Source organism: Siphateles boraxobius, unplaced genomic scaffold (genome assembly GCF_051911475.1).
Source record: "Siphateles boraxobius isolate OS27281-9 unplaced genomic scaffold, OSU_SipBor_1 20, whole genome shotgun sequence".
NCBI classification, from domain to species: Eukaryota; Metazoa; Chordata; class Actinopteri; order Cypriniformes; family Leuciscidae; genus Siphateles; species Siphateles boraxobius.
This window is the reverse complement of record NW_027508811.1, coordinates 8,409,082-8,524,633: the sequence shown is the minus strand read 5'-3', so window position 1 is coordinate 8,524,633 and position 115,552 is coordinate 8,409,082. Positions and strand designations below refer to the sequence as shown.

Here is a 115,552-nt window from a genome sequence, read left to right as displayed (position 1 = left end):
GAATTAATACCTGTTTACCTCCTGTACCCGAGCCCCGGAAATAACCGGTGACTGGAACATTTCCGGGTACAATCTAGTAAGAAATTGGATTGTACCATTTTATTCAGAAAAAGGGCCCCTCATTCACCTGTTCACGTCTAGCTATGTACTGAGTGTATCAGTTTTGTTAGGGTTACAGTTGTATGTTAAGTTAGTGTAGCTATCAATTTTGTTATGGTTACAGTTGTATGTTAAGTTAATATATTATTGTGAAGTTTGTTTTTAGCTTTTATTATTGAACGACACTTCGATATGATTACCTCTTTTGTTTCGTTGGATTAAACAGGTGAAGTTCATCTCCTGTAGATGGCAGTCTTTCTCCAGTTATAAGAGGAAGGCACAAACTTGCATACACCAGCAAAACCTGTGGTCTAATTATACTATAGCTCATATTTTCTTTACTGTTTTATTATATTCATTATAATATCTGCTACAGCACTGTAAAACCACTAATTGAATCATAACAAAAGACAACATATGACAACTGCAATATCCTCTGTACCACCTACTTGGATTGTCACACACTGCTGCTATAACCATTTCTCATTCCATATATTAATCCTAATTAAGGTTTATGAACGTTTATAAAAGATCACTCACTAACAAATATATTTGATGGGTGAAGATTCAATAAAAAATGCTTTATAATTATTTAATCTGTCTACAAGAGAAATGTTGAGGAGCTAGTCATATGGATGGTTTTGTGGTGATTTGGTAGTTTGTGAGTATGCCTATTGGCAGAGATCAGTGTAGATCTTATTTTGTATTTGCAGCACGTCAAATTGACGCAGGCCTTCTGGTTTGTTTGAGAGACAAGGCCATGTTGGGGATGCTTTGTTTATCCTTAGATGTTTCTTTGAGCAATGATTTTGTTCTACTTTCTTCTCCAATCATCACAGAAGAATAAAAGGGAAGGAAGTTGTCAGTCACTGATCACAAGGTGCACGTACTCTCCTTCTTCCTAGTGTCAGATTAAGCATTTCCTCTGCTTTTCCCACCACATCAGATCACCGCGGAAAGAGTTCCTCTCAGCCACTCAGAAAAGCTCCAGACCATGAAGTACAATCTGCTGCTTTAGCAAGGCATGATTTCATTTTTGAAAGGTATTATTGCCAACATTTTTTTTTTACAAAAACTTCAAGAGGCAAGGCCGCAAATTGAACTCATGGGGCCCAGTATTGTTTTTATGGATGGTCCCGTTCCAAACATTTGTGGACAGACGTGTTTTGCAGGCCTCTTTCATCACAATTCTCAAGACACATTCCTGATTGTCCTCCCCTGACGGCCCAGAGGTCCTGAGAATAGTCACACAGATATCTGTTCTGGTTATATATGAGGAATGTTTGAACACTTCAAGCTGGATGAGAGATTGGAGATTGACATAAGGTCTGGCCTAATTCAGTAGTGTGTAGAGTTAAGAACTGGAGACTTGAGACAAGTAGTGACAGCAATGACCTGAGACACCAATATCTGATGTCAAAGAAAGTTTTTCACACAAAATCCCAGCTAACGAGAAAGACAATATTGCCAGTCTGTTAATTGTCTCAACTGAAAATGTATGTAACATTCTTTTTCATTCATCTGAAGTTGGAAGCAGGAGACTTTTATCATCTGAAATGAACTGTACAAGGTTTTGTTTTCATTTTGGAGTGTAAACATTGTGCTATAGTTGGAACTCTAAATATTAAATAAAGACTCTCTCTCTCTTCCATAAGTTTAACATAATGTTTGAGTCTCCAGCCTTATATACACTACTGCACTAATTGAACTGTGGTGTTAGCCAACTCAAATATCATTAAGAGAACAGATGATTAAAAGAAAGTACTTGTTAGCTGGCAAATCTATAACCAACTGGATGCAATACTTGGAAGAAAATGTAGAAACCCTTCCCTTTATAAGCATTGAGAGTATGTTCATATACGTGTTTCTAAATATTTTTTTTTACAACAGTTCTGATACTTTTGCAGAAAGTCTTTGGTAAGCAGATATTGAACATCAGAGAGTGGTGAAATTAAGTGCTATAGCCATTTGCACGTGGCCGCCATGTTGGATTTACGATCAGCGAGTGTGCGGTTGGACACTTCCGGTCTCGCTTTACGCCGGTTCAGGGAGCCGGAGAAAGCCGAAAATGAATCAATTATATCACTTAAAATACCTTATATTACTCTCACACGAGCAATTGGCAACTAAATGCAGGATGCATAGTGGATTAATGAATGAAATACAACTGTTCACGAACAGAAGATTGTCTTAACTCAAGCTGCACGCAATGAGAATTATGCCAACAGTCAATATAGAGTTACAACTACGATTAGAGTTGTTTGCATAAAATACCGCGTGAACATTCACACGTTTGCCCTGTGATAGACTACAATTTCTCTCCATAAATACTATTTTCTCAATTCTGCTCATAAATTTTCACTTACATCAATTGCTCGCTCAATATTATCATCACATATTTTGCATACATGCTTTCTTTGCATCAATTATCTTTATAGATAAAAACAACGGTAAAAAAAACATCTTAGTAATTGTGATTCATTTACATTTTTAACTGTAGTTAACACAATTTAATATAACAATTTAGCAAAATACTGTATTATAAACACCAGACAGATAATGATTTATGAAACAGATGCTCTTTATCTCACTTGCACAAAATAAATGCAGTAATAGCATAGAAACACATATGTGAAATACACTGTAAATTATATGCATTTAAATTACATACTAAAACACAAACAGTTAGCAATAATGATGTTACCAAATAAAGTAGGCTAATGCCGACTACAGACACGGGTGTTTTGGGTCTGGTTGATTAAGTCATCCCTCCAGATTTTCTGCCCATACCGCAGCGGCAACAGGGAATGCATGAAAGCTGACTTTGTTGTAACGTGACGAAACGTAACGACACACAACAATGAAGTGCTGAGGCTGTCACCCAAAGGCAAGTCGCCTCTCTTGAATCCTAAAAATTGCGTGCAGCATGAGTCCAAGACAATCTTCTGTTCGTGAACAGTTGTATTTCATTCTTTAATCTGACTATGCATCCGTGCATTTAATTGCCATTTGCTCGTGTAATAGTAATATATATCTTAGTAGCATTTTAAGTGATATAATTGATTCTATAAACAACTATAAGATATCATTTTCGGCTTTCTCCGGCTCCCTGCACCGGCGTAAAGCGAGACCGGAAGTGTCCAACCGTACACTCGCTGATCGTAAATCCAACATGGCGGCCACGTGCAACTAGCCTATTACTTCAATTGTTTCCAGATGTAAAGGTCAACCTCAACCCATTTGAAAAATGTAGAAATGTTAGCAGCTAGTCATGAAATAAATAAATGGACATTAAATATTTATTTTGGTTGTAAGTAGGCCCATTTTATAATTTTAGCTGTATAATTATCCTATATTATCCATTTGTAGGAAACAAGAGAGACTCAGTCTCATGAGAAAACGTTACAAGGTGGCAATTTCGTATGAATTTGTATGGAAACTTGCGATTATTATAATAAGTGAAGTTCTCAACATATCGGGAGGAGTGAACCCATCTAATCTTTCAATTAACTGCCGGAGCATATAAGCAGCCGCTCACCTTGCTCTGGCATCAGCCATTTTGGCATCCCTCCACCTCCACCAATATAATTTAGGCATCTTGCTACCATACTCATCCAAGCATTCAGTGGCGGTTCTAGACCATTTCAACTGGGGGGGCCAAGCTGGGGCCAGTTGTACTGTTAGAGGGGCCAGTTACATTTAGACCTTATTGTTGTCATATCATTTTCTGCACTGCACTGCAGGCATTAACAGGCAAAATACCATGTTTATAATCATTCAACAATGCATTTCCATTATATTTTAACATTTGCATTACATATTCAGTATTAGTCACAGTAACTGTAATTGACATGATGCCCTTCTTTCTCTTCATTTTGGTGAGAACTTTAGAGCAAAAGCAATGGGTACCAAGAAGCGTATTAATTCATTTACTGAAAATAACTGACTTGCTAGGTAACTATGTCTAACCGTTTACAGGGTTCCTGCACACTTTTTAAAGTCAAAATTAAGGCTTTTTAAGACCTGAAGAAATCAAAATTCATACCGTACATTAGGGGTGTGCAATATTGACAAAAATATATCTCAATATTTTCAATGTTTTGTTGATGATTAGATGATATTTTACTGATTGTGTTTTTGTACTGGTGCCTTTGCTGGTTTAGGCCTGTTGTTGACGGATGACTCACAAAGATATTCATATTTTTTAATATTCTATGCAGTGGTCAGTTCACAGCAGCGACCGAAATTAATTTTTTTATTAATTTAATTTGCCACCTTAAATTGATTTCCAGGGGCATTTTCACCTATATATGGACATTCTTTCTAAACTTATTTAGAGTTATGAATCACCTTTTATGTCAAATACTAACATTCAAATTATACAGTAATTATGCTTATTTATACAATAATACTTAATTATACAATAATTATACAGTACCACTGTTACCTGTCAAATTAAATAATTTAATCAAAATCCATGTTTGCAGTGAAGTCTAGAGGTGACACAGAAGTGGCATTAATATATTTACACTCCATTTATAATTGCATAAATAAAGCTATGAGATTTTTTTTTAAATCAATATTTAAATATGAAATGATTTCTAATTTTAATGTTTTAATTAAAGGGTACTTTAAATATGAAACTAAAACCGCCAGTAGGCGGCGGCAAGTCACGGTCTTAATAAGTGAGTTGAGGGATTCATTCATTCAACCGATTTGTTCAAACGGCTGATTCATTCGGGAAAGAAGCAAGTGATTCCTTCAAAACGCGGATTTCAGTCAAGAAATCATCGCTGTCTGTTGCATTGAGACTCTGCTACGGTTTCATTTTGAAATTCTAGTCATCGAAATAAACTGAAAACAAACAATATTGACAATATTGTGTCTGAAAAGTAACTCCCAATGTTCACTTATTGTTAATTTAACTGTTGTATAACATCAATATCACCGTTGCAATTGTGCACGGGAAAACGGCACTATTGCTGATCTGATATTCTGATATAAGAACATAATATGATATAAATATAAGACATAAACTAATTTGGGGACATAGCCTACCTATGAACCGCACACAGCAGTGAAAGGACGATAGACAAATCCGATGTCAGCTCACAGTGCCTCGTATATAGTTAAAACATTGATTACAATATCATAATAGACAATAGGCTACGCATCGCACACCCGATTCGCACATAAAGAATGAACTTATAACTGAACTGACATTTACCAGCTTTCTCCTTCTCTCCTCTCTCGCGTGCAGGAGACAGACGTTATTCTGCCGCGATTCCCGCGAATGTGATGCGAATTGTCACGTGAACAAGCAAATCCACAAAGATAGAATAATAATAATAAAAAAATAATACGCATACAACGATAACAACGATAGCAAAAAACAGTTTTGTAAAAATTATTTCACACTCCACATTTAGGGGGGCCACAAGGGGGGCCAAGCTTGCTGTCACAGGGGCACGGGCCCCCCTGGCCCCCCCTCTAGAACCGCCACTGCAAGCATTAGTAGTCCCACTGGGGGGTATATCTAAGCTTGAGTTGAAGCTGCTTCTTCGAGCCCCTCCACTGCGGACAGCAAGCCAAATACGCTTAACCTTGTTAGTGTCACGGGTGTGGTACAGGCTGAAGAAGACTCAGAGTCAATAGGCTCCAACACAAACATTTACTACTAACAAAAACTCAAACTGGTGCAGGCAAACAGGCAGAGGCTACACACACAATATACATCGACAAGGACTGACTGACTGAAAAGAAGCAAACTAAATACAACCACAAATCAACAATAACGAGGTGAAAACAGGTGACACGGATGATGAAGACAATGAACAGGTGTGTAATTGAGGGACTGAGTTCAGGTGTGGAGACAAGGAGGATTCTGGGAAGTGTAGTGCAGACGAAGACAGAGTGGTGCAGACGATGACTGTGACAATTAGCTTAAAGATTATATGGGGAAAGGAACTCGCGACACATAAGTATGAAGGTCCACCCCTAACCTCCATCCCTACAAATTAGCCAAACTGTAAAATAGGCCTAGTTGTGAATTGCCATAAGAATATGTTGATTTAAACTACTTTGTACCATTTTAGATGTTATTATTGTGTCAGAGTTACACATATTAAGTCTTGGTTTTGTTTCATCACTTGTAAAGCAGTGTCATTCTTGAAGTCAGTTAAATTACGTATTTTAGACAATTGTGTTCCTGACAGCCCTGTAAAAAGCATTGCTGAATGACAAACAAGTCTATAATGTATAATGTCTATAATGATTGTTCTTAATATATTAAGAACAATCATCCGAGCAAAGACAATTATCTCAGCATCAATAAACGCCATATCACTGAACAAAGAAACAGCGGGAGTGAAATCCATCACAATACACAACAGAAAGGAAATAATAACAACAGAATACACTTGCTTTAGCTCTGACATGGCAGTGGTTTGTAGCTTAAAAATATATGTGAACTTGATCACAGAATGAATTCAACAATTAAATCTGAACTGATAGGTGGTAAAAGTCTGGATGCTACAATAATATCAATATCGGATATTAGTGTCAATTAATCAGTTAATCAAGCAGCTCTCTCTCTCTCTCTCTCTCTCTCTCTCTCTCTCTCTCTCTCTCTCTCTCTCTCTCTCTCTCTCTCTCTCTCTGTATTTAAATGGTGTATTTTAGTTGATTTTAGGATGTTAGAAGAGAAGAAACCTACTTAAGGATTGATGTGATACCAAATTGTAAAATGGAGAATACAATAAAAGATATAAGATTACTGCAATCCACATTTTGACACACTCTTCTAGCCGCAGTTTAATGCATTGATTGTGATTTTATCTGTTTAATGCAAGACTTTTTAATAAGAAACTTATTGAAACCTAATCTTGGATGTTGTGCCTAGACTGTCCTCCTCCACAAAGCACCAATGGGAGTAACAACAATAACCTTGAATTAACTTCTTGCTGGCATCATTTTTTGATTTTCTAAAAAAGAGTCTGTTTATAAACTGCGGAGTCATCCGTACTTGACTTCAGTCAGAGGACGTTTATGTAAGCAAATAGTCCCAAGAGGAGTGTTTTCAATTCCACTGCCAATGCTGGTTTACTTGACATGACAGGAAGAGCATCTGTTTAGAATTAATAACACCAAACTGTGCTCATAAATCATCACATAGATATGTGGATGTCTATGTTATCTGTTCTGTGTTCTATCGATCTTTCTTTGCATTCTGGTTTGTAACCAGACAATAAGATTTAATACATTTATGTGCAGATTTAATATACGGTATAATTTAAGTTGCAGATTTTTATAGTCCATTATTTTGTTAGTGCAATTCCTATTGATCTATTGACATATTTACCAATTATAGATTAGGCACTGTTTTTAAGACTTGCTTGGGTGACAACACTTAAAATAATACACAATGTCAATAATAATGGAAGACATTTTGAGTAGCAACATAAATGTTTGAGATAATTCACTGATTAAACACACTCTGTAAAATGACATATGCTCCGTAAAAGGTATGTACAGTACTATTTTCTCTTTAAAGTACATTTTCTATTGGCTACTGTATTCCTTATAGTTCCACAAGCAGATATAATTTAATATTATATATTTTTGTTAAACATTATTATACTTATAGTAATTAAAGTAACCTTTACGTTAAACAAGTACTCAAAAAAAGTTTCATTTTCTGTAAAAACTGTGTTGTCCACGTTCCTTTTTCTGTTTGATGCAACGCAGTTGATGACTCTGCCGCAGGGGGGCGCTGCTGCAGTTATACGGTCACATGTGTCACTGAACCAGGAAGTATTTTGGTGTGACGAGAGCACATGCGCCGCTCATCATCACATCACATCACAATCATGCAGCAGACAATACAACTACACTCATAATTTAGTGCAATCTGTATGTGTGTGTTATCAGTAGAGACGCTGAACAATGCGTATGACTGTGGCGCTCTTCTGCCGTCATGCACCTGAAGTCTTCATGCGAGTGAGTTTTGCAGTCTTCATTCTTCCTTTCTGTTTTGTAGGACTGAAATTGGCAGTAGTTGATGTACTGTAACAGTTATATAATAAAACGAATCTTATCTGAGTGAATGTAATATAAATTTGTGAGCGAACAGTAAGTTATTTCGTTTGTGTTCCTCAAGGCATGTTTCTTAACGTTATATGAAATTTGAAGGGATGCATTAAAGTTAGTCGTTGTAATTGTCAATGTGTATGTCATTACTAATTTAACTTAACTGAATTAGATATAGATATAATGTAATAGCTAATATTACTTTATACATACGTTGAATTCTGAAGGTAGGATATCTCACTCTCTTTTCTTTCAGGACTTGAAGAATTGTATTGGAATTCTGAGGGAATGATGGGTCAAAATGCAAGCTGCATTAATTACGGGTCATGGAAAAACTAGAAAACTCGACAGATTGCAAGGAGACTGTGTCTCCACTTAACAATTCAGGGTCTGTACTGAACAGCACCGTCTCACGTCATGAAGCTATGGGGTTTGTGCTGGTGCATGCAGGTGAATTTGGGTCCCTTTGAGAATTTAGACTGCGATTCAAGACATTTCTGCATAAACATGGTTCTGCACAAATTTAGATGTTACATGTGCAATGAGTAATTGCTGAAAGGTTGTAATAGGTCCCAGATTTTTTTTAAATTGTCATTATTTGCTCACCCGTATGTCTTCCAAACTAGAATGTTGTTATTTTTGTCCATGGGACACAAAAGGAAAGGTTTAAAGAAATTTCCATTTAATAAAACACTTCATAATGGTTAGTCTGTCAAACTTCAAAAGGAGACTGTAGTTTGTACAGTCACTGTATAAGCACAATGAAAGAAATATGACTATTCCACTTCTTCTCAAGACATACAAAAGCCCAGCAGGCTATTATTTGAAGTTCCCCCTTTTTGCTGCTGCTCTCAAATGTCATTCTCCATTCTGCATATTCAAACCAGCATGGCTTGAAACAATGGCCGGTGAATGGGATTTGAGAGCTTTGAATATTATCTGTCAATAACGGTCTTAAATTTAGTGTAGCTTCTGAAGACTTGAAATATAGGACTATGTGTATGCTACTTTTTTGTGGGTTTTTTGTCTTTTCGACAACTTGACAGATTGTTACTATGAACATCGTGTGGAAAAAAATGGAAAAAATAACAAATTGGTTTGGATAGGCATGAAGGTGACTAAATAAGAGCATTAAACTTTTTTGGCAAACGGTTTTTTTAAAGAGATAGTTCACCCAAAAATGAAAAGTTTGTCATTTGCTCACCCTCATGTTGTTCCAAACCTGTATGAGTTTCTTTCTTCTGTTGAACACAAAAGAAGATATTTTAAAGAATGCTGATAACCAGACTTTTGTCTGTAGCCACTGACTTCCATAGTATTTTTTTCCTACTATGGAAGTCAATAGAGCCCATCAACTGTATGGTTACCAACATTCTTTAAAATATCTTCTTCTGTGTTCAACAGAAGAAAGAAACTCATACAGGTTTGGAACAACATGAGGGCGAGTAAATGATGACACAATTAAAATGTTTGAGTATCCCTTTCATGTTTAGGATCATATAGACATTTCATGTATGAAACTTACTTTATTCGTAAGACTTCTAAAAAAAAAAAACTCATTATGACAAGCAATGTCATATAAGCAACTACAAAATGTTAACAGCTGAAGAACCTCACTTGTAAGAAATGTCTGTCTTATTTTTGATGATTTTATCTCCACAGGGGCAGGGTATCATTCAGAATCCAAAGCCAAGGAATACAAACATGTGTGCAAGAGAGCTTGCCAGAGAGTGAGTTCCATGTGATTCTTTATTCAAAACTTGATGCCTTAAGGTACTTCTGCATTTCTTCTGTGCCCTGAAACCTTTGGATAGCTCTGCCATAGGTCACGTCAACAAGATGTCAGTTCAGTGATATAGTCAACTTTCATTCCCAGCTCAGTTTGCATGATTTCTGATACGTATTGTGTAACATTTTTAACACAAAGATGAATTCCTTCTTGCTTACATTTGCAAAATGTTATTACATTGTCAATATACAAAATCTGAGATATGCTGACAAAATTGTAATAGATGTTTTAGCAGCGAACAGTAATGCATAGGTTGGCAAGCTGCAATGCAATGCTTTTCCCTGTCCAGAGTGCCGTGTAAAGGATGAAAAGAAGGGATCAGGCTTGAGTAAAACACCTGTGCCAGGGAATTTGAGTTATGTGTTGATAACATGACACCAGCAGCGACCCGCGACCTGCTGCCCGGCTTAATATACCATTCCACGCTCTCTGCTTGAAGCTTGTCAAGTGGAAAACACTGCAGCTTTATTTGCTTTTTAAGCTCTTGGTATTGGATTATCACATTTTTAATGTTTTGTCGAGATTATTTCAGTGTGATCTTTTCTGCATAAAGCTCTAGAATCCCCAAGTAAAGCAGAACACTAACTGAGTTGGTTTTAGGCACTGGCAGACATGAGGTTGCTGTCATCAGTTGTGATTTAATGTCTTTCAGGCTGTGGACAGGCTCAGAGCTGGTGGATTGGCACTGGAGGCAGTGACAGCAGCTCTAATAGAGCTAGAGGTGATAGTGGATCACAACAACTCACAGAGAAAATGGATAGAAAAAAATAATAATAAACATTTCAGATATCAACGGGACGACAAGCAAGTCAAATTCAACAATCTATAAAAATATATATATTTTGAACTAGCTTGTATTTGTACAATGTTAGTTTTCCTTTTAGCTTTTGTAATTTTTACTCATTTAAAAAAAAAAAAAAACTTCTTTATAGCTTTAATTTATTTTCGTTTTAGTAGTTTTAGTTCTAATTCCAGTTAGTTGCCAAGCCAGCATTTCTAATTTATTTAAGATTTTCATCTAATTATTTATTGTATTTCAGCTTTGTCAATGACCTAAAGCATTTTTTGGGTTTAGTTTACAATAACACTGAAGGGATTCTACTGTTGTTTAAAAAAAGGCAATTGTTTAGCTGAAGAAATATCTTTCCAAAAAGCTTTCAGTATACAAAAAAAAGTGTGAATTGTAAAAATGACTTCGGATCTATTACCTTTATACAATGCATGCCATTGTAAAGACTGTAAGTGTATCCTCATAGTCTCATATCCATCTGCATAAAATTCAATATTCCGTCCACCCTGACTAAGGTCTATGACAGACAGAAAGTCTACACGCATTTCCACAAATTTCTTCAGTGTTTTTTGGCACTAACATGCCATTAGCTGACATGTCAGACCACTCAAACAGGGCAGTGCTTTGAAAGTGCCGCAGCATTTTCAGGGACAGCATCCTATGAATGACTGACTTATAGTTGTGTCTGCATATTAAGCTGGGATAGGAAAACATAACATTTCGCATAAACATATTTAAAAACTAAAATGTGACAAATTTAGGGATTTTTTTATGTATTGATTCCAGTGGTGGACGAAGTACACAAATCAAGTACTCGAGTAAAAGTACAGACACCCTAATAAAATATTACTCCAGCAAAAGTATTAAGTACTCCTTTTCAATTTTACTTGAGTAAAAGTACTTGATTTTTAATATACTGGAGCGATGTACTTACTTTAAAAGTAAAAAGTACTGATTGGTGAATGCCAGCTCAGTCTGACATTATTATGAAATATTATGAATTGTTATAATGTAGCCAGCACTAGTCAATAAGGTCAATATTATATAGACAATATGTATTGGTCTGCAAATAAAACATTTTATGTAACATTTTATTTTATTACCAAAACTTGTCATATACGGATAACTACTCTGATAATTACTGATAATGCAAGTGTGCAAACAAGTAAAAGTAACAACAGTAGAAAAATGAGGAAAACTGAATGCGTATTAACAAATATAAATACACAGTACAAAAACACGTCTCACAGGGCAAAATAAGTTAACAATTTAAGAACGCTATGGAAACCTACTAGTTTTGAAACTTTTACGACAGAGGGGAAGATGCATGGGCATTAATTTGCGTTATCTTAACGCTATTTTTAGGGGGGGGGGGGGGTTTACCTAAAACCTACCCTGTTCAGATGGTAATAGACAAATGTGGACATGTCCACATTCAAGAATTTCAAACAGCTCACCCCTTTACAGCAGATATAGTTCACAAACGACCTCCAGTCATATTTTTCATTTACAACAGTAAATCCTAGGGAAATTATTTAAAAAAAGGCTGCATACTCCATCAATGAAGAGAAGTACAAGAATTGCGAGATAAAACCACTTTTTTAATGGTAACTTTTTTTTTTCGGTCACATCTGACCTTTCTCAATGCCAATTTGACAATGCTTAATGGACTAGTTCACTTTAAAATGAAAATTAGCCCATGATTTACACACCCTCAAGCCATCCTAGGTGTATATGACTTTCTTCTTTCAAACAAATACAATCGGAGTTATATTAAAAAATATCCTGGCTCTTCCATGTTTTATAATGGCAGTGGACGGCAACCAACAGATTGAAGCTCAAAAATGTGCCTCCATCCATCATAAACGAACTCCAAACGGCTCCTGTGGGTTAAATAATGTCTTCTGAAGCAAAAGAATGAGTAAATCATGGGCTAATTTTACCCTTGAAAGTGAACTACTCCTTTAACCAGGATCCATCTTAAGAAGTCACATGATTATATGGACCACATGGTCAACCAAACTGGGGTGTTAACAACCAATTTTCTTTTAACAGAATTATACATAAAATGAACTTCACTTCAAAATAACGAGGATGTCATGTTTTCATTACATGTAGCGTATTAAAAAGTACTATATTATGCATTGGAATGTAGCATAACAGAAGTAATATTTTCCCTAAATAAAAATACTCAGAGTACAGATACTTAATAAATGTACTTAAGTACGTTAATAAAGTAAAAATACTTTGTTACTGTCACTGCTTGTTTCTTATTATTTTAGAAGAGAAAGAAATCAACTTTGAGGTTGATGTTTATTTTTAGGACTCCCCGTTCACCAATGCGGGTACCGGTTCCAACCTGAACCTCTCGGGTGAGATTGAGTGTGATGCCAGCATCATGGATGGGAAGTCCTTGAACTATGGAGCTGTTGGAGCCTTGAGTGGTGGGTGCTGGTTTGAGCTTTTTGTCATGTGATTAAAGATGCTATTTGAATTTCAAGCAAATCTAATAAAGGCCAACTCGCAACCTCCTTAGCCCTTTCTAGGAAAGTGGCTAATTGCATTTTGTGTGTGCAAGAATGCTAACATGCAAAACTAAGATATATATATATATATATATATATATATATTTTTCAATTGTTTATTTAGAAAATAAATGTAAAAGTTATACATATTCGCTACTTCTTTTCACTCAAAAGAAATTGATGCGCAAAACAGGACCGATTTGACCTCATCAACCTGTTGCCATGTTGGTTAAAACTATTAACTTGATTTGACATGCAGTGTCTTGAAATATTTTGCTAATCCACATACAATATAAAGGGCGTTTATTTAGTTTAACACTGATATTAGTGAAACATTGTGTTATTTTGCAATGAACTCCAAAAATTCTTCAACAAATGTGCTTGAGGAAGCCAAATGCAGGTTTCATCTACCATATTTAAAGCTGTCTTGAGCAAAAGTGATACTAATGCTGCTCTTTCTATCAGGAATCAAGAACCCAGTGCTGGTAGCCAGAAGATTATTAAGTGAAACTCAGAAGGGGAAGCTATCAGCTGGCAGGATCCCTCCCTGGTGAGCCAAGTTCTCTGATGTTGGCTTTCTCGCTATCAAATTAGACATATACACAGACTGACATGCAGTACTTCATTGATGCCTCAGGGCAAATATTTTGGTGTAAAACAGCAGCATTTCAATCGCAGTAGGCACAGAATACACAAACAAGTACTAACTTTGAGCAAGACAAAACATGCTTGGACTAAATGCATTTATCTTGTTGTGACAAATGCAGCAAGTGTATTTTCTTACTTATAGGAAATAGGTGCCAGTCTTAGATTTAGACACATTCTGTAGATCGCAGTGGCTCCAAAATGTATTTACTTGTGCCAGATTTGATAACTAAGTTGCGTTTATTTTAAGATAACACAAAAACACTTTTCAAACAAACATTTTCATATTGGCTAGGTTTTAAATTTTTGAAAGAAGTCTGCATCAAAAATACAATAAAACAGTAAAATGTAAGTAATTGAATTCTGTTTTAATAATAATAACAACTGATCTGACAGTTGTGCACAATTTGTTTTCAGGATTTTCTTTGATGTATAGAAAGTTAAAAAGAACAGCATTTATCTGAAATAGAAAGCTTTTGTAATATTGTACTCTACCATTCAACAGTTTCAGTAAGATTTTTTTATTATTTGGTGGGGGGGGGCATTTTTATATATATTTATATAAAAAATATATATTATTCAGCAAGGATGCATTAAATTGAGCAAAAGTGACAGTAAAGATATTTATATATGTTACAAAAGCTTTCTATTTCAGATAAATGCTGTTCTTTTGAACTTTCTATTCATCAAAGAATCATGGGGAAAAAAGTACACTACTGTTTTCAACATTGATAAGAACAATAGACTTTCTTGTATAATACATTTCTTGAGCACCAAATGAGCATATTAAAATGATTTCTGAAGGATCATGTGACTGGACTAATGATGCTGAAAATTCAGCTTTGCCATTACAGGAATAAATTGCAATTGCAGTTATTTTAAATTGTAAAAATATTTCACAATATTACTGTTTTTGCTGTATTTTGGATCAAATAAATGCAGCTGATCTATCTTCCGATCTAACTTATCTTTTGCTGTGTTCAAAATTAAATTCAGGAAACCTCCAGTATAGAAGAAGGACGTTTTGTAGTGTGATGAAATTGCTCCTTTTATGTAAATCTCATCTCTACTTTGTTAGTTTCTTAGTGGGCAAAGGAGCAGAACAGTGGGCCATCAGCCATGGGATCCCAGCATGCCCTACAGAGAAGATGACCACCAGTGAGTGTCAGACCACCCACACTCTTCTTTCAGCTGCTTTGACTGCAGTCTTTTTATTAGATTTGTATGTATTACAGATCAGGACGCGTCTTTGAATTACTGAATATTGTGATTATTGGTGAAAGAAGCTAAAAAGTTCACGTAGAAATTGGAAAGTGATTTTAAATAGCATTATTTTCCATAATTAGGGGAAAACAGGAGGTAAAAATGTTAAAAGGCTCATATATTTTCAGTAAAGAAGCACTGTAGAGGTTGTTTTTAAATGAAATTAAAGGTCTCATGTAAGCAACAAGATTCCCTCCGTTCTCTTTGGATCTGTAAGGTGTGACTGGCATCCAGATAACTTTAATAGAAGTGTTTGCGGTTTTACTCTCTCATAATGCAGTGAGGTTTTGTTTGAGGCCTGCGGCGGAGTTGTAACCTGTTACACAACACTTGCAAATGACTATTATTTGTGCTTTCTCTGTTGCTGTAACCGGTATTGTTCTCAAAAATGAATTATATTAATATATTATTATACAAGAAATTTCTTTATACCATGGAGTTTGTTTTTTATGCTAGTGAGACATTTGCCAGTGTGTGAGACTTACTGCTAGTTTCACATAATGCTAAAAATGAAAGCGAAGGGTGCTTGACATCGCTATTTTTAGCCAAGCCAAATATAAAATAAAATTTTATTGTAATGCATTTCCAGATATTGACTGAAACTTTTGATTACTGCTGGAGGACAGTGGTTAAGTAGAACAGAATACGGCAGTTGAATCTGTTAAATCTAATTCTGTTGCATAGAACTGAATAATATTGATTAAATATTTTCTGTCCAATTTTAGTTTTACTTTTAATACAAGCGTGGTTATTTTATTTTATTGGCTTGTATTTTTTAAGTCCAGTATCATTAAAATGATTGAATTTCACCAAAAAGTCAATCATACCAAAAAAGCTAATTTAAAATAAAAAATAAATAAAATAAAAAAAGCTGTTTTGGTTTTCCATCAGTGCATCCAGAAATGTTCAGTTTCAGTCCAGAATTTTCATTTTGGTGCATCCCTATTAGAAATTGATTTGTTAATTTGTTACAATAATGTAAAATAATTTGTTGTATGTTGAATGTTTAAGACATTTCTGTTCTATAATCCCCAGCATTTATATAGTTTTTAATATTCATTTAGGGAATTAGGTGTGATTAAGTTACCTTTGAAGTGGCAGAATTGTATTGATATTTCTGAAACATTCTGTTTAGTTTTAAGTTTTAGTAGTTAAGTTTTACACTTCTGCACTTCAGCCCAAAACCTTTAATTTTATACTATCTATTTTGGTTTTGTTTTCATTTTATATTTATACTTCTTAAAGTATAAGATTAAAGTTTAATTGTAATTGTAATAGATGTAATTGTTCATTATACAATTGTTACGGGCAGCAATAATGTAATCGTAAAATGTGCATGCTCACGTGCAATTCTTCTTCTCTAGTTTGGATGCTGAATTGTGATTGTTTATATTCATTGTATATATTTAACCATTTAGCTACATGTTGATTATTGAGTGAAACCGACCGCAAACACCTCCCACTGAAGTGGCTCTGATGCAGCATTTTATTTCAGCAGTGCCTTGAAAGCACTTGTATTTCTTTCAGGGAATCCAGTTCTTATATTGTCCTTTAACTGACTTCCCTCAGCTTACAGTTTTTATGAAGTATACTATACGTATGTGGAATCTGTCATATGTTCATGTTTTTACCAAAACCACTGGCGTTTATCTCAGTTGTAAGTCTTGACAGTTGCATGCAATAATTTCATTGAAAAATGATTCGTAAGACGACATGTGATCTCATCTGTTGGGAGTATTTTTAAGCCATTGTGTTATTTTTACCAGCCCTAATTGCATTCCATCCAATTCTGCAAAATGACTTAATTGTGCCCATTTCATTGATTCATTTTCTTTGATTTAGAGATTTTCACAGGAGTGGAATGCATTATTTGGTAAACAATGGCTTCTATACTTTAATAGAGGTCCCCATGCCAACTCCCAGTGTGTGTCAGACAGCGATAGAGTATGTTTTGTCAGTGTTGGAAATTATCTGATGCCAAAACCATGACCTCATTCCAACACATGTCCCATTATTTAGGGAGACTTTGAGGATTTCAACCACTTTTCCACCAATAGACTGATTTATTGTGAGAGTAAAGGCCCCCCTGCCAAACACACACCCTTGCTGCAATATATAATCATTAATAATAATACTAATAATCTAAGCAATAAGGCCACAGGAGCAAAACATTTGTCAGCATTTCATAGGTCTCATGACTTATAACACAGACAAAGTTTTTTTGGATTGGAAGTCAAAGCAGTGGAGTAAATTCTATTATTGACTGTCATGCCTTTTTCAACACTCAACAGAGTTCAGTTTGTCAGGCTACAAGAGGAACAAGAGGAAGATGGAGCTGGCAGAGCAGGTTGAGACGAAGAGGAGAAGACATTCGTGTGGACACGTGAGTGAATGTGCAAAATGATTGAGTCACTTCTCTCATTTTTGTGCTCATGTTATACATACAATGACATACCATCCAACCAGGGTTTAAAATCAATACATGCTCAACACCAAACTATTTATAAAATTAAATAATATTTCAATTGTAATCTAAATTATTCAACCCCCATTGCAAATCCGGTTTATTGGCAATATTTACAGACTTTCTGTGGTGGTGGCTCTGTGATGCTCTGGGGCTACTTTGCATCCTCTGGCACTGGAGACCTGCAGCATGTGGAAGGCAAGATTGTTTAATTTTTGTATATCAGGAAATCCTAGGAGAAAACGTCGTGCCTACAGTGAGGAAGCTGAAGCTTTGGCGTCGTTGGACCTTGCAACAGGACAAGGATCCCAAGCATACCTCAAATTCCACCAAGGCTTGGTTGCAGAAGTCGTCCTGGGATATTCTACAGTGGCCATCACAGTCACCTGAATTGAACCCCATAGAAAATCTCTGGTGGGAATTTGAAGAAGGCGGTTGCAGCACGCAAACCCAAGAATATTACTGAACTGAATGCCATTGCTCATTATGAATGTGCAAAGATTCCTCAGAAACGCTGCCAGAAGCTGGTGTCTGATTATACATCTCGTTTGCAGCAGGTCATAACAGCAAAATTATGTTCTACTAAGTACTAAAGATGCATGTCATGGAGGGGTTTTTAAGACTGAGCTTGGGGCTGCTCAGTCTTAAAAAGTTCATTTTCAGTTGAATTTGGGGAAACCAATTGAAATATTTTTCCTGTTGAGCTATTTCAATTACTTTAGTTTGATTTGTTCATTGCAAAGAGCTGAAAGTCTGTAAATTTTGCCAATAAACCTGATTAGCAACGGGGTTTGAATAATTTCGATTTCAACTGTAAATAATATAATCGTAATTACATTATTAATCAAAATATATTATACCTTTTAATTATCAATATATTTAATTATTATATTAACAAGTAAATGCTATAATATTATTGCTGCTATTATTAGTATTATTATATAAAATATTGTATTATTTATATACTATGTTAATTTAATAAGTATATTTGCCTGAAATAAATAATGCAATTGCCATATCGACAAAAATATTAATTTTGGACCCTTAGTTTAACAGTGATTTTAAATCAGGTAGCATTCTTCTCTTCACACTGAATGCAAAACCGCTGCATGACATGAATCAATCACGGCCATATTTTATATTTAATATACTGTTATGTGGAGAGGACTAGTGACATTTAAGTATAGGTGGGGCTACCCAGCCTTCAGAATTAGAAACCAAGCTGCCGTCCTTTGTCGGTCTGGATCAGACTCGATTTTAGGAGTTTCTTTTTTTTATTTTTTATAAAAGGGAACACTTTAACTTTCAGGATATGCTCTTGATTTTTGACATATGCGCTCTTTAAACTCTGGTTAAAAAAAGACTGCACTATATGCAAGTTTCTCCTATAAATGCTCCATGATCTATAGGTTTCCACCCTCCCATTCAGTGCAACACATTTAATTAGGCCTAAACACAGTGCAGCGGAGGCATTTGCTCTGACATTATTACTCGACTGATAACAGGATCTGCATCTGTTCAGTCCTTTAATTCAAAACCACCACATACACCCAGAGGAGGAAACCCATTGGGTAATGACGACCTTAAAAGGGGGGTGTGGAGACCTCAATTACTCACAATCACAGGAAACACACATACGGATACTTACAGCACTGCTGACATGGCACTGCACACAAGGAATTTAACTTGGGTGACACAGTTCTCTGATGCTTTTTGTAGCTTCTTGTCACTGACCTGAAAAGCATGAGTTTACCAGGTAGACATAAACATGTTCACGTTTATCTTTTTACCCATTTATGTCAGAGCAGTTTCAAATGCATAATTTATTTTGTGGACCATTTAGGCCTTATTTTTAAGGAACAAAAATCAATAAATTGATGTGTTTGTGATTGAGGCCAATGAGACATTCGTGCTTCAGCATCACCCTGCCGCCCAATTTCCCACGCCAACATCTTGAAGTTATTTCACCGAATTATTTCCCGTAATGTGCTTGAACATGTTAGCATCTCTCCTACTTTTTTGGTGAATTTTCAAGGAAGTGATTTGACAGGTACACATGGAATGCAGGTGTCGAGGGAAAATGGCTTCCAGCTCAGATCCATCCATGATGTGACGCTTGTGTGGTCCCAATGAGAAAGCGAAACGTGGGTCACTCCTGGGTCATTAGTTGCAAATTACAGTGTCTGAATGTGGGCGATATGTTATTTGACAGGAAAGACAAATATGTCGCAGTCTAACTTGGTTCGGTATATGTGGTATTTGTGTTCGGAGTTCGAACCTTGTACGGTTTGTTTTAAAGATAGCATCAGTTTGAAGTGAGTGATCGCTGTTGGCTCTTTCTGCATGAATGAGCTGTGCCTCTGGGATGCCACATGGTCTTTCTTCAGTTCAGTTCAAACTTTTCTCCAAAGCTATGCATTAAATGGTCGTTAAGATAACAACACATCTCCCAGTCTCCTTTCAAGTGGCCTGTGGTTTGTTTGATTGTGCCATATTTATTGTTTTACTGGGGATGTAATGCATTTGTATGGCATGGAAGGCCTGGGGTCTAGGGGTTCTCGCTCAAGTTTAATGCATACTTCTCAGAATTAAGATGTTTCTCTAACTTCTTTTATGAGTGGGTGCACTTGTGATTTATAGAAATATGACTTAAGAATTGAAGGTTTCCCACAGTTGTGGGTAACTTGGGAATATTAGGGAATCTTATTTTGTTTTATATCATTACAGTTTTCAAGTATCTAAGTGTCTGAATTAAGTGAGGTCTTAGTTTCTACTGTAAAAAAAAATAATATTTTTAATATAATATATATAATAAATAACAATAAATGTTTTTAAAATATATCACTTCAAAAAAGGTATCTGATGTATACATTAAAATCTGCCTAAAGTCACCATAAAATAGGGGGACTGTGGGAATTCATTGGTCAAGAAATAAGAACCCTGACATTTTTTTTTAGTTTTTTAGTTAACTTTTCAAAATAAGTTGATTGAAGTAAGTTGATTGAATATTTTTACCAACTTGCTTTTATGACACACTGAAATAGAGACAGAATATTTTTAAGACATAAAGGTTATACAAACAGCAACCCATTAAGGAGAGAAAAATTGATGCTCCTCTTTGGAATGGTCTGCGAGAGCAGATGTTGATTCTGTCCGATTTATCGCTGATTGTGAGATAAATAATAATAACATTCATTTTTAGCCTGTTCACTCATATTTTAGAAAGTTCTGAAGATCCATGGCCTTGTAATGACACACTGTTCATGGGAAGATGAAATTATAAATTATAAGTCATCACGTCCCCTTCCGCAGTTTCCCAGGATCGGCCAATTTGTCAAGCGGCTCCATGACTCTTTCAGTCCACATCAACTTTCTTTCCAAAGTACACAGCAATCAGCAAATGAAAACAGTCCTTTAAAATGACCACTTTACTCATTATAAATGAGAGCATGAGGATAATTTTTCAGATGCTGATATGTAATTGGACTTTATTTGCTCAAGCTAGATAGCTATGTGTATTTCAGTTCCCCAGTTTGACAAAGTTCAAGTTTGGTTATGGTAGCCAGCTGGGTCTGAAAGCATACTTCATAGACAAGAAAAAAAAGAAGAAAAAAACATTACAAGAGAAGCAATGTTCAGTATGTTTCAATCTAGTATTATTCTGGGCTTTGGAAATGTGCGTTTTTTGAAGTTGCCAGTAACCACAGCCTCTTTGTTCCTCTTTTTTCGGCCCACGGTTTAGAATGAAGATACATTGACACTTACATTTTATTTTTGATTTTATTCTATAGATGAACTCAGGATGTTAGACTGCAGAATAGTGCCATTTATTATCTGTGTGCGATAGGAAATTCTAATTGAATGGCAATTGTGTGCGCAGGAGAACGATTTAGGCTGCTTGGAGCCAGTAGGAGACATCATGGTGGAAGGTGAGGAGAATAACTCAGCCTGTCTGGATACAGTTGGTGCGGTCGTAGTGGATCGGGAAGGGAATGTGGCGGCTGCGGTATCCAGCGGAGGTCTGGCCATGAAACACCCGGGTCGGGTTGGACAGGTGACCTTTGGTTTTCTCCGGAGTCTGGCCATATTCTATTTGACCATAATGCTAAATAAAATAGCATTCTGGGGATGTAGCTCTTTATTTATAGGGGACTTTTCATAATTAAGGCCTATTCACATTTTTTCATTTTTTTGCACAACATGATGCATCATTACCGGTCAAAAGTTTGCTCATGATCTTATCTTTAAGACTGCATTTATTTAATCAAACATACAGTAAAAAGATTAATATTGTGAACTATTACATTTAAAATAAGCTTTATATTGTAATATGCTGATTTCATGCTTTAAGAAATGTTTTTTTTGTATCAATTTGAGAAAAGTTTCTTAACATTTTTGTGGTAAGCATGATCAGTTTTTTCAGGATTTTTGGATTAATAGAAAGAACTAGTAATACTATATAAATAGTATTTTTGTAATGATGTAAAAGCCTTTACTGTCACTTTTGATCAATTGGATGCGTTTGTGCTGAATACAATTATTTTTTTTTCTTAAAAAGAAAATCATACTGACCCCAAACTTTTAAACTGTATCATATGTTTCAAATATTTGTGCTGAAATTAGATATTTTCACAGTGTGGGTTATAAGTGCTTTATAAACAGGTTAGATATGTTAGATGTATAATATATTTAATTAAACTGCAGCCGACATTCTTTTTCAACATGTTTTTCTTCATATCTTTCTGTGTCTCAGGCTGCTCACTATGGGTGTGGCTGCTGGGCTGAAAACGCTCGAGACATCAGCCTTTACTCTACAGCTGTGAGTACCTCAGGTATCAAACACACCAGAGTCATATTAGTGTGACATTACTGTACATTCACTGCTTTTTAACAGGTTTTGCAAGGGTTCAGTCAGTCACTTTTGAGTCAATGTTTAAGAAATTTGTGCACAATTACAGTCGATGAAAATATTTCTATTGCTCTGTAGTAAAAAATCTATATCATTCAAGCTCTTTTTGTCATTTTCTGTTAATTCTTTGGCCCTGATATGGATGTCAATTCGTCCCTCCAACATCTTATTGTCATTAGCCAGTGTCTTAGTAGGGGCATATTTCAAAAGCAAAAATTTCTGCTTTACTTGGGATTTCTGTCGTGAGCAGGGCCCAAGGCTGTACACTTCATGTTTTAAACTAATGCTTTCTGTCACATGAATAAAACAAGCTTTTATTCCTTATATTGCCTGTGCCCAAGTCAATAGTCCACAGACATGATTCACATCTCCATACCACATATACAAGCAAGTCCATTGAGGATCCATCCCATAGAGGATGTCTGGATTTCTTAAAGCAGTAATGATGAAAGACAGATTGTTATTCATGGGCAGACGTGGACGAGGACAAGACGATTATGTTTTTATTGATGCTATAGGAGCTATTCCTTTCAGGTCAAGATAAAAGAAAAGATGAAATCTCTCTTTGGGTGTATATGTCGCATCACAACACATCACTTTCTTTCATGTATGTACAGTATATGATTTTTGGGTATGAATATCCTCTTAGCAGCTAATTGCAAGATTCGGTCAGACATGCTTTGGCTTCTTTGCTGATTGGGGGAAGGAGTGAACATAAAGGAGTGAACGTATTAAACAGCCCCCGGGGCTGAATTTTGAAAGATAAGCTCAGACGTTATCGGTTCTGCTGTCGGTACTGGAGAAATTAAGAAAATATACATACTATTTATTATTGCTATAAAGACGTAATCTTGAACATGTTTATCTCGCCAGCCAGTTCTATATATAATAATATTAAACCATTTGTCTGTGATGCAATTCTGCTATTCGCAGTCAAGAAGAGAGAGCGTGAGAGATTGCGCTTTCATTTCTTCCTAAACACCAAACGTACCGTCAGAATCAGCACGATCGGTGATTGTTTTAAAATGCAGGCTCTACTGTTGCTAAATTGCGGACGTGTTTAATCATTAAAGGAACTATTAAAAGCACAAAAACATGCGCAAAATATTCACAAGGCGACATGCGCTCCGAAATCGACTATAACGAGACAAGAAAAGTAGGCTATAGGCCTACTTAACTTTGGGCTTCATGTGCGCATCTAAACTATCTAATATAGATAAAAAATATAAAAATGACCAGCTCTGAGATTCACTGAAACACAGTTTATTCACTTAAACAGAGTTTATGTCTTAAATGGATGCAAATAGTTGGGATAAAATGATGGTGCATCAGTCACCTATTAGATCTTCACTCGGTCTTAAAGGGGCAGCGTCTTATAAAACCTTTCGGACGATTGAGCCATTAATACGAATTAAACAACAAAAGGCAGAGAAAATCACTCACAGCTCTTGAATGAATAACTTAAACTTGAATAAGCATTAATCTATCTATGATAAACTATGCTGGGTTATTTTACATTTGATTACTAAATTAGATTTCTTTTCAGACAGAAACACTTACCTGAAAAGTAATTTTAGTAGACCTTCCTGAAATTAAAGCACTGTGTATATAATTTGTATCTTTGTTTAATTGTTTTTGAATTCTTTTTTTGACCATGTGTTTGTAATTGTTTTTGCATATCGTATCCTATCTCATGTATATAAAACAAAAAAGCCTGCACACTGCTGCATAACAAATAGATATTTTATTCCTTTTGTTAAAGCATTTTATTATTATCCGAATGTAAAAAAAATCACACACCAAAAAGAACCGTTAAGAATACCGTTAAAGTACCGGATCGATAAGAAGTGTCGGTAAGAGTAGTAACACCGCTAAAACCTTAACGATACCCATCTCTATACATTTATTAATTGTTTAATTTATCCGATCTCCCCTATCCGGTGCAGTAAATTTGCACATACTTTAACAACCATGACATGGTGCATAACTGCACCTGTAACTTTATTATAATATTTCACAAGGCAGTGACATTGCTTTAACAACCAGACACCTTGTAAAAATCTCTACTTGGCTTTGAATTGTCGAACTGTAGCCTCTGTTAATATGCTTCCCCATGCCATAATCACTTACACAACTTCCAAAGAGTGTTAGATTAAGATGAAGGCCATATTTCTTTTCTTTTCCTTCATCCTTTGTTCTGCGGCACCCTTGTGTGAAAGCACCTTTGGCCTGGCCTGAGCCCTGCAGTGAACACACACCTGGCCCGTTGCAGAGAGACTGGGATTCATCAAAGCTTGGCATGTTGCACAGGGGTGCAGCATGTATGATTTCCTCTGGTTAACAAAAAAAAAAATATGTTGGTGGTGTTGGCCACACAGGCTTTTTGAGGCATTACTCTTGATGGCAATTCTCAATTTGTTCTCATCAGTAAATTACAAAAATTAAATACATTTTTTTTTTTAATGATGTAATGGCAATTCAGTGGAAAGTTTTTGTCATGAAAATGAAACCTTTATGGAACAAATCTTAATGGTATTAAAACAGGCTTTTTTCATTATGCAATATGCAATTTCTCCTTTTTTTTATATGTGAAATATTACTCATGTTCTTGATAGGTTTTGTGAGATATCCCTGATTGCTTGATTCAACAGGTCTGAAATAGTACGAGCACTGTTTTACACGTGTGCTCTCTGTTGACATTTTTACTTTCTAATCACACAAACTCATGTGCAATTTTAAACTTACATTGTGTTTTGTGCCTCTTTGTTTTTGATCGTCTGCCATTCTGAAAACAAAAGCAGAATCACACATTTTATCACCTTCTCCCCCCATGGCTGTTTCAGCATGCATTTCTCTTTCATCCTCCTCAAAATTGAAAACTCATGGCGGTGAGGACAGGCCGTTCGAGTGTGCGCTCCAGCGGTGCACCTGCTTTTCATTTCCCAACTTAAAAGGCGTTCCTATCAAAAGGAGAAAAACAATCATTCTGGCTTCATACTGACACAAAGAGCTCGTTTTCTCCCAGGTCAACCCTGTTAGTTTCAGCAGCGCTCACTGTAGCTTCGCTGAGGGCAAAAGGCAAGTCAGTGTTGATTCCTTTTGCCACATTTGCCTGTTTTATGCCATCTCTGGTTTATTGTGTTTTATTTACTTTCCACTGGTAATTGAGTTTGCACTATCATGGCACGGTTTGCTTGTTAAATTAACTGTTGTGATATTGTTGCCAGTAACATCCATTTCTCAAGAGAGAATGAGAGGGTTTACGGTAACTTGAAAATAGTGAGCCAACGGTGGAGCCAGTCGTTTGTTCATTCTTTTGTTAAAACAACAAAAAGAAGAAAAGAAAAGAAATTAGCATCTAATTGTCATTGCAACAAACCCGCACAGAGTTTTGTTGTAGTTACCTGATATATTACGGGGCCTACGTTTGTGTTTACAGAAACAACACGGCTATAAGGCTTTATGGTTTCTTAGGCTAGAGAGGCTGCCAAACATTTTGTGTTTAAGGCCTTTCTTTACACTCCCTCCCTTTTGAAAACTGGCTGCTGTACACGTTTGCCTTTGAAAGGCAGATAATGACTGTGACTGTCTTTAGTGTCTTGACCGAGGATTTACTATTTTTATATTTCACATGTTCTTTTAACATAGTTCCTGTGGGGACACCTGACTTTCCAAACAAATATAATACATTTAAAAATGTATTCAAGCACGCACACACACACACACACACACACACACACACACACACACACACACACACACACACACACACACACACACACACACATATAGTATATACAATAATGTTTTAGATGTTTATGTATTATATATATTATTTTATGTAAATATCATAGTTTATATAAAAATGAAAACCTCTTTCATTTCAGAATGTCCTTTACAACATCTAAAGTGCATTTAATTTCATTGTTTAATTTGTTTATCTTTTCAAAGCCAGTCTTATAGGTATTAGGTAACACAACTTTGGCTCCTGACGATTCACTGAGGTCTTATGAACAATCGGTCTGTGCAAGGAATTGAACATTAATTACAACATCATTACCTGTAATCCACAGCGTCAGCAAACAGTTCTGAGTGCGTTCTTGGCAGTCTGGAGCGTGAGCTTAAAATTGTTTAAGTTTCATGGCTGAGAAAGAATATTATATGAAACATTGTTCTACATTATGGAGAAAAACTAAACCGTAATAATGAGCATTTAAAATATGAATTAAGCCTTCAAGTGCACGGATAAAGCTTAAACGATCGAGCAAGTGACCATGTAAAGTGGCTAACGTTAGGCTATTTCTTGCATGTATCAAATGATAAGCCATGTTTGAGGTCGATGAATGATAGGTGAAATTTTGGATTTCTTGCTTGACTTAATTACCACATGGACCAGCCATGTTAAAGGGGTGGTTTACTGCTTTTTTTCTTTGCATGACTGTGTTTATGGGATGCAATATAACATGTCTTTGTGTTTTTGTTTTTTTTAAAGCCTTATTTTTCATAAATTTCACCTTTATTGTAAGCCGCTTTCTCCTCTGTCATTTGAACGACCGGTTGACTTCCTGATTCTATGAAACCACTCCCTCAGAAAAAGGCAATGGGCTCAGATTGGTTAGTTGGGCCGGTGTGTTGCAATTGGCTAAACTGCATAGCGCACGTTGTCCGGAAACTTCACGCCCATTACCTTTACAGGCGAAAGCTGCATTATGCTCCGGTCAAATGTAAATAATGGTGTCAATACCATTATCCAGGGATTAAAGTTCTCCGTCGCTACGACGGAATTCCGTTAATTGCAGCGAGTCTATGACGGATTTCCGTCAATTGCAGGGTTCCCGTCTGTCCTTAATGTCTTAAGTTCACTTTTCAGAATTTTAAGGCCGTAAATAGGCTTTCATTTCTCAAATAGTGTGATAAATGTCTTAATTTTTGTTTGAATAGGTTTTAAATTAAGGAAAGACGAGGTGTATTCACCCTGCTGAGGGGGATGTGATATAGCCTGGATTGGAGTGAAAGCACGTTCCTTTCTCCACTCTAAGCATTCTGTAATCACTTGGCTTGGCCAGTCCGGGTTTTCAATTCCCGCTCACGGAAAAACTGCTCCGTGTTCACTCAATAAAATATGCAAACTGGCAATATTAAAGCGGTTTAAAACTCCTCCCCTTAAAACGCTATTGGTCTCGACTATCTAAATAAAGTTAAAGGAATATGACTTTGCCTGAAAAAAAATTCAGTCAGAAGAATTTTTTTCACTTTAATCCCTGCGTATCAGTTTGAGCCAGAATCAGACCCAGAATGCGGCAATGAAGAGAGTTAAGCAGAACCTCCCCAAACACGGCTCTTACAAAACGTTTCTGATTGGTACATTTTTGAATCATTATTATTATTCTATTCTACTATTATTATATAATAATTTCGATATGCTGTTACTTGAAAATGCTACTGCTGCTTGTTAGCTTTTGAGATATAGTTTTCTCCTGTTTAATATAACTGAATAAATGACTGAGTAATACCGTTTTTTAAAGTTATTGTTTTGTCGACATAATGAACAACCGTTTATCTATAAACAAAACTTAGTTTACTCGGTGTATCATTTTCTTTAGGTGTACATGTGGCAACTGTGTTAAAATGCCAACAGAACATGAAAACATCTGATAACAGCAGCTGAAGTTTGCTGTTGCGATTACATATAATTTTTATACAGGTTTGTCTTATACACACAAAATAGCAAAGAACTAACTAGCTACAAACAGCGTTGGCATTGGTTTACGTTCTTGATCAAATCGAAAGATTACGTCATTAAGTATACATGGAAAATACATTTACAAAATTAGTACATAATTACAAATTCAGTTCAAAAATGTTTGTACGCGTTTGTCATAGACACACGAAATAGCATAACTAAGTGGCTACTAAAGCCAGCGCGGGCATTTGTCCTTCGATAAAAACTAAAGCATTACGTCTAAAATCATACATGCAAATACATTTAAAATTATTAAGTCTTACTTACTGGTTGTGGCCCAACAACTGCTGCCTCTGGTTTTAAAGTTGGAACTGCTTCATGCTTTAGTAACAGTTTGTTGTTGAATCCGACAATGAATTTGTGGAGATTCTGCAAGCTGTCTTCCGTAAAATCGTTGTAGTCCCATTCGAGTCATTTTTGTAGGCATTAAACTTCCTGATTTTTAAAAGACGATATCTCTGCTTACGTTGAACTTTCAGCGCAGCAACTTTGCAGATACTGTTCATGTACCAACAGCAACATTACACACTATTTAAAATGAAAGAAGTGAAATCGCAATCAACCACCCCTTTAACAATCTGTTCATCATGTCAATTCATGTGGAGTTTTTTTTTTATAACCAACTACCGGTAATTAAAATTTATTTCACTAAGCCTCTTCTCGTTGACTAATGTTCATTTGACTATTAGGGGGCAGCCCTAAATTCAATATGCAAATGCACAGACAAATTGCAATTCAGTATGAAAATAACATGAACTCCATGAACACAGACAACCAGAACTGGAACTAACAGTTCCAAACAAGAAATTGTAAATTTACACGCAGTTGTACAATATACATAATGTATAATTAGTTTTTTTATTTATTTTTATATTAAATTATTGAATGTGGGTCTTGTCTGTACTGTTGCAGGCTCTGGAGAACACCTGATTCGCACCATGTTGGCTAGAGAGTGCTCTACCTCCATGCAGACTGAAAACGCACACCAGGCCCTACTGGAGGCTATGCAAAATAAATTCATCAGTGAGTGACTCTTAGAGAATCTCTTTCCCTCCCTGTTATCCTGTTTTCATGTTTCTCTCTCTTTCAGCAGGCTAGCATCACTTCACCACAGTATGTGTGAGTAAGAACAGCTCTGAGCTAAAACTGAACAACAAAATCATTAACAACTTGCTTGACTGGAAATGAGCGCTACAAAAATTTGGCGGCCGCAACGTTTTTTTTCTGTATCTTTGGATTTGTGGATCAATAACATTCTTTTGAATGGGCTCCACAAGTTTTTGGTTAAATCATATTTGGCCACAGTTATTTTCAGATGCCATAAATACTCTGTTGACAGTAGTGGCGGTTCTAGACCATTTCAACTGGGGGGGCCAAGCTGGGGCCAGTTGTACTGTTAGAGGGGCCAGTTACATTTAGACCTTATTGTTGTCATATCATTTTCTGCACTGCACTGCAGGCATTACAGGCAAAACACCATGTTTATAATCATTCAACAATGTATTTGCATTTCCATTATATTTTTACATTTGCATTACATATTCAGTATTTGTCACAGTCTCTGTAATTGACATGATGTCCTTCTTTCTCTTCATTTTGGTGAGAACTATAGAGCAAAAGCAATGGGGACCAAGAATCGTATTAATTAATTTACTGAAAATAACTGACTTGCTAGGTAACTATGTCTAACCGTTTACAGGGTTCCTTCACTCTTTTTAAAGTGAAATTTAAGACCTGAAGAAATCAAAATTCATACCGTACATTAGGGGTGTGGAATATTGACAAAAATATATCTCAATATTTTCAATGTTTTGTTGATAATTAGATTATATTTTACTGATTGTGTTTTTGTGCTGGTGCCATGGCTGGTTTAGGCCTGTTGTTGACAGCAGACTCACAAAGATATTCATATTTTTTAATATTCTATGCAGTGGTCAGTTAACAGCAGGGACCGAAATTAATTTTTTAATTAATTTAATTTGCCACCTTACATTGATTTCCAGGGGCATTTTCACCTATATATGGACATTCTTTCTAAACTTATTTAGAGTTATGAATCACCTTTTATGTCAAATACTAACATTCAAGTAATTCAGTAATTATTCTTATTTATACAATAATACTTAATTATACAATAACTATACAGTACCACTGTTACCAGTCAAATTAATTCATTCAATCAAAATCCATCTTTGCAGTGCAGTCTAGAGGTGACACAGAAGCGGCATTAATATATTTACACTCCATTTACAATTCCATAAATAAAGCTATGAGATTTTTTTTTTAAATCAATATTTAAACATGAAATGATTTCTAATTTTAACGTTTTAATTATAGCGTACTTTAAATATGAAACTAAAACCGCCAGTAGGCGGCGGAAAGTCACAGAAGTGAGTTGAGGGATTCATTCATTCAACCGATTTGTTCAAACGGCTGATTCATTCAGGAAAGGAGCAAGTGATTCCTTCAAAACGCGGATTTCAATAAATCATCGCTGTCTGTTGAATTGAGACTCTGCTACGGTTTCATTTAGAAATTCTAGTCGGCGAAATAAAGGGAGAACAAACAATATTGACAATATCGTGTCTAAAAAGTAACTCATGTTAACTTATTGTTAATTTAACTGTTGTATAACATCAATATCACAGTTGCAATTGTGCACGGGAAAACGGCACTCTTGCTGATTTGATATTCTAATATAAGAACATAATAAGATATAAATATAAGACACAAACTAATTTGGGGACATAGCCTACCTATGAACCGCACACAGCAGTGAAAGGACGATAGACAAATGCGATGTCAGCTCACAGCCTCGTACATGCCTCGTACATAGTTAAAACAATGATTACTATATTTTAATAGAAAATACACATCGCACACCCCATACGCACATAAAGAATGAACTTGCAACTGACCAGCTTTCTCCTTCTCTCCTCTCTCGCGGGCAGGAGACAGACGTTATTCTGACGCGATTCCCGCGAATGTGATGCGAATTGTCACGTGAACAAGCAAATCCACAAAGATAGAATAATAAAAAAATAATATGCATACAACGATAACAAAGATAGCAAAAAAAAGTTTTGTAAAAATGATTTCACACTCCACATTTAGGGGGGCCACAAGGGGGGCCAAGCTTGTTGTCACAGGGGCACGGGCCCCCCTGGCCCCCCCTCTAGAACCGCCACTGGTTGACAGTGCATTTGAAGATGTCGCCTTCTTTCATGTTCAGAAGCTTTGCTCGTTTGGTTCTTATTCTGGGCTTGTGAAATTGGGTGACTTCTTGGATTTTATATTGAATGTAACACAAAGTACATGTGGGAATATTTTCTGGTTTTGGCCTGTGACCTTTATAGTTTTGTTGCACGCAAATCTTCAAATGTGAGATTTTCTTGATTTATTATTATTTAATTTTTTTTCAGTTTTATGTGTTCGTGCAAAGCTTGGTTAATCAACATTATATTGACCCTCATAAATCAACATAAATATCCAAAACACAACGTGATGCGACCAAATAAATCATAAATCGCAGCCAATCAGAAGAGCGTGTGGTCGGGCTCTCTCTGCAAGTGCAGTGCACAGCTGTCTCACACTTGAATAATGAAACAAAAGTATTTAATCGAATTAATGAAAGTTAAACAATTTAACATTATTCAAAATATTTAGTGACTAATACCTTTATTTGTTTTCAAGATCTGAGACAAATTATCCATTGTCACATTTATCGTGGCTAAATTTAACTTGGTATATATGATATCCAAACTAAAATCAAACTAAAATATTGTGCAAAACTCATAAGCACATGAGATAATCATTGAGCTGTCAGCCATAAATAGAACCATTGTCGTTTGATGCACATTGTTGTATTTAATTAACATGGAAATTACCTTTTTATCTTGTGTTAAAGGGAGTAAGGACCCTATTTTAACGATCTGAAATGCAAGTATCAAATGCAAAACGCAAGTAACTTTGTGGGCGGATCTCGGGCGCTGTTGCTATTATACCGGTGGGATAAATGACTCTTGCACCCGACGCAAATCTAAAATGGGTTGGTCTGAAGTTGCTACATTACTCATCGGTGTGGTTTTGGCGTAACGTGAAATAAACCAATCAGAGCATCATCTTACATTCCCTTTAAAAGCAGGCGCGCTTGTTCCATGGCGGATTGCTTTTATGATGGTGGATCTGCCAGGAGCGGATCACAGCCGAGGAGACCGACGTTCTCGTCAGGGCCGTAAAAGACTGAGAAGTGACATTGTATGTGGATGGGAGAAACCCACGCAAATTTGGGTAAATGTGTAAGCTAGATTTATGCCAATTTTTTCACATCTTCATGGACACCACAATGATTTATTCCTTGTAATTATGTATGGTTTGCAAAAATGGGAACTGCTGTGTCTGTGTAAATGAGAGAAGCAAAGTGTATAAGCGTTGTGCACGTGATACATTATGACCAAGCATGAGCCCTTAAAATAGCATCTGAATAACGCGCCACTGACTTTAGACTAGGTTTTTCCCGGAAAAGTCTGCTGTGCGTCGGGAAAATAGGAATGTTGCATGCGTCGGTGTACAGTCAATTGCACTGGGTGCAAGATAGGGCCCGATATGTAAGATTCAGAAACCCTTGTTATTGGCGACACCGGTGGCCATTATCTGTACTGCAGCTCGCACACGTAATGTACAAGAGTCTTAATTTGATTCAATGCTACAATATACTTATTTTCGTTCTTTGCTTGGAAGTAAAAAAAGTTGGAAATACTTTTGCAGCGATGTTAACGAACATCCTGACGCCGAAATGTGCTGCATGCTTTCCTCAATAACATTAACAAAATAAACAGAACAAAAATGACAGGCGTGGATTTGGAGAAGTTCAGAAGGGAGGGTGGGATCTCAAGCTTTTAAAGCTAGCTTGCTATTGCTAGCCCGTCTGAAAATTGCCTACCCTTACTTTAAGGGCTTTATTTTGTGAAAATTATCAGATGACTGCATGTTAGTTCTTGGATTACAATTATTTACCAAATAATTAAACAGGTATACATGAAATATTGATCTAATTTAATGTGAGAAGAGAAACTCTGGAGTGCCACTATTTCTACTGAAATATTTGACTGCAGAATGCTGTGATTGACCAATAAGAATCAAGTGTTTCTCAAAGCGGTGTAATTTTATTAAACTGAAGATGCTTACATGAAAGAGAATGAGGAGAATAAAGCCTTTTTAATGGAATATTGGATTAAGATCTGTTTTAATATGTCTTTTGAATTGTGCTGTTAAGACATATTCTGTGTGAAGGCTGTCCCGGTTTTAATTAAGAGGTGTTATAAAAAGAGCCGTGTTCAGTGTAAACAAGCTGAACACAACATGATGTGCAAAATCAATATGGCATTAATGAAACCGAGCACATATCTGAGGTGAAATTTAAAACTCTTCCCTCCTGTGGACTGATGTTACGCTTGAGTGCTTCAAACCTAGTCCGTGTCCAGCACTCCTTTGGTTTTGAGATATAATCATTTGAATGGGCTTGAAGCCCGTTTTGCAGCGCAAACTCGTTCAGTTTTTTTGTATTTGCCTGCTTTTTCAACAGAGTCCCTTTATCAGAGCTCCGTGAGGGGTTACAGAAATAACTCATTCCATCATTAACCTATTAAAGAGCGAAAAGTGGCTCTGCTCCCAATTTTTCTCATTTGGTTAATAAAACAAAAGCTTTGGAAAGAATAATTGTTTTCAGTCGTTTAGGTTGGCAGGGAAAGTACGGAAATGTACAGCTTTTCCGCTCATTTCATTAACTTCTCAGAACAGAGCATAACTAATAAATCATTGACCGAATCGCTGGATTTTCTTAGATGTCTCCAACTTGCTTTCATTTTGATTTTACATCTAAATAGACTGATTGTAGTGGAAAGAAGTTCACGGTTGAAATGCTGTTGGCTTGTTTGTGTTTAAGGTTCGCCATTCCTGGCTGGCGAGGACTGTGTTCTGGGTGGGGTGATTGTTCTGAGGTGCTGCACATGTGGAGAAGCCCAACGCTCTGAAGACATCCAGGCTCTGCTGGGTACGTGCTCCTCTGTCCTGCTTCAGCTTAAATTCATTACATTCAAAAACATCAAAACTGAATGGATTTGAACAGAATGCAGGGATCTTGAGACCTATACCATAAAGCAGGGTTCCTCAAATCTTGCCCTGCAGAGTTTAGCTCAAACCCTGATCAAACACACCTGAGAAAGCTAATAAAGGTCTTCAGGATCACTGGGCCTCCAGGACCCGTTTGTGGACCCCTGCTATTAAGCAAATTTTATTTACTACCATTAAAATGTTGGGGGTCGGTAAAGTTTTCGTTGTATTTGAAAAGTTTCTTATGCTCATCAAGGCTGCATATATTTGATAAAAACACAGCAATATTGTGAATTATTATTATTATTTGAACTTTTTCCTTTGAACTCAAAGCTGAATTTTCAGCGTCTATACTCCAGTCTTCAGTGACACATGATCCTTCTGAAATCATTCAGATATGCTGATTTGGTGCCCAAGAAACATTTCTTATTATCGATGTTCAAAATGGTTGTGCTGTTTAATATTTTTGTGGAAACCGTAATTTTTTTTTCAGGTTTCTTTGATGAAAACAGTTTAAAAACAAGTTTAAAAGAACAACATTTATTTAATATAGATATCTTTTCTAACATCATACATGTATCTACTGTCACTTTTGAACAATTTAATGCATCATTGCTGAAAGTGTTACATAAAAAGATGCCGTTATGGAGGATTTTCAAAAAACATTCCCTGAAGATTCCCTGAAAAAAAAAATTGTAATGTTGTTGTTGCCCCCCCCCCCCCCCCCATTCTTCCTTTTTGATGCCTCCCTCACATTCTTGTCTAAAGATGCTGACTATTTTTCCAGGCGTCTTTGTTTAAACATTCAGGGATAAACATGGCAGCTCCCTGCATTCACAAATAGCAGAATAAACAGGTCTCAAAGTGTGGTCGGGAGAATAGAGGCATTGTTATGATTAGGGCTGACGACACTCAATGGAAGAACACATTTGAGACTGATACAAACTCATCTTTTCAATATCTTTGTCTTTTGTATTCAATAATCGTTTAATCTTGACTTCAATTCAATTCCCATTCTGGGAGTTGTGATCTGATTCCAAAACGATTCTTGAGTTACATTTACTTGATTTAGTTGATTTTTTTTTTACTTTTTTTTAACTTTATTAAATGGTTTACTGACTTTAAATCTTAAATTTATTTGTACATTTTTAGTTACTTATGTAATTATAAGTACTTAATAATAATTATAAATTTTAAAACAATTTTATGTTAAGAATTTAACCAACTAAATATGGTTTCAAAACAATACAATCAAATAGCAAATAATAAAGAGGGACAAAGAAACACAAACACGCTTTAAGTATTTGAATGTTTTCCAGACAAGATAAGTGAGTGATTTTACGCTTTCTCAACTTTACTGCTGTTTGATTATTATTGATGACATCATAGACAGCAGGAATGTCCAAAAATAGGCTGCATTCACACTAATGCAGGATCTATTTTGACAATACAGATGTTTTGTCCTGTCTGTGTAATGACCTAAGACAAAACAGACTTTAATTACGTAAATTTTGCATCATATACGGTAAGCATTTTAAGATGCAAGTGCATTTGACAACTAACACTGATTCACCCACAGCCGCATGCTGCAAGCGCTATTCGAAGATTTGTGTGTGTGTGTGTGTGTGTGTGTGTGTGTGTGTGTGTGTGTGTGTGTGTGTGTGTGTGTGTGTGTGTGTGTGTGTGTGTGTGCGTGCGTGCGTGCGTGTGTGTGTGTGTGAGAGAGAGAATTGAAAGCAAGCAAAATATGGTTGTTTCTAGAGCGCACAATGCGATCACGGTTAAAAAAGATTTTTAGAATTGAATCTGAATCTTTGAAGAGAGAATTGCTATGCATCGGAGAATCGTTGTTGTTTTTTAAACCACACTCCTCAAGATGCTAAATCTCTTCCAGGTTTATAGAATGTTTAATCTTCTAAGGACTTTTTAGTAGCTATATCTCACAGTTATTGTGTCAATCTTTTATTCGCAGTGGAGTTTCTATGGAGCCATACTACAGAGAGCATGTGTGTGGGATACATGTCTGCCCAGGACAGTAAACCCAGGGTAAGAAGTTCCTACATCATAACACCCTCATCAGAGGCTCTTCACTGTATCAGCAGTTGCTATGGCATTCTGGGTGGTTAGTCTCTATGATTTTCTGGTACCTAGATATGGTTTGGGTCCATGCTTCAATTTAGTCATTAACATGGCAACAAATGTTAAAATCTGTTATAATAGTAATAGTACACTTTTCTTAAATAATTCCTTTCACCATTAGCGTGTGTATCGGTGTGTGTGGGCTGGAGGGTGCATAGCGAGTTCAACTTCAGACCAAACTAGAGTAACGTCGAGACAAGATGAATCCTCCAGTTACTTGCAGCGCTCCGGTCTGCAACGCTCTGAAAGCTGCCACAGTTCACACCAATGCAACTAGACGCTGCGGTGCATCATCTTGATAGCACAACGACTCTTTGTACTTCTGTCCAACTTCCGACTTTTCGGCTATTTTTTGTAGCTGGATATATATCATTTGTTGCGTCTAATTTAAATATGAATGAGGATACTCATTCCAATGAGGTTATTGATAAATCGAATTGTTATTGTTCTTATTATCATTTTGGGGGGCTTAGGAACATTTTGGGGTAGCTTCAACCCCCCTAAAATAGGCCTAACGACGGCCCGTGCTCCTTACATGTTTTCACTTGTCTCAAATCGAGCCGTCTGACCGCGTGACATCACACGGTCGGACGCCCCTCCCACGATTGTTAATTGACAGCAGCGTTTCAACACAGACCCGCCCTGAGCAAGCTGTCAATTAACTAACATATACATCATTAAACACATAGCGTTCGTATCTCACTACTCTACCCTACCAGTACATACAAAGATAGATTAAAGTGACATTACGTTAACCACCATTCAGAAACGTCCTGTTCGAGCCTTACTTATCGAACTTCTTCGGGGCCATCATCTTGTTCCTGGTCCGACTCCGGTTCAAATTGATACGGTTGCACAGATGTGTCCTCAAAGACTTCCGCTGCCATTCATTCTCCAAAATATACCCTCAACTGTTGTCAAGGCAACACCCTATGTGTGTTGTGTAAAAACGCTCCACAGAACAGAGGGGCGGGGTGAGCAAACCTCATTATCATTTAAAGACACATGCACTTGAATGGCATGCTGAAAACAGAGCTGTTTTTGACCAGGTAAAATGAGTGTTTTCTTACAATACTAATGAGAATTTTTAATCAAAGCATATTACAAACTTTTCATTTAGAGCCTCAAGAATCATATTAACTTGTATAAAAATGCCATTATATGACCCCTTTAAGGTTTCTTAGTCTTATTCAAAATTATTAATAAAGTATTAACAAAACACCTATTGGTTTAGCTTTAACAGTCATGTTTTAATGCCCGAAAAGTGATAAAAGCATGGCAACACGCACAATGACAGCAGGTACTCATAAAATGAAGCTGTTCAAAATGAACAATCCTACTGAATTGTGACTGGTTTTTCCTCCTAGCAGAAAGACACCAATTCATTCCTGTACCATTCCAGAAACATTCCTCCCATTCCTTCATGCATTGTGCTGCTGTGTATGTGTGTGTGTGTGTGTTTGATGAGATGAAAGCCCAATGCTGATTGGCAGCTCAGCGAGATAGAACACAGTCCAGAGCTCTTGGAGTGTGTGCCGTTTTAACCGTTTCTATTCACGCTAGTAGCTCAGAGCGTGTCTGGAAGTGTGCATTGACCCATTTTAGAATAGTCCTTTGTTGGGTTTGTGCTCTGAACAGGGGCTCTAGTCAGTTCTTGCAGAAGCCAGTGTACTCTTTATCCGGTCTATTGTCAGTGCAGATTGGCTGGAAGCGGACCCTCTCTGTTGCTTCAAGCCCTTTGGCTTTCATGCCTGGCATTGATAAATTTCTTACATTTAACCAGCCTCTTTACCTCCAGAACATCTCAACCTGTTCACTTTGTATATCTGTTAGCACAGTTGCAATATTAGGCCATATTTAATTTAGCTTTAATTTTTTTTTTTTTTTTATCTATACATTTCAAAGAATTGCATGATGTAAACTTTGCACAGCATAAAATTATAACTATGTATACAGGATATGTGTGGTCATGAAACTGTACACATAGGATATGGATGAGCCTCTGTGTTTGGTGCAATGACAAACATGTTGTCCGATAGATAGCCTGGAATGTGGATTGCATGTTTTTTGGGGAGTTTTTGGCAAGATTTCAAACCTTCCAGCTCAATTCCCAAATCCACACGCATCATTGCGGTTGGAGAAGAGCTAGTTTTCTCATGTCCTCTCCTCCTTGCTCTGGGATGAGTTTGCTGTACAGTGATGTAACTTGCTGATTAACTACCATAGTACGATGCATCATTGAGGAAACTTACCAACTAGTCATGATTGTTTTCCAAGGCTGTAGTGTACCTCTGTCATTTGAACTACATTGGTTCAACAATATAGGACTGTTGTAATTGACGTCACGTGCAGGTGGATTACTACTTTTCTGCTAATTAATCTATTTGAGATCTCTGAAATTCTGCTGTAACAAATGGTGGCAGTCATTAATGACTATTTCACTGTCTTTGTTACATGTCATTTTGCTTTATTCGCGGGTTCAATCATTCAAGTTACACTTTATTTGGATACAATCATTTATTGAGCCGTGTTTCCACCGAAATTACCCGGAACAATTTGTCCCAGGAACTTTTTTCCCCCATAAAGCCTGAACCTCGGCGTCAGTCCATCAGCCAAATTTTTTAACCTCCATTGTTTATTCGAAAAGCAAACAACTGTTACTGCACGCACCGCAACAGATTAAAAAAAATGGTGGTTGAAATAAAATGCTGCGTGGAGTCAACCAATCAAAATGCGGCATGCACTCAACCAATCAGCATGTTCAGTGCCCAAGTCCCACCCCTGAAAGTTCCTGAACTTGAAAGTACTACCTGGCAAGCAGGGACTTTCGGAGGGGGAAATATTTACCTGGAACTTTATTTAGACCCTTGTTCCTGTGGTGGAAACAGACTGAGTACCACCCCAAAGTCCCTAGTTCCTGGGGAAAGTTCCTGCGGTGGAAACGCACCCTAGACACCCACTGTGTATTTCGTTGCTCCCTCCACCACAATATTTAAATAGAATGAAATATATAGAATTTACTGAATGTTAGCTTACTTGTTGTGCCTGATAGCATGATGATCTATTTAAGTCCACATGTCATTGAACAATAAACGATGCTGTTTGTGAATGTTTGTCAGAAGTATGGTTTTGGGAAACGGAAAATCAGTGAACGTCGGAACTTGCGACCATAGTTGGCTAACAATGCTTTCGGGAAACGCATCCTTGGTTGCTGATTAATTAGTTGCACTGCTCACTCTTCCATTTTTCCATTTAGCCCCTTGAAACAAGGGATGGCTCATTGTGGCTGAGAACAAAATATGTGGAAACCACAGCTGAAGCAAGGCCATTGTCATATATCTGTTTTTACACTGCGGCCCCACTTCTGGTTTAAACATTCTGGTTTTCAGCTCTTTAACACATCATACACACTTGTTTACACAGCAATTAAGAAAGAATTTTAATGGCATACTTTTGGTCTCTATAACAAAGCAGTTTTCTGATTATATCCAACTTCTTAAATGTTTGGCTTGAGTCTAGATGTCCATCTCAGTCAGTGAATCTCTGGTTTGCCACACAGAATTGAGTGTAATCTTCAGTTGCGTTAAGACTTCATGATTATTTCCAGCAGTGGTAATCCCAACCACATGTGAACCATTCCAGATAAAACGCCATCAAGTAGATTGAAATGTGTTCCACTTCAAAACACTGTTGTCATTTATAAGTAGAATAAGTCCAATTTACACTTGAAGATTGGAGGGGAATTACATTTCCAAGTCAGAATCGTGAGTTATAAACTCACAATTGTGAGGAAAAAAAGTCAGAGTTGTGATTTGAAAAGTCGCAATTACCTTTTTAGTTTTTATTCAGTGGTGGAAACAAACATCCATAATAAGTAGATAACTGAAATCTAAAAATCTACTGAATCAATTAAAAATCAAAGTAAATCTAATTACTCATAATTTTAAATTAAGCATAAAACTTAAAATGAACTGGAATTTATGATTAAAATAAATGCAATAATAAACAAAAAATATTTTAAAAAAGACTGGAAATCCTACTGAACTTATGCTACATAAAAGTTGAACATAACTTGAAAAATAATTTGATTCTCCTCTCAGACTGTGGGTTTATATCTCGCAATTCTGACTTTATTTTTCACAATTGTTCACTATTTTTCACAATCTCACTATTCTGACTTTATAACTTGCAATTAAATTTTTATATCGGAAAAAATATGTAAACACAATTGTGAAAAAAGTCAGAATGGTAAGACAAAAAGTCGCAATTATCTTTTAAATTGTTTTATTATGTGGCGGATAATAACTAGCTTCCACAAGTTTTAACAAGAAAAAAAAACGATTCAAATAATAAGTTGCTAAAGTGTATCTTACTCTAGACGGTTGTGCTACAGGCTTTTGAGAAGATGTGTGCTATTACTTTTCTAAGTTACGGTGAATTATTTTTGAATGATAAAACAAGGGAAGTCTATGTTTCCTTTAAAAAAATGAAACGTAGACTTCAATAGAAAGGGGGACCTGAGCCATTTAGTTGAGGACCACAATATCATGGAGATTTGGGTCAATAAGCAACCACCCAGAACACCCTAGTAACCACATACTGTAGCATAGTGCTAAAACCCACTCTGAAGACATTGGCATCTCCCTGTTGCAACCACCCTAACATCTCAAAAAAAAAATCTTGCTGAACTTTAATGGCCAGAATATTTGGGCTATGTTATTGCACAAACGAATGTAATGGGCATGTAGATCTCTATGAAACAACATTGGAATAACGTTCCATGGGGTAGCAAGAAAAATTTGAAAAGTTGTGTTATGATATTTCTGAATAATGTGTTTATTGTTACATGGGTGTGTTAGCGATTAGCAGAAACATATTAGAAAGTTAGTGTTCTATGCCTTTTGCTCATCTAGATTTAAAGCTAAGATTTTTTTAAGATATTTTGGGGCTTTTTAAACTTTATTTGATAGGACAGTTGAGGATAGACAGGAAGTTATTGGGGGATCATGAGCTGGGACTCAAGCGTCACCCAAAGTTCTGTGGCATTATTGCTCCGACAAGCTACGCCTTTTGTAAAACACAATGTTTAAGTTGGGGTTGTTGTTTGGACTCCAATTTACACTAGGTTGTTGAAAACACGTGAAATGCCAACTTTGAAGATCTTTTTTTTTTTTTTTTTACCAATGATGCAATACATCAACAGTCTTCTTTTATGTAAAGGCATGGGTTCAGTACCATTTTGGTCATTTATTGTATTTATATAATTTATATTTTAGTATCCGTTTTTATTTATTTATTTTAAAATAGTTTTTAATGTCCATTTTTATTTTCCCGTTTTAATTTTTCTCATTTTGCTAAATTTGAGACATCCTGTGTTGTACTGTAAATCAAATTTTTATTACTGGATTCCATCATTTATTTTCTTCTGCATTGCGGAAATCATAGGGCCCTATATTTTAATTATGTCATACTTATATATACATTTATTTTGTAATTTCATTGTTCATTTACTTACATTTTTTTTTTTTGATGGATTTATTACTTTCATCTTTTCTCAGAGTAGATGTTTGCTTGTGTTTGTGTGATGTTCTATTGTTTTAGTTAATTTTGAGGTATTGTCTTCTAGCTTGCTAGTGATCTGCCTGAGCTGGTGCTGGAGGTCACATAGACTGTGTGAGTGAGATATGGATCACTATCATAGCATTACATGGATGTGCTGAAAGGGCTAACAGTTTTCCACTGACTTGTCACCCTACTGTATGCGTGTTGTCCCGCCATGAACCAGTGCTTCCAACAGGTGGCCCGGGACGCTCTGGGATGATACCTTCACTTCTGTTTTCCTCACACATGGTTCTGGCACCCCGAGGGCCGCTTATCATTGCCTGACAGAGAGCGGGAGCAGGGTATGTGCCCGAGGCGGGTGGGCGGCAGCTGCCTTTGATTGCAATGAGGACACCTCACTCCCACCATTCAACAGCTGTGTGCTTCTCCGCCACACTCATACTTGACTCTGTAAACACTCTCTCTTTCTCTCTCTCTCTGTTTGCCAGACTCACATATCCAGACTTCCTCCTGGGGCGGTGGCCGGACAGTCGCTTGCAATCGAAGGTGGAGTCTGTCGACTTGGGACCGCGAGTGACTGAAGCGGTGTGAAATCATCCTCTATATTTGCAGCATAATGCCAGCGGGATCTTTATAGCAAGAGCTTGATGTTGTGTGATCGCAGGACACAATTATAAAGGGACAAAAAGGTTGCAATATGTCTTTTCTTTATTGCACAGATATATAAACATTTATCCATTTATTCACAATTTCCTTTTCTAAAAGATATCATGCTACTTTTGCGTTCTATTCATGGGCATAGCATAGACAGTGTCATCTGTTTTACTGTCACTTGAGAAGGGGGGACGGGGACAGGGTTTTAGCAGGGTTATTTGCCTAAGGCGTCTGCTAAGAAAAGGACATGCCAAGTGCACTTCAGGACTAGTGCACTGCTCTGGTTTTAGTGGGCTTCCAAGAAACTCAGCTTCTAGTATGTGCAGGACAAGACTTGATGCTCCATTTCTATTCCTCTCTTAAACAATATGCACCGTCCTTTACGTTGTAAATAAGCTAAGGGTTGTTGAAACAGGGTGGCCATTAATGTAAACGGCTTACTTGATGTTTAATATTACTTTTACTATCATGTTTTATATATAGATAAGAAGCTTGTTTTGTGCAAAAGTTCAGTTTAGTAATTCATATTATAGGTCTGAATATTTCTGGTCTGAGTGGAGATATTTGACGTGTGTGCTTGATGTGAGTCTGGTTGAGTCGCAAATGCGTACGCAGTACGGAATACAGGATAAAATCCTTTTTAAAAAATGTGCAAAAATTGCCTTTTCATTTGACTTTTTTTAAAGCTAGGAATAGCAGTTCAGAATAAAAATGTGTCGATTACTCACTCTCATTTCATTCTAAACCTGTACAGCTTACTTTCTTCTACAGAATCAAAAGAGGATCCTTGTCATTGTTTTCCTTTTAGTAAGCATTAAAATATTGAAAAAGATTCAAAATGTCATAAAAATGGTCCATTTGAGTCTTTGGAACTCTTACTGAAATCATGGACGAGTCACGTGATATTTTGGTGCTTTTTTGTCCATTTTACCTTGAAAAATGAAAGCCCCATTTATTGAAATTGCAAAGAAAATAGCGATCTGTCTGTTCTTCTGAAATCCAACTTTCGATTTGAATGACATGAGGGCGAGTAAATGGGAGAAATCTATTTTCAAGTGAGCTATTCCTTTAAAGAGTGGGACTATTCTCAAATCTAATGATATGCACTGTTGTAAATGTTGAATCGTGGTAATTACACTTTCACCACATAGTTGATTGCAGTAGAATCACAGAAAGATCTTCTGATGAGACGATGCACACACGCACTTTTGCTCAGCGTCTTACTAAATAAGTGCACTATGACGAACTGCACTGCTCGTGTGTACTAAGAACATGGCGCATGTTTCGCAATCAAAGTATGCATTTCTTTTGCGTACTTTGAGTTCACTTGACCTTATTTGAAAGCTGCATAGTGCACTTCTGTGATTAAGCTGTACTAACATGTCAACAGCTTTGTGTGTTTTCTAATGCCATTTGTAGTGCTCAGGAGATGAGACCCCCCCAAAAAAAGCAAGCTAAAAAATGACTGTTAGTCCATTTTGAAAATGCAAAGTATATTTTAGGTCTGTATTTTATAATGGCAGAAAATGAGAGGATCTTTAAAATGTATTTATAAATTACACTGAATCAAATATGTTGACGGTTATTGCATTGATGAGGGGTTTTTTTTGGCAGGGCTATTATTTCAAGTTCTGCAGTTGAGAACTTTACTTTACTTAACATTCTTGCATTACTATAAAAATTTATGACATATATGCTTATTTTAGTTTTACTTGACCCTGCATTTATTATGAAATGTCTGAACGTTTCCAACAGCAGATTGTAGCTACTAACCTCTTGCTATTGTAATGCTCAATAAAACTGAGATATTACATGCAGTTCTATAGTGTTGATTGATTCATTCATTCATTGATTGTCTCATTTTATATGTACTATGTAAAATAATTCATGTATCTATATAGACTTAAAAGGGCTGCCCTATTATTGTGGCTGCCATGTTGTAGATCGCATAGGCATATCCAGCCTTTTCTTACCATTTGAGTAAAAAATCAAACAAACTTCAGGAACACTTAAAATCTTACAAATCCATATTTTTTGAGAGTCTGCTTTGCCAGAAAGACTAATCAATTAACAACTTAACGGCTGCCTCCAAAATAGCTACTTATTTTGAATAAATACTTTGTGAGTGCTAAAATGGTATGTTTTAGATAGTATTGTGATACTAGATACTGTATAGTATGAATGTAATCTGGACGCACTACATTCGACATGTGTTCACTGTCATGTGACGCACTTCTCTTCTATCCTCCACTCTATTTTCATCCAATGAAATGTCTCTCACTCTAACACAACCTGCTGCAGAGTAGCGAGTTTCAAATCATGGTTCACGACTGTAACGTAACTCAAGCCTATTGGTTAGCACCTCTGTAAGTCCCACCCAAGCTTCCTGTTGCAATAGGAGATACATCAACATGGGTACGGAACTGTGATTGATGTTCTAAGTCCTCTTAAGTGCACCAAAAGGGAACTAAGTGGAAAATCAGCTGAATTTTTGTTGCATTTGCAGTGTCTCTTGCATTAGAAGTGGACTGAGATCGCTTTTTGTTCCTCTTTCCACTGTTGTGATTGGATGCTGAACCATTTAATTGCCTCTTAAAGAGACATTGTTACATCTGTTTTTTGGCTATGTTGAAATGTATTGTCTACAGTCTGTTGTTTTATCTTTATCTGGAGGCCTACTGTTCTCACTCTTGTTTAGTCTCCATGAGCGCTTGTGGAGTTCCAGACAAAAACACTGCTCTATTTGTAGAGTCGTATTTTTTTTTTGAGGCTCTAACAGACAGCACAAGTTCTATCCTTGTCTTCCCCCTGCCTTTTCTACTCTCCACATATCTTATAATCTTAACTGTGGCCTGCCAAAGATTTATAGTCTCGAAATAAATTACACACTTGCCAATAACCCAGAGGTGAAAATAGAAGCTCTCCAGAGAAGCTGGAGAAATGGGGGGAACATTTGTCTTTGTTTGATGTCAGATTACAGAATTATGGTATTTTGAAGACAGTGTTTGGAAGGTTTAAGTTAATAATGTTTTCCTTTAAGATCCATATTCTGTGGCTTTCCTATATGTTGTCCTGAAATTTGTCCTACATGGTGTCTGTGGATTTATATGTGTTCGTGGTCAGAGCCACATTGACTTTTGGTTTCTTTCACCACCTTTTTCTTTTTCGCCACCATCTTTCACCATCTCCACCAAATTACATTTGTCCTCAATGGAGTGTTTGGTATAATATTGACTTTTTACAACAATATTGTAGGTATATTGAATAAGAAAAATCGCTACAACAGTAATAATGCAACATATATACCTTTTGTGGTACTGCACCTGCTCTCTAATGAATTGGGTATTTGTTGTGTTTAAAAAAAGTATATATAAATATATTATTCATAATTTAATAATTATGACAGGCCACATGACACATGCTGTAATTTACACCACATGGTGTAATTTGATAATACATATTTTAATTTCATGTATAAAATGTAAATAAAATATTTTGTTATATATATATATATATATATATACATATATACATATATATATACATACTAACTATTATATATTAGTATGTAAAGACATCTTTTTTTTGCAAACCCTTGTTTTTACATTTAATACATGAAATTACATTATGAATAAACCTTTTGGAACAAACTGAAAACAAGAAATCGTTGAAATTATTATAAAAACAGATCATTTAAATCTGGCAGCTAGATAAAAATGTGACTAACTGTTCTTGTGTCATTGAATAAAAAAACAAATATCTCACTGTAAATGTCACGTACAAAAGAAATGCAACAGGTGAAACTTTGTCTTAGTATTCAATAAGGCTCTGCTCACCAAACCAGTTCCTTTATATTCATAACTCATATTATTCAGGATTATTATTAATATTATTAAAGACAATTTTACATGAAAAACAATTGACATTGTGGATGAAAAACAGACCAAAGTAGGACATGTACTGTCAAATGTACACAAATTAAAAAAAAATATTAGATTTTTTAAAATGAACTGAAAGGCAATTAGATTTTCTTTAAGTAGTGCTTGATAGTTGCTGTTGATTTTATTGTTCACTGTATATAATTCATCAAACAAAATGTCACTCACACTTAAAGGATGGTAGATGTGTTTTGCTCTTCCTCCACCTGTTGCTCTTCACAGCATGAGCAAACACATATTACAAAATAATACAGCTCACCTTGGACCCTTAACACAAGCATATTCCCTGTGTCACTTAACATTTCAGTCCTCCAATTCAGTGTGCACTTTTATGCCGTGCACAACGTAATGTTATTTGTGAGGTTATGGCAGTGGGGTTTCAGAGGGCCCCTTCAGCTTTGAAAAGAGATACTTGGTCTTTAAGAGGTGGCAGAGGCACAGGACATTCAAGGTGTATCCGATGCCTCGCGCTCAGCAGCCCTAAAACGCAGAACAGACGGCAATGCGAGTGAAGATCAAAGCCTGCAACCGTTGACCCGCTCGGCCTGCTGTCCACACATGCTGAGCTCTCCTGTCAGAGTGAATCTCTGCCATGTGGCCTGTCTTTCTCCTCAAACTAGCTCACACAACAGGTAGCTACTTCTACCACCACCAAAAACTGTTTTATTGCACTGTATATGAACTGATGTGTGTACAGAGACACAGTCACGTACACGGAGCCTCACAGGTCGTCTTCCACTAATCATGGAAGGTCATTCTGTGCTGGAAATAGCAGACAGACACCCTTTCAGTGCAGAACAGAAGTAAGGGAACTTGGCATCTCTGACTAGTTTGCTTTTTTGTTGATGATGGTGGAACAGTGTCTTATTTCAGAGTGGACATGTGAAAAAAAAAATCTATATGTATATTACAAGTCAAAATTAGTGCTGTCAGTTCAATGTGTTAACTTAATTTTTTTCATCACTAAATTAAGCCCTCTGACACACACACACATTGAAATTATACACACACATATATTATTTCAGGCACAGGTCATTCTTTAGATTTTGGGCCATTTCTTTTCTATAATGTATAACTTTTCTATAACAATAACCAATTGATTGCATAATTACTATTGCATAATTGGCTGTTTTCTCAAAATTAGTTGTTTTTTCTCCTGCACTGAGCCAGAAATATCCACGTCAGTAGCACTTACATAAACCAAACTTTCCAGATTTATTCCTATCTATATTCTGAAGGGATTTTACAGAGGAGTCTATTCATATAACATTTGCCTGTTTTATATAACATTGTATTTCTAAAAACATAGTGAAAACTAATAATAATGGACTTAATATATGGACTTCTAAACCGTCTCAGGTTAAAACCGTAGCCATGGTTTTCTGAGAAGGGGAACGAGACACTTGTGTTATATTGATGCGATTATGGCCTGACAGGAATCGGTCATCAGGTCTGCCATGAGCGATTTGCCAGATCCATGCCAGATCTAATCTGGCTGTGGTGTGGGCCATAACATCCAATAACTTCCCGTATGGGGGACTGACAGGCTGAGAAGGCTCAGTACTATCCTCGTTCCCTTTAACCACATCCGCCTCTTCCTGGCTGGATGGTGCCTGCAACATGCTATCTGCTGGATCAGATGACGCTAGCGATAGATCCGAGCCAACAGATCACTCGTTAACAGATGAGCCAACAGATTGTTCGTGCCTGTGACTGAGGAATGCGGCCTCGGTTGTTCCAAGGTTACAGCAGGACCCTAGCCGTGAAACAGATGCTTTGCTCATATCCCTAAAGAACAAGACCAAACGCCAACGGAGCATCTGCATTGTGAACTTGTCACCCTCGGGTTCTGAACAAATGCGCTCCTCACCCAAGCACGAAATGCACAAGTCGTGTGTCCACAGGTCTCAAAAACCTGGGACAGGGAGGCACACACTTCCTGAGACGCTTGACTGGATTCTCCATTAGGTCGCCTTAACACATGCTATTTACAAACGGCTCCTGAAGGCAAAAAAAGCTGATGACATGTATCACAGGCCCCCTCTTCTACTCATGGCCGCTCCGTTTATGACATCATGGACTGTCGTCGGCCAATAATATTTGGTGTGTTTTCACAAGTGCTTCAGACACCGGTCACACTTTGAGGCATTTCCCCATAGCGTCCAATCCAAGACCCAGTGTTCGAAAGGGTAGCACTTTTTATCCATTCAGATCTTCAGTTTGTCACAATAATGTTTTTGAATTCCCTATTTGGGTATTTATTCTTAAAGTGCTCCTATTATGCTATTTTAAAGGCTCCTAATTTTGTTTTGGAGGTCTCCTACAACAGGTTTACATGCATCAAAGGTCAAAAAACACTTTAATTTTCTCATAATATAAAATTTCACATCACCACATTTTTTAATGATTGACTCCTCGGATGATTAAGGGTGCTTCTCATTTCTTATTTGTACATCCTTGTTTCCTTTCCTCGCTTCCTCTTCTAGCGCCTCAGCTCCTCCCCCTATAGGTTGTGAGGGAAGGACGCAAGGAAAGAAAATGAGGACGGAGGAATCGAATGAAAGCATTTTTATACATTGGTATACTTGATCACTTGAGCGTCACTTCATAGCGTCATCAGCAGCGCTCAAAGGATCTGCCCTTATGTTGTTGAAGTTTGTTTATTTAAGAAATTCATAATGAATAATAATAAAGCAAGATACCCTGTTGAAATACGTGAGATGTGTGGTTTATAAAAACAGCAAGGGTAAAGTACAAATTCAAATTATTGTCACCGATGTGAAGGGGGAGGAGAATGTATACGTGCGTCACGTTTAGTCAATAAAACACTTCCGCATAGGATAGACCTGTGTATCCTCGCTCATGACTCCTCTAAAAGCCTCCTCACTCCAAGATCCTCGACTCCTCGCGGTGCAATTAGAGAATTGAGATGTCCTTCAAGATGGCTGTACTTGATTGGTTTCCGGGTCATAGGATGGAGGACAGAGGAGCGAGGAGACGAGGAGGGATATTGAGAAGCACCCTAGGTCTCTCTAAATCCCTCCTTTCCTACTCTGCTCTGATTGGCCAGATGGCCCAGTCTGTTACGATTGGTCTACCGATTACAGCACTACCGATGATTACAGTCCATTACCATGGACGTGGCTTTCTAAAGCTCAGCGATTGTACAACACTATAAAGACAGTAGCGGTGGCATTGATTATATTATATCAATCCGAGCACGAGTCTGATGATGAAACATTGGAAGAACTAGTTATAAAACCCGAACCTCCATCGCAAGGATGAACTGAGCAGGGTGTTTCTCAGTCATACACTACTCATTTTGAGGTACATTATGAGATGTTGAAACTGTAATTCCTCACCATCAGCATCATCAAGTGTATGTCCATCAACAAACCGATGTGTATATTTGTAATGTATTTGCAGTGCACATATACTGTGCAGTGTGCACTGATACAGTGAACTGTATCAATAACAGCCCATGCGTTTGCCCAGCACTAACAGAAATGACTGATGTAACATTAAAGTTTGTAAAACAAATCCATCGATGCTTAATCCATCGTTACTCAAAGTTGTAAGAACAAAAGACAATTTGCATTAATAGACACAATTTTAGGTAATAGTGGCCCACAGCATTAACTATTTCAGTAAGACAGTAATAACGTGAGTTAGCGGGTTAGTCGGAAACTTACACAATATAAAACACAAAACTACGTATTTAGAAACCTGGCAGAAAATATATACATTAATGATTAATCATATTTACAGGTTGTGATTCTGAGGAGTACGCTGGTCCAAATAAACTAGGTACTGACCCATCTTTCAAGAGCAAGCGTTTTGCGAATCCCGCATTGAACTCCCAGATTTGAGAAGCAGTTGTCAGTAAAATCCTGCGTTGAAGGGCGGGTCAAGTTGTTCACTGGCGCGTTATCTAGTGACGTGTGACTGAAACGCAGTGGGATGCGAATTACAAACGACTCAATTAGGCGGTTCAGAGTCGATTCTTTCTTTTGGGAGACAAAACTTCGACTTTACAACTTTGCAGAATTTTTACATCCACAAACAGTTATATTACACACTGCATGAAAGGGAAAAAAATAATTGGGGCACTTTAGCAAATATTGATTCATGTAATTATTTGTTTACAACGATTGATTAATTGTATGCATCTAATAGAAAAAATAGTAAAACCGATTGATTGACAAAACACTTCCAAAAGGTTTCATTTTTTTAAAAAGCAAATCAAAATCTGAAAAATATACTTGTTTTCCATATTCCTATCCTGTTATCTATAAGGTCGCACACTTGTGGAGTGTTGTGAGGTGAAAGGCAAAGGTCACGGCTAAGGTCATAAGGTCATGTGTGTATTTTCAGCCACCTTTATTCGTTCTTATATGGACAAACCCTTGCAAGGGTTAATCTGAGTCCCAGAGCCCTTTATGGTGTTTGTCAGCTACTTGACTTGTTTGTTCAGCTGCTTGCCCCTCATTCCCAACCCCTCCCCCAGTTTTTGTGCACCCTGTGCCAACAAGCCCTCTCTAGGTCAGGCATCAGGCCAGGTAATACGCCATTCACTGCAGCCCATGCATTGGAGCTAGTGCTCGCCAAACAGCGACCTGTCAGTATAGGTCATCTATTCCAGGTTCCATGCAGCACGGGCTTCCTTCTAATTAAGCCAGCCAAGCAGCCGCAGGCCTTGCGGGCCAGACACTTCCTGAAATGTGCTACACCACCCATAAAGTGCCAGCGCTGAAAGAAAGAGTGCAAAAGCGAATTGGATTTGGTCTAAAAACAGCCTCGCTTGAAACCACAACTCTACACCTCTCATCGGAGGAGGGCGAATAACATGAGAAGAAGGTTGGCCAGCCGCACTGTGGTAATTCTTAAAGCCAAATAGAGGTTCTCTATAGTCTATATTCAAAATGTTCCCTTTTGGTGAACACTTTACTGTGACCAGATTGTTGAGACTAAATCAGTTTGATTTGTGAACGAATCATTCAGACTGGATTTCTGAACTATATCAAGTTGATTAATTGAAAAGGTCCGAAAACAAAAGAATGACTCATTCACAAATCAGAATTTTTTTATTTAGAGTAGAAAACTCCAGATATGATAAAACATTATAAATGTATTTATGCAACCTCAATTATTTATGGCTCTGTGTGTGCTGGGAAAATATTATTGTAATGTTGTATAGATTGTAATTAATTTTATACTTTTATTTATTTATTTTTAGCTTTATGACATTTAGGAAACTTTGGGACTCATTGTAAATATATCAAATGCAAATCATTGTAAATATGAACATAATAGAGCTTTAATTTGTACATAGAATGTAGTAGATTAATGTATTTACTGTAGTGCGTTTCCAATTTTAGGCCTGAACTTTTTTTAATGTTTATTCGGTATTAACATGGTCAATGTGCTTTCTTGAGAGAAATAAAGATACAATCATTTGTCATTTCTCAGAATATTGTGTTACATGGATTCTGCTTCAGGTAAACTACAAAGTCAATTCCAAAACAAGAGGGACACGGTGTAAATAAGGCCTGAATTTTATGCATTTTGTTTCTCTTTGCAATTGTAAAGTGATCTAACCATCACTGTTTGGGACTAAAGACCAATATACAGCAGTGATGACTGGTGCATTATCTTGTCTTTGGTTATTAAGTATTTAAAATTATGTCTATAATTAGTAAGCTTAGTATTAAGGAGATGGCTTAATATTGAAACTATAACATTGACGGCATCCAGTAAACACCTTCTTTGAACGCAGAAGTCTGTCACTATCCACAGCTGTTTGTAAGTCAGAAGCACAGTGGAGCTGTAAATGGAAATGGTGTAAGTTCTCAGAGGACATGTGGATTGTGTGTGAGAGATAGAGTTGGTATGGGGCAGGATCGGCCACCGCTCTAACACAGGCCTGATGTTTCAAAATAAAGCAGGCTGTTTGCTTTGATGTCGAGGGGCCTCTGAAGCAGACGGTCTGATTCAATAAAGATCACTGCTGCTTATCCAGCTCCATGCTGTAAGCTTAGCCTTCACTCTGAAGTGCTTTTCTGAAGGTGAGATGGGAGATGACCAGGAGAATTCACTTGATACTAACAGCAGACGTTCTTGATCTGCATCCTGCTGATCTCGTCTTGTGGAGCTCAGAACGCGGTTGTGCTCAATGTCACCCCTATGTGGGCTGCTGTCATGAAGTTTAACCTGTTTGGGCTGTTATGTACAATCATTTGACTCACTGCAAACATGCATCAACATTCAACAACACCTGCTAGGCACCAAATGCAGGGAGGTGGTAGTGACACATTCTGCATCATTTACCAAGTGTGTTTATGAATTTAGTTTCATTATATCCATATGATTTCCAACATGCTTCCAACAATATATATTAAAATATTACTGTATATATATTACACACACACACACACACACACACACACACACACACACACACACACACACACACACACACACACACACACACACACACACAGACACACACACTACGGTAACACTTAAAAATAAGGTTCATTAGTTAACATTAGTTAGCTACCTTAGTTAACATGAACTAAGAATGTACAATACTTCTACAGCATTAATTAATCTTAGTTAATATTAATTTCAACATTTACTAATACATTATCAAAATCAAAGGTTGTATTTGTTAACATTAGTTAATGCTACGTGAACTAACATGAACAAACAATGAACAGCTGTATTTTTAGCAAAAGAGACTTCTTTTAAAAACATGAAATCTTACCGACCCCAACCTATTGAGCGGTTATTTTAAAAATATATATTGCATTTTTATTTTTTTGATTTAACACCAAAAAAGTAACATTTCATGAATAAATATAAATGTTTCTAACAAATATAAAAATGTCTTGCTTATATATATATATATATAAATTGGCCAGTGAAAATCATGAGTCCTGTTCATAGAAACTCATATAGACAGTTACAAGTTACAAGAAACCATTTTAATTAAAGCAAAGTATCTACTTGTTTGGTATTATGTCACTGAAGAGGTCAAATGATGGCCTGGGATTGGTCTAGCAAAAAACAAACTGAAAGGATGCTCTGAGGTTTCAGCGTTGGCCCGAAGAATGTGGCCTTCTATTCATGTGATTGCATGATCATAGTCAGAGAAATTACTGAGGAATTCGAGAATATGAGCAAGCTTGCAAAAAAGACTTTGAGCCCCTTTTATAGGGGGAAGAGTATTTTGCATCAGACATCAAACGCGGAGCTTAGGCCTGTTTCAGGATGGAGCTAATAGGAGTCTTGTGGAATGGCTTAAAATGTTTAATATCCGAGGACGGATCTCATTTGACTGTAACAAAAGTTGGAAGACCCTCTGACCTCAGCGGTTCCTATGGAATCATCTCCTGCAAATTTAATACATTGAGAGTCATTTGGTGGTGCTGATGTTTAATGTGACATGGTCTATTTATTTAGCACTCAAAATGTATCCATACATCTATATGCACAAACCCATACCACTGAAACATAACTATGACTCAATAAATACTTTGCAAGGATTATGCAGGTTTTGTTTTTAGCAAAAAAGGAAAAGGAAAAGGATGCAACAGGACATTATATAGGAATTCTGTTCATCCAACTAGACAAATATATGCATGTTTACGCAGAAACCTGAATATTGTATCCGATATCCTTGAATCTGTCCAAGAATCCAGAGGAGAGGCTTTCCAACTGCATGTAGGGCGTAAAATAAGCATGCAAAACCGATCATTGGTGGGGTGATTCCTGATATGACCTCCCTTTAGTTTTTCCCTTTTACTCCAAACACAAATTCAGACAGAACGGCAAATATGTTGAGAAGTAATATAGATAAACAATCTGGAGAGAACCATGAGGAGTTACTTGGTATTATTCTTCCCATGAAAACACTATGAAAAGAGGTTCTGAGGGCAAACATATATAGATCTTCTGTGCTTGTTGTAGACGGTGCTGTCTGTTTCTCATAGCAAGTCCTGTTCAAACACTCAACACGAGTTCTGCTTCTGTTTTAGAAGAAGCATAGCAGCTTCTCAGCTTAAAACTCCCTGGCCTCCTCAAACTGTTTGTAGTAGTCCTCATCTTGGGGGTTCTCTGCACATTTCTGTCCGTTATTGGGAGGACGAGCCTGGTTGTAGCGGCTCCAGTCACCCTTGCAGATTATCCATGGTAGGATGTCCACTTTGTAATGCAGGTCAGCAGAAAACTCTGTGCTGATGAGGTTGGGTGTACCTGCCCCTTTGCCCCGGGTGATGAGCTTCATGCTGTCGTCGTAGCAGCAGTGTTGGGCCGCCAGCGTGGTGGATTCCAGTGTGAGCATGGAGCGGATGCAATAGCGAGCAGTGGGTTTGTAGATCTCCAGCTTCTCCTTTGGCCCACTGGCGTCCTTCCAGCGGAAGTTGCGCCTCGTTGCGGCATCGTGGACGTCTGCGGTGCTGTAGGCCACTTCAGTTGGGTAAAAGCAAGGGCAGCTGGGTAGGTCGTTGGCCACTTTGCTCATGTATTTCTTGAGGAACTCACTCTTGCAGTTCATCCAACGCTCGCAACTGTCTGTATCTGAGGGCCAACATAAAAATCAGGATCACACAGTTAAAGTAATGTTTTAATGTAAAGGAACACTTTTCACATCTCTAATATCTACTATTGATGATGGCTAAGAATGATGGCTGCATCATCCGAAGGCCGCATTCGAAGGCCAATTGCATCACAGCGGCACAGTGAAGGCTGTCCCAATTCGAAGGCTCTTTCAAATGTGGCCTTGAAATGCGGCCTTCGTTTCCCGGGCAATGAAGGATAAAACAGATGGATCTTTCACAGCCCACCCTACCCCAGAATTCATAGCACGCCGGTGACACCAGGATTTTTTTTAAAGAAATTGCCGGATTAAACTTTAAAATGTAAGTATTGGGTTTCAACTTACTCCAACAGTTCCACTGTATAGTTTTGATTAACTAAAAAGACAAAAACGCATGAGACTGATCCAATTCATTAATGAATCAATCTTAAGAGTTGATTATTTGTAGTGAATCAAAACCATAGTGTGCAACTACTACTATTATGAACTACTATAAACAAATCACACTAGTTGCACAGTATAGTTTTGATTAACGAAAAAGAACAGACTCATAAGACTCATTCTTTCAGGAATCAGATTAAACACACTAGTGTGGATTTAGTAGTGGTGATGTTGTATGTAAGCAACATTTATTAATTCAAGAAATATTATTTCTAGTCTAATAGTAGGTTTTCCCATGGAATCTTGTTTCCGCCACAGAATAAAAAATAACAATTGTTTACATCTCGCAATTCTGATTTTTGTTTTCTGAATTGCGTGATATAAAGTGGCAATTGTGTTATAAAGTCAGAATTATGAGATAAAAACTCGCAATTGCGATTGCGATCGCATTGAAACTTTTTTTCTCAATCAAAGACTTCATAGACTCAAGACTCAATCGAAGACTTTATAACACGCAATTGCGTGTTATAAAGTCAGAATTGTAAAAGTCAGTCTTTTTTCCCTCAGAATCGGACTTTAGCTTATAACTCGCAATTTTGACTATATCTCACAATTCTGAGAAACAATTTCAATATATAATATATATATATATATATATATATATATATCAATATATAATAAAATCGCAATTGTGAGAAAAAGTCAGAAGTGCTAGTTTATTTCTCGCAATTCTGACTTTATAACACGTAATTGCGAGTTTACATCTCACAATTCTGACTTTATAACATGCAATTGCAACTTTATATCATACAATTCTGAATTTATAACTCGCAATACTGAGATAAAAAGTCGTAACTATCTTTTAAAATGTTTTATTCTGTGGCGGATACAAGCTTCAATATTTTCCTACATTTAGGACAGTAAGCTAGTAGGTTTAAATTATGTATAAAAAGGTAAGTTGTAGGGTAAAATTATAGAGCTAGGAGCTTGTTTTGCTCTCTTGGGGTATTGGTTTTATTAGCGATCGGTTACCCAGGTGATGTTAAATTACAAAATAACTCACCAACTCCGAAGAGCTCTGTTGCATTAAACTCTTCAGTGCCAGCAAGCAGACTGACTTCTGTCGCTGCTGTCTTGAAAGCATCTTCAATCCCTATACATAAGAACGTGCCATTAATGTTTAAGATTGTCCTTTGGCTGCATATGCCACTTTGTAATCTTGGTACAGGAGTTATCTAGAATAAAGGATAGTCCAAGGAAGGGCTGTCTTACCGGGGCAGCTGGGCATGTCACATGTCCGTGATTCTGTGGCCGTGCAGGCATAGCCACACGACCTGGTTCGCTTTTGGTTGCCATTTCCACAAGACACACTGCATGGTGACCAACCGCTCCAGTCACCTTCCCCATCTATGTAGTCTGTAATAGAGGCAAGAAAACAGTCAAATTTCACAAATTCACTGGCACTTCAGTGTTATGACATGACTTCAAGCACAGGTTGTGCTGTACTCCAGTCCCACTGAGTAGATCTGATTCAGACCGTATGTTTCAAATACCTGAGGCGCTTAAAGTCGGCCTGCTGGCCTATACCATTAGCATACCTCTCTAATTGGCTGATACACATGGGAGTGGGTGAATGAATGAGCCAAGTCTGCATACTTATGCCAACTTCCAACTCCTTTTTAAACAATGTACAAGAACTACTCTTAAATTTCTGTTTCAGTGATGAGGGCTGGCCAAAACAGTTACTGAAGTATCGAGGTTGAGTATTCTAATGTCTTTTTCTGACATTACAATTTTATGGCCTTTAATACAGTTTTTATATCCTCACAATGGGCGTTTACAGTTTGTCTGTCAGACACTATGACTATGTCCACACTGTCAGTACAAATCTGATTATTTGTGTATTTGTGGATCTAATGACTGTCCACATTGTATCACAACTGTTCATATCTGATGTGTGTGTCCAGTGGTGCTCTTTCTTTTTCCGGAATATCTGCATTGGTTTCTATGGCAATGACATTGCGTTGGAAGGGATATGCCAAATACAACAACTTCAACATGGAGGGGTCTACAATTCAGATGTTGTCTTATTTACAACATGACAATGACTGTGTAGCCGCCGCGCTGGACTACTGCGTCTTGTGGCAGCGGCAGAACCGTAGGAGGCTGGTATGCGTAGCTTTATTCTCTGCTATCGTCTCCGATAGTCATTTTCTGCTCGTCTGGCACTTTGCGACAACACAACCTTGTTTCTGCAGCGACTTGCAGCATGTCTCCTATAACAGTGTCTTAAGTTTTACGTGGCGTGACAAAGTCACATAAACAACTTGAAATCCAAGCGTTCAGACTGAAACAGATTTCCAGAAATGTGATTTGAATAGGATTTCAAACCACAGATGAATGTAGCTCGAAACGGATTTGTAAAAATCGCATTTCATGCAAATTTTTTTCCGTTCACACTTGCTAAATCTGAATAGATCGGATTTCAGTCGGATATGCACAAAATCATATTTGGACCGACGTAGCCTTAACATATGCCAAAAGGAGGCCAAAACAAAGTTGGAATGTTTAAGTTTATTATTATAGGTTTGTAAAGAAATTCATGTGTAGCCACAATTTATGCAAAGCTATTTTAGAGCATAAACATTGATCATTATTTAATTAACAATAATAATAATAATAATAATAATAATGTTAGTTTTGTAAAGAAATGCATTGCATTTAAATGCAAAACTATTTAATAATGATCATAGTTTATACTCTAAACTAAAGGAAAAACAGCCAAGCCAACAGCGGCTTTGAAAAAGCTAAATTATAAGAACGTTTTGATTTGTTTAACATTTTCTTTTGGTCATTACATAATTCTAACTTTTCTGGTAGGGTGTATATATACAGTCACACACACATGCACAAACCAAGCAACCACAATCTATATCCACTCCCCCTGATGAGAGAAAAACAAAGTGCTTTGGTCTTAAAAAGACAACATTACTCTCAGCGCCGTCAAACCGCATGGTCACAGTTGATTGCGGGCCAACTCACAGGCAACAACATGTCTGAAACCCACATGAGCCACAGTTCCCTACACACACACTGCTAATGGAAACGAATAAGCCAATCAACAGTAGTTATGGCAAACCCTCAGGAATGAGTCACGGCCTCAACAGACCGTGTGTGTCATGAGGAAAATTTATATGGAGAAATTTTAGCTTCAGATTGATTTCACCCTAACCCATTGATCTGTGGTGACAGGGTAAGAATGTATTTGACAGGAAGTACAGTCTCTGACAGTAACACACATTCACTCATTTAGCTCCACTTTACTAAAAAAGACAAAAAGAGAGCTATTGGACTGAAGGAACAGATGCTCTGGATTCTCTCTTTCCTCCTTTGATGTTCAGGAGTGTGTTCTATCATAGAGACAGACTGTTGCAGGAATCCATCTGTCACAGGAAGCAATCTACAATCACAAACTCCATAAGAAGTGCTGTCCTTGTTAAATTGACGGCGTAAATCATCTGACGTGCAAATTACAGATTCCATCACCTCACGGCAGAGCCATATTTAAGCTTCGCAGAGCCTTTCATTAAGACAATAACTCATAACACTCCCCTGTAACGTACCGTATTCTGTCTGTGTTCTGCTTCCCGTGCCGGCAGTCCCTCTTCGTTCCCAGTCTCCCAGCGGTTTGAGGAAGTTGCTGTCCTCCGTGTTGCTCTCGTAATCCTGTTCATCGGGACCTTTTGGGGTGGAAGCTGAGGACGTGGAAGATGAACGCTGCCACCAGTTCCTCCAGTTAGGAGCCACCCAGCCAGACTTGTTTTCTTTGCGTATTCCCTTCTCTGGCTCAGAACCTTCCAGGCTGTCCACCACCTCTATGGTAACCTAAAACGATTTTAAAAAATATTAAGTAGCCTACTACGGTAGTACCATCTGATACCATCATAACTCCAACAGTTTCCTTTTGTAAGAAACGTTTCAAAACAGTAATTTCATGCAGTGCAGTAAAACTAAATCAAACACTGGAGTCTGTATCGGTCCCTTTTATTGCAAATCTAATGTTTACTTGCACATGTTGAGAATAATCATACAGATCAAGGGGGTTTGTTGTAGGGAGAGAGGTTTTGTGGAACATCAAACAGTGAGGGGTGGTGTGATGTTGTGGAGGTCCAGATGGACGTTGACTTAGGTCATGGTCATGCTCCATGACTCGCTCTGAGAGGCTGCCATTCTGCAGTGACACCCCTCCCCATCCCACCCAAACACCCCACAAGTAACACATGTGCCTCCCAGATTGGGGCAGGGGGTGGGCTTCCCCTCTCTAGCCTCTTTCTCTCGCTCTCTCCACCTAAACATCAAGTTCAAAGGCCCTCTCAGCCTTCTTAAGACCATGAAAGCCAGATGATGCTTTGGATCAAAGATAGCCATGCCCACCCCCCCCCCCCCCCCCCCCCCCCCCCCATTCACTGCCATCTTAAGACATCGATACACTTTATCCTTTCTGCCATTCTTGGTCAAGACTCACATGTTTTTCCTTCTGATGTGGATCGAGACCATGGTGGATTAGTTGGCGACTGGTGCTGTGCAGGTGTATGTGGTTACTGAAAATCGGCTAGGTGAATGTTAGAGGTTGTGTGTTTGTGTGTGTGAGATAAAAAAGAGAGACAGAATGGGGGGGGGGGGGGGGGTGTTGTTGGGGGTTGGCAAAAGGCTCTATTTTTGAAAAGAAGTGCTGATGTGCATCAGGGCTTTCTGCCACTTTCCCTTTGCCAAGATTTCACTTTATGCGCTTGGTCAGCCATGTCTCCTTTAAAAGTCTTTGTGTTTGTGCACGGCAAAAACAACAACATTTTATTAATCATTATTTTGTCTAATACAAATAAACTTGCTTAAAATGTTGCATTTATTTGAGATGCAAAAATGTGTTAAATAAGAGAATATATCATATTGTCTTAATTTTTATTTATATTAAATTCACACACATCATATATATATATATATATATATATATATATATAAATAAATAAATAAATGACACTAATGTGTCATTGCAACATTGCAAGCGATTTGGTAAATCTAAGGAAAACGCATTGAATTTCAGCATCTTCCTACCTGTATGTTGGGGTTCTGCCCATTTATATCAGCTTTGGAAAGATCAGGAAAGTTCTGCAGGTCCAGCAGAAAAGCTCCTGGGCCATCTCTCTGCAGGCTGCCCCCTGTCCCATGACTATGAACCCAAGGCTGAGACGCTGGAATATGAGCCACTCGGGACTTTCTGTCACCCGGCCCCTTCTGAACGGAGGACCTGCTATCCGTATTGACATTATTCTGCATGAAACGATAAGAGAAACATTGAAATATGTGATGAGTAGTTCTCAATGAGCTTTTTTTTTCAGGATGCACATTTGATAATTTTCCCCTACCTTTTAAAAGTTAATAAGTCTGCTTATTTTATCATGCTAACTATATATGGTTAGTTGCATTTTATTGCATTTAGCATAGTTTTTTCCTGTTGTCCACTATCAGAACAATCCTGTGGCTGTGACCCAATTTTTTATGACCCACCAGTTGGCCCACAGACACTAAAGGACTTCATTTTGAAAAAAGACAAATGTTAAAGAAAGCCATTCGGAGTGAATCATCCCTCTGTAAATAATTCTTGACTCTTTGTTGTCACACATTCAAAAATTCATCTCAATTATCTGCCTATTTCCCCCAGACCTTGGGAGACGTTCTACAATTGATGTTAGTAGCGCAGAAGTATATTTACGTTGTGTAACTTCCCAACAAGGAAAAAAAGCAGTGTCCTGGTATAAATACAGATGAGAGTGCTTAAAAGTGCTCAACATCATTAGATTCATTATTCACCGGTTAAAATGGCAGAGGTCCATTCACGTCTCAATCAGAGGTCACCATCATTGAGTGCACAGTGGCAACCCAAACTCATGGGAAAACAAAACTATTTACGAAGTGGCGATTTCGTGTGAATTTGTATGATGTGAATGGTACCAAAATTAAAAAAATATATTATTATTCTTTTTTTTAATTAAGCATGATTGTCCTGCCCTAAACCCACCAATAAACATAACCACCACTGGGGCATAAGGAGATAATACGAATTAGCCACCAATTCGCCAAAACTTAAAATAGTTACAAATTGCCACGAGATTGTGTTGACAGTAGTTGATAATCTGAATAGTGTTCCCTTGCTAGTTCAAGCTGGTCATCTTTGGTCATCCGCTGCTCTAGTTGTTTGGTAAGATCGACTATCAGCTGGTTTTTGACCTGGTCAACCTGGTTAGTGCTGGTAGACCATCTTGGACTAGTCACAAACCAGCTACAATGGTTTCTCCAGCATGGTTTGTTCATCAAATCTGTTCAGCAGGAAGTTAATAACATTGAGGAGTTTATGCCAGAAACGATCAGAAATAGTTAAAAAATGGCAACCTGAACATGGGCATCTTTTTCTTCCCACCTGAAATGTGTGATTGCAACCTAGACGTCTTTTAACACCCTTTTAGCCAGCCATATGTTCACGAAAGAGACCTTGAAGACTGAGATCAAGGGAAACAATACTGGTTTCATCCAGCTCAGCCCAGCACTGTTTGTTTACACTGATGGAGATTAGAGACATTGGCTGCTCCATTCACTCAATCTCACCTCAAATGGTCTAATTACCCACAGGTGCTACATGGCTCCTTATCACCCCATAATATAAACACACACACACTAACTAGAGGCTTTCTGTAAATCTTATGAGAGTACTATAACAATAGCCCATCACTTAAAGCAACAGGAGGGACAGTTCACAAAAAGCATCATACAAACATACATTAGCCTACTGAAAATAATTGGGAGGAGAGAAATTAGAATCTGATCACTTAAAGGGACTGGAAAAACAATCTATTATTTCATTATTATCATTATTTATATCTTTATTTGCTGTCTTTAATGCTGTTCCCAATATTGTTGTGGTGGTTGTTTTTCTTTCTTTCTATGGAACACACAAACACAAAAATAATATATAGATTGGGGTTAGAAAGATTTTTGTTAATGATATGTTTTATCAAATACATGCAACCTTGGTGAGTTTAAAAAAGCTCACCAAGACTGCACTTATTTGAGAAAATATACAGTAAAATCTTACTATTTTTACTACATAAAAATATATTAAGAACCGTACTATTATAAAAAAAAAACAATACTATATTTTAAATATTTTAAAATGTCATTTATTCCTGTGATGGCAAAGCTGAATTTTCAGCATCATTACTCCAGTCTTCAGTGTCACATGATCCTGCAGAATTCATTCTAATATTTGGATTTGCTGCTCAAGAAACATTTCTTATTATTATTAGTGTTGAAAACAGTTGTGCTGCTTAATATTTTTGTGAAACCCCTGATACATTTTTCAGGATTATTTGATGAACAGGAAGTTCAAAAGAACATACTACATCTGTTAAATATCTTTACTGTCACTCTTTTTTTAATCATTTGAATGTGTCTTTGCTGAATACAAGTATTAATTTAAAAAAAAAAAAATCGTATGGATTCGTACTGACCCCAAACTTTCAAAATGTATGTGAAGATTCTTAAAAACAAATCTGTTTTGTTTCCCTTTAAAATAACTTCATACATGTATAAAACAATACAAGCAAATCATGACAGAATCGCAGCTATTTAAAATAGGCAGCAGTATTGTAGTAAGCATAGATCGATAATATTGACCAAATACCTGCTGTTATGTTTCAGCCATCTGTTTTTATGAAATGTAAAAAAGATATTCTTTAGTCATTGTTAAGGAGTTAGAAACGTCAAAGGCGGATGGCCTGGCTCATGTCTTTCCTTGGATGAAGAGAGGGTTTCTGGCTACAGTCCTGCACTGTTCTACTCTTGAGCAGCTGAAATAGATATAGAACGAAGCCCATATTGCAAAACTGTTGTGCTGGCTGACAGAAAAAAAAATGCTTTTCCCTGTCAAAGAGGGTTGTAATTGTTTTCCCGTAAGACTGCCAAGGCATGTGTTCGCTGTCACATACACACAGAGGGGGCAATTACTCCACAATTGGACAGCTATAAGTAGCTTGTAATCATGCATACTGAGCTAGACAATAAGATCAAAGGGCACCATCAATCTTTTGTCTCTTTCTCTCCTCCCTCTCTTTCACTCAAGCCATTTTGTTTGACTGCCTAAGTGTAGAGAACAGTGTTGTGTAGAATGCATTTCGCTTCAGGGAAAAGGGGAAAAAAGTCCAACCATTTTGGGGAAGCTACTCTGAAAAAGTTGTTTTCCAAGCTACTTTAAATAATCAAGTGCCACCCTTTTGAAAAAGTAGTTAGCTATAGCCTACTGCAGACTATGAACACTTCAATAATGATAATCAGTGAAGAGCTTTTTCAAACTGGTTAGTTTAACTGGCCCACTCAAATGAACTGATTCATAAAAATGAGTTGAACTTCCCAAAACAACATTGGTGTGCGAGTGCTAAATAATGAACAATATTATTTATTGTTCATTATTTACTAATAGCATGGTGCTAATGGTTTGAAGGACAAAGTCCATCAGCATTACTGATGTAATATCATCATGTTTTGGCAGAAAAATAGACCATTTAAGAGACTCCAATACAAAATCCTAGAAAATCCTGTATATACTAGATTACTTGAAATATTTTAATGCCTTAATAATTGAGGCCTTAAATATTGTGGAAAGACTGTAGCTGTGACAGAACATTATTACAGTTCCTACAAAGACATTACACACCATTCTTCAAACCGTATGGGCCTCTGACTATGAAAACAGACACAAGGGTGACATACAGACGCCCCCATTACATTTCGGACTACTTCCACCCCCCGCTTCCTCTTCATTCCCTTTGCTTAAGGAGCATGACACCATTTCATTTGGGAACCTCTCAGGGGGTCTTCCCAGGAGACTGGACAGGAAATGAAGGCTAAACACATAGTGCAAAAGGGTTTCAATGCAACACCTATATGAAGTAGAAAAATATTTGCTTTTCTAACTTTATGAGGAAAATACACTACTTCTTGAAGTCTGGACAATTGCGTAACCAAATATTCAAGTTTGGCAGGTACCAGAATGAAATAATATTAAGGATTGTGTATAGTGACATGTTTCCCTCATTAGCAATACACTACTAAAAATCTGATCCTTGATATATTTTTTTAATTCAACTAGATACATTTGTGTGGTTAGAAAAAATATTAAGAATTCTTTTCATATTTTCGACAGTAATTGGTCTTGTGGCACTTGCAGTTTTTTTGTACTTGCTTGAGCATAAACAAATGATAAACAATGGAAATAAGGCAAATATATTTATATTTTAGATTCATTCTTTAAAAAAACAAAAACAATTTTGATTAACAAATGAATTTAACTTGATTTAAGTTGACATACGGGTCACTCTTGGTCTTACTGGATGTCACTGAGTCGTGAGAAATATTAGGTATTAATGTATTAATTATAAAATGTATTTAGTTGTATAACTGGGACAGTATGATATTTATTAATGTATGTTCTTCATTCTTTATCAAATGTGAATCCTATAGATCAAATGTGAATCCTATAGATTAAATCATAAAGAAAGTTCATTTGAGATCAGAAGCTGCCATTAAAGCGTTTTTGTCATCACCAAACTCTACCGCCTCCATCTCTCACTGCTGCCCCCAACCCTCCTCAAACCTGGTTACGTTTGACACATTCTATGCACATTCCAGACATATTTCCAACAGCCGTGTATGTCATAAACGTGTTCCGAGAAAAGTGAGTTTTGTCCCAAGACTCTCCTCGCAAAACCACAGACTTGACCTACAGGGCTAAACTATAAAGATTCACCCGTGATTCATTCACTTCCTTTAGCCACTAACTAAACAGACTGTTGAAATACAACATTTTAGCTTCCAGCTTCTGTTTCATCATTTAACCGTTCACCTGAATCACATTGCTGCTGTTCCTGTACAAGAGAGCCACCATAGTGGATAAACACACATTCATCATGATGTTATGCCAACGTTTGCAGACTGACAAAGGCATCTTGGTGTCATGCTAAAAATACATCAAAAAGCCAGCCGCAGGGTTTTTAATGCACCCAACAAAGCCCCGTTGATTTCAAACCCTTCTTGACCCCACAGGTCTCTGCACTTGCTCCGTAAACAGATGTCAGAACACTTTTAGCTGAAATCTGCACAGACTCATTAAAGCCAGGTTTAATCTCGGCTAACAGCACTAAAGGACAGTCTAAACTGAGAATGTTTTCCATAGCCCTGAAAGTCACCCTGCTCTCTTTTAATGGCCCTGTGCACAAATGTGTTGAATATATTTGGCTTTCCTGGTCTGATTGTACTATACGTTTTGTTTTGTTTTTAATCTTGGCAAATGCACAGTTTGAAGCAAGAACATATTAACAGGATGCTTGGGTGACACTGATGGACCAGTGGTGATAAATGATAGCCTGCAGCTTGTTAACTGGAGGGAAAGAGACCATCTCTGACCCTGACTGCATCCCCGCTCAATTTGAATATGCTATGTGAAAGCTACCTGAAAATATACAAAATAATGCATGAATCTGTGTAACATCACAAATTAATGTTAAGGTTGAAGTTTTATTATCACAATGTGTATCTGTTTGTGACTAATGAAATTTCCACCACAAATCATCATTACGGAAATGTAAAAAAAAAAAAAGATAATGATTGAAAATAATAATGAAAAATAAAACCAAATAAATGAGCAAAAATAAATGATGAATGATAAAAAAACAAAAACAATGCAAAACAGCTTAATGGTCCCACAAACAGACTTAATTTTCTAAATGCAAAAATATAATTTCTTTTGATTTTAGAGTAAAATGTGACCTGGGCATGTCACGCGTTACACAATTAGAATAAACTAACCTCCGCAACCCGCGCGTCCTGCTCCGAGCTCACAGTGTCATTCCCGTGCTGCAGCGGGCTGCTCCGCAACACCGTGATGTGTAACGTCAGAATAAGGAGTCCCAACAGCAACAGCAGCTCCGCCGCCAGCCGCACCATCCTTTTCACTCGAGCGTTCTTAAGACCCTGCGCTGCCACCGCTGCCGGGCTTTCGCTGCCGCCTCCTGCCGCTGCAGACACTCCGAGCTCCGGATCCGCCGCGGACGAGGAGCCGCCACACCACTGCGGAGCCACCTCGGAGTCCAGAGCAGCAATACTCACGGGAAAAAGAGTAACCAGCTAGAAATGATCCCAACCACTCCACGTTTGAAAAACTGATCAGATCAATGAGTGATCTATAGTTCCTCGTCTTAATGGTATAATCCTGATGTCCAAAAAGAACGTGAATTACTTTTAGGAAACAGAGAAGTAAGCCCCACAAACTCCAAAGCTGTGTACCATTCCATTGAGGTATTTACTCTGCTTTTAACATTAGTATTAAATGCAAAATGAAAATATTATATGTTGAGAGAAGAGGTTTTACTTCTTCATTGAGGAAAAACTGGAGTTTTACTTGTTCGCAGGTAAATCAGGTAGCATTGGCACAAGAACAAGTCTGAGACCCTGCAGCATTCTTATCTTTGAAAATAATAATAATACAACATAGAAAAAAGTCTCCAGCTCAAACAAACTTATCAAATTTAAATTCTCGTGGTCTGTCCTTCACGTATATAAAAATTGTGGTTTGGGTACATTGTTGCGCTCCGGTGCGTTGCGCAACGTGCTGTCATCCTCTCCAAACGCCAGTGTGTCCTCATGGATGAAGTGCAGTTCACTATAAGCCCATCTTCAGTGTGATTAAGATCCAAAGTTCCTCCTCTGACTAACTCATCTGAGCTCTGTCCTCCGGAGGGTGTATGAGCCGCTCTTGCGCAAGAGAATCCACACACACACCTTTTGCGTAAAAGCGCGCTGTCAAATAACACACGACACCACAGCTCAAGACTAGTGTGTGTGTGTGTGTGTGTGTTCCCTTCTGTCGTTTCGAGTCTTTATTCCAGCACAAACACAGTCAGACTCGTGCCCACGAAGCCTTTGGTGTTTTTATATCCCCCTCTTCTTTTGGTTTGCTGTCACCTCCCCTCTCCCCCGAATTAACCCTTCATGTCCCATCACACCAGTGCACTCATCAGCAGAACACTTACCAAATGCCTTTATCTGTTCTGTGTTGATCTGCTGTGAATACAGTGGTAATGGAAAATATATCGATTTGAAATATTTGTAGTAGAATGTTTAAGATTCTGTAACATATATAGCTTATTATATAGCAGAACTAAAAAGACTAAAAAACTTTTATATAACATGAGAAATTCTTTGTTTTTTGCTCTGAGACCATATCTGGGTTTTTTTGTGAAAGCATATATATGAAAAAAGTCTGTATCTTCTTTTAAAATGGTGATCAGAGCTCTTGACCATCTTGATTAAATACTACAAAAATGTCATCTGTTTGACGATCCATTTAACTAATGTTTTATACTTAAATACGTACAAAAATGGAAACTAAATACAAAGTTAAATTGGGATTTTTTGTGAATAGTTTAATACAATTTTGAGCAAGCTATTTGGAATCAAAATCAATAAAAACTTAAGGATAAATCAAGACTCAAGTCTTACTTCAGAGTGATTGATTTAATTTCAAACACTAATTAAAAGTGATTAATGGGTTGTAGTTTATAAAATCCTATAGACCTTTCCTTTATTTGAGTGATTATAATGCTAATGATCTTATCATAGATTCTGCTGAGAGGTGATGTAACAATATTGAGGGTCTCTTTCCCTCCTCCAAATTTCACACTTTCAGGAATGTGAGGACGAGGTGTGCCATGATTTGCATTTGTTTGTTCTTCATGGGTCGTCTGAGAGCACACATCAAAAAGTGTGACAAATGCTTTAGCTCTTGTCCAGAACTTGTGTATTGGTTGGTTCAAAGGGGTTCACGGCATCAGGTTTTCAGTTGAACCTCTTGAAAGATGTTTGTTTGGACTGTCTACCTTCTGATTAAGCATGGAACATTTCTGATTAAGCATAGAAACAATTAGTTTATACTTCACATCTCAGTAACATTTCAAAATGATCCGATTTCATTTGTCTAGAACACATATGCTCTCATTTAGAAAGGACTAAGAGGAATCTACAGTCATGGACACACTGGTGGTGCTCAGAATACCTTTGCAGTTAGTGGCACACAGTTTCAAAGGGCCGATGAGCCAGCTCGCGGGGCCCCTTTGCTGATGGTCAATGCTTAGACAGATGTTTTCTTGGAGCAGCACATTGTTGTGTTGGTAGCAAAGGAGATGGAAGGAGAGTTGACATCTGTTCTCCAGACCGGCTAGACCCTCTGACACTCAGGGTGGGGGTAAACTGATGGAGAGAGGCCCGTCCTGTTGCGTGTGCATGTGTATTTGTGCTCTTCTGTTGAAATGTGTGTCTATCCTTGATTTTCCTATAAACAACAAGGAATTTTTCCAATGGTGGGGTGTTACAATTCCCTAATGTCAGGAATCAAGTAAATAATCTGGGTTCACGTATCTTGCAGAAGTGATAGTCGTCTTTTGCAAGGTTCAAACTTTTCACTTGCTGGCCTGATCTTTTACCACTACACCACTGCACCTCATAGACAATGCTAAAGTCTGGATGCTGTAATTCTCAACAAGGATTACTTCACAAGTGACAAAAATGTTTTGGAGATATCAGATATACTTCAGAATATATTCTTCTTCTAGGCTAATCGATTCATGGCTTTTGTACCTGTCAGACTAGTTAGATGTGTAGCTAATATGAATTGATTTTCATCTCTTAAAAACACAAAACTTGAAAAATGGAACAATGATTACACCACAATATACCTCTGATATCTAATGTAATTAAAATGGGAAAAAAATATGGTTCATCTCAATTGTTACAATTTTGATTTTATTAGGTTATAACCATACTAGATTATATATATATGACAATTTTGAGCAAGCTATTTGAAAGCTTTTTAATATATGAAATTAATTCTTGAATCATATGCATTTGACCAAAAGAGGCAGTAAAGACTTTTAATAAAAGCATTTGGGTTTCATTTGAACTTTCTATTCATCAAAAAATCCTGATAAATATATAGTGTTCTACAAAATTTTTAAGCAGCACACCTGTTTTCACCATTGAAAATTTGAAATATTTGCAATTTTTCACAACTTTTGAATGGTAGTTTCTAGGGATGCACGATATATCGGCCACCATATCGGATATTCATTTTTTAATGTTATTGTTATATGCCTGAAAAGAACATTTGGCCGATATATTAAAGCCAATAAATAGATTATTTCCTTCAGCTGAGACAATTCAGATTCGCACTGTTCGCCATGATGGTTTTGAATTGTTTGAAATAGGATTGGAAAAAAGGGAAAATACAGTTAAGTGCAACATATGCAGCACAAGTCTGTCATATAAGCTGCATAAAATTATAATGAGAACATTATAATTGTGTGCTTGGGACATGGCTTTTAATGGTGAGACTTTTTATAATCAGGCTCTCAAAAATTATATCAAAATTTGGATTTAGATTTATCTGGCAATATATCGGTTATGTAGCCTAGAAATCTAGACGCACCCTAGCAGCAGCAAATTCTATTTTGCAGCCAGTGTCGTCTAGCTACTCTCCGTTGGCTTACGAGCTGGAAAAACCAAACTCTAGTCAGGCCAATCACATTGTGTATAGAGTCAGTGGGCGGGCTTAACGTAATGACGGCAGAGTTGCGATGTTTCAGCATGAATTCCCTGCTACTTGAAAACAAAGAATATGCTGCTGCTGGCGACCAGCGGTCTTGCAAATCGGTTTTGGCCGCGACTCTGGAAGACTTGGAGTTAAGCTTTTCTTTGAGAAAAGAACAAAGAACGGCACTGAAGTCCGTCGCTCTGACTACGTCACCTTCTTTGTTGCTCTTGTTGGTTCTAGCGCTATCCTATTGCGTGCAGAGGGAATTTGAAAGACAACTGTTTATCCCACCCCTTGGATTGAGCCCTGCCAATGGTGTGTTCACAGACCCAACATCTTGATGTGGGTCTGGCTTGTCAGGCTATCGGTTATCAGCTTTCACATATAACGAATTATCGGTATCTAAATGTTCATATCGGTGCATCCCTAGTTTCTATACATATGAAAGACAAAGAGAAAAGAAACCACCCCTATAAAAGGTAAAAAAATAAAGGCTCTAAAATTCATTTCCACAGGGCTAAAATTGTCCCTTAATAAATTTTTTATTTATGACGGATAGAGGAGCTATTCCACTAACACTTATAGTAGCACAACCTTGGTATACAAACGTTGTTTTCCATCTATTCGTGATTGTTTTCCAGTGCAACTACAATTGCGTCTCTGAAACAGAACAAAACATGCATTGCCCGACGCGTCTAGTGCCTGAGATCCCACACATTTCTCACCTCAGCCTTGAGAAATCTTCATCACTATGGTGTTGGTATTCTTGAAATAACAAACATTGTTTCAAACATGAATAAAACAAGTGCAGACTAGACCTCATCTGTCTGCAGCATTTACTATCTGTCTTGATTCCTCCCAGCATTAATCAAGCGGTTACCACACACCTGCGGAATGTGTATCTCTGTACTAATTGCTAGTTTTAGGTGAATATTGGCTTGTGTGCAACATAGTTGGCATGTTGAGCTCCAGCATTCAGACGGCGCTTTTGGGTCTCTTTCAAATGTAACAATTAAGTTTAGTCTCATCCAAAGCAAAGAGTTTGGTAAAACATGTGCAGACACTACTTTTTGTTAGTTTTGCAGCAAATGAGTCAAAGAGGTAATTACTGTATCCTTTGGTGTTTACTGTGGTAAATACAGTTTCTATAGAGATGTTCTGAGCCCGATTCCTATAATAATTCTGGTTCTTTAATGGTTCAAATTTGAAGAAGAATAGTTGGACCAGCATAACATAAAATAACAGTAAACTGTATGTTTAGAATGAATTCAAAAGAGTAATTTGTTTGGGAATCGGTCAGACTACATTGGATGCTATGTATGATACTGATTCACAAAAAAGATGTTAATTCGAGAATCAAGAGTACACTGGCTACACTAGGTTTATTATTCATTAAAAAGAACTAAGAGTACACTGGCCACACTTATGTTTATTATTCATTAAAAAGAACTAATTCTTAAGAGTCGTTAACTCAGGAATCAGCCTACACTTCTTGCACTGATTCTATGGCTATAAATCATAGTTATGATCAAACTAAATGTTTCAATGTGAGTGAAAAAAATCTAAAATTATCTTGCAAATGAACATAAGTCCTGCATCTGAAATATACAAACAAATGACATGGAATTCTTTCCAACCTTCCAAGCAAACATTTGATTTACAAGTACAATCAGTCCATAAATGTTTCTTTTTTTTATTATTTTATAATCAGAAGTAGTTTGTGCACATAACAAATAAATGCCTAACAGTTTAAATTAGAAGGACCTGCAAGATACAATGCATGAATGTTTAATGACTGTGAATGAGCTGCACTGGGTCTACAACGCCCAGCCTTGTTCAATCTTTTTTCAATCAATGTACTTGTGGATTACACAAACACACATCCAGCACAGAATGAAGGTCTTTCATCAGTCCATCTTAGCAGCAGGATAAAAAAATGGGGCCACTTCAAGGGGTTTCTTATCCGTAGCTAGAGTTTTGATGTAGGTCAGTGTTAAGGGAGTTAATTGTTTGATATATTTAGAGCAGCTTTTGATATATGTTTTATAAACACAGCCGTCGCGGCCCCTCCCTTTTCACCACAATCTCCATAGAAAAAAAAAAATCACTTAACAGACCTTCACAAAACTGTGAAACAGCAGTTAAAAAAACAATTAAATATCATTTTACAATATATACACAAAAAAGTCCATGCCTCACAGGAGGACAAATTTTAAAAGCTATTACAAACACTGCACAATTTTTTTGGGGGAAAAGACTATTTCATTTAGACTGAGGTAACCTTGGTGGCAACACACTCACAGTGATGAGAGTGAATAATCAGCTGTCCAGCTCAAAGTCCGTTTCATCGTACAGCTCTGGCCGATGAGAAAGTCTATGACGAGAGAACTTCACCCTGATGTAGTCTCCAAGTTCATCAAGGCTCTGGAGAACCTGGGAAGAGATTAGGCTATTCAGTCAGGCTATGTGAGATATTTTGACATTGCTATTTTCAAGTTTCTTGTCGGGAACATGCCCAAAAATAATTATTTAGTTTCTGTGGCACTTTCAGGAGGCATGTTTGAGGCATTAAAGGTGCTTTGAATCGTAAAAAGGCAATATAAACGAAAACATATTTGTTTGAAATGGAATTAAACATTTGCTAAGCAATTTAGGACTCTATTTAGGTCTGTGAATCCAGGCCTTAGTGTTTGTATTTTTCAGTTATTTAAACAAAAGTGTACAGAACTTTAATATCATCCAAAAATCATAACATGAAAATAATTATCTGTTAAACTGTATCACACAGAATTTGTATATCAGTCTATCCTTATATAGAAATGTTTGAAATACACTAAATGTTTCAGCTTTTTAAATGAAAGTTTTTGATTCGTCTTATTTGAACACCTGTTGTCATTTCACTTGTCTTTTACACTAACACTGTAAAGTAAGTCTAAGTATCAGTAAAAAAAATATCAATAAAGAATACCAAAATAGAGATAGATAGGTCTGTGAGACGTTGGGTGGTGTAGTTTATTACCTTGTCGAGCATTTCTTTGGTATGGGCGGCAGACACACAGAAGCGAGCTCTGGCTTCTGTAATGGTTGTAGCCGGGAAGCCTACAACTACAACACCAATCTTCCTCTCCAACATGGCCCGTGAGAACGCCCTGAGAGCAGAGGATGAACAACATTTTGGCTTGTCACTGTGGGTTTTAAATGAACTTTACACAAACTCCACTCTCTCTCTCTCACACACACACACACACACACACACACTTCCATCTTCAACTTCAGTTTAGTACGATATAATGTCACGATTAATGCTATTGAAGGTTTTCACACGAACCCTGAAAGCAGTAGATGCATTTCTATTGCTTGCTTCCTCAAAACCTTTTACGCACTCAGGTTTCCAAAAGTTGTCAATGCTCTTAGTGTGACAATCTTCATTACAAACCAAGGCCGTGATTAGATATCACATGGTCATGGACAGGTTATCGCCTGTTTTTTTAGCACATCTAAAACTCAAAGTAGAAACATTATGCAGAGTAAAGCTGTCGAAATTTCCATTCAGAGTTTGCATTGTCTGCTACCTTTCCTCACAACTTTGAGTGAAGGGAAATCCATTGTAAACCACACAGCTGGACTGTCATTTGCATTAGCCAAGAGGGAGAAAAAGAAATGGATTGACAAGGAGAGAAAGGCAAAGGGAAAGGTATAATGGAGGAGGAAAAGATTGAGAGCGAGAGGAGGAGAAAAGGCCTCCACTTTGTCAGCAGAGACGACAGCATCGAGAGAACAGAGCGGCGACGGAGAGTGAATGCTGGATTTAAAAGGCCTCACAGCTGCCGTCGGCTTTGTTGGTGTGCCAGGAAGCTGTTATCTTTGGAGGAGTCTGAAACGCCTGTGCGGTGATGAGCCTCTTGCATGTCATGTTTTCTTTCTGCTTCTCTTGTTTTTTTTCCTCACCACTGATTCATGGATCAACTAGACCATCCAAGATGGCTATGATCCAACGTCTTCTTGAAAAGACCACATCGCCTTTTTTGGAATGACCAGTGAAGATGACTGCAGCTTTTGTTGGGGAGTCCTCAAGCAGTCAGAACATTTTCCACATGGCATTCAGAGCTATCACCTTTGTAACCCATGTAAGCCTTGCATTGTTGTTTTATTGGCAGCCCAAAATGTGGGCAGGTTCACAAGTTCAAAGGAGGATTACTGTAGTGTCCAGACAGTGGACACTGTTCTTAAATCACAAAGACGATGCACAGACGCAAAAAAAGCTCACAAAGAAAAGTAATGTTTTGCGTCTCGCTGGCCCGGCGATCTAAGCTAAGAGTTCTCAAATGGACAATCAGGTTTGTGTAAATGCGAGCCTGGTGGTGCTTTTGTGTAAACTGACGCTCTTTTATACATGTTGTGTGAATTTAAACGCCGCTAGAATCTGTAATCCAAACGGGTTGCTGGCTTGGAGGAGCTGCTTACCCAACTTTCCCAGGTAGATAGAGCAGGAGCGGTACCACTGGAGAGTCCTGGTTGCCATAAACAATGAAGCCCATATCCCTCAGCCGAGATCTGAGGTAGCGCGTGTTCTCAGCCAGCTGCCGAACTCTTCGCTGGCCTGCGGGGGAGATACAGACAGAGCCGTCATCGAGGAGAATTTGTTAGCTTTCATTGGAAAAGGAGAGACATAAATGGGAGTCTATAATAAAGTAAAGGTCATGATTTACAACAGAGCAACTGTAGGTCAAAAGGAAAAGTGCAAATAATCTCAAAGTGCAAATAATCTCAATTCTCCACTGGGACTGTATTTGAATTGATTGTACTCCGGATGAGAGGGATGCAGGCTATGAAAGTAGCGGTTACAGTAGATGTCCTATATTTATTTATAGACAGATTACTAATATTTTTGTACTAGTAAAAAAAAAAGGTAACACTTTACAATAAGGTTTCATTAGTTAACATGAACCAAGGATGACCAATACAACATTTATTAATCTTATTTCATGTTCATTTTTTAATGTTTACGAATACATTATTAAAATCAAAAGTTGTATTTGTTAACATTAGCTAATGCACTGGAACTAACATGAACAAACAATTAACGACTGTATTTTTCTTATTAAATAACATTAACAAAGATTAATAAACACTGTAATAAATCTATTGCTTATTGTTAGTTCACGTAAGTTCATACATTAAGTGGTCAAATAAGAAATACTATGAAACCAACAAAGGACTATGAACGTCAATAAAACAGTAAAAAAAAAAAACTATAATCGAGTGGTTGAGCAACATCATATACTGCAATGATCAATAATTGTAATAATTTTTAGACATTTCTAACCAATGTTTACATTTAGACTTTGAAAATACAAAATCTCTACTAAAGCCCGCCACACACTACAAGATATTTGGGGCGATTTCTCCCCTTCCGACAACAACCCTAGGTAAAGTTGCGCCGAACCATTCTCATTGCTTAACCGTTTCAATCTGTGCCAATCCAGCCCACATAGCTTAATTTTCTTACGTTATGGAGGATGATCAGATATTTCTTTTAATTTTATTATTAATGTGTTTACTTCGCTCAAATAGAGAGCTTGGTCAACTACAGATAAACTGGTAGTCAGGCAAGGCAATGTAAGGCAATTCAATCCTGAGTGGCGACGTCACCAGCACAGTTCATAGTCGTACCATGCCGAACCAAGCTCAAATAAAAATATAACTGGAACCGTTATCCTTTTAAGAACCATTCGGCCTGACGGTGTAAAAGCACCTTTTTAGGTTTAAAGAACTAGTCTGAGCAACTAGCAGATTTCAGACTCAAATTACTTTTCAGATTCAAATTAGACATATCTACAGTTTTATGTCAGTGAGAAAAAAAATAGACAGCTAACCTGTAAGACTTATCTAAGCAGTTTAGGCAACTGGCCACGGATCTCCATATAAATACAAAATATAGACTACTATCAAAAGAGTAAAATATCATGTTTAATTATCTGTGCATAACCTTAGAAATATTCATAAAGCTTCACCATTTCAATACATCAATACATTCAATATGCCCGCCTCGCAACTGTCTACCCAACGCCGTGACAATGATTTGATCATATTTATGATATTTTGTATAACTGAGAACTGTTTGAATCTGATGGTAATTTGAAAATACACGAAATTGTTGTTACGGCAATTCTACAGTAATTTGTAGCACTCAGAGAGTCTGCGCCCACTCTGCGGTAGCACGAACTCCAAACAGACCATGTCAGGCAGAGTCTGCAAACCATAGAACAAATATGTCTACAAACTAGTCCTAAAACAGCTGGCACAAAGATTAGCCAACTTCTTTTCCAGTTTTTTTTTTTTTTTACTTCACTGTTTGTTAGAAAGTTTCATAGTTTTTCTACTTAAATATAGTTGAAAACACTGGGAAAATGGCCAAGGAATTGCAATATAATGTAGTGGCATAAAGCCATACCACCAGCAGTTACGGCTCTTACAAAACAGTCTTAGCAATACCTTAACTTTTCTTTTCCTAGGCTACTGGAACATATATTTCATCCTTATTTCTGCAGGTATAATCAAGAAGAGTTTACAAACAACTATTAGCTGCCTTTAGGATATAGACTGATTGTTTGTTAAAGACTAGGGAAGGGGCCCAAAGGAGGAGACAGGAAATGACATCATCTGCTGTGCCGTTCAAATCCCAAGATCGCTCTTTTAATAGCCCCTCATTAAGACCATTAAGTAGTTAGGTGAGACAGAGCAGACCCATTCATAAAATGATCCAAAAACATAGTAACAAACAAAAACAGGAAGAAAACATTGAAACTGTCTTATGGACTTTATAAGTTTTCATTACATTTTGAGGCTCATTTCTGTACTCTCTTGAAAACGCAAATGCGTTTGTGTGTGTGTGGACTGTGGAGTGAGTCGATGTGAAAAACAGTACCAGCTGGTTTTGTTTTGTCAGGCTGAATGGTAGACACATTTCATTATTTGCCAAGACACTCTTGGCTTGAACATAGGATACAATGGATTTGGCACACAATTGGAGACTTGGGGTAAACTGAGCAGCACGGACTCAGATGCGCACGGTACCATGTGGTTGCCAGTAGACTAGTAGCGGTTACCGCTCCGGACTAGTAATCCGAACTTTGGTGGTTCGGACCACAAAGATATAATTCTAACAACTTAATGCGACTGGAGACACATCAATACCTCAATGAACATCAAAACTTTTCACTCTCTGTCTTGTTCAGTTTATGTCTACCAATCTTTCTCTCCTCCATCTTTAATGGAGTGAATCATGCAGTTCTGAGGGCTGGCCAGATCCGCCTCCAGCTCTCTTTGGCACCGTGGCCTGAACTTTTGGAAAACAACAGCATGTTTGCATATAATTACCTGTGAACCGATTGGCAGGTATTTCAAAAGGAGGTGTGCTGTAAAGCCAAGCTCAAAAGACCGCATGTCAGTGGAATGAATACAACCGCTGTTAACATTCATTACATTAGAAACTCTTCAACTGAAACACTGAATACTGGCAGACGCTAGAAAGAGCAGGTGAAGCTCAAACCAAACACTTAGTCATGGACATGGTACACGTTCAGGTCTTCTGCAGTCTATTGTGTAGTGAATTCAGAGCGATATGGAGCATTCTAAAGCGAACTCTCAGAACAGTGTGACTCACCCTCCACAGAATTGCATATCATGCCAGTTATGACACCTATGGGCGGCTTGTCCAAGTCTGATATAGACATCACAGTGTTCATCAATTCAAAACAGCCTTGAAAGATTCTCTTTGGGCAAGTTTATACTAGAACCACTTGGCCATTTGAAGCAGGGGAGTTCTATTTAAAATAGTAATCTGAATTGAAAGGTGCTCTATTTAAAAAGAAAGTCTCTGATTTAGGAGTGCCATTTTTATAAATAAACCATATGCATGATGGTCACACTAGACTGAGTACAAACATTTTTTTAAGACATTGTAACGGTCATGATATGACGTCATGATTGTATATGAAAATATAAAATCTACTCGACTTTACTGCAAAAACATGCATTCTTTTAATTCAGCCAAGAGGTCACACCATGACATTGATCTTCTACTTGTTACATTTTTTAACGTGATGTGAATTCGCAGTCAGAGTTCACCAAACTTTGGAACACAGCAAAATGTGAAACTGAGCTTGCGTTTCTGTATGAATGGTCAATGAAACAAAATGTGTAGTGTGACCGCCCCTTAAAACATTTATTTTGTATAATTTATAAATAAATTTCTTCTGTTTTTTTATTTACATGCAAAACTTAGTTTTGGCATTTAATTTGCTCTTCTGCTGACTTAAAATAGTTCAAAAGTTTGGGGTCAGTAAAAAAAAAAAGAAAAAAAAAAAGAAGAAATGAATACTTTTATTCAGCAAGGATGCATTCACATTCACAGAACAGTGCTACCTGACTAGACTGTAATACATTGTGGTTTGAGTCTTTTCTATCATGGTGTGAACTACAGCGAAACTAAAATGAAACGCAATGTCTTCTCTAAAAACATAAATATATGGATTAACGCATATCAAAAACAGAAGGCAGCTTGGGAAAAGCCTTATAACATCTGGTGCAATTCTGCGGATTCTTAATACCTGGAAATATGTGACCTTTCCTTGACTAAAGGTCTGCAGGACTCTTTAAGCCGGTCCCAATGCTTTATTGAAAGCTGTTTTACATGAGTTATACGCTGTGGTGAAGTACATTTTATTTGATTATTAAATCCATGTGAATCTCTTTCCCATTGGATTCTCCGTGTTTAAGGAGAATGTTGGGTATGTTGGGTAGAGAATTCCAGTGTCTTCTGATATTACAATGACTGACTGGTTTGAATTGTGGGTAACAATGACCTCTGACACATCAAGTGTAAAGTAGTGCATCTGTTGACTTCAGTCATGTGACTTAAAAAAAAATCTGGACAGTCTCTTTCATGATTTCATGTCTTAGTATTGTTTAAGTATTTTTACTATGCTTTGTTACTAACCTTCTGTTGTGCCATCGACTCCCATGATGCATTTAATTGCCCTGATGATCTGCTCCACGACGGGTGGGGACATGGCTGTAGCGTACACTGCACTGTGAGAGTGAACCCGCAGGTAATCCACCAACTCCTGCAGAAAAAAACACAACACGTCCATTATTAAAGGAATACTTCAGCCCAAAATAAGCATTTTCATAATTTACTCATATTTATGTCAGACATTTTGCATAAAATCTTCTTTTTGTGGATCACAGAAGAATGAATTTAATACTGGGCTAAAACAAAGAGAAAATAAAATAAATTATTTCTGAAATAAAAATAATTGTATTTCTATTTAATCGAATTATCAATTATCAAAATTGAATACAATTCATTAAAAAAATCAAATGCATCAAACTGAATAAGGAAATTTCATACTGACATAAGGGTAATACTTTATGATAAAAATAATAGCTATTAACTTCCATTTTAACTACTTTATGGTCAACTCTCAGTGTCAATGTTTCACAAGTTGCAGTATGTCTAAAGACAGGTTTGTAAGTTCAAATTCTTGATCACTAAGCAGATCATCCATGAGAAATGTACTTGTGCAAGATTTTTTTAATCTCAGGTATCTTCAGAAGAGGCGAACCTTTAAAAATGTGATTTAAAAATGTCACTTAAAGGGGCATTTGACAACTATTTCAGCTTAATAAAACCTTTTAGAAATCATTTGGATGGTTTAATAACCTGTTCTGGTGAGAATGGTGACTTTCCCCGCTCCCCCCAGCGTTCCTAGGCGGAAAACCTTGCAACATGAGGATTAACATCCCGGTAAGTTGGAAATAGGAGGTTTCGTGAGAAGCGAGAACGAGCGAGAAACACAAACTGCTTTATGGCAATTCGACATAAACACAAACGCCGCCCTCAATGTGTATGATGTATTACCCACCTCGGTAGACACAGCTCCACACGATAAAGTTGGCCGGCTCCGATAATAACAAATGCACATGAGCAGCGGTAGAAAGGGGGAGAAGGGTGCCGCCATTGAGTTTTTTTACGACATTGTTGTGAAATATACGCCTTACAGGTGTAGGGGGAGCTCGTTGAGAAAACATGCGACAACAAAAGTGAAAATCAGCGAAGAAATAGCTAGAGTTGCCGAATGCCCTTTTAAAGGGACAGTACACCAGAAAATGAAAACATTACTCACCCTCAGGCCAAAGATGTAGGTGTCTTTTTTTCTTCAGTAGAACAAATATGTTTAGCTGAAACGTGGTCCTTGTTGATACATATAATACAAGTCAATGGCTACCATCACTTTAAAACCAATGGCTCCTGATGATTCATTGAGGTCTTATGCAGCGAAACGATCGGTATGTGCAAAAAACTGAACATTATTTACAACATTATTATGTACTTCTTAATACATAATTTTTAATACTGATTAATACTGTAATCCACAGCTTCATAAGACCTCGATGTATCGTAAGGAGCAGGTATTATTTTGTTTTGCCTGTATATTGTTTTTTTGACTCTCAAAGTGATGGAAGCATTGGCTTGCATTATATGAGTCACCAAGGACCACGGTTTCAGCTAAAAGTCTTCTTTACATTTCTACTGAAGAAAAAAAGACATCTACATCTTGGATGGCCAGAGGGTGAGTAAATTAACAGTAGATTTTCAATTTTGGGTGAACTGTCCCCCTAAAATGACCTGAAACACTGTGCTGTCCAAACTACACCACTAGAGGGAGATGAAAGCACACAGCACACACCTAAGACGCTGATAATCCAGTGATTATGACAGCTTCTCAAAATTCTCAAATTTGTCTGTTTGTGACTAATACAGCATGCTTGTTTTGTAAACTGCTTGAGGCAATGAGGCAAACAAACATGTTTATAGCTGTCATTGAATGTTTTTTTTTTTTTTCACAAACAATCAGTTTTGGAGATTGTGCCCAGTCTGTCCTACATCCAAATCCTACATCCAAATAAAAATGCTTCTGAGCAGAAGCCGGGGCCAGTATCCAGCTCTTAATCTCTGTCCTCAGACATCTGTATCCACTGTGGAGGAGTGAGGGGAGGGGGACGCACCTCGCAGTGCACACGGGTCTCTGCATCCAGATGTGTCCTCTACTTTGAGGATGTGGGCGAAGGGGTTTTTAGGGGGAATATCTGTGAAGCAAACATCTGCTTCCACTTAAAGTGCAAAATGTGCAGTGCTTTAGGTCCTGGGAGCTTTGTGGTAACAGCATAAGATAAGTCAGTTAAGAGAACGTGTCCGAAATCCACCCACATCTGTGGAGCGAGGGACTGGCTGGAGCCGTTTGGCAGCTCTCTTTGTGTACCTCCCTCTGTGCTTGTGTACAGTGTCCTTAGCACTGCTGAGAGCAGATTTGACTCTACTGCTGCACCTTTATTAAAGAAAACAGTAAAGCTATGTGAAGGGAAGTTTTCTTTGACAAGTTGACAGGTATGACTAAAAAGGTCTATTGACCAGCAACACAATATTTCAACAGAGACAAATCATTTTAAGATTTTTTAATGATTTTATGTGTTATATAGTCCAAATGAATATTAATCAAATTTGTATTTACTTTTTTTAAATAAACAATTTTAGTCAGTGCTGGACCGCGTACATGATGTAAAAATCCGATGTGAAATTCGGAAAAAACACTTCTTTTGAACTCTACCGTTCAAAAGTTTGATTGATACCTTTTCAAAAATGTATTTCTTTTAAAATAAATCAATATTTTTATTCTGCAAGGATGCATTCAATTAATCAAAAGTAACAGTAAATACATTTATAATGTTACAGAAAATTGCAATTTCAAACAAATGCTGTTCTTTTGAGCTTCAAAGATTTGTGCAAAAAGTATTAATCAAAATTAATTTTTCCACATTTCAGTTTCCACAAAAATATTAAGCAGCACAACTGTTTTCAAAACTGATGGCAATAAGAAATGTTTCTTGAGCACCAAATCAGAATGATTTCTGAAGGATCATGTGACAATGAAATCTAGAGTAATGGCTGCTAAAAAAGCAGCTAAATAATAATGTTTTAAAATACAAACACTTTCAAACAGTTTGATTTTAAATGGTAATAATATTTCAGGATTTAAAAGTTTTAACTGTATTTTTGATCCAATAATTATAGCCTTGGTGAGCATAAGACACTTCTTACAAACCCAAACTTTTGAACGGTAGTACATTATAGACAGGTAACATGTTATGAAGCATTCCGTGAAAACCTGCAATTTTGATTTGACCCATAAAACAGAGCTGGCCGACAGTCTCACCTTATTAACAACACACTTAATATTACGCAACACACTTGTGGGGTCTCTCTCTCTTTCCCCCTCACTCTGTTCTCCAAAGTATGTGTAATTTAAAAAACCTGCAGTCTTTTTCGTTTTCGGTCTTTTATAATCAACTGCCATGTCCGTGATGTGGTTATGAAGTGAAGTGGTCTTTTTTAATGGAGTAATGAGATGAGAGATGTGGTGCTATGGCAGGAGCGTCAGTGACATTTGGGTAACATATGTAGTTTTACATCATGAAATGAGACCATGTGTGCGCTTGAAAAAGAAGGGAAGGGAGGATGGTGTGCATGCTGGTGCATTGTGCATTTCTGCACCACGAGCGTCACCAAACGAAAAACAGTAGCTCAACGGGCTGAATTTCTGAAAAACATTGGGCTGATTTCGTGCCTCAGGAAATGCCTTGTTAAAAGGCCCTTGATAGTAAAGTATTACGTGATGCCTACCTTTTTGCCAGCTATGTATCCGCCAGCAGCCCCGAAGCTCTTAGTGAATGTGCCCATCAGAACGTCCACTTCATTGGGGTCCACTCCAAAATGTTCTGTAACTCCCCGACCTGTGGGGCCCACGGCCCCGATGCTATGGGCCTCATCGAGGTACAGATAAGCCTTGTACTTCTTCTTTAGTGCTAAAACCTCTGGCAGCCTGACAAGAGAGCCTTCCATACTGAAAGAAACAGACAAAAAGATTTCAGTTAAAATGTGTGCAAGAAAAGATAGAAGTCAGATCACTGACATAGGCAAATATGTATACATAATTTAAATTATTAAAATATTTAAACTGTATTATTATTGTCTATTAAAGGTGCCATGTGTAAGAATTGAGTTAAAAAGATACAAAAAATGAGTTACACGGATCAAAAGAATGAGAAGAAATAAGGGCGATGATGTCATTAAAAAAATGACAAGTTATAGTGTTGCAGAGATATCAACCTGAATTAGCATGCTAAATTACTAGCCCCGGCCCGACAGATAATAATACCAGTTTCGGCCATGGGAGGCGGTATGCGGGCAACATAACTTCCAGCCAAACTGCAATGGAAATGAAAGAAATGAGGTTCGACTCCGAACTTGCAACATTTCTTTTGGATTGGTAAGTAAGATGCTGTTAGTATTTCGATAGAAGTTTGTTTTATATGTTTGTTTAGTTTTTTCGGGAAGTTATAACAGAAATGTATCGAAGGCTGTTCGATATAAGTTCTAAAGTTAGCGATGGCTACATTGCAAGGTGTAATGAGAACTACGTGAGCTATATTATGTTTACTAAATTGATTTCCTGAGGTAACTAAATCTGACATATTTGTTCTCCATCTATGTTATTGACCTCTGCACGCTGATTAAAAAAATGATTGGTCGGTATTATGTACGAGGAATACATTTTGGCAAGTTGTAGCATACTGTATCTTTCAACAGTGTTCGTGTGTTTTTACTCTTAGCTAGTAGAGATGATCGGTTCACGTGCGCCAGGGATCTGTCGTGTAACGTTAAAGGGTAAGTTCGGTGTTTTACAAGTAAAGCCCTGTTTTAAGATTGTTTCTGTTTAAATCGAACAGTTAAGATTAAAATTTGGACACATGCTGCTGTCCCGAGAATTTTAGGTTTTTGTGTTAGCACCCCCCCCCACCTACCTATACAATGATTTCATAGGGGCACTGGAACAATCATTCATATAAACACATTAAACTTTAGTTTACAAAGACGTGAAACTCACCGAGAGGTCTGGGGTGTTCACTGATATGCTCACACAAAAATCGCTGCAAAAGATGCGTTCCAACAGGTGTTTTACCATTTAAAACCTGTATTGTTCGTAAAACCAAAAACTACGATAAAACCTGTTGGAAACCATGGGCTTTACTTGTAAAACGCCGAACTTACCCTTTAACATTTACAAGCGCCAAAACGGTATTTTTTGTTTGAATTGCGTAATAAAAATGACAGAATCGGTGACGGTGAATTCGTGAGAGTTGGCAGCTCTGAATGGCGCTAGCTTGGTCAACAGAAGCAAATGCTGTCTGTCAAATTAATGTAATTCAAACTAACAATAAAAATGTAATATGAACAAAACGAATATGAACATATTCACTGGTGAAGGGGAGTAGCTTGAAGATGTCATTTAAAAATCACTTGACATCAACCAACATTCCCCTGGAGTCAGTTGGCTCGGCTTCGGCTATGGCTCTAGGGTCGTTGTGAAGGTAGGGGCGGAGCATAGAGAACTATGCTGTTTCTAGTTTGTTACTCTAGAGTAGATCAATTCACTTTCTGGAGGTAGACTGCCCCCATCTGGTATATGGAATGTGGAGTATGAATTGATTTGTTTTGCGGATATTACACAAGGCACCTTTAAATATTATAATAAATAGATACACGTAAAAAATACATATAATTTTTTTTTAGATTTTCATAATCCATCAACTTGAATATTTTGCATTTAAAATACCTACCAGTAAAACGTCTCTACTACTTGGCAGATATTACTGAAATCACACCTGTCTCAGATACGGCACTAGGTACTGTAAATGTTATGATCTGGTTGCCTGTACTGTTGTTGCAAGTTTGTGACTCGTTTAAAATCTTCTATAATCATGTGTGGATTTCATATAAAGTTTAAAATCTTCTATAATCATGTGTGGATTTCATATAAAAGTTTAAAATCTTCTATAATCATGTGTGGATTTCATATAAAGTTTATGAACCTTCAGTGTTCACGTCACAGCCCAATGAGCACAGATTAATGCAATAAATGACCTTACAACAAGGGTTATCAATGCTCACGAGGCTGGAAAGGGTCACACATCCATGACTGAAGACTTTGGCCTCAATAAACCAACAATCAGACAGGCAGTGTCCAAATGGGTGACATTACACATCAGAAAAACTCAAAGAAACAACAGTGATAAAGAGGCATAGACAATTTCATTATCTCCATTGCAGCCAAAGTAGGTGCTACTGGTTATTCAATTCAAAACGTTGTAGTTGTTCTCCAACAATGACAGTAAATGGCAGATTTTTGTTTTTGTATTATTTAATTTACTTTCTGCTACTTTGTAAAGCAATTTGAGCTATAATTTCGTATGAAAGGTATTTTATTAATTTGCACAGTTACTAGGGTTGGGCGGTATTTCGGTAATATCGTATACCGCAGGGTCTTAAAATAGCAACGGTATCAGTTTCAATACCGTCATTACCGGCACTTATATATAATAAATAAATATAATTTATTCAATGCCTAAAAATGCTTATGTAGTTGTCATCAAGTGACAGTGTGGAGGAGAAAGAGAGAGAGAGAGAAGGGAGAGGCGGTAAATACTGACGAGGCAATTTGTAAATGTTGCAATAAAAAAGGTGACCGCGAGAGATGGAAACACCTCTAACCTAATGTCGCATCTCCGAAACAACCACCCACTCACTGCTGCGAGGATGCATTTTGCCCCGAGTTCATTAAATAAGCGCATTAGTTTATTATATTTGTTAAAATATTATAATGTTATTTTTTTTACGTTAATAATGAAAACTGAAGAGCACTAGTAAGATGGGATGCATCGGGAGTCAGACATTGACCAATTAATTAAGTTTCATTTTGTAAAAGGCCTTTCTTTAAAGTGAATTTCGTTTTGTATAAATTGTATCCTAATTTTTTTTTTTTATCAACCAATAATAAATAAGAAACAAATATATCAGACAACATAATCATGACTTGATCATGCGCTGGCGCGCCGCGGTCACTTGCATTGAAATCTCATTATAAATTAACCGAAACTCCGAAAGTGTATGTCTCACAGACATGACAGATATCTAAATAAAGCTTGACATTTCATTAAACGAAACAATTCAAAACGAAAAGAAATAGGCCACTCGCTGATTATTTAATCCATGATGTGCATTTCTCTCTATGCGCGTTCATACGGAAATGGCGATCATCAAATTAAACGAAACTATTCCAAACGAAAAGAAATAGGCTAGCCTACTCTCTGATTATGTAATCCATGATGTGCATTTCTCTCTATCGTTCACTATGGAGATGGCGATTCATCAATTTCTTTAAACGAAACAATTCAAAAGGAAAAGAAATATAGGCAGCATACTCTCTGATTAATCCATGATGTGCATTTCTCTCTATAGGCGCGTTCACTACGGAGATATCAATCGTCAATTTCTTTAAACGAAACAATTCAAAAGGAAAAGAAAAAGGCTAGCCTATACCTTCTGATTATGTAATCCATGATTTGCATTTCTCTCTATATATGCGCGTTCACTAGGTGATGGCGATCGTCAGCTTAATCTTTGCAGCACTGACAGAAAAGTTGTATTAATAAAAATCAATGGACGCGTGTCACCGGATTTACAAATGCACTTGTTGCTTGTTAATTTAATTTAAATGAATTAATAAAATGAATACAATTGTCATAATTAAAATAATTAAATATTATTAATTGTCCCATTTTTGCTCATTTATAAATAGTACTTATATCTACCACCCCCTCAGCATCTGGGTTAAACAATTATTTGGCGCCACCATATTATAACGGCCCACGTATTAAAAATAGTCGAGTCTAAATAGGGCTACGGCTCATATTACATTTAATGCCGTCAACAGGGATCAGACACAACGTGCACGGGTTGGCCTTGATTTTTTTTGTTGTGTTTTTTATGCCCGATCTGGTATTCAGTTTCTGAACGGTGTAGACACAAGCCAACAGTTTGGTGACGCTGTCTGAGCCTTATGTCATAATTTTTAATTAGTCACGGTAATACCGTATACCCCGGTAAAATAGGGAGGAGGTTTGACGGTATCAAAATTTGGATACCGCCCAAGCCTAACAGTTACATCCACTTTCATCTGATGCATCTGCTTACATTAAGGCTGGAGTGAATATGATTGTAAACATTCACCTGTAGATGCCCTCCACTATGATGAGAATCTTCTTCCAAGAGCGATGGGTACGGGGTTGCCCTGAGCAAATCGCTTCCTTCAGCAGCTTTTCTAGACTCTGCATGTCTGCAACCAAACACAAAACCGGCACGTTATGACACAATAAGGTATTAACAGAAACACGCACTGTTTGATGGTATTTTACCTACACCAAACAAAAAAACAACAACTCTTCCCAAACCAAAATAAGAAGGATACGCTCATAAATGTTAAGTGGTTGGATATAAGACATTTTTAAGTGGCAGTCATGAGCAGAGGAAATTTAGTTCTGTTAAATTACCTTTAGAAATATGTATGGCTGTAATATTACATCACTAAGCTCTATTCCAAATGACAAACAACCGAACATGCTTTTGTTCTTTTGATATATAGAACAGTGTTTCTCAATCCTCCTTCTGGAGAGACCTGATTTAAAGTCCATGTGGTGAAAAATCTTTTAATGTTGTTTATATGTTTATGTGGTGTTTTTAATATGCTTTAAGACAAACCATGTGCAAATTCATAAGTCAACAACACCATTGTAGAGCATTTTCTCCGTGAAACCAAAGACAGTTTTAAAAAAGCGGTTTGAAATCGCTGGAGTTTCTGACGGCACAAACTGCCTTGTAACCACTCACGTCAACGTGTGATCATCAACGAGTGGATCTCTGAGCTGCTGTGAGTGAGTGGAGGCGGGGCTAGTTTGCATATTCATAGAACAGCGTTTACTTAAATGAGGTAAGGGTGTAGAGTTGTGTTTAAGCTATTTTAAGGCATAAAGTAGGGAAAGTAAAACAACTTTTAAAAATGTCATTTTGGTGATCAAAGATGAGTTTTCAGGGATAAAATTATGGACTTTAAATGTGTCCAATTACTGAGACACAATCTGGCATTGTTGGCAGAACTTACTAGAAAAATAAGCAACATGGTCTGGCAAAATAAACCCAAAAATAAGTGACCTACTTCATCAAAATAAGCCTAATTTGCTTTTGGGAGTGTGAGGGTGTTTATGGATCATAAACATTAACCAAGGCTAAATTGCATCTTACTGCAAAAAAAGAAAAAAGAAAAAGGCTTTCCAATAATTGTATCCTAGGGGAGTGGCTGGAAAAGGCTGAAACATGGAAATAAAAGGGAAATAAATAACAGTGATCAATAGCGATCTTATGTAAAACGGAGCTCTAAATGTACACTGGGATATTCAGCGATGCTATTATTGATTGGTAATATTTTATTGTGCAAGTTCAAATGTGTGACACCCCCCCCTCCCCCTCCCCCTCCCCAAATAGCCTAAAGTCACTTAAGATAACCAGACATGGCAACACTACAAACTAGCCAACAGATGGCAGAGTTGAACTGCAAAATCAAAGAAAATTTAAAAGATGATGCAGGTTTGATTCTGGCCCGTGTCTCATCCTGATCTCATTCATCTTCTCTCTTACTCTAAAAACTTCCTGCCTTCTCTACTGTCTCTATGAATAAAAAGTGACGCAAAGCCCACAGAAAAGAATGTCTTTTATAAAGGTGGCCTCATTTCAAACAGGTGAATGTATGTAGGCCATTGAAGGCCAATGTGGACGCGGCCTGCTTTCACTATCCATGCAGTCCTGAAATACTACACTCACCTAAACAGATCTGCCAAAGGTTTCAGGTTAAGAACAACTATAAGAAGAAGAATTGACAATTGAAATGTAGTACTAGATGAAACAAGGCGTGGGGGGATAAATGTCAAACTATGTTTGGCTAAATCTTTGTTTACTTGTGTGTTAAGTTAGTCACTAGTTTATTCAATATGACAATTACAGTATTTGCAGCTTGGTTATGGATGTTTTGAAACAGAATAATTGTGCTTATAATACAAAAAACATATTCGGTGTGCAGTGGAAACCTACCCACTCACTACCCACAGTCACTTTGACACGTACAAAACGGCAATAATCATTATTCAAAACTATGTCCAGCTTTCAAATGAAACTAACAAAAAAATCCACATTATGTGTACCATATTTTTATGCAATCTTTTCCCAAGGAAAATCCAAGTGTTCAAGCAAATGCTTATGTAATTGATAAACTAACCAGAAGCCAAAACACAGGCCTACATATTCCCAATGTCAGAAGCAAATTCAGAGCATTTGAACAAATTGAGTCTGTTTGCATTCAAATGTGCAAATGAGCATAAGCTGACATCAACCAGAGAAACAGAGATAAATAATATCTACCTTCCTGCAGAATTTATGTGGTTTTTCATATCAAGTTGGATGTGGAATTTTCTTCTGACCATTGCGCAATCCTCAGAAGATGACGGATAAAGAATCAAAATGGCAATGCTAGCGTTAGTGTGTTATGTATTTGTCAACAAACATGTCCTAACAATCAAAATGCGCGTGATACATTCATTGTTATGCAATGACAACATTTATTCTGAAGGTGTACAGGTATCAACAGAGAATCACACCATATTTTTCGCCCCTGCCTCTGCAAATGCTTGCTAAACAGGTTTGGATTATCATATAATTATGAACGTTGTCGTTGACTAATTGATGCACTTCATTTGCTTCAAAGTAAATCATTAACTCATCATATCCGCCCATGTTACATCATACACTCTCAATGAAATCAGATCTCTGAGATTCCAAGTTGACTAAGTGATCTTCTATAGTTCTGACCCTAATCCAAAATACACCTGAACCAGCTTATCAAGTGCGATGGCAGTCGGGTATCCTCTGTCACTTTTATCAAGACCATTTTCAGGTCAGACAGTGACATGTAGAGTCTCCAAGGTTTGCCTTAAGGACCTACAACCTGCAAGAGTACATTCAAGCTTTTGTTCTTCATGCATCATGTATTCCATCCTCTGGAGAAAGATGCACACCAGTCATAGAGTAGTTACACAAGAATACCATTAACTACAATGGATTTCCTAAAGCACAGCCATTTTAAAACCTCAGAAATGCCTCGCTGCAGGCTAATGCTTAAACTTATTCGGCAAACCATCACTAACTGTGAAGGTGATCACCTTATAATGTTGAACCTTAAGCAACTTGTGTTGATAATTGAACACACCGTGACCTGGTATATTTAAATTTTATAATATTGTGAATATGTACTTACTGTTGTGTTTGAAAACTCGAATGGTTGCGCCCGACAACCTGGCTCCCAGGATAAGGGACGTGTGATTTAGCTCATCGCTCAGGATCAAACAGCCCTGGAAACAAGGCATATATTACTGCATGGCTCTGCACGAAGCTCATTACGAAGCAGGAATCTAAAGCAGGAATCCATCAATAACATGTTGTGTGAAATAATAATGTGAGGGTCTTACAAAACACGATCACAAACAATCAAGCGTTATTTATATAGCACCTTTTAAAACACTGTTTACAGTGTTTTACAGAAAGTCATACTAAATACCATACTATAATATAAAGAGTAAAAATAAAAAGGTTGCACTTTATTTTATAGTACGTGCACTTACGTGTACTTACCTAAGAAAGTACTGGTTCTACGTCAGAATGTCGGCTCATTACTGGCTAGTTCCTACATCAGCATCACATGCATGTGTCGGGGTGCTCACATAACCAGCGTCGGCCAATGGTGAGCCTACGTTCTGACGTAGAACGCGGAAGCGCTGCACTGTTTACACTATGTCAACAGCATTGGAGAACGACGTGGAAGAGAAAGAAATTGTTGAATAATGTTGTTATTTTTACACACAAAAGTATTCTCATCGCTTCATGATATTAAGATTGAACCACTTTAGTCACATGGACTATTTATATATATATTTATATAACTATATATTTACTACCTGTCTGGGCCTTGAAAGTTGCAATGACTTTGCTGTCTATGGGTGGTTCAGAATTTAACCTCTCAAATTTAATCAAAAAGATCTTAATTTGTGTTTCGAGGATGAACGAAGTTTTTACGGGTTTGGGACGACATGAGGGTGAGTAATTGTTAAACAGAATTTTCATTTTTGGGTGAACTAACCATTTAAAGTTAGGTTTAGGGGTAGGTTCAGGGTAAGTACTTAGTTATTAACAAGTTATTGTAATAACTATAATAAGTTTATAGTATGTTCATGGGGAACAGGACTGTAAAATAAAGTGATACTAATCCCTTTATTGATACCAATAAAATAATAAAATTGAACTTGAAAATAATAAAATGTAAAAAAACATGGCAGATCACTCTCTTCATAGTATTCTTGCATCCACATATTATACAATAATTTCGATTTTTATTCTTATTCTATTTGTTAATTTATCTATTTTTATTATCTTCTCGCTCTCCCTTTCTGTCATTGAATCTTAATTGTTAATTCTTTTGAGCTCATTTAAATATAATCCTGCCCCAGATAGGGAATGATCTGCCGGGACAGTGGTAACCGGTGAGGTGGTTCTTACACATATAGACTAATAGTAATAAAAACCTTTTAAGGAGAGAATCATTAAAAGTCCATCCTTATATTTTGTCAAAAAAGACATGCAATGACGTCTGAGAACAAAACTGAATAATGACTTCAATCAGTTGAGTTACATTTATGCATTTGAAAGACACTTTTATCCAAAGCATCTAAGGACACGTTTTTCCAGTTACAAACACGAGACGCAGGTAAGTGGAAAGAGAAAAAGAAACTCTTGAGATGCGCTTCCCCCCGCCCCAAAAAGTTTAACTTCTTTTAACTTGAGACATGAGCACAATGGTTAAACACGTCTGTCTAATAGTGTCTGTTTACATAGAACAACAATGGAAAAGCAGAACAATGGAATGCAAACATTCGTTCTGTGTGAATGGACCATTACAGGGCATACTATCACTGAGCATATTCGCTGGGAATCGAACCCCAGCCTTGGATTTGCTAGCTATCGCCAGCTTTACCAACTAGGGGAAGTAGTTAATTGAAATGGACCTTCAGAAAAAAAAAAGGTTTTTGTTCAAATTAATTGAACTTTTTAACATTCAGATCTTTTGTTGTGAACTGGATGACAAAGTCTTAATATCAGCAGAGCCTGGCCTGATTCAACAATTATTGATGTCATCTCCTCTTTACCTTGAGAGGCCTTGAACTGACACCTACTCCAGAGGGGACAAGTTGTTGGACTCACTGCTTAACCAATACCTCAAGGCTGCAACATACATCATGAGGACTTTCTTAAGGGAAGAACATCCCCTTCAGCACAATCCTTAAGAAAGTCCCACAGCCCTCTGGATCACATCCAGATCCTGAGGTCTTCTCATCTGAGCTGGTTATGACAACCACATCATTAGGCCCAGTATAAACAATCCCTAATGAGACGCCCTAAACAAACACTGTCAGTTCTAACTGTGCTTGTTTATCTGATTGAGCATCATTTTTAACAAGGGTTTGTTTAGTGTGCTGGTTCATTGGGTTATTCTGTAGTGCATGAAAAACTCTTTATTGTGGCAATTAATAGCAGGCTCCCAGAGATAATGGATTAATATACAACACTTGTGAGCTCATTTCAGCGATAAAATTGGGTGATTTAAGACAGATGTAAGAAATAAAGAGGATTCATTTTTAAACACTGACCTTTCCGACTAGAGCTGGAATGTTCATGGAATTGGTGGCGAAACCCATTCCAAACGCCATGGCAGACTCCACACCCAAGAACTCAGCCACATGTTGCTCCAGTTTCTCATGGATGCTGAAGTTGCCTATAAAAAAAAGATAATGAAAAGTATAAAATTAACACTTTTATGAAAATCGGTTTACCAAAGTCTCCATGGTCTCTTTTCTTTGTACAATAACAGGGTTCCCACTCTTTTCTTGAAATGATTTTCCAGGACTTTTCCAGGACATTTTCAAGACTTTTTCAGCTGCTACAGTGCGAATCAAGTTATCACAACTAAGGCTGGGCGATATACCGATATTATCATATCGAGATATATTTTGAAACAAATGTGATATTGTACCTATACCGTTATTTCTGTATTATAGTTGTGCAAAGATTGTTGTCTTTCACAATGCCACCTGCTTTCCTCTACTTGCAATGCCACACTACTAAAACAGAAGTTATTCTCTACTTTAGTTCATACACTGCTATTTTACTTGCTGATATCAGTTTAAAAGTCCAAACTCTCACAGTCAAGCTGTATTCGCAATCAGTCACTAACGTTAGAAAAAATTAACTATTATCGGAATTCTAAATTAATTGCATCTGCCCGCACCAAGGCACATTACGCATCTGGTATACATAATGGCATAAACTGATGAGTTATGTGTTTTTGACTCTAAATTATTTTGATTTATCAAATCTTTGTAACCGTTTTTGTCAATTATATTGCTGAAATGGATAGACCTTTTGTAAAGCTAAATGTGTTTAAATGCAAAATCCATTTAGCCTACTGGTGTATGAAATGGATCTGAAGTAAAATATTCTGACAAACTAGGGTAAAATACCGGTATATATCATATATCCCAAGCTTTGGAGAATTGCTATTTTCTACAATTGTACCTTATATTTTGTACATTTAACCAGATATTGCTTAAATGGTTATTCATCTCAATCTTTCTCTATTGTACTTTCTCCACAAAATATGTTATGTTCAATAAATCACCAAAACAATTTCCTTTACTTTATCTGTTTACTGTTTACTTACAGTTGACTTAGTGCATCTGACACCTGCATTCTTCAAGTAAATATGAAAATCACTACAAAAATGAATAAAAAATATTAATATCAAACTCAAATCCTATCCTGCAGTGCAAAAAGGTCAATATAAAACAAAGCAATGTCATTTCAATTAAAATGTTACTCTAAAAAAAATCTGTTATTGTAGCTTCTTGACACTCTCCTGCAGGTCTTCCAGTGATGCTTTCCAGTCATGAACGCTTCAAAACAGAGAGCACAAAGCGCGTATGCGCATCGCAGGTGCAGAATGATGTGCTCAAAGCAACATGGAGTCACGGTGTGCAGCGCTGCGCTGACCAAGTATGCATTTAAAAGTTCACGGCACAAAGCGAAGAAATGTTGAGCGCACAAATCCTTGTGTATATCTGTCCAACAGTTTATTGTTCATTTGTTTCTTCACAGTTTTAAATTCCAGTTATTGTGCGTTTGATGCCGATTCATAGTCCTTGTGCTAACAGGCACGGTAGCGAGTAGTTTAAAAACAGCAACAAACATAATATACAAATACACAAAATAAAGTAATTTTATGCAAATCCACACCCTTTTATCTACAGATCAAGCACTATAATGTGAATATATCATATTGGAGAGAGTTTTACCGTGCATCCTGCTGTAAACGGACGAGGCGCGCGCGCTGTTTGAATACTGAATGGAGAATGATTGACAGCCGCAGAGGAGGGAACAAACGAGTTTCCGTAAAATTTAATTTAATGATGTAAATAGACTTCTGTCCCTCACATTAAGCTATGGAATGGCTTCAGATGACTTTGTGAAATTATAATAAGACCCTCTCAGTCTCAGACCCAAGTCACCCAAACTGAAGTGAAAAAAGCGTGAGGCGCCGAAAAGCGCGCTGTTTGCATCCCTGCGTTTTATTCTCCCGCAATCCGCACACACAGAGTGAGTGCATTACCGGCCGCGCCCGCACTCGGCCATCAAATCTAGTGGCGCGCCGCACTCTATTGCGTTGGGAGTGCGTACGTCTCTAGATCAAGGGCCCGGCCCGAGGATAGTGTCGGGAAATATCGGCCCGGCGGTCGGGTCAAGTTCGGGCTCGGGCAGAGAATCTAAGCTCTAGTTCACGCTAAGAAACCGAGAGTTGTCATCCAGTCTCTTTGGTAGAGAGAGACGAGGAAAACACACAAGCATGCAAATGGAAATTATTGCGACCGGAAAGATTATCGAGCTCATTTTTTTATCGTGCGATTAATTGATTTATTGACTATCGCGACAGGCCTACACACACACATAGTTTACCTTTTTAAGCCCAACTGCAGCGAATGGGGAACATTCAGGCAGAGGGCAGGAGGAGAGGGACGGGAATGTTACGTTGTAGGTTCGGTAGACTCGTTATTCTCCGCTTTTCTACAATGATTAGCTGAAAGTGCTTCACCACGCTGCTGCATCGTGTTGTCACATGTCCGTAGTTTACAGGGGCAAGTCCTACATACTGAGATGTCAAATTGCGTACTTGCTACGCAAAATGCGTACATATTGGCAGGTTTGTGTCACGTGGGGCGCTGTGCTGGCTACATGCAGAAATGAAAGCAGACAAGCGCTTCAGCCCAATATTACCCTTTGAAGGCAGCTGAAAACAGACATTCATGCGTAAAATGTTTAACCCGTTTGCGTTCATCCACAAGGAGGGAAAATTATTTTCCAGGACAACACAAAAGTTTCCAGGACATTTTACTTTTTTTCCCATTTTCCATGTGTTTTCCAGGACTGGAAAATTGGTCTTTCATTTTCCAGGTTTTCCAGGACGCGTGGGAACCCTGAATAAATGGGAACAGAAATTGTCACAGGCCAGAGCACCACAGCTCAACATGTCAGCAAGACATGTGCTGACCACTTTCTTTAGCCACAAGACCAGAGAAAGTGAAGGAAAAACTGAGAGACTGACTCTGCTTGCGATTATCAATAACTTAAGGAGACTTCTGAACAAATCAAATCTAAGACAACAATTTTCCATGTCCACTACAAAAGGTATTCAGGACCATGAACAGGAAGTGTTAAAATCATTCTGACAGGACAAAAGAACAACAGTTCAAGTCTGCCCTCATCTATTTCCCTTTGCTGGATGTAAAATTACATTAATAAAGAAATAAAACATTTAAAAAAAATTATAATATATATATATATATATATATATATATATATATATATATATATATATATATATATATATATATATATGTTTATTAATATATATACATTTCATTTTTTTGTGAAACCAAGAATTTTTTAGACCACAGTCTCTAACCGGTAAGATTAGGCATTCTCAGTTTTAGAGGCTCAGAGAGCGCCGGCATAGGAGAAACAAACACAGTGTATATATAGGAATCATGGAATTAAATTTAATACCTTTTAAGACCTTTTTCAAGACCCCTTCCATACATTTTAAGACCTCATTGCCACTTTAAGTTTTATCCATTACATTGGTGACACCTTAAATTTATATTTGTAAGATAGCACAACTAAACAGTCTTAGTTTGTGATTACCTCCTTATCAGTACAAAATTCAGAAGGGTGGGAATGAAGCATAAGATAATTAATTGAATGACTGACCCAATGCAAGGTTTATTAGAAAGAGAAACCAGAATTAGACCAATAAACAAAACAATTGACAAAACTTATTGAAGAGGGAAAATAAACCTCTCTGAGCTAAAGAGACAATGAGTTCACAAAGTATATTCAAAAGACGTATTTGTAACAACAACTCTTATAACTGTCTGCAAACCATAGCTCTTTTGTAGTACACTTCTCATGACAAACACCTGATGGTCAGACAGTTTACCTGTGATTACCACTGAGTGCTTGATTTGATGCACCAGAGCAGAGTGTCAGTAAACGAATATTCGATCTGTAATTATTATTCGAAAAAAATAAAATACTATTCGAATTTTACTACGTTGCTTTGCTGGTAGTAAATGCTGAGAATCCATTATAAATCCCAATCACTTACTCGCAGTTATAATTAAATACACTGTTTGGCGCTGTGGAGTGTGTTGATTGTAGTATTTGATCACATGTTGTCGTCAGCCTCGTGAAGTTTGGAATTACTTGGATGAAAATGATCTTGCTAAATGATATTACAAAACAGAATTACTTTTAATCAAATTAATTAATGATACTGAGTTATAATATCACCACCACAATGAGAAATCACATGAAATCCAAACAGCAGTCGAATGAGGAAAGACAGCTGTCCATCACTTCATTGACGACTGCAGGTAGCGCTGCTGAATCCGAGTGAGCGAGATGATTACTTAACTGATAGCAAAATGATTTTGACACATATGCTTCCTTTAAGTTTCGTTAAAGAAGCAGTCCTTAAAAGAGAACGCGAAGTGCTGTTAGAAACTTTATTATCTGTCACTGTGTCCCTGCAACATCTGTCAGCGGCAGCGCGTTTTCTACTCGAGCATGTGAATATTATTGTTTTTCTCAACATGAAAGTGAAACAAGATAAATATTATGTTGACTCGAGTGTATACCTTCGTTCTATATGATAAGTGGAACGGTCTGTTTTATTAGCGTTTTTTCCCTTTCGTACTGATTGATCATAAATGCTTCTTTACATTTTTTGTTTACACATATTGTTTAATGTTTTCAACTGAAATAAAATCTTAAGATGCAACTTAAGCTTGTTGTGTATATTTAATCTCCCTATTAGTCAACGATGTTGTTTAACAACCATGCGTAAGGGACATATGCGCTATCACGCAGCGGTAACAGATGACGTCATATCTAGCGGGATTCCATAAACTACACAGAACCCCACTATTCGCCGACGCAATGTTTAAATTCAGGCAAACTTTATACTTTATGGACAAATAACGGAAAGATGATACAAAATTTGATACCGTGGAAAATGGCATATATGACTTTTTAATACTTTTTAAGGGCCTTAATTTTCTCTAAATTGATTTATCAACTTTTAATACTTTTTATGACCCCACGGACACCCTGAAACATACTAAACAAATACTCAACAATACTACCATGATATTAAGACAAAAACAATCAAAATATCTGATACTGTGAGATACAAATGTGACCCATGCCGCATATGTAAAATATAGATAGATATATAGGCTATAGATGTGCCATAAATCTCTAAAGTGTTCTGTTTTTATTGGTACTGCAGAATGATGTTATTGTCTTTTGAAGTAATAAACAGGCCTTGATTAGTTAGACGTTTTTACTCCAGTACTAGGAAAAACTCAGAATCTGACTCACTTTATAGGAAGTGTTCATCCCAAAATTGAATTCTGTTATTATTAATCACTATCATTTTGCTACGACCCAGTAAAACTTTCTTTATTTTGCAGAACATATGAGAAGATATTTTGAAAATGTCACAAGTCTGTCCTGTCATATGTAGCACATGTGGTGTTCTGTGTTCCTGTCTCTGTCTTGACTCCTCCTTCCTTGTTATCTGATTATTGGTTAATTTGTCTCACCTATTTTTCCTCGTTACCTTCCTTGTTTGCTCCCCTATTTAGTCTCCCTGTGTTTGTAGTCCTGTGCTGGTTCGTTGTTATCATGTTCCTTGTGTTTCCTACTGGATCTGATTTATTCTTTTTCTGTTTTTGTTTGTTAGTTTTTGTACTTATATTTACTTTATTAATCCTCTTCCTGCACTTGAGTCCTCAATCCTTTCCACTACCCAGCCGTGACAGAACGAACCAGCCCTGATGAGGACTCAGCGGAAGACTTCGGGTCAACCACCAGTCGTGCCGATTGACTGCCCGCACTATGACCAGATCATGAAGGTCTCTGCATTGGTTTCCTTGCACCAGGAGGGGAGGAATGTGAGAGACTTTGCCCAGGAATTTTTCTCCGCCAGTGAGGGTTTAGGGTTGGGAAAGACGGCTCTTAAGGACCTCTTTAATTATGCCCTGGATAAGCCATTTGATGTGTCGGAGATGGAAGTGCTGAGAGCTTTTGACTTTTGGGCTTTTATTAACGTTTTAGAACCACAAGGGAAACCGCCGTTGTGGCAACAGGCAGCACCTCCGGAGGCAGTTCATCCCACACCGTCTCACATTTGTCGGCGGAGGAGAAGGAAGAAACCCTCCGTACCAGTTCCGGTGGTCCCGAGTCCGGAGGTCCCAGTTCCGGTGGTCCCGAGTCCGGTGGTCCCGAGTCCGGTGGTCCGGAGAAGGAGACACGTCCCGTCTGCCCAGTCAGATACTGTTCAGGTCAGGTCTGCCCAGCCAGAGACTGTTCACGCCCCGTCTGTTCCAGGGCCGGAGGCTGAGCCAGTGCCCGTTCCAGAGCCGGAGGCAGAGCCAGTGCCCGTTCCAGAGCCGGAGGCAGAGCCAGTGCCCGTAGCAGTGCCTGCTGTTCCAGGGCCGGAGCCAGTGCCTGCTGTTCCAGGGCCGGAGCCAGTGCCTGCTGTTCCAGGGCCGGAGCCAGTGCCTGCTGTTCCAGGGCCGGAGCCAGTGCCTGCTGTTCCAGGGCCGGAGCCAGTGCCTGCTGTTCCAGGGCCGGAGCCAGTGCCTGCTGTTCCAGGGCCGGAGCCAGAGCCAGTGCCTGCTGTTCCAGGGCCGGAGCCAGAGCCAGTGCCTGCTGTTCCAGGGCCGGAGCCAGAGCCAGTGCCTGCTGTTCCAGGGCCGGAGCCAGAGCCAGTGCCTGCTGTTCCAGGGCCGGAGGCAGAGCCAGTGCCTGCTGTTCCAGGGCCGGAGGCAGAGCCAGTGCCTGCTGTTCCAGGGCCGGAGGCAGAGCCAGTGCCTGCTGTTCCAGGGCCGGAGGCAGAGCCAGTGCCTGCTGTTCCAGGGCCGGAGGCAGAGCCAGTGCCTGCTGTTCCAGGGCCGGAGGCAGAGCCAGTGCCTGCTGTTCCAGGGCCGGAGGCAGAGCCAGTGCCTGCTGTTCCAGGGCCGGAGGCAGAGCCAGTGCCTGTTCCAGGGCCGGAGGCAGAGCCAGTGCCTGTTCCAGGGCCGGAGGCAGAGCCAGTGCCTGTTCCAGGGCCGGAGGCAGAGCCAGTGCCTGTTCCAGAGCCGGAGGCAGAGCCAGTGCCTGTTCCAGAGCCGGAGGCAGAGCCAGTGCCTGTTCCAGAGCCGGAGGCAGAGCCAGTGCCTGTTCCAGAGCCGGAGGCAGAGCCAGTGCCTGTTCCAGAGCCGGAGGCAGAGCCAGTGCCTGTTCCAGAGCCGGAGGCAGAGCCAGTGCCTGTTCCAGAGCCGGAGGCAGAGCCAGTGCCTGTTCCAGAGCCGGAGGCAGAGCCAGTGCCTGTTCCAGAGCCGGAGGCAGAGCCAGTGCCTGTTCCAGAGCCGGAGGCAGAGCCAGTGCCTGTTCCAGAGCCGGAGGCAGAGCCAGTGCCTGTTCCAGAGCCGGAGGCAGAGCCAGTGCCTGTTCCAGAGCCGGAGGCAGAGCCAGTGCCTGTTCCAGAGCCGGAGGCAGAGCCAGTGCCTGTTCCAGAGCCGGAGGCAGAGCCAGTGCCTGTTCCAGAGCTGGAGCCAATGTCTGTTTCTGTGTTTGTGTCTGTTCTTGTGACTGTTACAGCTCTTGTGTCTGTTCCTGAGCCGATGTCTGTTGTTCCTGAGCCGGTGTCTGCTGTACCTGAGCCGGTGTCTGCTGTACCTGAGCCGGTGTCTGCTGTACCTGAGCCGGTGTCTGCTGTACCTGATCCGGTGTCTGCTGTACCTGAGCCGGTGTCTGCTGTACCTGAGCCGGTGTCTGCTGTACCTGAGCCGGTGTCTGCTGTTCCTGAGCCGGTGTCTGCTATTCCTGAGCCGGTGTCTGCTGTTCCTGAGCCGGTGTCTGCTGTTCCTGAGCCGGTGTCTGCTGTTCCTGCGCCTCAGTCACTGCCCTGGCCGCCCGAGGGGTCTGCTCCGCCCTGGCCGCCCGAGGGTCTTCACCGCCCTGGCCGCCCGAGGGGTCTTCACCGCCCTGGCCGCCCGATGGATCGTCTGCTTCGCCCTGGCCGCCCGATGGGTGGTCTGCTTCGCCCTGGCCGCCAGATGGGTCGTCTGCTTCGCCCTGGCCGCCCGATGGGTCGTCTGCTTCGCCCTGGCCGCCCGATGGACCGTCTGCTTCGCCCTGGCCGCCCGATGGACTGTCTGCTTTCGCCCTGGCCGCCGGTTTAACCATCACCCCCTGTCTCTGTTCCCTTCCATGGACCTGGCCCCTCATCCATCCCCCTGATCCTCCACCGTGTCACCTCCCTCCTGGACTCTTGTTTTGTATGTTACGTCTCGGAGCGTCTGGTAGCCGCTCCTTAAGGAGGGGGTAATGTCACAAGTTTTTCCTCGTTACCTTCCTTGTTTGCTCCCCTATTTAGTCTCCCTGTGTTTGTAGTCCTGTCCTGGTTCGTTGTTATCATGTTCCTTGTGTTTCCTGCTGGATCTGATTTATTCTTTTTCTGTTTTTGTTTGTTAGTTTTTGTACTTATATTTACTTTATTAAATCCTCTTCCTGCACTTGAGTCCTCGATCCTTTCCACTACCCAGCCGTGACAGAAAAATGTTGGTAACCGAACAGTTTTGATGGCTGTATTGACAAAAATCACAGACATTTCTCAAAATATCTTCTTGTATGTTCCAGTTATACAGTTTTAGAAAAACATGAGGGTGAGTTAATGAATGGGGTAAATGAGGGTGAATTTTTGGGTGAACTATCCCTTTAAACTTTGAATTTGAATTGAATTGGCCACACCCCTCAGGTTGTCAAAATAAAATTTTAATGGAGAAGACAGGAAGAGGAATTTACTGACTAATATATCAATACCATCTAATGTTTCTGGAAATCCCCCATATGTTGTTTGTATAATTATGCTTGTGTGTTTCAAACAAAATATATTGTTGACTAATAACTACACTTACAGCAATTTAATTGAACTTCCTTAAATTTAAATTTGAAAAACAGGCCTGCATCCTGTTTGCGGTCTTAATTAAAATTCAATTAAAGTTATGGAATTTTATTAGAAAATAAATTACATTATTAATTCAAATCGAAATGCACAACCATACATAAAATACAAATTAAAGAATTTAAAAACACCACTATACTCATGTGGGCAATTGGAGTCTGGCTCCCATTATTTTCTGCTCCCATGGACCCCTCTCACACACCAAAGTAGCAAAAGGCCATAAAGTTCTGTTTAACAGCATTAAAGCAATACATTTGGCCTCAAGATATTTCCTACCGAATAAGACAGCAGTAAAGAGTGAATGCACAACACTAAGCTTTGGTCTGTGAATAAATGCCTCTCCTTTTACATGATTCCTTTGGAGAGCTTTGTACTCTAAAACCCCATTGATTACTCAGGACCTCTGTTCATTCTCTCTCACAGCAGCAGCTGGAGCGTGATGAGTTTGATTAAACCTGAATCAGGTCTAGGGTGGCTAAACCTCAGAACTTCAGTGTGATAACTGAGAAGCTTGCTCAATACAGAGAAGACACATAAGGGTCTTGACTTGTAACTGGGGTATTGTAGTAGTCTAATGAAGTGAGAAATGAGAGCGAGACCCATGAAGATCTCATTCACCTGTTGGGAGTGTATACACAAGCAGAAACAGCCCATAAAACAGCAAGTTCTCAACCTTAACCTAATTTAATTTAAATGGATGGGAACAGCTCTGAAAACAGTAATGAGTTATGTTCAGGGTTAAATACAAATGAAGCTCGGTCAACATCATCTGTGGCCACAGACTGCCACAGAAAATCATGTTTACGGTAATATTTACAGTGAAAGTTCATGGGTCAAGGAACTGCACCAGAGTAATACATACACGAAGAGTAAAGCATAACATTTTCCCCACTGCACTTTTAACAGTTTGCAATGAACAAGTCAAACAAAAGTAATTGGAATAGCTCAACACAGCTAATGTGGTTTTCCCAAATTCAAATGAAAATGCAACTTTTAATGACTTCTGCAGTCTCTAAATTATTTAACCCCTTCTATAATTATTTAACCCCTTCATGGCATGCATCTTTAGTACTTAGTAGAACACCCCTTTGCTGTTATGATCTTATCTTAGCCCATTCCTCATGAGCAATGGCTTCCAGTTCAGGAATATTCTTGGGTTTGCGTGCTGCTGCAACAGCTTTCTTCAAATCCCACCAGAGATTTTCTATGGGGTTCAAGTCAGATGACTGTGATGGCCCCAGTCTGCAACCAAGCCTTGGTGGAATTTGAGGTATGGTTGGGATAATTGTCCTGTTGGAAGGTACAATGGCACCCGAGCTTCAGACAAAACAGGTGTTTGTCTCAAGCACACCTAATGCAACTAATCAAGTGCTTCATTAGTTGCAACAGGTGTGCTTGAGACAACACCTGTTTTGTAGATTTGTGCTGTTGTGAGGATTCTATTCAGGGGGTTGAATAATTTTGAGACTGCAGAACTTTACACAATTAAAAGTTGTGTTTTCAATTGAATTTATGGAAACATTTGTTGTGTTGAGCTATTTTAATTATTTTTGTTTGATTTGTTCATTGCAAACTGCTGAAAGTCAGTACATTTTGCTAATAAGCCTGATTTGCAATAGGGATAAAATAATTTTGATTACAATTGTAATTTCGAGCTTCACATTTTTTTTCATAGATTTCCATTCCAAATGCTATTTTTTTTTTTTTTTTTACAGAGGGACAAGCCAAATTATTTTCTGTAATAATCGAAAACACACCTAAAGCTTAACAATTTGCACCTAATTTGCAAAATTCCTTTAAACACTGGTGCTGTGAACTGTTCTGGGCTCAGTTCATACGAACTGATTTTCAAAAACAAAATAGAAAACAGATTAATATTTTAAGTAGCTCAAATAAGACAAAAAAAGGATGTAGCTCAATGAAAAATTCTGGCTTATGAGCCCCTTAAGCGCACTGGAGAATGAAAACTTTTGTCTCATAAGAAACTAGTGTAGAAACATTTGCCACCCACTGGTTGTACAATGACTGCATCACCATGGTGAAACATTTAGCTCTCGTAACAATAAATGTGACACTTAAATAACCCATTATGTTGTCGACTCCTCCATAAGTGCAATGTGCTTCAGTGATATTAGTGTTTGACAACTGTAACTTAATGTTAACTCTTTGTACATTTAAATATTCAACACACACACACACGGCAGAATTTCGGTAAATGATTGATGTAGAAGTCTTAAACCCTGTCATCATCAACAAACACAGGCCTTATTGATCCTGCAGTTAGAACAAAAACATACTGTCAACCATGACCACATTATAGTGAAACAGAACAAACATTACATAACATCACATAAATTATGAGTAAAATAGTAATTAAATTTAACTTCGGGAGATATAATGCCACTTTCCAGTACAATTTTAAGGGTAGTAATTCTGTGATTTTGATTCCTGTTCCTTAATGCAAATCTTTCATTAGTCAAACCCTTTAAACACTTTCAAAGAAGATTCATGAATATACTAATTATTATACTTTTTTTTAAAATATAAACTATTTTTATATCCTCTAATATTTTACATATTTCATAGAGTTACTTTTAAATAATATATAATTTCATATTTATTTTATAATTATTTTGAAACACTGGTGATGTAATGTTTGTGAATACAATAAATAATTTTAAAATAATCAGTAACTAATTTGTTATGTTTAAGAACATTGACTGCAAAATTATGTAAAAATGCCCATCCCTAATACGTAACACATACATATGCGTCTAATTTAGAACTGCATCTTAATAAGGAGTTTTGGGGTTAAGTTGTTATTGCTCATGTAACAGAGGGCCTGCAGAAATATATCCCAAAGCAACGACTCTGAGAGATGCAGAAAGAAAGAAATGAATCCCTCAAATGAATAATGAATGATACGAAAAGGACTTTACACACAAATACTCCCATGACTCATGATCACGTGATCTTTTTGTGTCTGTTTCTGATATTTGGCTCAGATTCACCACAGTAGTACATTCTCTGCATAGCACCGAAGATAAAATATCTCAGAGTGCTAACTTTACCTACTTCTACAGATATGAATGATCTGATATCTGATGAAAAAACTATATCATTAAGAGGGATGTGCATTTATACTGTGTAAGAGTGTTTATAAGAGGAGAAAAACAGAAAAGCAGTGACAAAGAGAAAGTGAAATAAAACAGTGACTACAAATTCCAGCTTAACTGTAATGTGTACTGTAACCCAACTGTGCTCATTTGATGTTTTACAGCCTTGCTGATGTTAGAACAGGTAGTGACAGTTTTCAAGCAGATAAGAAAAATGTCATGTATGTAACAAACCAGAATAACCAGAAGCCAGAACATCGGTCTAACCAAAGTACTTAATAAAGATTCAAGCCCAGACGTTTCTAAGCAGCACAGCAGTAACGACTTTATGAACTTTTTTACTTACAAGATTGATAATATCAGGGAGAAAATTACAACTATGCAACCGTCTACTACAGTATCCCATCGGACAGTGCATTGTAGTTTCCCTGACGACAAATTTGATTAATTCATTGCTAATGGAGAGGGTGAATTTTATAAACTCGTTAAATCATCTAAATCGACAGCATGCATGTTAGACCCTATACCGACTGAATAGGGTATAATAGGGTAGGGTAAATAGGGACTGAAAGAGATGCTTCCAGAGGTCATAGATCACTGAATTTCGTGAATTTGACACTATCGACCACAACATTCTTTTAAAGAGACTCGAAAATTATGTTGGCATTAGTGGAATTGCACTAGTATGGTTTAAATCATACTTTTTAGTTTGTAGCAGTAAATGAAAAAATGTCTTAACAGTCAAAAGTTCAGTATGGTGTACAACAAGTCTCAGTACTAGGACCGTTGCTGTTCACTCTGTACATGCTACCCTTAGGAGATATCATTAGGAAGCATGGCATTAGGTTTCACTGTTATGCTGATGATACTCAGCTCTATATTTCTTCACGCCCTGACGAAACTTACCAATCCACAAAATTAACAATGCAAAGCTGATGACTAACTGGATGACAAGTAATTTCCTACTACTTAATTCTGAAGAAAAAAAACAGAGATTCTAATTATTGGACAAAAAACTTCCTCAAGTATTAACCTAGAATACTGTCTAACACTTGATGGCTGCTCTGTCAAGTCCTCGTCGTCGGTTAGGAACCTGAGTGTGCTCTTTGATACCAATCTCTTATTTGAAAGTCACGCGTCTAGTATCTGTAAACCCACGTTTTTTCATCTTAAAAATATCTAAATTACGTCAAATGCTCTCAATTAAAAATGCAGAACAATTAGTTCATGACATCAAGGCTAGATTATTGTAATGCTCTACTGGGTGGTTGCCCTTCACGTTTAATAAATTAACTACAGCTGGTCCAAAATAAAGCCACTAGAGTTCTTACCAGAACCAGGAAGTATGACCATATTAGCCCGGTTCTGTCAACACTGCATTGGCTCCCTATTAAACATCGTATAAATTTTAAAATATTGCTGATTACTTACAAAGCACTAAATGGTTTAGCTCCCTATTACTTGAGCAAGCTCTTAACGCATTTAAGTCCTTCACGTCTATTGCGATCTCAAAATTCTGGCCTGTTGATAATACCTAGAATATCAAAATCGACTGCTGGCTGTAGATCCTTTTCCTATTTAGCACCAAAATTTTGGAACAATCTTCCTAACATGGTCCGGGAAGCAGACACAGTCTGTCAGTTCAAATCTAGACTAAAAACACATATCTTTGGCTTAGCATACACAACACATTATAGATTGCTATAATTCAATGTTAGGCTGCATAGTTTAGAGCCCGGAACCGGGGACACTTCCCATAAATCCTGATGTACTTGGTACATCATAAGAAGGATGGTGTCTACGCTAATATTAGTCTCTCTGTTTATCCCGAGGTTTACCGCAGTCCGCCGGATCCAGGCCATAACCAGATCTGATGAAGGACCATCGCATGGACACGACGACAATGCATCCCTGAAGTGCCAGCCTCATCAGCCCTGTGAAGGCCTCATGGACACCTCAACAAACTCATCTCCATACCAGCGTGATGACTCTGACCCCCCCACCAGATTGAACTGGATAAATATTGTGAAAGTTCTGATCCAATCTGACTTCTGACCTATAATGCTCCCTGAATCATAATCATACACTGTTCATTCGTTGGCCAGAGGAGAACTGGCCCCCTGACTGAGCCTGGGTTCTCCCAAGGTTTTTTTCTCCATTCTGTCACCTGATGGAGTTTTGGTTCCTCGCCACTGTCGCCTTTGTCGCCATTGGCTTTTGGCTTGCTTAGTTGGGGACATTTATTTTTATATTTAACAATATTATTACAACATTATTTTCCAATTATCTCTGTAAAGCTTCTTTGAAACCATCTGTATTGTAAAAAGCGTTATATAAATAAAGGTGACTTGACTTACAATTGTGCCACTGAACATGTCTAATCTCTAAACCACCATCAAGGGTTTCCACACCTTTTTACCAATTAATTTCCATGAAAGTTGTTTGTGAACACTCAATAGGCATTTTAAAATAATTTTCCAACCAATTAAATAGAATTTAGCATGAATTAAAAAATCATGCTTTTTCAAATATTACCTTTCATGCAGTGTGCAATTTAGATATTTGTGAATGTAAAATGTCTGCAACGTTTTAAAGAAACTTGTTCATTACAAATACAAAGTTCTGTAATGAAACTCTAGATGGCCCAGGCTAATAGGTCCTTAACTCAAACGCTTGCAATCATATAATTTTCTATAGGGCACAGCTGATTGGTTCCTACCATATCAGTAAGCCAATTTAGCTCAACCTTCAAATACTTGGTTAGGATTTGCCTTAGCAGTGCAGTGCACTTTCAGAAAACCTCCACCTTCCCTAACTCCACCTGTATAGATCTGCTATGGGTAATTCTTGTATGCTATATTGTACAGCAGCAGCTTGTCTTACTTGCTCACAGCAGCGTGTCATGTATGTAGCAAGTCCCGTACTTGCTCTGCAGCAGCAATAACCATCAGCAGCAGCAGCGTAGCAGATCTATTCCACCAAGACCAACTATATCAACATTGTCAAACCCATTACCATGCCAAACACTCAGTGAGTTGTCATGACAGAAATAAAGTTATTGTCTCCTAAAAAAAATAATCAATTTTGAACTGCTGAAATGAGTCATCAGCAATTCCAGTCGTACTTCCTGTTACATACCTACGTAACAATGTAACAAATTTGCTTAATGCCTATGGTCTTCATTGGCTGCCCACTAACAACTTCTACTTTGACCCGGCCTCAAACACTGTTGTTGTAGCCGAGGCCTGGAAGAAAGTGGTTCGTGTTGTGACATGTCGAGAAGACGCTGTTTTCTGCGCTACGAATCTGAGCAGAGTAGGCTCTCGGAAAGGAGGGGTTTAGAGAGCCTGAATCTTAAATCAAGCCTTTGATAAATTAGGTAATGTATAATGTATATTATGAGAAAATGTAAGTGTTTTTTTTTACCTTGGATGGATGTAAACATATAGTAGGAGACCTCCAAAACAAAATGAGTAGCCTTTAAAATAGCATAATAGGGGCACTTTAAAATTCCCTGAGATTTCCTGGTTTTCCATCACTGTGGTACAGATAACCATTTCACCTCTTAGTCTTAGTGCAAACAAGCCAGCTTTTAACCTACACGATCTACATGACATTTGTAAAAAATGTCAGCATGGGAATATGGGAAGATCATTATGAGTCATTTGATTTATCATAACATATGTAATAAACCTGTAGAGAGAGATATGAAACAGGTCAGTCAATCATCAACTTACATTACAAATTCAAAACAGGTTGGGCCTTTAATAAATCCATTGGTGAAGGAGGATTTCTGTTAATGCTGCTTAAAGCAGGTCAGATCACAAATGGAAAAAATGCTTTTGACCGGTTTATGGTGGCATTTACTAAACCATAATAGTTGCTAAACAACCTACCATGCAAGCCGATTGGATTTTCTGAGCAATATGCCGTCATATTGCTCATGCTTCGCCCACGACCGCTGAAAGACTGTCCCGTTTTTAGCATATTTCCACCCTTATGCCTAGTTCACACTACATGATTTTAAAACGTCGGGCTGAACTGTGGGGTTCACACTAAATGACTTGCTCTCTGTGAAATCAGGAGTGTTCAAGTTGTTGAGCTGTTCACGCCACACGACACAACGTGATTGATCCGCAACAGGAGGTAACGCACTACACGAGTTGACAACAACTCTGTCACCCAACTATTCTATCTTGTCTACAAACCACGTTTTGTCAAACTAGTGCTGCAAACTGTTTGCGCGATGATTTGCTCTGAGAAAAAAACGCAAAAAAAGAAAAAATAAGAGAGTATGGGCGAGTGGATCCGCATATGCGAACTGCAGGGATTGTCTGTGCTACAGAGAGAGTTGGAGGTGAGTACAGCATGTTTTTATCGGAGATGTAGCTGCATGTTTATGTTTGGCTAACGGCAAAAATCGTGTATTTACCCGCGTATTTACCCGGTGACCTCAACCCATGCCTTGCTCTGATTGGCTGTTGCTCATGACATCAGTGAGGTTGAGTCGTGCGACAGCTCTGGATATCTAGCATGCTAGATATTTTTCTAGGCTCGGCGACGTGTCTGCGAGGCGTCTGCGAGCGTCTTTGATGCGTTGTTGGCTCTTTCATACTAACAGATTGGCGAGCATTCATCGCCCGCTAATCCCCCGCGATTTGCACGCGATAACACCCTGACCTGTCGGCGAGCTCAACAATTTGCAAATCGGGCTTAAATCGGGCTTAAAATCATGTAGTGTGAACTAGGCTTTAGCCATTTGTATACTGTCTGCCAAGGCAGCACTTTATGTGTCTTGTGTCGACACGCCCCACGGAAGAGAAGGGTGGGGTGAGCATTTGCTCATTATCATTTAAAGAGACATGCACCGAAACGGGTCGCTGTGAACAGAGCTTTTTTTGAGGAGGTAGAAAGGGTGTTGTTTTACACAACCATTGTATCCAATTTTAACCAAAGTATGTTACAAACTTTACATACAGACCCTAAAGTATCAACTTCAGGAAAATGGGTTCAGGAAGTTGATAAAGTATCAACTTCTTAAACAAAAAAATGTTTAAGAAAACAATGTTGGATGCTATAGGTGACCTGCTTCTGAGATGTTTTAGTTTGTGGTGTAACCACACAAATACCTAGTTCCTGTCTTGTGCTGCAGACGCCCACCCCATACTGTCTGGTCACCACTGCTACGGTTTTCAGGAAGTCAACATTGTTTTCAGCGAAACCCAGATAGTTGTAGGAGCCCATGTTTATGACGTTCTCAATGGTTCTCCCTGTTAACCTGACAGAGAAGAAACACATCAACCAAACCGTCATTGATATTGATTTATCCTGACTAGCCTGAACATAGAGCATTCTTGTTCTAGGGTAGAACTAAAATCAGTGGGTATAATATAAAAGAACTTTGTGCAGTACAAAGCAGCAGTTCATGTTAGAGCGGCCATTGAAAGAAACAATAAATAACGTAACATGAGCAGAAATTACAGAACAAAATAAGGAAAAAGGTTCAAAAATCATATAACTGTCACTTAATATTTTTCTCCTCTGATGAAATGTATTAAAATGTTGATATAATGTTTTTAAAAGAAGTCTCTGATACACATCAAGGCATTTATCTGATCCAAAATACAGTAAAAAAAGGAGTAATATTTTGAAATATTATTACAATTTCAAATAAGTGTTTTGCATATACATTAAAATGTAATTTATTCCTGTGATGTGAACGCTGAATTTTTACCAGCCATTACCATCTTCAGTGTCACATGTCATTCTAATATGCTGATTTGCTGCTCAAAAGAGTCTTAATATTATCACTGTTGAAAACAGATAGATTTTTTCAGGATTCTTTGATTAACAGAAGGTTTAAAAGAACAGCATTTATTTGTTTTTTCTTGTAACAACTTTTGTTGAACAACAAAGTTTTACTGTCCCTTTTTATCAATTGAATGCATATATGCTGAATAAAAGCATCAATTTCTTTTAAAAAGAAAAAAAAAACTTTTGAATGGTAGGACTATAATATCATATTTGAATATATATTGTAGTAGTATGAATGAAAAAAACAGGTTTATGCTGGTTAGTGCTGGTGCGTTCAAAAAAATGCATGGGCTTTCTGGTAAATTTGGTTTACCAGTTTTGCTGGTTAAGCTAGTTTGTAAGACTTGACAATCAACACCTTGTACCAGGAACCATCACCTATACATCCTACTCTTTTTAACAGTTATAACGGCTTGTTTTATGCAAAGAATAGATTTACCTAAAAGTCCAATTGTAATCATCCGTTACCCTTTCCATGAGATCAAAAACCGGACCGGGTAAACTGCATATGGGGCGGTTCCAGTTGTCTCTGACTCTCATGTACATGTTCCGGGTGTAGAAGTTTTCAAAATCTTGGTAAAGGGGAACAAAGTCCTATAATACAAGAAATAAATTATAACATAACAACCAGAAGCACTTTTATCACAACCTAACATCAGTATTTCATGCCTCCCAACCGCAATATGCTCCATTCATTAAAAAAAAAGAGGGACAGGTGACCCAAGATCAGCCATAAAAAGACACTGTTTACATGTGGGTAGTTACAACCGGGTGAATGTTTCAAAAGCATCTGCTCTGTGAGTATCAGAGTCCAGAGAGACTCACCCACATCTTGTCCTTAAGTAAACTCTGCCAAAGAACAAAGAAGAGGCTATGCAGACTCCTCATTGTGCTGCCTTTATTAAACCTACTTTGAAATGTTAAAAATCCTATTTATGGAGATAGTTAAGACAGCTCCAAATAACAAAGCTGCAACAAACTGCAGTCTGACTTTTCCCCAGTTTTTTTGCATAAGCTTTTGACTGCCACTCAAGTTTTTCTGGTCACCGAGGAGGTGTCTGATCTTCATCCAGCGTTTTAGATCACACAGTCAAAGCATTCTCTTAAGACACCAATAAAGCTCAAACAAAAACTACACTCTTATTGATTCATGTAGCCATTTTTTGTTCTCATTTAACACAAAGCACACAGTTTAAAGTTTTGCTGGTGTGTGACTCAAACATCAATATAGAAACCTCTGTTAAACAGGAAAAGGGAGAATGGAAATGCTGTGAGATTATGTAAATTTTGCTCTTAAATGCTATTGAAGTGTATGGGCCTACATATCAAGCACACTTTGTAAAATGTGCAGAAACCTGTTCATATATTTATTTTGATTGGATATTAATGGCAAAAGGTGGTGCTGCAGCATTCCTACACTGAAATGTCTGTTGCGCTCACTTCTTACTGATTTGTATTTGTACACTTTAAAGATTACAGCTAGCTTAGACGATTTTAGACAGTGCCAATTTGGCTGGAGTGATTCACGCTGATCATAGAAAACATGGCAAGCACGGAGCAAAATATTCCCAATGTGTTCACTCATACCAATTTAACACTATTTTACTAAAGGTGTGATTTATTTAACTCTGTCCAACTTACGGTTTCATTATCTTGCCAACTAAATTTTAAAAAACTCAATCTATGCCTTTTAATAATCACATCTAATGTAATACCACAAGCTTTGGGTGAGAAATGTGCACACAAGAGGTATCTTTTCTCAACGGACAGACTGAGAGCAGAAATAATGAAGTCACTGTCCTCTGGGGTTTAATTGCGTCTTCAACCTCCCCAGCATCACCGCACAAATATCATGGAAATTTTCCATAGTGGCCAGTGTGTAAATCAAATGACATGAAAGAAAACACTTCGTGTTTGAGAATAATTTGTCTCACCTATACTCAACTTTGTACAGTTATTTTTTAATGTTAAGTATGCAACTCTCAGAACATTTGCCTTTTAGATACATAGAGACAACAAAGATGATATTCTCATCCTAAAATAAATCCTACCAACTCAGTATAAGGTTTAGCCTACATGAGGTTATGCTAAATATAATAATAAAGATTTTCTTCCCTTTGTGAATGAAAACTAGAGCAAACTCTACATGGTGGTTACTGTGCAAAATATATTCACTCTCAGAAAAAATGGTACAAAAGTTGTCACTGTGGTGGTACCTTTTCAAAAGGTACACATTTGTACCTAAAGAGCGCATGTTAGTCCCTCAAAGGTACATATTGGTACCAAACGTGCACATATTAGTACCTAAATTATACATATTAGAACCCTTTTGAAGGATACTGTCCCAGTGACAGCTTTTGTACCTTTTTTCTGTGAGTAGATTGAGAGCAAACCTACCTTTTGCTCTTCTCTCTCCTGGGCCTGATGGCATTTCTCTAATCCAATAGCTCTTAGTAAGTCTCTGAAATAGCCAAACAGGATGACAATTCCATAGCCCATGTATGTCAGGACAGCCACATACATGGGAGCCTCCTCGAATGAATCTTCCCCCCTATCTCGAGGCTGATGAAAACCGTTTCCCGTGCCATTTTTCTGCACCTACAATATCACATAATGTTAACAAAACATTATAATATAGTTAATTTTGTTTTAATGACACTTTAATTTAGCAGACAAATGATATTCAAAGATGTACTACAATAACTAAATTGTCCAATATTGAACCATAATACCATAATTCAATAATAAATGTAATTTCTAAGTGTGCTTAAGCCATATCTTGCATAACCAATAGGAAACTTTTAATGACAAATTCCATAGTTTGTTTTTAAAAACCATATAGTTTAACTGTAAAAATTGTTAGTAATCACAGGCAAAACCATGGTGGCTTCTCACTTAAAGGGATAGTTCACTCCAAAATGAAAATGCTGTCATCATTTACTCACCCTAAAGTTCTAAACATGTATGAGTTTCTGTCTTCCTCTGAACACGAAGGAATATATTTTGAAGAATGTCTGTATCCAAACAGTTGTCGGGCCCCATCGACTTCCATAATATATATATTTCTTTCCTCATACCATGCAAGTCAGTGGGGTCCCATCAAATGTTTTGCTACCCATATTCTTCAAAATATCAACATTTGTGTTCAGCAGAAGAAAGAAATGCATATAGGTGTGGAAGAACTTGAGGGTGAGTAGCCTAAATGATGACAGAATTTTTTTTTTTTTTTTTGATGAACTATCCCTTTAAGAGAGAAGCCACCATGTTTTTGCCTCTGGTTAGGTTACTAACACAATTTTAACAGTTGAACTATATGGTTACCATTACCTAATATTTACATAAGAGTAAACATTTATTTCATTACCAGAAGCGCCCATGAACTTTAAGCATATTTTAGTGATGACTCAAACGAAATAGTGAATCGTTCTACTGAAATGATTCATTAAACAAACCGAATCGGTGAAATGAATCGGACCTCTAAATTAAAATTCCATGCTAAGTCAAACCCTTGAACATGTTGTTTAAAAGTAACAGCGTTGTCTGTAAAATCAACATTTTTAAAGAGTATCCCTTGTACCCATTTACCTTTAATTTTTAAAAGAACACTTTAACTTGAAGTATTTTGCGATGAATTGAGTGATGCAGTTCGACATACCTTTTCATTTTTGTGATATCCATTCTTCAAACTGTTGTTTTCCTGTTGTTTTTGGTCACAATAAGACTTCAGGGTTCCGTTGCGTGGATAATGTTCATCTGTTCGCATCATGTTTGCTAAGCGTCAACCCTGAATAATGAATTAGGCTATACTATTGAACTTCTCTGTTCCTCAGTTTAGAGAAGTGTGTGTGTGTCCGTTGAAGTGTAATTCCCTGCTGTGAGTTGACCATCCGACTTCATGCTCAAATGACTTTGATTTGAGTACACACAACTTTGGACCAGGAAGTATTCGCGGACATCAGAGGAACGATGCGACGATACTGGGCGCTCCCTTTGACAGCTTCGAATATGGAAGAGCTCAAGCTTTATACAGTGAAGACACGATGGTATTCAAACTTAGAGACAGTCAGTTATGAATCTGCGTATGGATGTGTTTTACAGTAAATTAAAAGTAAAAGTAAAAAATGCTGCAGCCCTTAAAACCAAGTTGTCAGTGGTAAACGGAAACACGTACTACAAGGTTAAACATGTTGTGCAATATGCAAATGATGTATATTATCTAACAGCTTGAAACGAGTTTACTTAGTTTAAATAGTTTTCACTAACCATAATTTAACTACTAAGACCAAGTAACCAAAGATTGAGAACGGGCCTCTGCCAGGGTGCTCATCTGAGAAGCCCCTCAGAAACGAGGGACTTATGAATGTTACTGTCATTGTTTCAATGCATTCAAGTTGTGGTGTTTTATTATAACCATCCATCCATCCTTAATACTGACCACATGTAAAGCCACGGACGGCTCCTCGTTACTATAGTTACATCAATGTGACTATTA

The 115,552-nt window shown here is 37.8% G+C and overlaps 4 protein-coding genes across 4 annotated transcripts; 2 read left to right on the top strand and 2 right to left on the bottom strand.

Moving 5' to 3' along the window:
- The first annotated feature begins 7,898 nt into the window (after window positions 1-7,898).
- Window positions 7,899-44,598, top strand: tasp1 (taspase, threonine aspartase, 1). Its single transcript, XM_077236564.1, has 14 exons — window positions 7,899-8,097; window positions 8,444-8,637; window positions 9,850-9,917; window positions 10,629-10,697; window positions 13,090-13,210; window positions 13,757-13,841; window positions 15,015-15,094; window positions 17,491-17,582; window positions 21,544-21,717; window positions 22,417-22,495; window positions 29,228-29,338; window positions 34,260-34,367; window positions 36,399-36,472; window positions 42,616-44,598. The coding sequence occupies exons 2-14, from the start codon at window positions 8,514-8,516 to the stop codon at window positions 42,706-42,708; spliced, it is 1,278 nt and encodes a 425-aa protein (XP_077092679.1). The 5' UTR covers window positions 7,899-8,097; window positions 8,444-8,513; the 3' UTR covers window positions 42,709-44,598.
- A 9,552-nt stretch (window positions 44,599-54,150) lies between these two features.
- ism1 (isthmin 1) lies at window positions 54,151-67,898 on the bottom strand. Its single transcript, XM_077236610.1, has 6 exons — window positions 66,614-67,898; window positions 60,812-61,027; window positions 59,323-59,584; window positions 56,972-57,115; window positions 56,763-56,852; window positions 54,151-55,299 (listed from the first exon to the last, which is right to left on the bottom strand). Exons 1-6 carry the CDS (start codon window positions 66,749-66,751, stop codon window positions 54,782-54,784), a joined length of 1,368 nt encoding a protein of 455 aa, XP_077092725.1. The 5' UTR covers window positions 66,752-67,898; the 3' UTR covers window positions 54,151-54,781.
- Window positions 67,899-72,070: 4,172 nt separating this feature from the next.
- On the bottom strand, window positions 72,071-115,260 carry sptlc3 (serine palmitoyltransferase, long chain base subunit 3). The gene is made up of 12 exons (XM_077236602.1): window positions 114,716-115,260; window positions 113,458-113,658; window positions 111,500-111,654; window positions 110,376-110,524; window positions 93,156-93,280; window positions 90,713-90,806; window positions 87,583-87,688; window positions 83,137-83,356; window positions 79,393-79,519; window positions 74,856-74,991; window positions 73,411-73,540; window positions 72,071-72,824 (listed from the first exon to the last, which is right to left on the bottom strand). The coding sequence occupies exons 1-12, from the start codon at window positions 114,824-114,826 to the stop codon at window positions 72,711-72,713; spliced, it is 1,668 nt and encodes a 555-aa protein (XP_077092717.1). The 5' UTR covers window positions 114,827-115,260; the 3' UTR covers window positions 72,071-72,710.
- LOC143744674 (uncharacterized) lies at window positions 98,841-103,909 on the top strand. Its single transcript, XM_077236337.1, has 2 exons — window positions 98,841-103,050; window positions 103,750-103,909. The coding sequence occupies exon 1, from the start codon at window positions 98,958-98,960 to the stop codon at window positions 101,346-101,348; it is 2,391 nt and encodes a 796-aa protein (XP_077092452.1). The 5' UTR covers window positions 98,841-98,957; the 3' UTR covers window positions 101,349-103,050; window positions 103,750-103,909.
- Window positions 115,261-115,552: the final 292 nt, after the last annotated feature.

Coding starts and splice junctions, on each gene's coding strand:
- LOC143744674 (XM_077236337.1), top strand. CDS start 98,958: ATGAGGACTCAGCGGAAGACTTCGGGTCAACCACCAGTCGTGCCGATT.
- tasp1 (XM_077236564.1), top strand. CDS start 8,514: ATGGAAAAACTAGAAAACTCGACAGATTGCAAGGAGACTGTGTCTCCA. Junction 9,918..10,628: donor GCAAGAGAGCTTGCCAGAGA/GTGAGTTCCATG, acceptor AATGTCTTTCAG/GCTGTGGACAGGCTCAGAGC. Junction 15,095..17,490: donor TACAGAGAAGATGACCACCA/GTGAGTGTCAGA, acceptor AACACTCAACAG/AGTTCAGTTTGTCAGGCTAC.
- ism1 (XM_077236610.1), bottom strand. CDS start 66,751: ATGGTGCGGCTGGCGGCGGAGCTGCTGTTGCTGTTGGGACTCCTTATT. Junction 59,585..60,811: donor GGCAGAACCCCAACATACAG/GTAGGAAGATGC, acceptor AAATCGTTTTAG/GTTACCATAGAGGTGGTGGA. Junction 57,116..59,322: donor CAGAACACAGACAGAATACG/GTACGTTACAGG, acceptor CCTCTATTACAG/ACTACATAGATGGGGAAGGT.
- sptlc3 (XM_077236602.1), bottom strand. CDS start 114,826: ATGATGCGAACAGATGAACATTATCCACGCAACGGAACCCTGAAGTCT. Junction 93,281..110,375: donor CAGCACAAGACAGGAACTAG/GTATTTGTGTGG, acceptor TTTTTTTTATAG/GCAACTTCAGCATCCATGAG. Junction 87,689..90,712: donor TCGAGTTTTCAAACACAACA/GTAAGTACATAT, acceptor GTTTGGTTGCAG/ACATGCAGAGTCTAGAAAAG.